This window comes from Vigna umbellata, chromosome 1 (assembly GCF_029865625.1).
Source record: "Vigna umbellata cultivar VRB3 chromosome 1, Vumbellata_1.0, whole genome shotgun sequence".
Classification (NCBI taxonomy): domain Eukaryota; kingdom Viridiplantae; phylum Streptophyta; class Magnoliopsida; order Fabales; family Fabaceae; genus Vigna; species Vigna umbellata.
The window spans coordinates 108172522-108306632 of NC_142165.1; the positions used below are offsets into that span (position 1 = coordinate 108172522).

Here is a 134111-nt window from a genome sequence, read left to right on the forward strand (position 1 = left end):
ATTGTGTGAACATGCTTAAGCAAGTTTTTGGGAAAATCAACCATGCAAAATGTAAAATATGAAGAGGCCTCATCCGTAGCTGAGTTGGATTGGTTTCATTTTCTTAAAAAATGTTTTATTTTTTTGCAGAGGATAGAGGTTAGAGGAGACAGAGCATGTAATGGTCCATATTGTGTTGAATAGGGACGTTTACCAAAAGGAAGGGTAGCAGTGGTAAATAGTAATCTAGAACTAGAAAAGATGGCTCCCACAAGAATGATTCCTCGTAGGTGTGCTTAAGATTTTTTTTGAAGCAAACAATGCATTTTGTGAACTTTTAAGTGGGCAATCTCATAGGAAGTCCCACAATAACAAAAACAAATATAGAGAGAGAGAGACGATGGTCCCTTAGCACAAGCCAAGGTGACCAAATTATTATAGTTCTTTTGTAAGGAATAATAATGTGATACCTCGAGCCCTGCCAATGCCAGGGCTAAATCTATCTCGAAAGATGAACATAACCATACAAATAGAAAGAGAAGCATATGATAAATCCACCCCTCCCATACACGCCACATCATTCCTCTCGTGCTTTAACCAAACCAAACCTCTCTCATTTTGAACACAAATGCATGTCTTTGTCTATTTTTTTCTTGCAAAATTCGAATCTCTCTTGATTGCTTCACCACAAGCATCATTCTGCTGCGTGACCCTCTCTCTCTCTCTCTTGTCCTCTTTGTATGCCCTGTCCTTATTGGTTTACTTTCCCGTACAATACAAGTATGCTGTACAGAGGAGTCACACCCAATCATGCCCTCTTTCACCTCACCGCACACTCAAATCCAAGTGCCAGATATGTTGTTCAGATTTCCCAAGTTTTCTTCCCTAAAAACACTTGTGCAATTACCAGCAATTGCAATTAGCATCCAATAAACAATAGAATATGATTATTCGAGGTGACAGCAAGAAGACAAAGTGGTGCTGACGTGGGACATTACGTTTCATGTTACCATGACACTTGCAGTTGCAGATGAGAGAGCTTCGAATGTTGTCGAGGTTTGAGTCTTTTGTTTGGGGCCAGTAGTGTAACCGTGTAAGTAGAAGAGAGGAAGCATTTTTTAGGAGTTGCCAGAGACAAGGAAAACTGAGTAGGACCTTACCACTACTACTTTGTGATGAGGAAAACTGATAACAGAGTTACTTCACAAGGTTCGTCTTCATGCTTTGGACAGCTTTGTTGTTCAGTCACTACTCGCTGTCACTGTGTTAGCATTCTTCTCAGTATACTCTAAACTTGCTGCAGTTATTTGATAAAAAATATCTTTTATTTAATTCAAATTATAAAAATAGGAAAATAAATAAAAATTAAGAAACTTTTGTGTTTCATTCATACTAAGAATGAATAGAATGAACTGAGTCTTTTGATGTATGAACCACTCAATTTTTCCATCCATTTTAGACATTTTGTTGTAAAATTTAGGTTCTGTTCCTTTCCAGAGAGATTATTCGAGAAGAAAAAAATGGAAGGATTTGATAGAAAATAATAAAGGATAAAGTGGCGTTATTTGGTAATGTAAATTGAAGGATTTGAAAGTAATATTTATAAAAGATTGTGAATGAATCAACGTGACATGGATAAAAAAAATTAATGAATTAAAATGTAAAATTATAATTTTATCGTTAAATGAATATAAAATAAGATGTATTTAGCTAAAATTAGTAAAAAAAATAAAATGTAAATGTTTATTTCTTAAATTAATTTTTTTAATTATTATAATAAATTGTTAATAAAATTAATATGTGCATGTGTGGGTCTTTGCCCTGCATTGTACACGACGAAAGAGAATGTATGCATAAAAACAATGGAAAACAAATTTAAATTGAAGCAAGGGTAGAAAGTAATTGCATATATTTAGAACTGTCTTTCTCTCCAAATTTTTGCCGAGAGAACTAACATTCACAAATCTCCTTTTTTTCTACCCTGAAACTTTGATCTACAAAATCCCTTAATTCATTTTAAGACAACTTGGAGTTGTATGTGAGAATTCAAGAAAAAATAAATTCTTGGTAGAAGAAGTGATTGATCTAAAGTTAAATAATAAATGACTAAATTAATTTTTTAAAAGTAATGGATCAAGTTGAATACAAAAAAAGAAGTCAAAAAATTGTATTGAAAAATAAAAATAGAAAATCGATAAAAAGAATTCTTTCAACACAAAAGATCCTAGACTTCAAAACACCACAAATGTATCAATTAGAGAAATGAAGAAAAAAAAAAGATTCAGACACACATGTACCTGCTAAAATAAAAAGTTAACTTTTTTTCTATTTTTTGGAGTCAATTAGTATATGAGTGAAAGATTTCAACTGAGGTATATTTAGGAGTTTGAATTAAAAAGTACTAAAAGTTTGAGATCTTCCTTTTAGGATTTTTTTTGGAAGATTAACCTTTTCTTTGGCCGGTGGTGGATGGTAGAAGAAGGTGGAGAGAAAAACAAAAAAAAATAAAGTAAAATAAAAGGAATTATAAAATAAAAAATTTAATGTGACACTTTTCAAACTGTGTAAACTAATTTAAGAGAATAGGTGACATTAAGTATTAAAAAAATATACAAAGCAAAAGAAATTAAAAACTTAAATATAAAGACGTATGGGATTCAGTTGGAGTGAGGGTAACCGGAGTTGGTTTCAGAAATTCTTTCAACAGAGAATTGGTGTTGTATGATCAGACACATCACTACAAAAATCAGTGTCTTTGTGTTAAACTTAGCTTGTTGTTTTAACTGCATTACCAATCATTTTATTCCGTATTTTCAATTTTTAAAAGTAATATTAGAGTTATATTTTCCTTCATCTATTTTCAAAATTTGATAAAAAAAAATTTCTTCATTAGATTTCGCTGATGAAAGATTTTTTTTTATGATTTCGATTAAGATTTTTTTATTGTATTTTAAAATTTGATTAAAAATTCTTTTATCAGATTTTAAAATTTAATAAAAAAATTATCTCCATCGAATTTCATGAAATTTTTTTAAAAATGTCAATGAATTTCAAAATTCAACAAAAAAAGATCAAATTTTTATTAAATTTTAAAATTTGATAAAGAAAATATCTTTTATTGTATTTTAAAATTTGATAAAAGATAAAATTCTTCATTAAATTTTGAAATTGATGAAGAAACTTTTTTCATCCAATTTTAAAATTCAATTAGAAAAAAATGAAATATATAGGATTTTTTGACTTGTTGATGACAGTTTTGAAATTTTAAAAAACTTTAGAGATACAAAATAAACTTATTGGAGATACAAGTGTAACAGCCAACTTAGCATTGATGAATCTTGGCCCAAATCTCACACTGAAATGGTTGAGATTGGGTTATTATCAACTTCTGTGTCAAGGGTGCTTTGCACCTCTCACATTTTATTCTCCACTTCCAACTATTCCACTTTTAATTTTTTGTAAATATTTTTTAATTTTTTTTTTTAAAATCACTCTGCACCTCCTTTAGTATAGATTTCAAAATCTGATTCATAAATTTTTTTAAATTTTATTTTTAGATTTAAAATTTAATAATAATCTAATCAAATTTAAAATTATAATATTATTTAATATACATTCATATCTTAATAATTATTTAATACACATTTTTAAGATATTAAATGTATATTAAATAAATGTATATGAAATAAATGTATATTTAAATAAATGTATATTTAATAAAAATTTAAAAAATGTATATTAAATCATTATTAAGATATAAATGCATATTAAATAATATTAAAAATTTAAATTAGATTAAATTATTATTAAATTTTAAATTTAAAAATAAAATTTAAAAAAATTATGAATCAGATTTCGAAATCTTAATAAAAGAGTTACAAAATAATTTTAAGAAGAAAGAGAAAAAAATTAAAAAACATTAATGAAGGTTAGAAATAGAATAGTTGGAGATGGAGAGTGAGTACAAGATGAAATATCCCTGTGTGAAATAAACCACATAGAGATTTTTAACCTTCTCAGTGAACTCAATCATCACTTGGTCCTGGACATGCATGCCCACATAAATACTATTTTTCATATTCATAATCATATTCAGTTTCAATGTCAAATCAAAATCAAACTTCTAATAGAGTACCTAATACTCTACCAAAGAAACAAGATAAATTACTCAACCTTTTTTATTTAGATTTTCTCTAGAAAAATGCTATTTTCACAACCTTTGTCAAACAACCCTATGAAAATTTCTTTTTAATGACAATGTACTTAAATGAGTAATTACTAAGAAAAAAGATGTAATAAGAAATAAATATTATTAGACACGTGGTTGTATACTAATGGTATAAAGACATTGTATTTTACATTTTAGCTAAACAAAGATCACAAGTTGTTTATAAAATTTATAAAATTGTTAGACATTTGAATGTAATCCCAACACTGGAAAAGTATTCAGGTTTTTAAAACGTAACTGTGAGAAATTAATGTATAAAGATAAGCAATAAAATCCTGAGTGAAAAATAAATTAATCCAACCAAGAAGTGAGGTGATATGAAAAACGTTGGTGATGAAGTGAAGTGTTGGTAAAATAAGAGGGAAGAAAGGAAAAGAAGAGGAGATGTCCAAATGAAGAAAAGATTCGAAATAGAGATTTGAAAAGCTAGAAATAGGGTTGAAAGTGTCCGAAAGATGCTCCCTTCCTCAGAAATGGTGAGTGAGTCGCAATCTCTCAACCCACCAACGCACTGCTTTACCTCTCTTGAAACAAAATCTTATTCGCTACATTCTCTGATTATAATATCATTAATCTCTCACTCTGGATTAATTAGTGGCGTTCTTGATCCAGAAAAACCACAACAACAACATACAACCTTCGTTCGACAGGATGGTCTTTCGGAGCTCCACCTCCCTAATTGGCCTCCTGTCCCTCCCCATCCTCCTCCTCCCCCTCTTCCGCCCCGTCTCCGCCATCCGTCTAGGCCTCATCCACCGTCACTCGCCGGACCTCCCTCTCTTCCGGGAGGCCCCCGCCTTCCGCAATGGCCAGGAGTGCGGCTCCACCCCCGACCACGTCATCAACGTCGCCATGACCCTCGACGCCAACTACCTCCGCGGCACCATGGCGGCGGTCCTCTCCATGCTCCAGCATTCAACCTGCCCGGAAAATCTCTCCTTCCACTTCCTCTCCGCGAACGACGACGCTCCCGAACTCTTCTCCAGCATCAAGTCCACCTTCCCCTATCTAAACATGAAGATATACCGCTTCGATAGCAACAGGGTCCGCGGCAAGATTTCCAAGTCCATTCGCCAGGCCCTCGACCAGCCCCTGAATTACGCCAGAATATACCTCGCCGACACGATCCCGGAGGACGTGAAACGCGTGATATATTTAGACTCTGATCTGGTGGTTGTGGACGACATAGCCAAGCTCTGGGGCGTGGACATGGAAGGGAAGGTGGTGGCTGCGCCTGAATATTGCCATGCAAATTTCACGCTGTATTTCACGGACACCTTTTGGTCGGACCCCGCTCTGGCGAAGACGTTCAAGGGAAGGATGCCGTGTTATTTCAACACGGGGGTGATGGTGATGGACGTGGACACGTGGAGGAAGGAGAGATACACGGAGAAGGTGGAGTCATGGATGGCGGTGCAGAAGCAGCAGAAGAGGATCTACCATCTGGGGTCTCTTCCGCCGTTTTTGTTGGTTCTGGCGGGGAACATAAAAGCGGTTGACCATAGATGGAACCAGCATGGTTTGGGTGGAGACAACTTCGAAGGAAAATGCAGGAGCCTGCACCCTGGTCCCATTAGTTTGCTCCATTGGAGTGGGAAGGGCAAACCCTGGTTGAGATTGGATTCTAGAAAGCCATGCATCGTGGACCATCTTTGGGCTCCTTACGATCTCTATCGCTCTTCTAGACACTATTTTGAAGAATAGAAAATGAATATATGAATGAATGAGTTTGAGGTGAGCGGGTTCGTGCAAGAGAATTATCTGTTTGAAGGAGATAGATATACATATATATATATATACATATACATTACGTGAATGGAGAGAGGATCTGATGCATGAGATGATACATTTTCAGCTTCTGACTAGAAAGGAACTAACAAACAAACCCAACACCCTACGTTTAGCTTAGTAGCCTGGCATTGGATCGGAGTTGTAAATTCCTTTTGTCCTTTCCTTCGTTCAGTACTATTCTTTTGTTCTTCTTTTTCTTCTGTTGTTCATTGTCATTCCACATCGGATTTCCTTCTCTCTCCTTTCTAAACACCTTTTTTCTTTCGATAAAACTATAATATATAATCCAAAAATGTTTTTTTAATAATTTTTTTAACAATTTTTTTAACAATTTTTTTACGATGATCAATCCATTTTAAATATATAAATCAATAAAACAGTCACGTTGTTAAAATATTATTAGAAAAAATTGTTAATATATTATAATCCTATATAATCAACGTCGTATCAATGCTTATGTCAGCTGGTTTTTCAATCTTTTAATCGTATATCACACAAGCTTATGCCCATTTTTAATAACATACAAGAGTTGAACTTCATATATTATTTTTTCGAAATTAATTTCAGCAGCAAAAGATACTTTTAATACAATCTTTAATCTAAAAATCATACATGAGGAATTCTAAGGTGGTAAGTCAATGCCATTCTCATTATACAACTTGTGATAACATTTCAAACACTCATTTTACGCTTTTCATACTATTTTTTCTTATTTTATTATATAATTTTCTATATATCTATATATTACTTTTCTTCTCTCTCGATATGCAGCACATCTAATGTACTATAGGATACCTAACCCTCCAACGGTCAACCAATAACAACCACTGAAGGTTACTATAATGACATTCGACCACACAGCTTGATCGATCACTTGATAACCGACCGTAATAGCTTACGACCACGTGACGCTCTCGACCATTTGAGGCTCGACAGCCGCATAAGCGATGTCGCGACATGAGACATACGTCCGACACGTCATCCACTTAGGTCGACACGAATGATGATCGACATACAGAGGCTCGACAGCCGCATAAGCGATGTCGCGACATGAGACATACGTCCGACACGTCATCCACTTAGGTCGACACAAATGATGATCGACATACAGAATGCGACACCGTGATCTAGCAGTTAAGCAGTTACACACCTTGACTGAATAACGCCGCGAATCACGACCATATATCGTGGAAATAATTGACTCAGTGTCAGCGCACAATTCGACGGTTACAACTTCTACTTCAGTAACTGACCGGATTTTCAGGTAAACGGTTTATTATGTTAATTTAAATATACGAAGCACACCAGAAAAAAGGTACGTTTTTCCCCTAAGAGAAAATTGATTGAGATTTTCATATTTCGAACAACACCCCTGTTGACTTGAGCGTCGAAGTGCCTTTGCAGGTACCCAGCCCACTTTGCTTACGAGGATCAGAGAAGAGAGAGGGAAATACAACACAGTGAAACCAGCGCAAGATAGAAGCGGAGCAAGGTTGTTAGGTTCGTATCTTGGTCTCCACACCCCTACTGAAACATCTAAGAACCAAAGAAGATCTTTCAATTTATCTAAGAATACCTTTTAACAGTAAAATAACATAAATGTTATTGGAGATTTTAAATTTTATTTCATGAATTCTTTATGTATATTTTATAAAATTTTATTTAAGTCGTAATTTACTGTAATAAACTATTACATATTTTCGAATTCTTTAATTATGTAAAAAAATATATTTAGATATATAAATGTAGGAAATAAAATAAATGAAACCAAATGTACATTTATAAGCAAAACGGTTATAATTATATAAATTGAAAGGGATAGACAAACACCCATCAAAACACGAACACTCATCCAACACCTATTAAACAATTTTTTTTCCTGAGTTTCCTTTTAAGAAAAGAAAAATATTGATGGACATTAATTAAAAAGCTGCATTGATATAATAAGGAAAGAGAGATAGAAAGAAAAATCAAATATTATGTGTAGATAAATTTCATATATATATATATATATATATATATATCACTCTGTCTTAAATATTAAATAATAAAATTATATATTTTTTCGCCGAGTTACCTTTTTCTTCCTGCACTTGTTTTTAGTTCACGAAGATATGTTTTTTTTTTCACTTTTCATAAAAATGTTTCTAAACATTCTTTAAAATAAACATGAAAAATATAAGAAAAATAAAATAATTTTTTTAATATATTTTTCGTTCCTATTAAGAAGTCTATGGATCCCCAAGTGAAAGCATTGTCATTGGTCATGTTTGTAATAAAGAGTTAATAAAATCAATATAGGTAGTATAGCATCAATGCCTACACCTAACACAGTTTAGTTTATGTTTGTAACAAAGAGTCCATAAAATCAATACAGGTAGTGCAACATCAATGACAAAAGCCTACACCTAACACAATTTAGTTTCACCTTGATAATTGGGCACATTAATTTAACTTTATTTATGTTTGATTTTGACTATCTTAACTTAAGTCAGACTCAACTTAATTTGATTTGAGTTTGACTTAGGTCCAACTTAATTCAACCTTATATAAACTCAATTTGACTATACCTAAGATGAGTTCGACTCAACTCAACCCTAGATGAGCCAAACTCGATTTATCCTAAGATGAGTCAAACTCAATTTATCCTAAGATGACAACACTACAAGAGGCTATTACCGTTTGCTAATCTCACAATTTCTACCAATGTAATTATGAAAAAATTAAATCACATTAATATGTACTTTGGCAAGTGTATTTTTCCGTTAAAAAAATTGGTTAAATATGTTAAAAATAGGATCAAATCAACTAAGGAAAATAGGCAAACACCAAAGATGTAGTTTTGTTCAAACAATTATATGTGTGAAGTAATAATTAGAGGTGTTAATTTGACTCGTGGCTCATTTTTCAGCTCTAATCTATTCTTGAAAAAAACTTATTTTTGGAGGTTTCCTATGGGGCAAAAAAAAAGGTCTTAGCTTTCAAAACTTCCTCTCAATTGGGTTAAGGTTAGGATTAAGGTAAGTTTGACCTTACTACAAGACTTTAATTAGCTTTTAGAAATAATAGAATTTATATACACATGTAAAACTATATGTTTTATTAAATAGTCTAATATGTTATAATTTTATTATATTTAAATCAATATTTTTTACATCATACTTCTTATTATATTATTAAATAAAATATATAATATACAATTTGGTACAATAATTGATTATAATCTATTTATTAATTTTATAAATTTCTAAAAAAGAAAACTTATAGCATCTAATAAAGTAGTACATAGTACATCATAAAGTTCCAAACATGACATAAGAAATATGGATTATGGAGTCTAGCCAAAATGTGAAAATATTGAATTAATTTTAATAAAATATACAATAAAGTTTTTTTATAATTACTAAATATATGTTTATTTTATATATATATATATATATATATATATATATATATATATATATATATATATATATATATATATATATATTGAAGAGAATAACCAATTGGTAGAATTTAAATATAAATTTAAGTCCTACATTAAAAAAAAAAATATATATATATATATAATAAAAAAATTCATAAATTTATTATCCATAAATTCATTATTTTAAAGTTTCAAATCTAGATGAATTTTTTGCACAACAAAATTAAATGACTACCTTATATATTTTAAAAATAGGTTAAGTCAGTAAAAATAATTAAATATGTTTAGTGAGTCAAGGATTTTAACATCCTATGTTGTTAAGTAATTTTTCTATATAAGTCAACAAATAAGTTTATTGAAACTTCTTACAAAATCTATGTTAGTCTCATTAAAATGTTTGTATATAATATTTTGACAAATTGAAAATACTTAGATTTGCGATAAATTAAGAGTTATTGCATTTTTTTTATTCAAAATGAATATTTTTTCTAAAAGAAATATCCATGACCTATTTTTGATCGAAGATATTTTAATATCTTGAACTATTTCATTTAAGGGTTTTCTGTTCTGTAAATTTTTCTGATCCAAACTCATGTAAATTAAAACCAAATTGAAACCAAATTGTGTGATAAGGCTAAATTCACAAGTCTAGTAATTGTCTTTATAAGAAATAATAAATCAAAATAGTACAAATTGTCATAAAAAAAGGGGAGTTGCATTAATAGATACACTGAGGCTATCTTAAAGACAAACCTTAGTAAAATAGTAGGTAATAGAAGATAAACCTCTCTTCAGAGTTATCATATGATTGCAATAGAAGATGAATAAATCAACTTTCTTGATATTAAGTTTAGCAACCAATAAACAGTAAAAAGTGCTATTTCGTTGCCAATAATGAAAAGGTTTATCAATTTCCTTTAACTTAAAGATAATTCCATAAGAAATATCTACTAGATGAAAAAAAACAGATTTTTGTAATCATTTAAAAGGAATGAGAATTCTTTATAGATAATCATTAATGAATAAACAACAAAGAAAAAAAAAGAAAGAGAAAAATAAATAAAAGAGCTATTTTCTTATAATAAGAAAAGGAATAGTTCTTATTATTCAGACAAAACTAAAAACTTCTATATAAAATATAAGCTGCTAATGTGAGAGGCACCTATAGTCTCATTTGTTTGATGAAAAATTATGCAACACACAATAAAACAAACTTGCTAAGTGTTCAACCATGTTATGAAAGCACCTTTCTACAGAAAAATAAACATTAATGATATATCATTTTGTTTCTATCTCATATTAAAAAACACAATTCAATAATCCTCAAATATCTTCAAGTGTTCAAACCTACATCTATTTAGATTATATTTACGTATTATAACTAAATTTATTTTGTTATTATTTTATAGAATTATAGATTCACAATCATTATATTTACGTATTATAACTAAATCTTAATAATTTAGTTATTATTTTTTATTTTGTTATTATTTTATAGAATTATAAATTTGCGATCATGTTAATCCTATAAATACAATTAATATTCTTCAAATAATATTGACTTCATAAACACTTACACTTATTTTATTAAGCAATGTGCGAAGAGGTTTGGATTTAGGTTTAAGCACAAGGTTCAAAGAATCATTATCAAAAGTTAATGCACAACACTACTATATAAGTTTATAGTTAGTTGTTCTTTCAATGTTGGCTTGGGCGAGCAACTTGTTCAATAAGCAACTTGTCTCCATATAAATTATTTTATACTAATGTGCTGAAGTCATTATCAAATGGCATTGTCTAGGAAGATTTATGAGGCTTCTTTCACTCCACATTTTTTTTTCTGCACCTCCATACTGTCACTATATTTTATTTGCTTCTCATCCTTCACCTCACATCTATGTCTCCTTCGTCTCATTTGTGATTTTGCACCTCCTTGTTCCTCTTCTCATTTTCCTTCATTTAAGACCAAGAAGAAATATTTTCCTCATCCTTGCACATCTTTGAACCCGAATAAGAAATCCTATTAATTTTGTTAGAATTGTGAAAATAAAAAACTCAACACAATTGGATTTTAAAATTTAACAAACAAAAAATAAATCTACATGTAATTGGATTTTGGAAATTAAGTAAAAATGAAATTCACACAACTTTTGAAATTGAATGAAAAAAAAAAGTCATACATAACAAGTTTCAAAATCTAATAGAAAAAAAAAATCACAAAATAATCTAATTTTGAAATTAAAAAACAAAAAATGCTACACAATGTTTCATATGTTTTTCAATGAAATTGGTTTCAGTGTTTTTTCAATGAAATCAGGATTTGTTAAGGACTAAATAAAATTATGGTATCTCTCTGTTTTTTTACAATAGTTAATAAATATGTTACTCTATGTATCACAAAAGTTATTTTTACTATTATATATTAAGGGTGTTTGACAGATTAATTTTCATAAAATATTTGGAACAAGATCAACTTTTGTTTTCTTACTTTCTGATTCTATTCTTATTAAATGCACTCATTTGTGGGAACTAGGAAAAAGAGGATTCATAAGTACCATTACACTCCAAATTGAGAAAAAGTAAGAACTCTGTTCTGAACTTAGAAAATATCAAAAATATGGACTCAAACATTCAGACATACTGTGTGTTTCAAGCTCAAGAAAGTATAAAAGAGAAAGTAATATTACCATGATTTTCCCAATATCGTAGTTAAGAAAATTACCAAATAACATATGTTAGTAACTAATTGTTTGCTCTCAATTATATCCAACAATACTCCATTCTGTTCTGTTCATGACACTCTTAACTTTCCACAGTTCTCAAGTTTCTTTGAACATGGTGGGCATAGTCATGTGACATTTTCTCAACATAAATCTTTCACCAGTAACAAAGAGTTATAATTGTAGTCATGTTAATCATATTTTAAGCTTTATTTTCTCAGTTCCAAAAGATTACAGATATTTATCAGTTAAAAAAAACTCCGAGCAACACTGAAATTTCACACTTGTTCTTCTGCACAAGTTCAGCAATGGCAAACCAACCATTAAAATGAACAAAATGAGAGAATTTTGTAACAGATGATTTCTACCATACTACAGTAACATTGCATTTAAAGTCCAAACACCAATAAATATTCATAAATTCATGAACCCTGCCAACAAACCGTGAGTCACACAATCAAACTCTGACACTTGAGCATGCGAAGAAGAACAGTCAGTAAGCAGGTTCAAGTGAGAAAGGGACTGGAACAGAAACCAAAATCTAGGGTTTACATGATGTCTGTCCTCTGTTATTGTTTGGCATTCCATTGGGGAACAAAATGGTACAAAGCAAGTCCAAGATTAACTGGATCTGGTTTCTTTCTAACTTCAGAAAAATACAGTTTTCGTTTTTAAACTTCAGGTTAAATATGTTAAATTGAAGATGTAGTTTAAATGTTCTTAAGAACTTACACTATTAAATTGAGATGTGTTTGATTCCAATAGTTTTTAAAAAAAAAAAATTAATCCATGTTCCGATGTAAGTAGAGACTAAATTCTTTTTCGCCGCATGATTATGAAATAACCAAATATAATAAAAATTTGGCTTCAACAGTCTAGTCTCCAATAGGGTCCAAGGATTCTTTTTTGGCAAGTTTGTAAACTTGTGTTAGACTCCTCTTTTCGAATATCAATGGCACATTTATTCACAAAAACAAGGGAAAACAAGCTTAAAACTAAACTTAGCGATAATGTAGAGAGATATAAAAAATAATAAATGATATTTGACTGTATACAAATTTTTTCCATTCATTTCATACAATTCTTTCTTTTTTTAAATACAAAAATTCACAGAACATAAATGTGTTGCACCCTCCCTTTCCACCAAAAAACCAAACTTTTGCTTCTAGAATTTAACTTCTCCTTTCTTTATCTCTCTACCCTTTCTTTCTAGTAATAAAAGCAGGTTCATAGAGATTTACATGATTAGAAGATAATAATTGAGTAAAAGCATATTTTAAATAAAAGTATAGTCTGAAGTTGGGTATATTGGGAGGATGGATTAAAAGAGGAAAAAAAGCTAGAAAACCCTTTTTCCCAGGTTCTCTTCAGAGAAAAAAAAAGCATACATTTGGCACTGTAATTATGAGTGAAACATGTACAAAAGAACTTAACCACAGAATAATTGAGCAGAGCTAAGATCAGGAGTAAATAAAAAAGAGTAAATAAAAAAAACGGTGTTTACCCAGAGAAAGCAAGAGAGCAGAAGGTGTTGATGATATAAAGGTCCTCGTCAGCTGAAATCAAATTGAAGAACTCGTTAGCTTTATCTTCCTTCACAACAGTTTCAAACGAAAACAGCGTATTGTTGTTTTCATTTTAAAATAGGCATTGGAATTGGAAGTTGCATCGAAATGCAATGCAATGCCTATTTTAAAAATGAAAATAGGAAAACCCTATTTTCATTCGAAAGGGATGCAGTGAGAAGGTAGGCAAGGCGGTCTTCAATTTGATATCAGATGAGGAGGACAAGTCGCATAGCTTCATCTTCTTCTCCCACAGATGCAAAACCCTAACCCTAACCACTCTCTCTTCAGATCCCATCTCATCCAACTTTCTGTTGTGTTCACTTGTTTCTGCATCCACATAGCATCAAAATAAATAGCCTTCACAGCCGCTTCATTACGTCAGCCCTATCTTTCAATTATAATTTTTCCCACTACCTTCAACTTATAAATATATATATATATATATATATATATATATATATATATATATATATATATATATATATATATATATAATTAACTTAAATTCTTAATAAATTTCTAGATTAACTTATAAAGTTCACCCATACAAACATTTGTAAAATTTATACACTGACGCTGATGTTAATCCTCTACTTATTTTTATTATTTTAGTTAAAGTCACAAATTTGAAAAAATCCAATAATTCATGAAACATATTGATTTAATCGGTTTATTTCAAACATTTTTTTTTATAAATGATACTCTTCTTTTAAAAGATTGGTTTCCATATCTAATACATTTTCAATTCCTTTTAAATTAAATTTGCTAAAGTTGTATAAAATAATAAAATGCATCAATAAATTATTTTTTTATTGAAAATACTTAACATTCTTTTAACATTTCATAAAAAGCAAGAAGAATTTAAAATTTGTAGATTTTATTTGATAGCAATTTTTAATTCGTATTGAGATTATATTTTAAATCTTTAAAAATTAATTCACTGAAAACAATAGTGTTATTTTACATTCTGATGCATAATAAATTTGTTATTTTGTACAATAGTAGTTTTTAAAGTTATAATATTGATTAATAATATGTACATAATTATTAAACTAAAATTCTAATACAATTAAAGACCAGATTATTTCATCTTAATTAATAATGTAAAATATAATTTAGTGCAAAAAAAAATCCAAAATTCCAGCAAATGTTGTACACACAGAAAATGTATTCCGCCAAGATTATAATGTGAAGCAAAAAGACTAGTTCTGTAAACCAAACCACATTTCTCTATTTATCGAATGGACGAAAAATTAAACAACAATACTTTATTGCCTCAATAGTAGTAATCATACAAACTCATTTACTAGTTAAGATCATTTTCTCAAAAGTTTCACATGCTATATTTCTTACCAATATATAAAAAAATAAAAAACATAAAAATATATTTTCTAAATTTGTACCCTCTTATCTGGTCTCGCAAAAAATAAATAACTTTTAATTTTCTTCTAAATTAAGTGACATTTTTCACTAAATTTTATCTCTCTTTTGTTTTCCCCGTTTCCTCACTTTCTTTCATTTTCCTGTCTTATAATCCAGTAAGATTATGTCTCCCAGATTATAATTATCAGGGAATAAAAACAAAAATGCTAACTTTTGTGGTAAACATATGTGCAAATGTTTGCAAATTTCACGGTTACCTATAATAACTTATATAAATGAGAACTTTTATCAACTTAATCATTTTATTCAATAAATTAATATATAACATATTAAAGAAATTAAATAATTTTAAAGTTCATGAACATGTGATATAATTATATTAATGGTTTTTTCTTATATAATAAATAGTAAATTGTTTATAAAAATAATGTGAACCTCAAACATATCAATTAATTTGATTGTATGAAAATATAAAATAGCCATTATATTAAAACTTCCATCCAAATTAGATCGGTAAAATTTACTTTTCATAACATGCTGATAATAGTATATGTTTGTTGAGAGACCAATACTTCCTGTCAACTAATCCCATCCTAATTACAACTCCAAAAACATTTATTACTTTCTAAATGGCCACTAGGAGAAAGATTCAATAACATACTGTCTCCACAATACTCGGCAAAGAAAAAAACACCATTCCAGAGTATTCCACATCATTTAGACATCCCTCGGTGGCCATTCATACTTAACTTTTTATTGTGGCTACATTTGGACACTTGCCAAGAGTATTCCACAGAATATAGTCCCCAGAAGTAACCTGTTTATGACCAGAAATGATAAAAGACATGAATAGATATCACTCACTGAAAGGAGCAGAAAGTTTTGGGAGATTTATCATTTACCATATTCAGTGGGTTCGCTTAAAGTATGAATCATTGGTTCTACATAAACAAAAACAAATCTAGTAAATATATCTATACCTGAGCTGAAAACTCCATAGGTGCTTTTACAGCTGGATAGATGCCCACCTACAAAATAATCAAATTATCAGACAGATAACAAAAGGGAGAAGGAGAGGGTTCCAAAGCGCAAAAAATTCAGTATGGTTAGATCAGTCCTCTTCTTCATATATATTTTGAAGAAAAATTAGAGATTCCATGGAGAAATAAGAACAAATATGATAAATAAACTACATGAAATGGCTGTGGAACAGCAAAAAAAAAAGCGTGGAAACAATAAGTTAATAATCAATTATATACTAAACTAAAATAGCATAAACTTTTTGAAAATGAATCAATGTTGGATCTAAATTGCTTTATCGAAAAAATTGGCAGCAAAAATAGATTTGCAGACTCACAGATTTAGGATCAACGGCAATTCCAGATACTGATGCCCCGACAACCTTGAATGATACCTGTAATAATGAAAATATTAATATGATAAAATATAATCTTTAAGGAATTAAAGACTTAAACACACTTTCAAGATATGTAGTATTAGTCTAATGAAATTCATATTTATCAATTTTAAGACAGTTTAACCAATATGAAGTCAATTTTCTATAAAGCTTTGACAGAACAAGGGTCAATTTCACATTTATTCAAGAAGTGCCAAGACTGGCACAGACAGCTAACACAAGAAAGAAAATGATAGATCAAAAAATAATTAAGAGATAAATGAGTAGACTATTACATAAGAAAGCACTAAATTACACAATATGCCAACAACTATATGTTAGAGAAGAAACTAAATTCATAAAAGCCCAGTATTCCTAGTTAGATCACATCACGCAGGAGAAAAAAAATTAAAAACTTCAAATAATGAAAGCTAAGTAAATCTTGTAACAAATTTAACTAATATAATATTTAAGAAATTAGAAAAAATGTGCAAAAGTAAATTACCATTTTTATTGTTAACATTATTATTGGACAATAGGTCTAGTTATGTTAGAGGTCCAATCGGGCTGGGTTTGTGTGGGTGTACTGTATTTGTATATGGCCCACAGTAGTAGTAGAAATGGGAATATTCTGAGTCCTATTAGTTTATTATATTTTTTCTTTCCTCTTCTCTATCCAATTCCTAAATTTCAGCACTAAGAATCTGATTATATGACACGGAAATATAACCAAAAGCATCAACCAATGAAAAACCAAAAGAAAAAAAGTAAGAAAAATCAGTCAACAAAAAATGCAAATTCATTAAACTCTTAGAGATAATGTGGATGCCTTGCTCAAAGATAAAAATGAAAATGAGAAGGCGCGTACTTTAGCATAATTGTATGCCTGCCAGCAAAATGGCTCCTCTAAATCAACTGGAGGAAGATCCTTATTCATTTTCTCCATCAAATGTTCTTCGTTAACCATGTTACTGGCATTCTCTGCCTCATTATCACTATCCTCGTCAGCATCGATTCCAAAGGATGACATGGAGGAAGACAACCTTTGGTTTTTCCATGCTGCAAACTTGACAGTTCCAGGGAAGGTCACTTCAATACTTTTTCCAGTCAGTCCTCGGCCACTTGTCACAATTTTCCATTCAACAGAGTGCTCTGAAGTTGAAACTGTTCCCACAGAAGGAGTCCCATCCAAAGACACAATCCTCCTCCTAGGAAAGGGCATAGTCACGGTACAGAACTCCATTGTCAAAGGGGCCTTATATCCTTCCATTAAATGTAACTTGAATAGAAATGCGCCTTTGTCCTCAGAAACCATAGACAACTGATAGAATCCCTTTAAGGGGGGTCCAAGGCCACAAGTTGCCTGATAACGCATCAACACAAAATTACCTAACGGTGGAGAAAACATCACACCTTGCTTGTCCAAACCTTGATCTGAAACTTGAGCACAAGGATGATATGATAAAACTTCAAGGCTTGCTCTGTGCAACCCACCCAAGGGAAATGACACATCTGGCAACCCTTCCAAATCAGCTCGACAATTTATTTGACCAGAAACTGATATAGTATCTGGAATTTCATCTCTGTCATACAGAGCCGCGTGAATAGTCTCATGAATGGTAAACAATATTCTCTGCTTTCCTTTGTATAAATATGGTTTCCAAGCTGGCTGCTTTTGGTCCGAAGGAGGCAAATCCGTTGCAGAAAAACCATTGGCCTTTATAGTAAAAATATTGGAATAATTAAGGTCCAAGGGTGTGCCTGTATAAAAATGTGCATTGATAGAATAAATTTACAAGCACTAGGTAACTGACAGCTTAGAAGAAAATCCACTACAAAAATATGAGATGAGAAATACCATAATAAAAGGTACCAACCAAAGGGCATTGAACTACTGATAAATGTTCTGAGTGCATCTTTATCCAATGGTCTAGACCCAATTTTTGGAGCATCGGCTGTAACTGACCCTGGTACAGATGTACTTGAAGGGGATGAAGAAGCAACAGGTGGAGTTACAGGTTTTGCCCTGGAAGAAATGCCTATACTACCAGTGAGTGAATCAAAAAGCCCTCCAACAGAGGGAGCTGCACTTACAATCACTTCTGGTTCTACGGTGTCGCCGGTAATTAAGTCCCCAATAGCATGTGCTACCATAAAAGCCCTATGAAAATGAAAGCAAAAGTAGAACAAGATCTCTAATTAAAAGTACATACTATGAAGTGAAATCCCAACACCATCATACTGTAAACGAACTCTCTAGGGCTTGATGATACTACAAGTGTAATCAATTAAGATACATCCCAAAAAACATACATAGAAGCTGCAATGTAGAAGCACCAACTGTTGCAGGCTTCTTATATTCCAAAACAATACAAGAACGTGCGGAAATAAACGAAAACTGAAGCCATATTCTCACCCTCTACCCTGACCTTAAAGGGAAAGGTGTGAAAGGCCCATGAAATCTGCCAATACAAACTGAACAAAACCTCATTCTATATACCACTCCGTGGCACATTTAAAAAATGTTCAAGTAAATGTTTTCAAAATCACTTTCACGTTGACTCAATAAACATTTGAGAAGTAGAAAAAAAATTCAATAATAATAACAACAAACCAACCTAAACCAACATGTACGAGATGATTTTTAGTCAGGAATGTTAGTGGCATTTGCAACTAACTTAACATACCCTGTTACCGATGGAAGATCCAACAAGAGGGAAGACAAGCCATCATCCATGCCAAGAGCAGTTCCACAATCAGATCTTTTACACAACCTTGCATATGCCCTTAAATGCCTAGGCTCAACCATTGGTAGAATAAGTATACTGTAAAGGCCCTTCGTGTGCAAGACTAAAGGCCACAACAGATTCTTGATGTCCTCCTCTTCTTTGTTAATGTAAAGACCGACAACATGACGAGTTATGGGATCATCCACCCAAGAATCTGATCCCAGAGTTGAATTACTCTTGCGTATCCCAAAACCTCGCGCAGATCCCTCCCTAAACAAATGCAGTAAAGTCACCCGAGAAAATGGTGAGTGGAAATTAACATGATGATTGAAACGAGATTTGTCTGATTGAATAAGCCGTTTACCCCTTTGGCCTCTTAATAATGAAATCGAAATCATAAATTGGAGTGTATAGAGTGAAATGCGAGGAGAGAGAGAGAAGAAAGTAAAGCAACCTATGCTTTCGGTCGAGAAAGGCATCAGTGAGGTCGGAGTTAGTGGGTAAGGAAGTGAAGAGTTGATCGGAGTCATTGCCGGCGTTGCAAGCAGCTCGCCAACGCTTCTCCACCACCGGAAATCTCCTAATGCATGAAAAGAACGAGAATTTGAATGTATTTTCATAGAGCGTGTTAAGATTTGGAGCGGAGAGAAGGAGAAGGTACCTTGAGAAAACGACAACGTCGAGGTTGTTCAGAATCCATATAGCTCTGATTTTGCATCCACTGGACATGGTTGCTACTCCGATCGTTCATTCCTCCACCCTTCTATATTCTATTCAAATTATCCCATCAGGTTAAATTGCTCTACTAACTATTTTCTTATTTTTTTTAACTAGGTGTATAAATCATATACAAATTATTCCATCAAGAAACCTTGATACCACCTCTTGAATTTTTTAAATTTGATTATTTCTTTAAATAATATTTTGAGATGTAGTTGCAATTTCTTTTAAACTATCCAATACCTATAATTATCACATGAACTATTAAATCATTCATTATTAATTTTTATAAAGCATTTTTTATATGTAATATTGAATCAATTATTAAAACTTTAATTATAAGTCATTATAGTTTTCTATAATTATAAAGAAAAAAAAAACTGTTTTTAAAATTTTTAGAATAAACAATAATTTGTCTATTTAATTCATAATTTTAGTCAAATAAATTCATTTGTATTAATATAAAGATTCTCAAATAATTATTAAGTGAAATAATCATATGGGTTTGACAAAATTAGTTTATAAGAGAGTTAGTTTCCTAGCCGCTAATTGATAAAAGCCTAACTTCATAAATTAGTTTAGGGTTTACTAAAGTAAAAGTAGTTGATTAATTACTAAATATGAAATAACACGTTTACACACATTCTCTTGTACAAATAAAAAAAATAGACAAAAATATAATATGAAGTTATAATTTTAAAATTTTGAAAAATAATCATATTTTTATTAGATACGGTTATCCTATCTATCATGATTATATTGTGTTTAGGCTTATCCTAATTTTCATCTACTATTGTATCAATTTATTCTTAAAAATAGAAAATTATGAGAGGGATCAATCAAGAATTATTTTACAGTTTCAATCTCAAGTCGTTAGCAAAGTGGGTTGATCCCGTTTTGGTTTCAGTCTCGTAGCATTTGTCTGGCTGTCGCTTTTCGTCATCTGTCGTCGTCACAATTTCGTCCATTTAAACCCTTAGGGTTTTTTTGTTCCTCGCTGGTGCGATTCGTCTTCTTCAGAGATGGAGTCTAGCATAACTTTTTTCTTCTCTAAAAGTTCATCAGTTACCTCCGAGAAACTAAATGGAAAAAATCATCTATCATGGTCTGTTGCCCTTGAAATGTGATTCTTTGGTCAAAGGCATTATGAGCACCTTGAGCGAAATGGAAGTGATGTGCCTACTGAAAAAGTTGATCAATGGAAACAAACTGATTTCCAATTGTGTCATGTTATAGTAATAAGTGGAACCCAAACTTCTTATATCTTTGCATGTTTTCAAAATTTGTCACTCTTTTGAAAGAAAGCTCAAACCATATATGTTAACTATATTCAACATCTCTGTTTTTTAAAAGTCATATATGTTTTTATATGAATAAGACAAATTTAGTTAAGTTAATTTATTTAACGAATGTTAATCAAAATTATCTTTGAATTTGTGATTTTTTAATTTTTTTATCCTTCAATTTAAATTATTATTATATTATTGAATTTTTTAGCTTAGTAATTTCAAATTGCGTAAAATAAACTAGTTTAGGATACTTCAGCAATCCTATATTTGTCAAACTAAACTCATTCTATGTTAATTTATTCACATTTAAGTCATAAGGTCTATGAAAATAATAATTAGAGTAGGGATTAAATTAGGTTTTAGATTAACAGAAATTAGAGTAATCTTTTCTCAAGTGAAACAGTTTCTTCTATGTAATAAGTTAATAACATGCATTCCCCCACATCCAACTGAATGTGAACTTATTAGGTAATTTTAGAATGCCACGTGCTCATGATTTTAATAAATTTTCTTACAAGTATTTAAATGTTTAACTTATATAACAATAATAGTAATAATTTTTATATAAAATGAATTAGAAGCATGATGATTCGGATATCTTCTGCGGTGCAGACAGAATCTCTAAATATTTTACATTTACTATTATTAATGATGTTAAAAGACATTTGACAACTTGGGTAAAATAATGTTAACAAAAATGATCTTCTGTATATTTAAAAGAAAAGATAGTGAGAGTCAAATGTCAGTAAAAAAAAAAAATTGGTGTTAAAATACTACCTTCTAAAAATAGTTTCTCAACTTTAAAATCAAAGAAATTTCGAAAATGGAAAGGATTGTCCTACCATCATGGGGAAAATTGAAACACCGCCTATTCTGTAAGCCTCGCCTAAACAAAATTCCAGTAATTATGGCATTACTCCTAGAACGAAAGAAATAAATCAAAATCACGATTTGTTTCACCAAATATGATAAAATAGAACAATTTGCAATCTCCATATGATAAGATAAACAATGGCTGTTCTCACATTAAATTACCTACACCACTAGGTTGTATGTATATTTCAACAAAGTTGATATGGCACAATCGCATAAATGTATGAATAACATAGCATTGCTAAAGTTTATTGATCCTGAACGCTGTAGTCATCAAATAAACTGCGCGTCTGGATGGGGTTAGTAGGCGAGTTTAGGAAGGGAAAATATTACAGAAACCATGCACAAATCCATACTTCAACAAAGAATCCAAAATCCAAGAAAAGAACAAGATCTCTCTGAGGACATTTGAGGCTTATTACTTGGAGAAGTAACATGAAATCAAACCTCTGGTTTTGCCTAACAAGGTTTCTCCGCAACGTCTTAAATCAATATCAGTTACCCTCTTTATATATACCCAGAGACCATGCTACTGCAAACATTTTTTATCTAACCTTTGGTTTCTACACTATTGATACTCATAATTACAATTCCTGTAAAGGAGGGCACCTTAATTTGCCTCATCCTCCGCACCCATTAGATTAGACTGAGTTAACAGCAGCATTTTGTTATATTCACAAATCAAATAGAAAAAACCTCAAGGTCAGAGATATAAATGTATATGATCTAAAGGTCCACGCACAAGTAGGCAATTATAGAGCCTGCACGTCGCTTTGTCCGTTGGCTAACCTTCCGCTTCTCAACCAGGACTTTCTTTATGTTGGGACAACTAGAAACAACGGTGGCCACTCCAGCTGAAGTTATACCAGAGCAATAAGGCATTTGACATGACTCCAGCATTGTGCAACTCTTGACAAGATGCGTCAGGCCAACATCGGTAATTTGACGGCAGTGTGAGAGCACTATTTCTTTAAGTAATGTGCAGTTTTCACCCAACGCAACCATTGCCATATCGCCCAGATTCTGAAATTATAATGAGAGATATTGAAAAGGTACGGGAAAGTAGAAAGGAAAGATAATAAATTTCGGAAGGTAATAGTTATTAGCAGGTTGACTAATTCTCATATGTATAATGAAATAGTTAGCTATTCCATCCATACGGATATTACATGATTATGTAATGTACATCCAAAAATTGTTTACAGCAAACATCCATGCTAACACATGCGCAATCAAAAGTTTGCAGGCATGATATATGGTATACGCGGCTCCTAACTGATGGAGTTTGTCATGCACAAAAGTGAAACAACTATGGCGAAATCAAGAAACCAATCCATGCTATTGAAACAAAAAAATTATGGAAACTTAAAAACATGTGTTTTTGGTATACAAAAGGAGAAACAGACGAACACATACCTGCAGGACACTCACATCTAAATGACTGAGTTGAGGACAGCCCCTTGCGATGGATACCACTCCAGCATCTCCTATTTGATGACAACCACTAACATTCAGAGAACGAAGGGAACAGCCCTCAGCTATTGCAGTAAGGGCCCCATCCCCCACCCTAGCAATTGAATAACAAATATTAAGGTAGACATTCTTCAGAATAAACAATATTTTGTATGTTCAGAACAATCTAAAGTTCTCACTTCTAATACATTTTACTTACCTGTCGCAGAATTCAATGCTAAGATCTGTTAGAGATGTACAATGCTTGCCAACAGCAATGATTCCCTTGTTCCCAATCTACTAACAAAAAGAGAGCAACGAGCAAACATATAAAACTTACCCTGAAAAACTTAATTAATTAACCGTAGAAACTAGGTTGCATTATGTATCGCGATATATAATAGGGATCTGTCATTGACATGTTTTTAAGTAATACCCATTCAAACATTTTTCCTATATTTCACTTCTTTTCTCGAGAGGGTAAAAAGCAAGTAAATAATGTAACCATATAAGATGAGGGACAGAGTTAAAAATGAGTAAAGCAAAGAAATAAATCATGGAAACACGTAGCTAAGATGCAAAATAACAACAGATAGCATGTAGCCTTAAATTTAAGAGAAACAGTACATTATTTCGCTTGCTTGATTAATTGGAATAATATATCTTGGGAACAAAAGAATTGATGTCATTCATGCCAGCTTCTTAAGAACAACATAATCTTGAAGTTGTTACCTTGTAACATCGACGAATATGAAGTTTCTTTAGATTACGGCAGCCACTAGCTATACTACACATGGCATCATCACCAATGCTTGAGCAATCTACCAAGTGAAGAGCGTGCAAGAATTTGCACCCCTGCCCCACCTCAAGAAGGCTAACATCACCTATTCTATGGCAGTAAAGCAATGCTAACTCAGTGAGATTCCTGTACACATTAAAAAGTTGGGATTGGAATCCTATTGTAAGACAATGGAAATAACTCAAAACTTTTGCAACTAGTGCCATCAATAAAGGATAACCCGAATATTAGGAGCTAGCGTTCCTGTGTAAATATTAATAGGAAAGAAATGTGAGTTAGTCGGCTACTGTTAGTTAGGATATAATGGTTATGGGTCAAATACCTATAGATTAAGCATGACTTTGGTATGTTTTGGACAGACTGGAAGAATAATAACTGAAGCTCTTGTTTCTCTCTGTTAAGCTCTCTTCTTCCCTCTTCCGCTCTTTCCTTCTACTTCTTTCTCATTCCCTCCTAAATCCTGTATCAATGGCATCAAAAGCCTCACTCTCCAGGAATACTGGCCCAGAATCTTTCAACTCGTGAGCACAAAAACATGATGACAGGCAAAAATGTGTGAAATGGAAGACTGTATCATTCAAATTGATCAGAGGCTTCCAGTGGTCTTTAAACTACAAGAAATGGTGAAGATGAAATTCCCAAAATTTCAAAGGGAAGATGTTCTCGCTTGGATAATTGAGTCTGAAGGATTCTTTGAGCTGGATGAAACTCCCGATGACATGAAAGTTAAGATGGCAGACACAGGGCAGGATGATAAAGCATATGAGCAAAATTCAGGCTAGGACCAGTACATCGATATCTTCCTTTAGAAATTGCGCATGAGACCAACAGAGAAGATTTTATGCCTATGTGACAACAAGCCACCTGGCAGAATTTAATGCACTTCTGTAAACCTGGCTTGTTTGAAATGTTTAAATGGCTGGTCTGCAGGAGGAATATGCTGTCGTAGGCTGAGAGGAAAATGTTGACCAAGAGAACATGAGAGTTACAAGGCTCTTGGCAACGGTAATACCTTAGCAAATACACAAAAAATCAGTACATGTCCAACAAGAACACGCCACTGGGAAGTGAGTCCCAGTCAATAGAGAAGTCACCAACAGATATCCAGAAATTCTTCAAAAACGTTGGAAGCTTTAATGGCAGAAGAAGACAAGCACAGGGCAAAAATTTTACTGTTACTCCAGTAGCAAGGATACTAACAGGGTCATCATTCATCATATGAGAACGAATGCTGTATGGTCATTTTGTATCCATATACAGCAGCCACAATAGCTCAACACTACACATTGCATGGAGCACTAGTCGAAATAATTATTGAAAGGGATCCTATTTGAGTATTTTTTTGAAGACGTTCTTGAAAACTTTAGAGACTTTACAGAAGTTATCTTCCTCTTACCATCCCATTTGAAGTTTAAAACCCTAGAGGTCTCAGATCCTCTTTTGGTTAAGGATTGATAAGTAAATGTGAAGAGGAATGGAATGTAGGTTAGCTTATCAGCTTCTGTTAGTTAGGATTTTATGCTTGTTAGCAGCTACCAATCAATAAAGCATTACTGTTGTATATTTTGGACAGAATGGAACAATAATAAAAAGTAAAATGTAAGTTTACTGATCTCTCCTTTTCTCTCTATCCTTTCTGTTCTTTTCTTCCCTCTTTCTTTCTCTGTCTTTCTGTTTTTCTCTCTTATATTAGAAGCCTAAATGTGCAATATCACTATTCCACTAAATTAACTGAAAAGTTACATGTACGACACAATCATTCATGAACCAGAACAAGCAGGAACAGACCTCAGTGGATCATCAATAAACACATGCCAGGGTTGGTTAATAAATTGGCATTGCAAATTCATCATGCACAACAAAACCTTCTGCCTCCTATGATGCTTTATTCAGTGACCAGTTAAAGAGAGATCAAATGCATTAAAATGACCCTAGTGGAACTATCAATATGATAAATCGCTTGGCATACTCTAAATTAAATTTATTAGTTCCAGCTATGTTAGATAACTCAACTCAATGGATCCAGAACATTTTCACAAGTAATTTAGCTCAGAGAAAAACATACTGGCAAGATCTCCCAATGTATTCTATCCCCAAAGTTCCAATGTTGTGACATCCATTGACTTCAAGATGTGTAAGTTCCTTGCAACCAGTAGCGATTGCTTCCAGACCCTTGTCGCTTAAATAATAGCAATCAATTAAAGTCAATTTCTTTAACTTCTTACATCCATTCCCAATTGCACGCAACCCCCTGGACAAAAGCCATTATTGTAAAATAATAACTAATTAAAGCAAAAAAAAAAAATCTTACAAGGAAAACACATATGCAATGATAAGCATGTGAGAAATTATTACCCCCTCCCCGTGTGTGCTACAAACCGATTGTATTTTAAACAAGGACTTTCAAATTCGACAAACTTCAGTGAGTCTCAAAATGTATAATAATGTAAGGAAATAAATTGCGATGAAGGGTGTGATAGACAAATAAAGCAAGAATTGTAAGAGAGCAACTCACTTATCAGTAAATCTCTGAAAACTGTATAGTGCCAATAACTCCAGAGACAGACAGCTAGTACCTACGGCTTTCAAAGCATCGTCTGTGATATTAATACATTGGAGCTTTAGAACCTTCAAAGCTGAACATCCCTGAGCCACAGCAAGTAGCCCTTTATTGTGGATGAACTCAGAATCCAAGTACAATGTCTCAAGGGAACAGCAGTTTGATCCTACAGCCTCCATCGAGATATCAGTTATCTTAGCACAAGCCGCCACACCAAGAGATTTCAAAGATTTTCCCACACCCACTGCTAAATCAACCAAACCCGAATCAGTCAAGCCTTCGCAGAAGCGCAGATTCAAATTTTCAAGATGCTTGCAAAACTGTCCAACAGCAGCCAGACCTTGATCCCCGACATAACAACCCTAAAGGAAAACCAGTAATTATAACTGCAAATAGGGCGTATAGAGTTGTAGATATTGAGAGATACTAAGGCAAGTAATGCATTCATACAGAAAACAGACATCTAATCTAAATAGCGGTGACTAATTAAATACAGATATTGGGTGAAAGAGAAACGGAAATGGAATTAACAGAAAAAACAACATACTTGCAAGTCCAAGGCTTTGAGAGAACTGCATTTCCGAGCAAAGGATGTCAAGCCATCGCTAGAGACATTGGAACACCAGAATAAGCCCAATCTGTGAAGTTTGGGGAAGCCTTCCCCGAGTGAAGACAAACCAGTATCGGTTAAACAAGTGGACTCGAAATAGCTATCTTTATCGGCGGGCCGTTTCCTTCCCTAAAGAAAACAACGAAATGCCAATTAGAAATAAAGATGCAAATGCAAATGCGAGAATGGAACGAAAAGAAATGATTGAACGGACATGTTGGATGCGAATGGAGAGGCGTTCGTCGATGTAGAGGTTTCTTAGACTAGAGAAGCGGGTGGGGAGGAGGTCGAGGAAGAAGTGGGTGGGGCCGATTCGGAGGGTGGCTCGGGTTTGGCGTTCGAGGCGGAACCAGCGGCGGCAAACGAGGGAGCAGGCGTCCCGGATGGACTTAGTGTGGAGATGGGAAAATATTTCGCCGATTAACTCATCGGGAAGCGAGTTGTTGATCCAATCATGACCTCGCATGATGTGGATGATCTGTGGAGCGGAGAGGAAACTGATACGGATGAATGTGTGAGAACAGAATATTAGTGATGGAAGAAGATGCCAGTAGTATTGTTGGCATTTGCATTGCAGCAAATAGAACGGCGTTAAAACTGACCTCAATATGTCCTTGTTCGCCCATGTTCTTTGGGATTTCACCCTAATCTAAATGTTTTTTTATTTATTTAATAGTTACTATAGCAACAACTATTTTAATTAAACCATCCTAGTTTTTTTTTTTTAATTTAATTAGATATTTTTGTTACATTGAGTTGTCATGTTCATACCTATTTTCGAAATATTTTTATTTATATTTTTTAAAAATATGTCTTACGTCATTATTATATCACGTGTAATACTTCAAATATAAATTCAAAAACTTTAAATCATTACTTAATAAATTTAAATTTAAAGACTACTGCAATTGAAAATGACATTTCTTAGGTTTTTCAAAATATTTCAAAATATAAATAATAACTTTGATACAGTTCTCTAAAAAAATATAAAAGATTTTATCTTCTAAATTATTATACAGTCTCCCAAAAGATAAGTGTATTGAAAAAACACAAGTAACAATAAGAGAAGAACACAAGGTAAGTTAATCCATTTAAAAGAAGAGTAGGAAAAAAAATAAATTATATTATAAAATGTTTGAGAAATAATTTAAATTTGTATTATTAAAATTTACATCAATTTCACTTGAAAGTGAATCCCATGTCTCATGGTTTTAGAGTCTGTTTGAGAATAAACCTTTATATTATATATTTTTAAAAATGGCTATCTCTTTAGCTTTCCTTTCATGCTCTACTTTTTCCAGATGTCAATGTTTTCTTTTGAGAATTAGGGATTGAATTAGGAATTGACTTCATAGTTTTATTGAGATTTAGGGATAAAAAACAATCACAAAAATTAGGGTTCATTCAAATTTGAAATTATAAGAGTTTGGAAAAAAGTTGTATTCACTTTCCTGATTCATCTTCACCTAAGATGTGGCTAAAGAAACATAAGAAGAGTTATGAAAGAAGGATTACGACAGCAATGTCCACAGTTGTTGCCCAGTTTGACAAAACTGGATATGGTGTAGTGATCCAGATACTTTCATTGCATTATGACATGTTTTCCATTCTAATGTCGTGGACTTCTGGCAAAGATATGAAAGATCAAAAGCTAAAGTTTTCAAGAACAACTCATATATTTGACCTGTCAAGGGGTTAAAGATCAATAACAGTGAATTCACCTTTTCTTATTTAAATTAGGGAAAGCAATCACAGAAATTAGGATTTATTCAAATTGAAGAAAATTTAATAAAACAGAATTTTTCTAAAAATTAGGGACTAACTTCGTCGTTTAGTTTGGGGATACGAAAAGCAATTACATATAGTTTATTCAAATTTGAAATTAAGGGAGTTTAGGGAAAGAAGTTTATTCGCTTCCCTGATTCATCTTCACCTAATGTACGACCAAAGAAACATAAGAAGAGGTACGAAGGAATGATAATGAAAGCAATGTCCATAATTGTTGCGTAGATTGACAAAACTGGATATGGTGCAGTGATCCAAACGTCTTCATTACATCGTGGTATGTTCTCCGTTCTAATGTCGTGGATTTATAGTAAAGATATCAAAGATTGATTGCCAAACTTTTCAAGAACAATCCTGGCAAGAGATCACGAATCAGGGAATTTTCTATTTAAAAAATATATAATTTCATAAATTATCATCTTTATCGTTCCACATCGTTTAAAAGACCTAATGCTTAATCACTGATATTTTAAAACTTTTCAACCAATTTAACAACAAAAGGCACATTTCAACTTACTGAAAAAAAAAAAATTGAAAGACAAATTCGAAACTTTTAACAAAAAAGGGAGACATGAAATTGTTAAACCTAAATTATAATGAAAAAACCAAAAAGATAACTAATTGTAACAGAAAAAACCAAAAAATAAAAAATAACTACCAGCACGATAGATATAATCATATTTTAATGTATGTGCTGGTAGTCACTTGATATAACCTAAAATACAAAATAAAAATAAAATGCATCGACATCCTTTTTTGTCAATTGTATTTTTAAAAAATAATTCAAATTATTATTGAATATTATACATAAAAAATGTTTAAAACATATTTTAAATGATCAATGTAAGTATAAAATAAAAATATCACCAATAAAAAACACTGACCTTTTTTTGTCTGATTTATTTGAAAAATAATTCAAATCATTATTAAATATTATATATAGAAAAATAAAATGTTATCATATTTTAATTGATCAATGTGTCCAGTAAAAAACCAAAGGAAAAAATCTCTATTATATGTAAATCACATGCATACATAGGATCTCAAAAAAAAATTGATGCTAGTAAATACAAAGATGTAAGGTTATATGTAAACCTTGCTTAATGAAACATAAAACTCAGTTAATGAAAATTGGTTTTTTCTTACAGTAGATCTCAGCTAAGAATTCAGAGTGAATGGTTCATCTTTTCTGATGAAGTGTGTTGTTTTGAAACTTCAACTTAGTCCTTGATAGTAAAATGCAGTTAGTTTTTTACATAGCTTTCTCTTCTGACTGAAGCTTTATATAAGATTTCTCATTTCTACTCTACTAATAGTATGCTTTCATACTCAATTGACAAATTTACTTTACATTTTTTTTTTGCTACAAGATATCCCAAAAGCATGATGATGAGCTACTACAGCAGGTTCCGGCAAGCCAACGAGTGATCTAGTCTAAGCCAGAATCCCCACAAATAGCAGACAGATGCAGCAGGAAATAGCATGCCCAGGAAACAGACAAAAATGAATATTCAGATGAAATCCAGAATCCTGTGCTCAGAAGGCAATCAATGGTGAATTCGTGATACTCTTATTTTTAAGATTAATACCACCATTTAAACATGACAGTTCTGACGTCCTGAACAAAATCCCAGTCCCCCCACACACAAACAAAGACCATGGCTTGCCCAATAACTCTATTAGTAGTGACTCTTAATAAATCCATAATACACAAACCAATTTTGCAAGAGATTCTGTCTTCTGGTTTTATTTAAACATAAGAAAAGGACAGCAAGAAAATCAAAACTACAAAATGAATATCTAAAACTACATCCTCCATTCATCCAACACCAACCTAACACCGTGACCTTAAAATTACAAGAAGAAAAAATGGTAACAGCAATGCAATATCTAAACAAGCAAACAATACTGGAAACCTTAACCTTAGGGCTGCTGAGGGGAAGACACAGTCTTGGCCTTCTTCTTTTCTGAAACTGCCTTGGCAAAGGCCTCAACAATCCGTTGTTGTGACTCCAGAATCATCTCAGTGCGTTTCATTTCCATCTCCATGCGCATAGTTTCCATCTCCCTCGCCATCTCCATCTTCATATGTTCCATCCTCACAAACCCATCTCCTAAAACCTTAATAGCAGCCACCACCTCCCCAACCGGGTCTCTCTCTCTCTTCTTCCCGAAATTAGAATTAGGGCTAGGGTTTTGATTCACATTAGGGCTGAATTTCTGATTCCCAACCTTCCCAAAAATCTTGGAGCCAGACCCGGGTTGAGCAGGGGGCATCCCGGTGGGAATTCGAATTCTAAACCCACCGGCACCGGAACCCGGAAACCCATTCCTGTACAACCTGTTCAAGCTTCGAGTGTGGCCGTTCTGGTTGATCTCTTGGTACAGATCTTGATCATCGTCGTTGTCGTCGTCATCGTTGTCACTATCGGAATCGTGTTCGGGTTTGACAGGAGAGGGACCTTTCTCCATGGAGTCCATGAGCTTAAAGTGAACCCAGGAGGAGTTGAATCGGGAAACGGGGAGGGAGCGAGCGCGCTGGATCTCGGTGCGGTAGCGCTTGCGGAGCTTCTCCATTTTGTGGCGGCACTGGACGGGGGTTTTGGGAGGGGAGGCGTTGGGGCAGCGGTTGGCGACGGCGTCGGCGACCTCTTGCCAGTGGGTGGCCTTGAGGTTGCCGCGGCCGAGGGAATACCACTTGTCGCGGTAGGCGTCGATGAGGGCGAGGGTCTCATCGGGTGACCAGCAGGGAGGAGGAAGGCGGCGGGAGGAGGTAGGCGCGGGGAGGGGAAGGGGGATGAGGGCTAGAGGGACGGCGGAGGGAGGATCGGGGGGAGGAGGAGGAGATGCCATGGAAGAGGAAGGAAGGAGAATGAGAGTGGAAGAGGGGTGAGATAGAGTGGGGGAAAGTGGGTTTGGGTTTGGTGGTGGTGGCGTTTGGTAACATAGTGGGTGGTGGTGTGCGGCTGGTTTTGAGATGTGGACAGGATAGGACGAGGGAGGGCACCACCGATTTGGTGGGGGGAGAGACTAACGTGCGCCGCTCTCACTATGCGCACCCACTCACTTCACTTTGCCCTGACTTGGACGGTGGTGATTGCTCCTCCAACACCCCCACACATCACCTATCACCTATCTCATAGGTTAGCTTAAGGTTACTCTCCCACTACTCTCCATTCACCAACTTTTTATCATCTTTCAATTTTAAGATTAAATTAACCATTCAGTATACCCTCCACACTACACAAATTTCTATTAGCACTCCTCTAAAATTGAGCTGAACTTAGTAAGTAGGAGGTGAAAATAGTAAAAGTCATTCACAATAATGTTGGATACCCTAAGGCCTATTTAATTTTAAAATAAATATACGTAAACAATTTGAATGAAAAGTTAAAACTATTATCAACACTGTTCCCTCTTATTACTAATCATAATGGTAATCTTTTGATTGGTTGAAACAAGATATTAAAATATTTATTGTGTACTGTCTTTAAATTTGAATAACAAAGAGGAAATAAATGTTTTAGCACCACCATCATGTTGAACAGCTTTTTAAAAGAAAATATAAAAAACTTTTTGTTTCTAATAATTTTAGAGATTATTTAATGTGATTTTTTTAATTCAATTATCATTTTACTTAAAAAATTAATGTGATTTCCTCCATTTATTAATGTTCACGGTTTTTAAAAGATCAATGTAAATAACGAGTTAACATTGTAATATGACTCTCTCTTTTCGATCTTATGAAACAATATTTGTGTTTGACAAATATAATTGGTCCTCAGAAAATACAAGTATCATGATGATAGTTGGTCCAATGCTCTTGTTAAACTTAAAAAGTTAATTAATTCTATATATTTTTCTATCTGGATTTAGCAAAAAAAAATTGTCATTATTCTGATTTAGTTTATTTTCAATATATGTTACATAGTTGTTCTTTTCTTTATGTTAATTATGGTTTTTCAATATAGTGATATCCTTAGTTGATTCCTCTCTTTAGTTATAGGTTTAAAATATGTTTATCTCTTCGTTCTCGAATTAGGTTGCTCTATTATACTATCTTTATATGCATATTTCAATTCATAAATAGGCCTTTTTATTATTTTTTGGTACTATTTTAATTGTATCTTTACATTAATTTACTACCACGATCATTCTACTAACATAAACTTAATTTCACTTGTAAAATTATATAAAGTAGAACTCGTCAACTTGTGAAATAATTAGCCTGATCCTTCGTTATACTATCCAATATAAAGTCAAATATTAGCTAGCTATACTGAAAATATGTAAGTTTAGATAGAGTTAACTCAAGTTTTCCAACAAATTTAAATTTAATAGGAATCTTTAGAACGTACAAGTATCTATAAAAACTTAAGAATTGAAATAACAAAGGACAATTTGTTATAGAGAGTGTAAAAATAAAATAATTACGTGGAGGTAAATTGATTATTTAGATCATTAGTTGATTTATTGATCAATTAATTAAGTTTCTCATATGTTTCATGTGTATACTTGTGAAATTCTATTCCTTTATCTCTTAAACCAAACAAATAAAGGATTATTAAAATTAAGTAAATTAACAAAAAATATTAATTAAAACTGAATTATAAACAAACATTCAAAGATAATTCTAAAAGCATAAATCAAAATTCAAAAAGAAAAATATATTAAACTTTATTTTGCATAAATTGAAAAATAATACAGCACATGACTTCATAATTAATTATGAATTGACAATAAAACGTCTGAAAGGTTTAATCTTCGATGTGAAAGAGAACAAGAAACATTACAAAAAAATAAATTAGAATGTGATGTGATGAATTATTGAACGGTGAGTGATAAAAGTTGAGTGCTAATTATGCATTGTAAAAAATCCAAAATAACATGATGCATAAAAATGAGTATTGAAGGCTCTCCAGAACAAATTCTATTGTAAATGTCTAATGAGGAATACGTCTTAATGGGTTTTCAAAGCATCAGATAATTTAATTACACGATCTAATGATTCTCATAACATACGAGTCTTTGATATAACCCTTACATGAGATCATGGTCCATATTAAATGTATATTAGTTTCATAAAGTATGTGCCTTAATAGTTCACTACTGAGATATTTAACGAAATAGAGGAAATCGCTATAATAAGAGAAAATGGGGTTTGAAGAGTGTTTTAAATTTTTTTACAAATCAACGTTTGATGACTATTATAAAAAATTAGACGAATTCCAATAATTATTAGATGTGTGTATTTTCAATAAAGCATTTAACAAAATGTTTTAAGCATGAAAAACAATAAGTATTTTTATACTAGTTCTTTCAAGCCACGTGTAATATTTTAGAGAGAATTTCTGATTAACTAGATTTTCACTTAACATATTTTTTCAAATTTTATTTTTTAATTTAAATTTTAATAACTTTTTAGTTAATTTAGTTTGTTTATATAATTTAATAGATTAATATTTTAATTTTTTAAAGATTATTTATTAAATTAAAATGATTAAAATATATTAAAAAAATTATAAATTTGTAAATTTTGTTATCATGTGTTAATTATTTGATATACATTAAAACATATTAGATAAGATTCTGTAATAATAATAATAATAATAATAATAATAATAATAATAATAATAATAATAATAATAATAATAATAATAATAATAATAATAATAATAATAATAATAATAATAACAGTAATAATAATAATAATTCAATATATATCTAATTAACATATATTAATTGAATTTCCTTAATTCAATAAATTTTTTAATTAAATTTTGAAATCCAAGTGAAAAGAGGTGCAGCATGTTAACAAAAATTAGGTAGTAGGTGAGTGAGGTAATTTTAGGAGAGAAAAAAAATGCACCTAATCAGAAGGGTACTTTAGACATTAAAACACATTTGGTGGTGCATAAAGAAACCTTTGAGATGTAGGGAGAACCTCTCACGGGCCTTTTATTTTCTTTCTGCGCCCCTTAAATTTTGAAAATTTTGTTTTAGCCCTCAATACCCTAAATTACTTTCTCAATCCTATGTTTCCCTTCCTTGCCCTTTATTATGCCTTTTGTGCCATTCATGCTGCATCTCCTCATACTCGTTGTGCCATTCGTGTTTCACCTCCTCATACTTCTTCCTCTAGTTGTCTCATTCATGTTGCACCTCCCTCTCCCGTGCAGGTCGACTTCTTTTTCTCATTCATATAGCATTGTTATGGTTCTTTTTAATAAATCATATAACATTGTTATGGAAGAACTAGAAATGAGTGAAGAAATGCTGTTCGTCCCCTATTACATTTAGTTTATGGTTTAAAAATTTTATGTTTCTCGATAAATGTATAATTTTTTTAATAACTATATTTTTATTCTTTTAAATTAGTATAAATAGAATGTTCTGACATATAAAAATAAACATGTAACAAGTGTTTCGAAAAGTTATTTCAAATCCAAAATTACCTTCTAAAACCCTCTCTTTATAAATTTCTTTTATATACCCTGAATTGGATATTTTGAAAGACATTTTTTAAATCCAAAAATATCTTTCTGTCCAACCCGAAAAATATTAAAATAAGAAAGTATAAAAATATTTATTATACTTTTAATAAGGCGTAATTCCGAAAATGACACTTTTTACACTGTTGATTTTTATACCTTATAAATATTTACCAATAATAACATTTTTATACCCTTTATAATTCCTTAATGATTTGATATAGTTAGTGATTTAATTATATAGAAGTTTAAATTAAGAATATATATTTTAAAATGTTTTATTACTATATTATTATAATAAGATTGTAAATAGATATATTAAAATAAAGATGTCAACATATTATTTTTTAAATATTTAGTTGCATTCTTCTTTATTTTGAAAAGAATTGAATAAATATATATATTTTCGAATTCAGAACGTTCATTAAAAAAATAGAGATAGACATTTGAGATGCAAGAAATTCCTTCAAAATATAAGTGTAGACTAGTGCAAAAAATGTTTTTTATACCGATTAAAAACATGTTTTTTTATTATACCTGTTTTCGAACAGGTATAGAAGTATGGTATAAAAGTTTTTCTATTTTCCACGCCACGTTAAGAACCGATATAACAAAGTTTAGCTTTTACACCGGCTCTGTCTGCAATAAGTATAAAAGTTTGATTTTATATTCTGAAAGCAAGTATAAAAAGTTTCCTTCGCGGGTAGAAAAAAATTCCATTTTTATACATGCTAGTGCTATAATAGGTATAAAAGAGTCTCACTTTTATACCTAGTAGTTTTATAACCGGTATAAAGAGTGACGTTTTTTTTAGAATATTTGATTTGTATATGCTACTACTTATATCCAGAGTGCATAAAATTCAATCTCATACATAATACAGTCTAAATAATCAGTAACAAGCAAGATAATTAATATTGTTTCTATTAATACATCAAAATCTAATATTTACCCAACAAAGTTCGTAAATATATTTACCTAACATAGTTACTTAAGAAAATTACACATAAAATAGTTCTTCAATTCAAAATGTAATATTGAAACATCTAATAATATACAAAAGGTTAAAAGAAATGCAATCCACTTCTCTCCAACATCCTTTATAACATGTTGTTCAATTGGAGACGAGTCATCGAATATCTACACAATAAATAGTTTGAGTCAAGTTATAATAATAGTGTTAAATAACATTAACATAAATAGAATTTTATTAATAAAAATTATATACTTATTGTTGCAAATAAGATGTTGAGTACACTTGCTTTTTTCCCTTTTCAAAAGCCTCTGAGAAGTACTTTTGGACTTGATATCTATGAATAAAATGGTGAAACAAACATGAATACAATGGTATGCAACTAGACAAAGACACAAAGAAAATGAAACATTAAAAGACATTGATGCGTGCTAGAAGTCTACAAAGCAAAGTAAATTGTAAAAAAGAAACTTGCCTCTTCAGTTCATCTTGTAACTGTGACATGATTGTCAACTCTAACAAATTTCCTTATTCTTGAAGTAATTCTGAGGTTTCAGAGAGAACAGAGAAATGCCAGGAAAGGCAACATCATGTTATCAATAAATGCCAAATTAACGGAGAGGTGTAACAGTTAACAAACTATCAACGTATGGATATTGAAACATTCCAGTACCTTTTGCACTCCTCTTCGCATAATTGAGCTTCAAGCTCCTGAATTCTAGAATTAAGTTTATCCACTTCTTGAATACTCTCATCAAGCTAGACCTTCATCAAGCTAGACCTTCAAAAATAAGAATTTGTACGTTTTTTTTTTCAAATTAAATTTAGGGAAGCTAACTGGAAGGTTGATTTCATCAGTTTTCCCAGGACATCATATGAAACAACATTTCAATATCAGGACATCATATGCAACTATAAGAGATAAAACTAACCTCTAGCTGGAATTTTCGGTTCTATAGAGCACTGATACCTAAATCTACTTTCTTCAGCTGCAAAAGTTACAAAAATATAAAAACACATGCAATTTTCCACAACAAACTAAGGAATCTTCCATATATTTTTTAATGATATTTGCATGAATATAGGCATATGCTCCAAGAAAAAATGAAATAACATTTGCTCCAAGAAAAATGAAATAACATATGCTCCAAGAAAGGCATATTCCCCGGTCAAAAGAAAGGCATTTTAATTTTAACATATATACATGGAAGAAGAACAATAATAGACCATTAGTTCCCACAAAAAATTAAAAGATGTATACGAAAGTATCCATAATGATTCATGGTTGATTTACCTTTTGTTCTTCAAAGACCTTGTTGTTATCATAACTACCAATTCTGTTACTTGTTGTTACCCTAAATGCTTGTAATCTCTATACTATAAATACTAGTTGTGCTCAAATACAAGTTGAAATCAAATGTTAGACATAACATTCCGATATAATACATGCCTTAAAGAAACTCGGTAGTCAAGTGATTAGAAAATATAATTCACCAAACGAGTTTTAATAAAGATTTTAGACATTTTTCATAATCATTGGAAAAAAATTTCTTAATCAAAATGAAAGTTCATTTCTACGTAGAGATAATAGGTTAAGTTACTAAATTGAGAATGTGTTATAGCAAAATATCTTTTCAAAATTTTATTCATGGAAAGAAGACTTAGAAGACAGATGGCTAAAATTGATAGAGATACCGGTGCTTCTGATAACATCCAATGATTTTTCCAATTATAGATGTCATATTGTAAGCAACAACTGCTGAATAGATCATTCACTGCAAGCTATATATATTTATTGTCACGAACAAACAAGCTATCATGCAATCAAAAGACTGTTCTTGTCATTTCACTCAAAAGCAATGGAAATTCCCTTGGCAACATTTGTATGCGAATGACCGATGTTTGGCTCCAAGACTTTAAAACTAATCAAACATGAGAAACTCTAGCATATTACAAGTCCAATCATTTAAAAACTAAAACATAAAAATATTAATATTAAAATATAACAAATCCCTATCTGTAGTTATTTTAATGTAATGTTGTCTTGAGATTTTTACCAGTAGCTTCTACAATAGTACAATTGCTCATTAGACAAGCAAGTGAATCACCTATACACACAATTGCTAACAACTCCTTTTCTTTTTCTTTTTGAATTTTAAGGTAGAAATATAAAAAAATCCAAACTGCGAAATTTTCAATCCCGTGAAAGCAATTCATGATAATTAATAAACACCTACTCATATATAAAAATCTAACTATTTTCACATGAACGATAAAAAGTAAAAATAAAAGTAGAAGTAAGAAGCTAACCTGGTTATTATTATGACACTGATGGCAGCAAGCAAAGCAAACAATCTAACCTTTGATTAACTCTCATCTAAGCTTTTTCCTGTGGCTAATTATTTGCTTCGTGCTTATCTATAAATAATTGCTGCCAGCTTTTAAGCAAAAAAGAATTTGGTTGGATAGAACAAAAGCCTATAGTTAAGGGAAGATAATTGTCTTTTAAAACCTTAAAAACTAGATACAACTAGGAAAAATAATTGTCTTTTACCTTAGTATTGTATCAGGTTTGAACATTAAGTGTGTATTTGGTTTCACATATAGAAGTATTTCTTCTAAGCCAAATAAAGAACTATTTTATATAATTTTTACATTTTCATTTGATTTGACATGAAATATATTGAGAATATATATATATATATATATATATATATATATATATATATATATATATAGAATGCATTCCTCCCTCCACTCCATAGCCAACTACATTAGCAGTATTGGGATGGTTTACGCGAACCATTATGCCATGTTCTGATAAGAAGTCCCCCGTAGTTTCGTTTTCTGCTCCACGTGCCAATCGTTTAATCGCCACCAGCTGACCATTTGGCAAACATCCTTTGTAAACCTCAGCATAACCACCTTTTCCAATACAATTTTCTGCACCACCAATGTAATGAGTTTAATCTCTGTAACAGGCATGCTAACCACTAAAGAATAAACAAAAAGAAAGTTGTTATGAGTGAAAATAGAAAAAATATTGATGCAATTGATATCTGCAACCAACCGTGTTAAAGTAGACAAGGGAAATGCATCAATAAGTTTGATTGAGATTGCTTAACTTCGTTTTTATTTGAAGTAAGTTAACAAATCCACCAATATCAGGTGATTATTGTAAAAGGGAAATGAAGTCAACATCTGCAACAACTTTTAACAGGATAACATTAATGTAATCATCCATTAAGCATATTTCATACCTTGGGCGAAGTAATTGGTTGCAATTTGTATCACATGGTGAGTGAAGATTTTCCAGGGTGAACTATGAAAGGAAGAAGAATCTATCACAGTCTCCCTCCTGCCACTGGTGAATCTTCTGGAGAGTTTGAGGACACTTAGAGGATACAATGTGGCCACCGGCTTCTTCGATTTGACCCTCAACAGTTGAAGAAACGCATGCCACCTAGAACCGGGCTTTGACTTATCAAAATTCGAGGTACCAGGTTCTTTGGAAGATCTAGTTTCTTTTTGGTACTTTCTCACTTAAAATCTATCATTTGGAGGCTCAATCAATAGTCTTAGTACTGTATCTATATACATATGGTTATCTTTAATTACAACAATTATTTATAATTTACACGAAGAATATAGTTGATAACACTCAAACAACACGATAACATGACCAGAAAGAAGAAAGTAAATAAAATTGTACAACAGAGGGATAAAATAAAGGCCAAGAACCTTAGAATGCATTAGTGTAATTAGAGTCCGAATATTCTCTGGCCAGGATAAGTCCGACCTCGCCGACGAAGCCTAGATCCGCGGCCTTGGGTTGGGACGGGCGGTGAGGATGCAGCCATCGAGGCTGGAGAGACCTGCTGTAGTGGCCCCGACCTTGTTCATGGCGGCGCCATCATACTTGACGACTATAGTTTTGCAGCGAAATTTCTGGATGAAGGGGAGCGATTCAGAGAGCATGTCGACTCGATACTTACCAGAATGGTTGACTCGGTGGCTATTGTGGAGGTTGAACCGAGTTGGCAATGGCGTAAATGGCACGGTGGTGGCGGAGGCGAGAGGAAGGGAAAGAGGGGTTACTAGAGGGTGTGGTCAGTGGGTTGTGGGGTTTGGTTGTGAACGGGGAAGAAGGGAAAATATCTTTTGTGATGTTTTTAGAAATTTAGAAATATTTTTTAATATTACATTTTTCTTCCAAACCGGTTATAATATAAGTTCAATAGGTATAAAAATAACATTTTTCTATAGCTATTTTAAATATAACCGGTATAAAAATCTTTATAATTTATTATAACTTTGCCATTTGTCATTTTTTATACTTTATTTGATTTATTTGAGTGTAAGAGACATAAAAAAACTTATTTTATTTACGAAATTGGCATCATATCTTTTTCTATAGCTGGTTATTTTATTTACGAAATTGGCATCGTATCTTTTTCTATAGCTGGTGATTTCAACAGTATAAAAAATCTTTATAAAAAGTGTATTTTTTGTAATAGTGAGATATAAAAGTTGAAAACTTAGAGATTTGAAACATTTCCGATGAGACGATGGAGCAATTCTTAACAAGCACTGTACCTCCCGCGCAATAAAATATAAGATCCAAGAGAATGAAACGCCCGTAGTGCTCATTTTAGCCTTTCCCTTTGATCCTAGAAAACGTCCAAAAAAAGTGTCAGACCATCAACAAAAGAATATTAAGGTGATAGCGTTATCAAGAGAAGCTAGATTTCGCTTTGGAATTGAAAAAAAAAAAAAGAGATTTTCGACAACAGATTTCGCTCATAAAGTTCTTGTTTGATCTGCGGCTGTTTTTAATTCGTGATGATCAATAAAAAAATTATATTATTATATGGGGAGTGCTGCTGTTGTAGATTTCTGGAATCAAACTTTATCCCACATCGTTCCCAACAGATGCCTTCTTGTTGGAGTTCACCATGGAAAGCTCACCCCATTCTAATATTTGAATCGTTATAATAAAATATTTAAGCCAAAACTAAACTCGTGCTACACGGACTAGCTAGAATAAAATAGTATTTTGTACACTTGGATTCTTGTATAAAATAAAACAGAACAATGAACAAGAGCTTCGTTCCCAAGCATGATATATAAGCACCGTGGACAACTTAGGGAGGAAAAACATTGTGTGAAGCTTCTCAGAGCAATGGATAGTGAACAATCACCACTCAACATTTACTTCATTCCTTTCCTAGCACCAGGCCATCTCATCCCTCTCTGCAACATAGCTACACTATTCGCCGCACGTGGTCACCGCGTCACCGTCATCACCACTCCCTCCTACGCCCAAATCCTTCGCAAATCCAGCCCCTCCCTCCTCCTCCATGTCGTCGACTTCCCCGCCCAAGAAGCCGGATTCCCCGGCGGCGTACAACTCATGTCCGCCGCCAATGACGATGAAAGTGCCGGAAAGTTCTACCGCGACAGCATGCTCCTCCGTGTCCCCATCACCAGTTTCCTAGAGCAGCACCCACCAGATTGCGTCATCGCAGACTTCATCCACTCCTGGGTACACGACGTAGCGAGCAATCTCCGGATAGCCAGACTCGCCTTCAACGGCTTCCCCCTCTTCACCGTGGCCGCCATGGAGTCCGTGATATCGAACCCCGCACTTGTTTCCAACGCCGGCCCCGTCGTGATCTTTGATCTTCCCCACCGCATCACCTTGTGCTCCAGACCACCCAAGGGGGTCACTACCTTCTTGGAGAGGCTCCTGAAAACAGAGATGAAGAGCGACGGTCTCATCGTGAACAGCTTCGTGGAGCTTGACGGAGAAGAGTACATCCAGCACTACCAAAAATGCAAGGCCCACAAAGCCTGGCATCTTGGGCCAGCGTTTCTGGCTGCGAAAGTCGGTGAAGAGAGGGGCGAGAAGAGCGTGGTGAGTGAGGAGGAGTGTGTGAGTTGGCTGAACTCGAAGCAGGCGAAGTCTGTTGTGTACGTATCCTTCGGTAGCGTGTGTCGGTTTCCGGATAAACAGCTTTTCGAGATGGCGTGCGGGCTGGAAGAAGCGGCCCATAATTTCATATGGGTGGTTCCGGAGAAGAAGGGGAAGGAGAACGAGAGCGAAGAGGAGAAGGCGAAGTGGTTACCGAAGGGGTTCGAAGAGAGGAACGCAGAGAAGGGACTGATCATCAGGGGGTGGGCCCCGCAGCTTGTTATCCTGGCCCACAATGCTATTGGTGCCTTTCTGACTCACTGCGGTTGGAACTCTACTTTAGAGGCCGCTACAGCTGGAGTTCCCATGCTGACGTGGCCGGTGTTAGGGGATCAGTTCTACAACGAGAGGCTGGTTACCGAGGTACGTGGGGTGGCAGTGGAGGTGGGCGCCACCGAGTGGAGAGAGACCGGCTATGGGGAGAGGGAGAAACTGGTCACCAGAGATTGCATCGAGAAGGCTGTGAGGAGGGTGATGGACGGCGGTGATGAAGCTGAGGAAATGAGACGGCGTGCAAAGGAGTTATCGGATAAGGCTAAAGAAGCTGTTGGGGATGGAGGGTCCTCTCACAATAATTTAACTGCGCTCATTGCTCATCTCACGCACCTCAGAGACACACGCTAATCCTTATGCCTTCACACTGCTCACCACTCACCAGAGTAACTTAGGCTTGTTGGTGCTTCTATTATCAGTCTTATTCGTCGTATTTTGAATAAATTTAGTAATGTTATCGTTTTCTTTCTTTAATCATCTTTTGTGCCATCGATACTTGTCCAGTGATGAAGGCCACACATGGAAATGGAGGCTCTTTTATTGCTGAACAACTCTGTTACCACTGCATTTAACTTTCTCGCATCATTATCTTACTCAATTCAAAAACGGAAGAGCTATTTTGGTTTTTCTTTTTACGATCCTAATCAATAATAAAATATTAACTTATTTAATTAAGGGGAAGTTATACTTCAACGACCCCTAACTCATATTTACTCTTAAATAAATAAATATATATATATATATATATATATATATATATATATATATATACACACATATTTAAGACTAAGATAATTTATTATAATTAAAATAAAATATGTAAATATATATTTTCTTTACGACTAAGATAATTTATTATAATCAAGTTTTGTATAATTAGATAAAATTAATTATAACTATTTTAATTAATTTTATAAAACAAAATGTGTGAATTATATTAAATAATAATATTTTTATACGCAAATAAATTGTTATACTAGTAATGATTTGTGTGTCAATTGAAGTGAGGCCTACGGGTTCCATTTACAGTGGGGACAATTTCCTTATTTGGCTTTTGTTTTCGAAGGTAGGCATTTTCCTTATTTGGCTTTTTTTTTCCATTTTCCGTGTGGGGCCACTGGGAAGACAGAGAATAATGTCTGACAATTGGGGTTGGCATTGAAGGAGGAGAAATTCGAGAACTGAAAAGCAAAAGTTAGTAAATCAGAGGTGGGGGAGTAATTGAAGAAAGAGAAACGAAAATTTAAAGTCTGTCCATTGATGGTTTCGAAGAGAGAGAGAGAGAAAGGAATAACTATCTTTTTCATTTGTGGTTTTTTGTAAGAAGCAGATGCAATTCATGGAAAATCCGTTAAGAAATTTTATTAATTGGTATTCGAAAACTAGTTAAGAAACATTTAAACGTTAGTTAAATTTTTTTTTTATTTTACTTTTTTATTATTTACTACTACTAATAATTAATTAATAAATTTAATTTTTTTTAATTAAATATTTACTAATATTCTTTTAATTTTATTTTATTATTATTAATAATAATAAACAATTAATAAAATTATTATTTTTCATAAAATTTAAAACTAGTATTTTAATTTATAAAATATTAATTATTAAAAAGTCAATAATATTATAAAATTAAAAACAAATTTTTTTGAAACAAATATGTTAACCGTATTCGGAAATACGTTAAAATATTTAATTTAAATTATTTGTGTTAACCGTATTTTCAACTTCAGATTTTTTTTATAATTTACTTTTTATTTTTAATTAATAATCATAATAATAAACAATTAATAAATTTAATATTTTTCATAAAATTAAATATATATTAATATTTTAATTTATAAAATATTAATTATTATAAAATAAATAATATTATAAAATTAGAAATAAATTTTAAAGATATATGTATGGTTATCGTGTATTTATTTGAATTATTTTATAGGCTTAAATGCTTACTTCGTCCTCACGTTAAAAGGTAAGAGATGAATTTTTGTTCAGTATCCAGTTTTAAAAATGAAGACATTGGGTTCCTATATTATGAAAAATGTATGAATAAGATCATGTCCGTTAAATTGACAGCAATAGCGTTAAGTCCATGCTGATGTGCCCGTACATTTTCTCTTCTCTCTTCTGTTGTCCAACTTTTTCTTTGTGTTGTTCAGCTTTTTCTTTGATGATTTGTTGAACTTGTTCTTTCTTTGTGGACCTTATTCACATCCTTTTCATAACATACCATAGGGGCCCAATGTTTTCATTTTTAAAACCAGATACTAAACAAAAATTCACCTCTTAACACGAAATAAGCATTTAAACCTATTTTATATCAACAGTATTTTTAATTAGTTTTTTTTTTAATTTTTTTTTGTTTTTAATCCATAATAATAATAATAATTGTTTATTAAATTATATGAAAAATAATTATAGTAATATGAAAAATGTTAAATTAATTAATTGTTTATTATTATTAAATTTAAAAAAGTGAATTTCTTTAAGAAAAAAACTTAACTCGCGTTCGGATGTCGGTTAAGATTTTTTGTTAATCGATTTTTGAACTCGTGTTAAATAATTTCTTAACCGGTTTTCAAAGGTCAGTAGCAGCATTTTTGGTATTTATGAGGTGAATGATGAAATGGATGTATTCAAACAAAAAGATAATAATGACATAATAATTAGTATTCAAACAAAAAAATATATAACAAATCATTACATATACAAAATAAATCAAGAAAAAAATACAAAAAAAATAAAGACATAATAATTAATATTTAAACAAATAAAAAATATAAAAAAACATTACACATTCAAAATAAATTAAAAAACAAAAAATAAATAAAAATAAACAAAAACTAGTTACATAATAATTAATAATTAAATAAATAAAAAATATAGAAAAGCATTACAAATTGAAAATAAAATACAAAACAAATAAAAAAATATAAATAACATAAAATATTTAAATATTAAATAATATTTAAATAAATAAAAAATATAAAAAACATTAAAAATTAAAATTTAAATAAGAAACAAATAAAAAAGTTATAAAAAATTTGAATAATTACATAATAAATAATACTAAGTAAATAAATAATATAAAACAAATTAAAAATTCAAAATAAAATAACCAAGAAATAAAAAAGTTAACAAACAAAAAAGAAATTACATAATAAATAATATTTAAATAAATAAAAATAATTATATAACAATTTATTTATTTCAAACATATTTTAAAATATTAAAATATATAAATACAGAATAAAAATATAAAACATAACAAATTAAAATCAAAATAACATAAAAGAGAAAAATAAGAAAAAACAAAGAAACCAGAACTTAAATTTCGATAAGGTCATTACTCTGGTTACTCACCATTGCATATAGAGAAGAAGATGATGTTACAGACAATTGAAGTGGAGTAAATCCACGAGAAAAAAAAAATACTAGTTGGATTTTTATGTTTTGTTTTCATTGGACTTTGTTTCTTTTTGTAAAAGAATTGTTATAGTTTATTATGCGTTATTTAGACACTGTTAAAGTTGTGGTTTTGCTTCCACGCGAAGTTTACAGATTTATAAAAGATTTTAATTAAATGACCAAAAGAATTTTATATGATTTTATGTAGAATAAACTTTGTTTCTTTAGCATCCTATTACCAGTTAGGTTTAATTTTGACATGTACCGAAATTTACAAATTTTTATAAACCAGTCTACTTTGAACTTGTAATAAGTTAAGTTTTGACTTGTTTTGATAACACTAAGTACTAATCATATCACTAATAATAATATATAATAATATTAAGGGTTAAATATGTTTTTAATCTCTAAACTATATTGGCCGTTTCTAGTTTTCGACCCTCTTTGAAAGTAAGGTACAATTTGGTCTTTATTCTTTTCGAAAACGTTCGTTTTAGTCCTCGAAAACTAACCACGTTTAAAAATTTGGTCCTCATTTAGCAACAAAATGAGGACTAAAACCAAAATTCCGAGGACTAAAACGAACGTTTCGAAAAGAATGAGGACCAAATTGTACCTTACTTTGAAAGAGGGACGAAAACAAGAAACGGCCAATAGTTTAGGGACTAAAAACATATTTAACCCTAATATTAATAATAGGAATAGTACTACTACGAATAATATTACTAATATAGTAATAATAATAATAATATTAATGTTAATAATAATAAATAAATAAATAAATAAATTCATCCCACACATTTGTGAAAAAATTACTTATTTTACAAAATAAAAATATTATATTTGAAATTAGTATCATACAGTAGCCAATTATTAAAGAAAAATACTGAACTTACATAACTACAAATGTTTTAATTAGGAATCAATTATTTTTAACTAACTTAATGATTGTTTATATTATGCATTAATCATTTTAGTAAACATGCCATAATTTTTGGTTAGTGAACATGTTTTTGGTATTAATGCTTTTTAAATGAAAATATTGAGTTGACAGTCAATAATTTGTTTTTTAATGCATATGTATTGTTTATTTAATATCCTCGATCTTTTTGTACCTATAACAAAATCACATTTTTTCATAAAAACTAAAACTACACAAATCTTTTTAGATCCATAATATATCTTTTTAGATCCATAATATTGTTACAATGTCTATAAAGTCAATTAACTATACGTGATGAAATGATAGAATTACTTGTTTATAAACTTGATAAATAATTTTGCAGTTTAAGAAATAAAAAAAAGTTATAAATACTTATAATTTACAATATGTTGTAAATAACAGATTAAAAATAATATTTTATAATTTTTTTTTCTGAATTGAATGATTTGGTTCGGATCATGAATAGAAACAAACTAAATTATTTATTACATTTAAAATTAATATTATATATTTTTTAATTAATTATAAACTAAAAACTTGCATAAATATATATTTTTAAATTGTTTGGAAGTTTAAATGTATTTTATTCATAATATATTTATATTATAGAGATATATAAAACATTAATGTTCTATTTTAAGAGATTCTTTAAATTCAAAAATATCTTTCTGTCCAACCCGAAAAATATTAAAAATAAGAAAGTATACAAATATTTATTATACTTTTAATAACGGGTAATTTCGAGAATGTCATTTTTTACCCTGTTGATTTTTATACCTTATTAATATTTACCAATAATAAAATTTTTACACCCTTTATAATTCCTCAATAATTTGATATAGTGATTTAATTATATAGAAGTTTAAATTAAGAATATAAAATGTTTAAATTAAGGCTAAAGAAGCTGTTGGGGATGGAGGGTCCTCTCACAATAATTTAACTGCGCTCATTGCTCATCTCACGCACCTCAGAGACACACGCTAATCCTTATGCCTTCACACTGCTCGCCAGAATAACGTATGCCTGTTGGTGCTTTTATTATCAATCTTACATGTCGTTTCCTTGATTAAATTTAGTAATGTTCTCGTTTTCATTCCTTCTTTAATAATTTTTCATTCGATCGACACTTGTCCAGTGATGAAGGCCATACATGGAAATGGAGGTTCTTTTATTGCTGAACAACTGTTACCACTGCTTTTAACTTTGTCTCATTCTTGTCTTAAGCACTTCAAAAAGGAGGAGCTATTTTTGTTTTTCTTTCACGATTCTAGACAATAATAAAATATTAAACTATTTAATTGAGGGATGTTATAATTTTACAACCCCTTAAAACTCATATTTACTCTTAACAGTTATTTATACTGTTTTTTATTCAATAATTTGGTCTGTATTTTAAATATTGTCTAAATTTAATATTTTATTATCGATCGCTGATGTTAAATAGTTGTATTTATAAACGCTGGTCTTAAAATAACTTTTTCTTAATTAAATTACTGAAGTAAAATTAATAAAATTTATTACAAGATAATGGTATAAATAACTATTCCTTTATGATTTGTAATGATTTTTGTATTATAAAAAATGTAAGTTGAGTCTTTCTTCTTCAATATACATTTTATGCTCTGTTGCAAAAGCTTACGCGATTACTTTTGTTTTTGAAAAAAATTACCTACAAATACCATCTCGAAGTTGAAAAACTCCTAAAATGAAAAGATTCAAAATATGAAATTTAAATTTTTTACACGTGTGTTTCGGGTAAAATGTTTGAAATTCTTATTGAAAGCACTTTGAAGATTATTTTAAATTTGCATTGTTTGTTCATTTTTTTGTCCAAACCACATAGGAGGATACGTGTCAAAGTATTCAATCACTCAATTCAGTAATTTTACATAATAATTTTAATAGAAAATAAGTTTTTAGAATGAGTTATTTGACATTCTTATCAAATATATATTTATATATACTAGAATGAGCTTATTTTCAAGGTCTGACCTATTATTAATAAATGATTAATATTTTATTAATGGGTCAATTGTAACTATTTCAATGTCTATTTTATCCATTCAATCAAGAGTGGTTAATTGTTTGTGTAGTGATTGATCTGACACCTATCCATACATCACTTTTTATTATTCAAAATTCAAATGTGAATTGTTACCTAAGTTAATGGCAGAAATTCATGCTATTTGTTTGTATCTAATGCCATTTCATATAATGAGATCATATATTTCAACTTTCCACAATTAATCATGTTTGGACACTGTATTTCTGTACCAGAATTTGATAAACAAAAGCTAATTAAAAATGAAAAACGGCACGTTAAAAGAATTCCACCCCCACGTACCTAAAAAAAAGTACCATCATAACATGTTAGTGAGATGGTGATAATATGATAGAAGAAATCAGAGACGAATCACGTATGTTTGTCCCCTCGCCGAGTCGGTTTGGCGTTGTCGCTATCAAGGTCTGCACATGAAGACAACATGATGATCTGTATATGATTTCTTGTATCCACGTGGTTCCTCGTAAACATCTTCCCATTCTCCAGGTAATAAACAAAATAATTAAAAAAGGATAAGCAACAGTTACTTAATTGCATAAGAGTTACATAATTCACAAGGTCTGAGGATAAGATGGTTGTGATAATTTCAAATGGCAACCGTTCCCATTGCTTCCAAAGCAAAATTGGCATTGGCCAACTCGCATGTTTTGTCCTGTCCTGTTTAGGGTTAGATTCACAACCGGCGAAGCTTCGTCAACAAAAACGGCTTTTGCCTCGTTCAAACTATCTAGCGTATAAGTAATTTAAACTGTAAAGTGGGTGCCAAAGAGTGTTGTGTTGAATTGAGTTCAGGCAGAATGGACGTGAAAGACCACTCACTCAAGCTTTACTTCATTCCCTACCTCGCAGCCGGTCACATGATCCCTCTCTGCGACATAGCCCAATTCTTCGCCTCACGTGGCCATCACGTCACCATCATCACCACCCCTTCCAACGCCCAACACCTTAAACCATCCCATAACCTCCGTCTCCACACTTTCCAATTCCCTTCCCAAGAAGTAGGTCTGCCCGTCGGAGTCGAAAACTTGACCGCGGTCACCGACATCGACAATTCCTATAGAATCTACTCGGCCACCATGCTACTCCGCCAACCCATCGAGAGTTTCATCGAGCAGGACCCACCGGATTGCATCGTCGCCGATTTTCTATACCCCTGGGTCCATGACTTGGCAAACAAGCTTTGCATCCCCAGGCTCGTTTTCAATGGATTCTCCCTCTTTTCCATTTGCGCCATGGAGTCCGTCAAAACGCTGAGCATCCATGCCACCGGTCCCTTTGCTATTCCCGATTTTCCTCACCACGTCACCTTGAGCTCATCTCCGCCTAAGGACTCGCGGGAATTCTTGGAACCCCTGCTCGCGATGGCGCTCAAAAGCGACGGTTTCATTATCAACAACTTCGTCGAGCTTGACGGGGAAGAGTACCTCCGCCACTACGAGAGAACTACTGGGCACAAGGCCTGGCACCTCGGGCCAGCGTGTCTTGCTCGCAGAACTGCTCTAGAGAAATCAGAGCGAGGGGCAAAGAACGTGGTGAGTATGCAGGAGTGTGTGAGTTGGCTTGACTCGAAGCAAGTGAACTCGGTGGTGTACATAAGTTTTGGTTCCCTCTGCTATTTCCCGGATAAACAGCTTTACGAGATTGCATGCGCTATCGAAGCGTCGGGTTATGGATTCATATGGGTGGTTCCAGAGAAGAAAGAAAAGGAAGAGGACAATGAAGAAGAGAAAGAGAAGTGGCTACCGAAGGGGTTTGAGGAGAGGACCGGAGAGAAGGTGATGATTATCAGAGGCTGGGCCCCACAGATGACTATCCTGAACCACCCCGCCGTTGGCGCGTTCCTGACTCACTGCGGCTGGAACTCCACCGTAGAGAGCGTAGCTGCTGGGGTTCCCATGATTACGTGGCCCGTTCACAGTGACCAGTTTTACAACGAGAAGTTAATAACGCGGGTGCGGGGGATTGGGGTGGAGGTGGGCGCAGAGGAGTGGAACCTCTCAGCTTTCTTCGAGAGTGAAAAGCTTGTGGGCAGAGCTTGCATTGAGAAGGCTGTTAGGAGGATCATGGACGGCGCTGATGAATCCTTGCTAATCAGACGGCGAGCAAAAGAGTTTGGGGAAACTGCGAGGCAAGCTGTTCAAGAGGGTGGCTCATCTTACAACAATTTAACGGCCTTGATTGATTATCTCAAACGGCCGAGAAACACTAAGCCAGAGTGACTCGTTCAATACGATGTTCCTCAAACTCTTCATCAAGAAGTATTATGCATTGTATTCCAAACAACTTACATACTCATACTCATTTCCCTAGTTCACCTGTTCTTCCTAAACATGTTGCAAATTCCATTGAATACAATTCTTTGTTACTTAATTGCTACTATTCACTTGCAATGACATTCAAACAAATTTATTGTTGCCTATTTTTGTTAGTACAACAGAAAAAATAAAAATAATGCAATATAAGTTATTAGTGTTCTTAACGTGTCAATTACAATTAGAATTATAACATGTTTGTATTTATGTATATGATTAAAATAATTAAGAATAAACCCCTCAATAAACAAAGGCTTCACACGACATTCTTAAGTAATTTAGAGTCAGACAAAAGATTGACTTTCGTATATTTATTTGCACACAAATGGCAAGAGATCAAATTCACAACTCATTTCATTTAAAAAGAAATTAGTAAAAGAAATAAAAAAGTACATGCAAAAAAATTAAACTTCGTTTGAAAAAAATTGCTTAAATTAAAATAAAACATAAACTTCAATCATGGATTCATAAAATAAGTTTTCATCCTACATTATGTTGATATGTCTAGCAAGAAGTTTGGTAAGGTGATGTTTTTATTCTTCAATGAAATAAATAATCAATTTATCGTTTAAAATTATATTTTTTTCTATCATATTATAAATATTTACAATAATAAGAGCAACTAAATCTTTAAACTATTTCGACTTCAAAAAATAATTCTTCAGTCTTTAATTTAAACACATGTTATTGTTTTCAGTTAAGTTTTAGATTAGACATCTGGATAAATAAAAAATTGAGTCAATTTTAAGAATTCAAATGGAATTTAAATAAATATGAGAGGGTTGAGTTTTATTAATTTTCACATATATAGTAGTAAACGACGATGTTCCTCGAGGCTTTATTCTACGTGCTCTTTAATTTATGGAATAAATTTATAATGAAAAATAATTAATATTTTTATATTAATTTTTTGTAACTTTTAACAGATTGTTTGTTCTGACTCATTTATTATTTTCATAAATGACACGTTATTATTTTCTCCCTTTTGCAAAAAGGTATAATCGAGAACAAAATTAAATAACATAAACCTAAATAATCTTTTTCTAATAATTAATGTGTTTAAAGCAACCAGTTAAAATTAGACCTATATGGTAGAGTTAAGATCATTGTTTATTCTGCTGATAGTTTTATTTTCAAAAGTCCCAATTAAGTTGAAGATGACAAACTGTAGCTGTGTGTCGTTGACTAAATAGAAATAGTAAGTGGATCATTATGACTAAAATTAGATTGGCCTACCAATTAACTAATTATAAACTAAAAATAATTGGCTTTTCAAAAATGACAGGAAAACTTTCTTATTTATAAAATTAATCAAACATGATATTATAAATTTAGAAATTAGTGGTATTCGGTGAACCACGTGGCAACTTCTTAGTGTTGTATATTATCCACATTTTTCCACAGTCATGTGGTGGAAAATTATGGGATGTGGCATGGAGATAAAACAAAATCACATTAGTTGTCAATCACAAACAAGAGTTCGATTTCAACAAGTCTGTCTAAAAAAATAATGTTTTTAAAAATTCGCTTCCTCGATAGGACTTATCCGATTACCGACAATGACATTTTTTGGAATGAAAAATGATTCTTTGACACGGTTTAAGTAAATGACATTCATTTGACACGCAGTGGGGCCCATTCACTGTCAATGTCATCAAGGGTAAATTTGTCATTTGCATGCGCTGGTTTGGTAAAAGAATAAATGAAACTGTGCGTTTCAATGAAGGGAGCTGCTGCGTTAGGGTCCTCTCTCAAATTTGAATTTGTCAGGTCGCCCATTTGATTTTGAAAGAGGAACTCTTCGTGTGCGTGCTAGGGTTAGGGTTGAGAGAGAATGCGAGAAAGAAAAAAAAAAGGGAGGACTTAATGACTGCCACTTAACCGGAGACTGGACCTGATCGGAAAAGTTCGAACCAGCGAAGTCAAAGTAGATGATCGGTGTGGAGCGCGGAAGGCTTTTACCATGGTCTCCGTCCACCGCAATGCTGCTATCAACGACCTCGCCCTACATTCGTCCAATCAACGCGCCATCACCGTTGCCCGTGACAACTGCCTTGCCGTCGTCAATTTCGTCCGCTGCAACTGATGCTTGCGCCTCAACAAGGAACTTACTCTGGTCAAGTTCAATGCGCCTAGTGACCACTTTTTTATGGTTGCGAAGGAGAAGGTTTTTGTCCACCAGACTGAGGATGCACGCATATTGTTCGAATTGGAATGCTCCAAGCCCGTTCTATGTGCTTCTTCAAATTCTTGCCCTGTTTTCTCGAATTATCATCGAATATCAAGTTGGTTATTTTTATTTTCTCTATTTCTTCTTTTGGTGATGCTGATTTGTCTTGTATGTTAAAAATACCTAGGGTTTAGGTAGCATTTGATAAAGAAATTTTGGTATATTGTCACTAGTTATGTTTTTCGGGCGTCAAATATTTGTGATGTTTTGCAGTGGGAAGATTTTACACAGATTTTGGAGACTATTTTGAAGCATCAATGAACCGTGAGAAGTTCCCGGAGAAGGTGCACTCATAAACTAACTATTTGTAACTTTGGATGATGGAGATTATAGATATTTTACTGTGTCTTACAGAACAACTTAATACCTCATTATACCCATGTCAATTCTAATTCTTCTAAAACAAATTGCATATAAAATTTAGATATGATGTAATTATTGATTTGTTGCTTGCTTACTACATGTATCCTCCACATGGAAGAAGAGCAAATGCTATAGAGCAAGACCATGTCTAAATTAACAAAGTCAACAAAAGAGGCAGTTGTGGCTACTTTGAAGTCTATTATATATAAAAATGATCTACATTTTTCTCAATTATTCATTCTAATTTGTACCCTTAATCTTGTATGCCTTGATTGATAGGTTGGAAGAAGAATAATGAATGATTCATATTGGAAGTATATGCTGGATTATGTATGGAAACCATTCTAAATGTGATAATGTGGTTGATCTCATTGCAAAGTTCATCTTATCTTGTTTATGTTACTTTCTATCATATGATTAGCCTTTGTTAATTTCCATGGTACATAAATGTTATACTGAGTTTTCATCATTGAATAGGTACCCAATTTATATTGTCCCAAGTCGAAACAATGAAAAGGAATTGGAAGCATGCTTTCTCCCTTACCATACTCTGTCGTCATCTTTCGAAGGTATCGCAATATTTTTGTTTTTCGAATCAATAATTGTAGTTCAAATTGTTGTATTTTCAAATATTATAGTATCGGATTGTGTTTAAATGAGTTATATATGATCAGATAAGCATGCCAAAGAGTAGATTATACTATATTTCTTTCTAAAGGCTATTTGAAGAGGTAAGTGCTACACACAATTTCAGTATATGAAAAAGTTAACAATATTTTAAGAGAAACTCAAGGATGAGCATTGCACAACCCATATGTTTGTGCATGGTTTGCCAAAGAAAGGTTGAATGTCTTTGTCTCCTTGGCACTTATGGTTAATATTTAGATATATACATAACGGATAAGCAATATGCAGAGATTAATATTTGAAGAGCCTGGTTGGAGTAAGAAAAATATTGTCAAGGATTTCTAAGGAAACATCGTAGGATGCTTTGAACAACACACCTTGTCTGCTTCCTACATGGATTTCTAAGTTTTCTTCTCAATAAGTAAGTTTATGCTTTAGTTGATTGCATGTGTTTTTAATGTATCACTCTAGTAACATGTTTGGATCACTCTAATGACAAGTTCAACCTTAATGTATACATACTAGTTTTTTCCAAAGTTTTCTGCATAGTTTATCATCTTTAGTTGGTTGAATGTTGGGACACTGGGTTATTGAAATCATAAATGTTGCTTGTTAGCAGTAATTTGGATTGGAATGTGAATTATTCTATGATAACAACTCTTCATTTTTTCCCTTTAGATTAAGACTTAGCTCGTTACCTTGTGTTTATCATCAACAGGAGAATGATTGTGTTCTTCATAGTTTTGTAATAATCATATCATTTGAACCAAGAGCTTTAGTGACAAATTGGAAGTTGTAATAAGGAAGAACTTTATGTGGGTTGTCATGAAAAGATATAAATCTAAGGTAGACTAATGGAATCCTACTATTCTTTGGCATATAGAGAGCTTCTGATATAATGTGTAAATCTGAATAGTTCCTAAGGGCTTTTGTAGATCAGTTAGAAATGGTCATGCCGACTTGGAATCACACTACACTTTCATGACCAAATATACCATTCTGCCGAAGGATGTACATTTCTTATAGTCTTTCTGAAAGTGTGTGACTGAGTATAATCGTAGTTCTTTGAATAAATTTTTTGGTATATTTATACAACAAACTTAGATGCAGAAGCTACTATTAGTTGCTTGTATTGTGGTTTATGGTGATGGTTTGTTGAGATGTGGATCACTGATGGTAATTTAAACATGCATGCAGTTCCTCAAGTGTTTTTATGCTGCCTGTAATCAGTCTCTATCACCTTTAATCTGGATACTAAATATTTATATTAAAGATCACCAAAAACATATGAGGAACTACTTCGAATTTTTTCTGCTCATATTTATATTAGGTCATAATGTTTTTCTATATAATGATGATGAGGATTATAGAATATAATTGTATATGGTTTTATTAAAATAATGACTGAGGTTTTATTCTTACCCGGTTACCAAATTATAAATCTCAGAAGTTTTGGAGAGTGAAAATAGTATTCTAAAATTTTTGGAAATTTTTTCACTCAGTGGTCAAGTTTTCCTTTGTTTATAGTTTTATGTTGTTTAGTTTATGTAGGCAATTGTTAGTGTTACTTTTGGCATTATTCATGTTAAACTTTTTGTTTCTAATTATTTCTTTTTGAATTAGTGGTGGTGGCCTATACAAGTTGCTTCATACCCTGCCTCTGAATGCTTCTAAGTACATTTTACAAGCTCTGATAAGTACTTGATTGGATTCTCTCTTGCATGTTACGTGTACTTAATTTGATTGTGTGTTCATATCACATCAATTACCCAAAACTTTTCTAAAAAGAAGCATGATGAGTAAAATATTTTTATAATTTGAGTGTACACACATGTTCATGGTGAATTTGAGTACGTATCTTAAAATTAATTTATTATTTTATTTTATTTATGTAATTTCGTTTCATGCAATCCCTTTTTCACTGTTTTCATCAAACCTTCTCATGAGATGGAATATCGGCTGGTGGGTAAATCTTAAACATGAAACACATGTTGATTTAGTCTTCGGTTCTCTGCTCTACATTCAAACTCTTGCTATAAAAATATATCTTATGCAGTGCATACCAGATTTGGAAGGCATTATTGGTAAGAAGTGTGCGGTGCTGCAGCGTGGGGAAAGATAGTGGAAAGTAAAGTTGTTATTTAATAAAAGTTATTTTGGTCGTCATAGTTTCGGTGCTGGCGTTTTTGACAGAAAATGAATTGAAAGCAGGAGATGTTTGTGTATTTGAACTTATTAGCAAGAAGGATGGTATTTTTAAAGCTCATATTTTCTAAAAGGATCACTAATTTGTCTGCATGAAAGCCGTGGTCTTGCTGAGGAATTTGAAAGAAAATGTTGTAAAGAAACAAAGATATTGTAATGGGGTGTTCCCAAGTATTAGACATTTAAACAGTGTTACTGTTATGTAATCAACCAGTTATGTTTATTGAAATATAGTACTGCATTAGGTGATTTATGAGTTACTGTTATGTAATCCAAAGCTTCTACGTAAAATAAGTTGTTTCACTCACTGTAATTTTCTTTTTATTAAAGGGAAAAAGTTACTGCTATTATATATCTACCATTATAAAGGAAAAATGAATAAATAAAACTAAGAGGAATAAGTTAACATTCAGCTGCTTCAAAAGCAGTAATGAAGGAGAATCAAAAAGAACATTCTTAAAAGTAAATATAAATTAATTTTGATTTTTCAAAAATCTATATAAATTAATCACTATATTGTTTTTTATTAAAACTATTTTTGTTTTATTAAATCATAAATGTGGTATAAAATTTTTAAATTATATTTTTTCTTGAATATTCGTATAAAAATGCTTAAAGTGAAGAAATAATATTTTATTAATATTATAGAAAAATATTAGAAAACAAATAATAATAGTATTGACGTAATCCAATTTCGTCTTATTAACACAATATTATTATTATTTTTATTTCTCTTTTTATCTTATTTGATTTCATTATTTTAATTCTATTTTATTTTACTTTATTATATTTCATTTTAATTGCTCTGATTTTTTCTTGTAATAAGTGGTTATTACACTCAAAATTTGTGGTTGATTGTCACAGACATTTTGTACAATAATAAATTGATGAACCTGATTTTAAGTGCTATCTTAAAGAATAAAACCTTTATTTCCCATTCACAAAACTTAACAAGAATACCAATGATCACATTTTTGTGGTGTACAAGAATGAAAGTGATCGACTTCAATACCAATGATCACATTTTGTAGTGCTTATGTGGTTATATACTCAATTGCTTATGAACAAGAATAGTTGTGGTTTTTTATGTGAGATTTTATCAATTTTTTTGTGCAGTAAGTGGTTATCTACTAAGTCCTAAGTGGTTATTTCATAACGGTGTTTTGTACAACAACAAAAGTGGTTTAATTCAATCCCAATGACCACATCTTTTTGGTGCAGTAAGTGGTTATCTCCTAAGTCCTATGTGGTTATTTCATAACGGTGTTTTGTACAATAATAAAAGTGGTTTAATCCAATCTCAATGACCACATATCTCTTGGTGCAGTAAGTGGTTACCTACTAAGTCTTAAGTGGTTATTTCAGAACAGTGTTTTGTACAACAATAAAAGTTGTTTAATTCAATCCCAATGACCACATTTTTTTGGTGCAGTGAGTAGTTATGTACTAAGTCCTAAGTGGTTGGTTATTTCAGAGCGGTTTTCTTGTACAACAATTAATGTTGTTTAATTCAATCCCAATGACCAAATGTTTTCGGTGCAGTAAGTGGTTATCTACTAAGTCCTAAGTGGTTATTTCGAAACGATGTTTTGCACAACAATAAAAGTGGTTTAATTCAACTTCAATCCCAATGACCACATTTCTTTGGTGCAGTAAGTGGTTATCTACTAGGTCATATGTGGTTATTCCAGAAAGGTGATTTGTACAACAATAAAAGTGATTCAATTCAATAGTAATCTTATTTTTTCAAGTAATGCATTCATAGTAATCTTATTATTCTTACCGTCAATGTAACCTCTTATATGTTTGACGTTTGTAGTTTCAAATTCATATTTTAAATACAAAAAAGTTGATAAAAATTTGTGTTTGGTTTCACTGAATACGAAACCAAATATACACATTTAATTTAATATTGTTGCAGGAGCAATAATGATCATAATCCCTCCTTAATTTGTAGACAACACCTCAAAAACCCATGAAAAGATTGGGGAAATAGATGCAACAATTTTAATAGAAAGAATGATGGTTTATAGTGTTTCTTTAATTTACAGATCAAATTCTCCCAATCTATTCTAAAAGAAGTACTTTCAAGTATAAAGTGTTTTAAAACATTGAATCAGAACAAAATTGTTCCAAGGACATAAAATTTTGGTTAATTGGGTTTAAAACAGAGGATGTATAACATTGAGTAGCCATTTGCCAGCTAAGAAGCCAAGACAATACTACAGAATTGATCGTGAAGTACACCAGCTATGATCACAACACAATTCAGATAATGCAAAAACTAAATTATAGATTCCAATTTCATAGACTGCTAGAATTTCAAGACGAATCAAGAACGACACTAGGTAGATTAGCTCGTCCCATCTTTCCTAAACCTTGAAGTATCATATTGTATGTAGCTATATCAGTATGATAAAATTTTTCTCCCATTTCAGCCACAACAGCCCAAGCCTCAATGAAATAAACCTTTTTGACAAAAGAACTCATGATTGAATTATAACAATAATTCACTGGACTCACACCTGCATCATTGAAAATCTCAAACAATTTGCAAGCCAAGCTCAACTTTCCCTTTGCCAAAAATATAGACAACAAAGTATTCACCATATCAACATCAAAAAAGCTGGGAAGAATAGCCAGTAGAGCACATTTGGAATTCTCTTTCTTTTGACTCCTGCAGCTTCTTTTTGGAATTCTGTTTCTTGTGAATTCCAGCCAAGTGTTCCCAAGAAAATGGAACACACGAGAATCTAAGGGGAGATGCAACACTAAGAAGTGGATCCTCAGGGAAATACAATGATTCAAAGGAGGAAGATGAGGATGAGGAATGAGTCCTGCAAGATGAAACAATTAAATGAAAATGCAAAATTGTTTTATATAGATGATACACAAGATTTGTTGTCTGATTAGAAAAGAAAAAAGTAATTATATATTAATTGAGGTTGGAGGAAAAATGTGGTTTGTGGGATGAGAAGGAAAAAGAAGAATGATACTTATAACCCCAATTGCCAATAAATGATGATGCACATCACAAAATCCAGAAAAATCAAGTGAGCACATACTAAAAAACAAAATTTTCCACCCTTCAATCTTTAGAAGGCAAGGTAAATATGCTACTCTGCAATATTCCAATATCAAGTAAACAAAGCCAATAAAAAAAGCCTTGCCAAAGCCAGATGGCAGAAGACACATAGAAACATGGCTACTACTTACCTCTTGAATCTCACATCCATGGAAGATAAGGTCCCTAATGGTCATAAATTTCGTTAGTTTTCGTAGCATTGGTGAGTGAAAAACTGATTTCACAAGCATTGGTCCAGTAAGTGGTTATGTCTTAAGTGTTATGTGGTTATTTGTTAAGGTAGTTATGTACAAATAAACAATAATAAAGTAGTTAAATTCAATATCAATGATCACATTTATTAGTGCAGTAAATACTTATGTACTCATGCCTAAGTGGTATTTTACTCAATTGCTTACGAACAACAAATGTTTGTGTTTTTTAAGATAGATTTTATCAAATTTATTGGTGCAGTATGTGGTTATCTACTAAGTCCTATGTGGTTATTTTTGAAAGATGTTCTCTACAACAATAAAATTGGTTAAATTCAATAACAATAATCACATTTCTTTGGTGCAGTAAATTGTTATATATTAGGTCTTATGTGGTTTTATACTCAATTGCTTATGAACATGTTGTGGTTTTTGAGGTTAGATTTCATCAAATATATTGGTGCAGTATATGGTTGGTAGGAGGACACAGTCTATAAAAACATGGTTGGTAGGAGGGCACAGTCTATAAAAAAGTAGTCAAATCTTACACACCAAGTAAAATCATTAACAATAACTGTTATGCTTATAATCATATTAACAAAAACCCAGTACCAATATTCTCCAAAACTTTAATGATGACATTTGAAATTCTATATCCCATAAACTACACTAAAACCCAGAAAAAAGGGCAACGTAGGCTTGCAATTCTAATGAGCACATCCACTACAAGCAACTAATCAGACTCATTATATAATAGAGACCAACAAAGTACTTTTTTTTTCATGGCCATGTGTCAACATTTTGCTTTTGTAACATTAAAAGACAATCGTGGAATATTTCAAGACATGAAAAATGAAAGAACCATATAACAGTGGAGCTTTCTCAGTCATTCTATCCACATCCAAAACTTTATTCAAATTCACAATACATTACAACAACAATAAACTGAAGAACTCGATTAAATATGTGTGCAACTAATAATCAAAGTAAATATTAAGCACGATGAAACTGAGGCGAAAAAAAAAAACTAACATATTCCTCAAGAAGAGTGTTGGCCCCCGCACGCGAGGCTATCATCGAAATTCTTCGATGGATACTTCGCCGTCACCATGCCGACCTCGAAGACGATATCGTCGGAGGAGGAGCGGATTCCGATGATCGACCGCCACTTGAAGAATGCGCGAACCCTAATTCCGTCAAGTTCCGCAATTTACCCCTACACGATTTTCCAAGAGATGGTGTCGGAGTAGGTGGCAACGTAGTTGTCCGCCGGGAGCTTGATTTTGCACGCGCCACCGAGCTTGACGGTAAACTCCCCGCTGGTCCGGTTCACGGCATACCCCAGGACGGTGGTGGCGGGAAGAAGACTGGAGGGTAAGCCGTAGCTGACGAGTTACACGTGAGCCTGCGAAAGCGTGATTTTTGGCGTTTTAGGGTTAGGTTTTTGGAACGAATTGGCCACGAGATTAAGAAGCAGAGCGAGTACGCACAAGATTTTGAGAGCGAAACCTTCACACCTATCAAAAACCTTCACAATCGCCGATTGAACAAGCTTTTTTAAATGGAAATCGAAGGCGCCAATGAAAAACGATGGAAAACAATACGCCAGAGAAAGCAAACCTAAATGGCCTAAATGGGATGTTTGAACGAACCTCGAAAGAAAACTTACCCAAATTTTGGTCTTTCCCCTTTTACCCTTACTCAGTCTGCAAGTTTTTTTCGAAAACGCTGACGTGGAGCGTGTCAAATGAATGTAAGTGACACGTAAGCGTGTCATTGTATTACTGCTCTTTTGGAATATGTATATGTGAAGGAGTTTGGGTGTTGGTAAAAGTTAAAATATTGTAATATACATTAAACTAAAAAACTTTCTAAATTTAGTGTGTCGTGATGAAAGTAAGCATATCGATGTTAGCTCCAATAAGCTACGAAAATTACTACGGAAAGTTGGATCATTGCAATTCTCTAGGGGTGATTGTGAGAGTATAAAATGGTAGTGATATAGGAAGAAGACACGCAATTGAGACAGCGCAAGGCCATGGAGGAAACGAGGCCACTCAAACTCTACTTCATTCATTCCCTAGCAGCAGGTCACATGATCCCACTATGCGACATAGCCACCCTCTTCGTCTCTCGTGGCCACCATGTCACCATCATCAGCACCCCTTCCAACGCTTTAACTCTCCGCAAATCCATCCCCTCCCACCCCTTCCTCCGCTTCCACACCTTTCAATTTCCCTCCCAAGAAGTCGGTCTCCCCGACGGCATCGAAAACATCTCCTCCGTCACCGACGCTGACCAACTCGTTAAGGTCATGAACGCCACCACCCTGCTCCAAACCCCCATCCAGAATTTCGTGGAGGAAAATCCACCTGATTGCATCGTCGCCGACTTTCTATTCCCCTGGGTTCATGACTTGGCCAACAACCTTAACATCCCCAGACTTGTCTTCAACGGCTTCTCCCTCTTCACCGTCTGCGCCCTACACTCCTCCTCTCACTCTTCCAATTCTCTTCTCAGTCCCACCCTCCCTCACTCCATAACCCTCAACGCATCACCACCGAAGGAGTTGGCCGAATTCCTTAATAAGTACCTGGAGATGGAGCTCGGAAGCTACGGCCTAATCGTTAACAACTTCGCGGAGCTCGACGGAGAAGAATACATCCGCTACTACGAGAAAACGACGGGGCACAAGGCTTGGCATCTTGGGCCGGCCTCTCTCATACCCAGAACCCCTGAAGAGAAAGCAGAGAGGGGCATGAAGAGCGTGGTGAGTATGCATGAGTGCGTGAGTTGGCTTGACTCTAAGGCGGAAAACTCGGTGGTGTACATATGCTTTGGGAGCCTTTGTCATTTCCCGGATAAACAGCTTTACGAGATTGCATGCGGGATTGAAGCGTCGGGTCATGGGTTCATATGGGTGGTGCCGGAGAAGAAGGGGAAGGAGGAGAGTAAGGAAGAGGAGAAGTGGATGCCCGAGGGGTTTGAAGAAAGGAATGCAGAGAAGGGGATGGTTATCAGGGGGTGGGCTCCACAGTTGGTTATCCTGAACCACCGCGCCGTTGGAGCATTTTTGAGTCATTGTGGGTGGAATTCCACCGTGGAGGCTGTGAGTGGTGGCGTCCCCATGATTACTTGGCCGGTGCACGGAGAACAGTTCTACAACGAGAAGCTGATAAGCGAGGTGCGGGGAATTGGGGTGGAGGTGGGCGTAGCTGAGTGGAACTCAATAGGGTTTGGTGAGAGACAGATGTTGGTGTGCAGAAACAGCATTGAGAGAGGTGTGAGGCGGATAATGGACGGTGGCGATGAAGCGCAAGAAGTGAGACGGCGTGCACAAGAGTTTGGGAAAAAGGCGCGAGAAGCTGTTGGAGAAGGAGGTTCATCTCACGAGAATTTAACAGCCCTCATTCATGATCTTACGCGGCTCAGGGATGCCAAGCTTCTCTCCTAGCTTAATTACCATTTTTGCCATGGACTTTTCTTTAGCTTTCTCGTTCTTCAATGGTCGCATTGCCTCAGAGAAAGAAAAACAAAACAAGGAAAAAACATAATATATTTTACGCATTAATTCAACACGTATTTTCAGCCACAAATGGGGTATGTCCCATCTTTGTAAGAAAAAGCTTATTTGATAACATTTCGTTATTATCGAGGTAAAATAGTCTTATCAAATTTTAACTTTTGTAATTTTAAATGAAAGAATAAATCAATAATAACGAGTAATAGTATTAAATGACAGTAAAAAAGATTATGGTGTTGAAATCTCAATGATCTATTTTTCAGTTAAAATAATAAAAATACTCATGTGGATCCACATCAAATGGATGTGTGTCGCCAACCGAAAATAGATAATTTAATAAATAAGTGAAATGCGAATATAATAATATTTATACTCACAATTATCAACAAGCTAAAATATTCAATCTGTCTTGCAGATTGACCCGCATGACCCATCTACATTACCATCAATAGGAAGTCATTTATGTAAAATTTCATCCAGAAGTCAATTCTAAATTCACAATTACATTCTAAAACATTCGTTTTGTAATTTTTTTTATTCTAGATTTGATGTTCTGAAATATAAAAAAAAAAAAATCAGAAATAAGTGTTTCAGAAAGTTATTCCGAATCTAAAATTACCTTCTAGAATACTCATTTTATAAATTTCTTTCTTGTGATTAAATATATTGAAAGGCACTTTTTAAATCCAAAAGTATCTTCCAAACAAAATATTCAAAATAAGGAAGAGTAGAGATATTTTTTATACTTTTTAACCAGGGATAGTTTCGGGAGTGTAACTTTTTATAGTCGTTGCTTTTTATTATACCTTATAAATATTTACCAGTAATAATATTTTTACACCCATTATCACTCCTTAATAATTTGAAATAGTGATTTAATTATATAGATTTTATATCCTAGATTGAATGTTTTGGAATATAAAAAATGAATAAAAAAATAACTGTTTCAGAAAGTTATTAATTTAAAATTACCTTTTAGAATATTCATTTTATAAATTTCTTTCTTATACATCAGATCAGATTAGATATTTTGGAAGACATTTTTTTAATCCGAAAATATCATCAAGAAAAAATATTAAAAATAAGGAAATGTAGAGATATTTATTATAGTTTTTAACTAGGGATAATTTCTGGAGTGTCACCTTTTACAGTTGCTTTATATACCTTATAACTAGGGATATTTATTATAGTTCTGGCTCTCAGCAGTTTCAGTCTCAGTCGTCCAATAGCTTTTCCTCTTCGAGCTTCCGTCTGTCACTCTCACCGTCTTCAAACTCGTCTTCTCAAAAGAGTTGTTCACGCCATCGATGTCAAGATCCAGATGGTATATGTAGAAGTGGTCGTGGTAGACACCGATGCTGTTTTCTGACACCAGGGTACCATGTTGATCACTCTTTATCTCCTTCTTGTGCTTGATATCTACTCCCTTGATTTCCAATATCTACTCCCTTGATTTCCGCAATGGTTTATTAGATTACATTGGTGTACATACCTTCGCACAGTCCAAGAAATAATGAATCTTGCCTAATAAAATAACATTAAGAATAATCGAAACAATATAGTATATTGTTTTTTATGTTTAAATAACGAATCGTAAGACTTATTCCTCGTACCATGCCTTTAAAAAGATTAATTAAATCTGTTATCTCTTCAAGATTGCAAGAGCTATACTAGGCATGCACATAGCTATTGGAAATGATGATCCATACCGCGGGTTTGATTGAGCCACTTGTCTTAAACTCCCATTCAATGATGTTGTCGTATTGTCGACAGTACCGATTGTTCTCACCACCAAGTTCACTTCCGTTCTGGTCTCTTCGAACTGTCAGAGGCCAACACTAACGTAAATATTTAAACCTAAATTTAATCGAATGAGAAATCAGCATGTATTGATAAAAAGGAGGTGTGGTATGCGTACATACCGATTCGTTGGGAATGCCGTTTTCGGTGTGACGCCACAACATGCTGCCCTATTGTTCGAACACACAGACTGCGTTGGCATTGTATAGTTGTTAGAATTATATATTCTAAATAATGTTTATGAATTGAATAAACAGTTGAAATTAGATAATAGTTTACGTTGGTATCATAATCATGTTAGATGTTAGGATTTTATGATTATGTATAAAAGGTGTTTTTTCCAAATTATAAAGATGCCATGAATTTCCGTTGTCCATTGAAGTTTTTTGTTGGAAGTCTCGCAAATTGAAAGTTATGTTAGGTGATTGAAATGTAAATATGTGAATTAAAGTTTTCACTGTTACGAATGCTTTTAATTTGAAAAATACATTCAGTGGTACGATGGCATATAATGCTTTGATTTATGAATTATATATGTAATTGCTAATTTCATTTGTTTGGAAGAAGAAAAATTAATTTAGTTGAATTTTGGGAGACAGAAGATTATTTTCCCTCTAGACAGAAGAAAAGAAAAAAGATTATAACCCCTGAAGCTCCCTTTCCAGTAAGCAATCTCAACGTTTTTAAATCCTAATTCTAAACCTTTACGAACATAAAAAAAAAATTAATAAGTTTTTTATTTTAATATTGGAGAATTTTATTTAATATGATTTTTATTTCTTAATTTAGTGTTTATTTTATTTGAAAGATCCAAAAATAATATTTTTATTAAATTAATATATATATATATATATATATATATATATATATATATATATATATATATATATTGTCTTATATAAAATTAATTTTATTGATTATTTTATTATAGTATATTTACAATTATTTAATTTAATTTTTTACTTACAAAATTATTTTAATAAGGATTTTTACTTTTAATTATTATATATATGTGCATGCGCATTCTACTATTGAACTTAAACAATATATGAAAACATTTTTGTGTGATATAGTATTTATGGGAGTTTAGGCTATTTTTTTACACCCTTTGCAGTAAATTTTGATTTACATGTATCTCTGCTGTGTACCATATCTTCTCCAGCGCTTGTGTTTTGAGTGAGCTGTAAGAAACTACTGTGAGATTATGATATTATCCAAAAGGATGTAAAGAGACAAAGTTTTGCCCTTGTACATGCTGCCACATAATTCCTTTCCTCTTAACGAGGCAAAGCAATTGATGATGAAGAATACAGCCATTTCTTTGCACAGAAGAAACTTATTTTCAATGGCGAGAGCAAAGAAGAACCGCATTACTGGACAACCTTTCCCCAGAAATATTCTAGTAATACAATGGGGAGAGAATTAATTAATGTTCGTTTATACAAATATAAATATGCCAACTTTCTTCCAAGTTCAGAAAATAAGGAGAAGTTAAGGTTTCGCTTTGACTTGTTGGTGTTTGAAACTGAAGGGCCATGGCTTCAGGATCCAAATCAGTGGCCTCGATCCTCTTGGCACTGAATCTTGTGCTGTACTTCATTGTGCTTGTGATTGCTTCTTGGGCAGTGAATCATGGGATTCAAAGGTCTGGTGAAACAGGTAAGACAGTAGAATTGGTTAATTTGAAAGTTAGATGAACCTGGCTGAATCTGCGTTATTTTTATGGTATAGCATCTGTTTTGTCCATTCCGGCTCGAATATTTCCGATATATTTTCCGATGGGAAACATGACGACTGGTTTCTTCGTGATATTGTCTCTGATTGCTGGTGTTGTGGGCTTCACCACCTCTCTCACTGGACTCAATAACATTTTCCAGTGGGATGCTCCCAACTTACATGCTGCAGCCATGTCTTCACTCACTACATGGGCACTCACTCTATTAGCCATGGGGTCAGCCTTATCCCCTTTTCTGCTTTCTATTTACTCTATTTTCTACCGTTCCATCACACACTCAAATTACTTTGTTACAGATTTGCTTGCAAAGAGATTGAACTTGGATGGACTGACTCAAACCTGGTAAGCTTAATTATAGCTTCAATGCTGTCACAAGATCATTAGGTTAATTTTTTAAGAACTAGAGATTGGTTTCTGATAATAACCAGAATTTTGGAAATACTTATGCAGCGCACCTTAGAAACAATCACGATAATTGTAAGCGCAACTCAACTGCTATGCACGGGAGTTATCCACGTTGGAATTTCAGAAGTTGTTCCTCCCAGAATTGGAAGAGTATGAGTTTCAGTTTCAGTTCTGGTGTCGTATCATGGCATGCATATCAATGCTCTCTGTTTTAGCATCTGAAACTACTTTTTTCTTATGTAAAAGATGTTCATATGATGACTATTTGCATCATGTGGTATGTTATTAATTTAGTTTTTTCAATTTGTATCATGCACAGTTCAAAATTCAAATGAAATGACGCAATTTAAATTATTAATTCGTTGACTGCTATAAGATAATAAAAATTATTAAAATTCAGAATTAGATAGGATTTGTTTGGAATTTAATTTATTCAATAAGAAAATAATGTACAACAGAAAAAAAAAAATATTAAAATTGGGTCCAAAACAGTCAATTTCACCTAAAAGCATTCTTAGAATAGCGGGATTTCTACATGAAATGTATTTGTCTGTGATTTGTAAATGATAGGGTACTAGCGGGAGCAACAGTTCAACAAACATTATATTCGCAAATTTTTATTACATTATATTATTTATATTAATATTTATATGTTTTGTTTGTTAATATATAAAATAAGATGATTAAATATATTATTTATTATACTCTGTTGTTGTATTTATAACACTTTACTGTATACACAATTATAATATATATATATATATATATATATATATATATATATATATATATGTCAAAAAATATTATTTTCTAGTAACATGAGTTTGCAACAATATTTTTTAATTGAGGAGACCAGACAAAATATGTTTAAGTTCCCTGTAAAAGGTAATTTCCCCTTAAAAATTCAATAGATTATTTACAATATATGCATAAAATTAACAGTTTAAACATTTACAATTTGATTATAAATAAGATGTGAACTATTACTTTTTTTCTGTAATCTTTTCTGGATTCACTATTTTAGTTTTTTTTATTGTAAACTTTGTATTATTACTTTAAAATATTATTAAAAATAAAATAGGAAAACAATTTAATATGAGAAATTTAAATATTATATATACCATTCTTATAAATAGACCTATTTCTATTTTCATTGAAAACATATAAATAAAAATAAAAATATATTAGAAAATATAGTCCATTGAATTCTTAGTAAATCATATTCCTTTCTTTTTTTTAGTTCTTTGATGTAAATACTGAATTTTAAAATATTATTAGAAAACAATTTATACATGTTAAATGAAAATTTTCATTATATACTTATTTAGATAATTCATATAAATAGCTCTATCTCTATTTTCATCACTAGTTAACTTCATGAAAAGTAAAAACAACTAAATAAAATATAGAAAACCGAATATGCCCAACCGATCCTGCATTTTCTCTTGCATGTTAAAAAGGATGATGTTTGGGGCATTCCGAGAATCGAACTCGGGACCTCTCGCACCCAAAGCGAGAATCATACCACTAGACCAAATGCCCATTACATCACAAGTTATTCAATTTAGTAAAAGATTTTACTAATAATTATTTATTGTAATGATTACAACAGGAAGATATAAAATATCTTTACATTAATAGTGCGCATTTTTAATTGTAGTCATAATGTTATTTAGTACTTTTATTAACATCATAAGTACGGTTTATTATTATTCAGTCTGAAATATATTTTGTTCTCTTACGACAAAATTATAATTAAACTGTGTTAATTTTGTTACCTTTGTTACACACATATGCCCCAGTTTTATTGTATAAGGGTGTTGGATTCTCAAGACCTACATGATAGCCCAAATACGTGTGGCCCAATAGTGCCTGTTATATATAAATCTTTGTCATACATTTGTTAATAATATATTCTGTGTTCAGACTAAATTTATTGAAAAGTAAAAAACTGTATCCGTAACATTATTTGATGAGATTTACGTTGAGAACTCTTATCTCAAATAAATCTTAAAAGAGATAAACCGCAAGGATAGAAAATGATTCGGTTTTATTAACTGCAATGTCAACTTTAAATAATTAATCAATACATGTTTTACTGCAACAATAAAATAACATATTTAGCAAAACATAAAGGCGTGTGATAACATAAAGTAAACTATTTGTAAAAAACTCTATAAGGACTTTTTATTAATATCAGTTTCTGCTTATACTCTTTTTAAGTCACTCTATTTTTATGATCAACTCAAATAAGACATATTCATGTGTAAGTGTCACCCACCATTCCACCAATGTTGTTCTTGCCACTAAAAGTGACAACCACTCCTGCACTACGACACGCTTCCATTGGTTTGGTTTTGGTTGTCACAAACAAAACCGTTAAATTACCATTTATTAATGTTATAATCAAAGCTCATTTTATTAAGAATTTACATTTCATTACGATGATTTCTTTTGTCTTAAAACTCATCCTGTTGAGAATCCTAGAAACTTAATACTTTCACGCAACAAAAGAAAAATCCCACAAACAACAACATTAGTGAAATTATTACGCGTGAATGGTGCTTCTAAGAATGCTTACGAAAACTAATTAATCATCTTCCAGCTAATCATGATATGAACAGAATAAAATACCTTTTCGACAGTGTTAAATATTAAAAAACTGTCATTTCTAATAGTTCTATCGAATTCAAAAAGGAAATAATTTATAGTAAAAAATATATATCTAGCTTGTGAAAAGATCAAAAATTATTTTTCATCACATGCTAAGAATCCTTCGAGTTAATTGTTAATAGCGCTGGCACATGACATGACGCATTTCTATATGTCATCTAATAATACAACCATCTCCACCACCACCCCTGCATCCGATGCACTAAATTATTATCATTATTGAATTTTATTTTTGTAATAAAAATATCATCAAAACATGTTATTAATTTAAAGCCCCAATAATTATAAAGTTTGAGAAACAATCGTGTAAAAAAAAGTGTGTTTGTTAAGAATCCAAGTTGAGTTGAGTTTAAGCTTTATATTAATTAGAAATAAGAAAATTAATTATAATGAAAATTTATAAATTTATTATTTTAAAGTTTTGAATTGAAAATTATGTCACTCTTGAATTTATGTTTTACTATTGATTTTTTTTAAAGAGATATGAAAGATTCATAAATAATATTAGAATAAAAGATTTATTTAATACATGGGGGAAAGTTAATCTTGATTTATATATAGGTCCACCTTTCAAGCTCTCACAAAATAAAAATAAGGAGAAGTTAAGGTTCCACTTTGATTTGTTGGTGTTTGAAGTTGAAAGATCTAAACCAATAGCCTCAATCCTCTTGGCACTGAATCTTGTGCTGCATAGTTTTTGTGATTGCTTCTTGGTCGTGAATGTGTTAATTAGTTGGTTAATTTGAAGTTAGTTGAAGTGTGTGTGGTTTATTAACTTGAGTGACTCTGCTTTGTTTGGATGGTGGCATCTGTTTTGTCCAATATTTTTCCATTGGAAAACATGACAAGTGGTTTGTTCCTCATGTTGTCTCTCATTGGTGGTCTCGTGGGCTTCATCAACTCACTCACTGGACTGCATAATAAATTTTTCAGTGGGATGTTCTCATCATATGTTTTCACTGACTACAGGGCAGGCACTACTTGATTTTATAAATCCAAAACAAAAATAATATCAATTTAAATATATAAATATGCTTGATAGAATTAAGTCATATTTAAAATTCAATTTTCAATGTTATTAGTTTTGTGAAATTCTTAATGTTTTATGGTACATTAATGCTATGCTCACATAAACAGATTTTATTCTTGATAAATTTTTTAGAGCCAATGAATTAAGGTGAAGTCTGTGTTCATTTTAAAGGAAATGTCCGACTGATTTGTAAGGAATTATAGATGAAGAAGTTTTCCATCACCCACAAATGTGATGAGATTTGAAGGGATAGAGGGTATAAAGTCTCATTTGCCAGTCTAGTTATTTTATAATTCCACTTTATTCTAATCAATAAATAACTAATTCCAAGTGAATTGGTAATACTAAAAAAACACATTGAGCTAACCACTAACAATTATTGTTTTTGATGTTGCAGGGATGCTCTTTGGAGTTAAGGAGAACCAAGAACGAGCCTAGTGTATGGTAGATGAGGTTCATGGATGAAGAACAAAGTAGTTGAGGATAAGGATAAATGTTTGAAGACGAAGAAGACGAAGAACAATGGTTGAAGATGAAATTTTTTGAGACGCATTCGCTTTCATAGAACCTGTATTCGATTCCAAGCATAGGAAGAAAAACACAGGAACCTTCGATTCCAAGAATAGAAAAAAAAAAACGAACCTGTACAACTTTTTTTTACATTTTTTAAATTAATTTTAATAGTTAACTTTTAATTTTCTATTTCCTATAAATATTTTTACTCATAAATAAAACATTAACTATTATTATTTTATATTATTTTAATAACTAAAAATATTTTGATAATTTTTAATTTTAATTAATTAAATAACTTTTTATTACATAACTTAATTCTTATATTAATTTTCACTAATTTTATTTCTAAATTTCTTCTAACTTATCTCTAAATTCAATAAAAAAAAACAACCATCAATTCATCCATCTTCTAAAAAATTTATCCATTAAATCTCTCTTAAATCAATCTTCTAAAGCTAACTAAACCTAAATGCTTTGTGACTGCGGCTTATTTTGTTCCAGATTTCTGTTTTTCTTTTTTTGTTTCAAACGTTGATCTGCCTTTTTAATATTTACATAAAGATGAAAGTGAGAAGATGGAATGGAATGTTGATGTGAAGTAATAGAAAGAAAGGGTTGATTCTCACATGACATGCAGTGGAAATGAGTGCACACAATACAAATCAGATAGTGACCTGTGAGGACGGTCCACTCCGCCAACACCTCCCCGCCACCAACTTCTCTTATCTACTTCCAACTTTCATACATGTACCATTTATTGCGTCCAAAAGACTCAACTCAACCATGTTTCCTTTAATTTTATTTTATTTTTTAATTTTATTTTATTTTTTATATTTGATACTTGTAAAAAACTTAATATGATACTATATTAATTTACTTTTAAAAGTTGAAACAAAATTTTATTAAAAGTTTAAATTCTAGTTCCACCTCCATGCTCTATTTTATTTTACCCAAAATAAAAAATATATTACTATTCCATGTAGTACGATTACTCCTATAATAAATAGATGAAAACCTAGAAGTTAGAAGTTTATAATTGCACCGTGAGTAGTTTTTTCTTAATAAAACCTTTTTATTTTGTTATTAATATCCCAAAACATTTGTTAATTTGCATAACAATAACCAAAGAAGACAGATGTCTTTTTATTATATTCTTTAATTAAAATTATAATTTTTCTTCAATATTTTATACAGTAACTTTTTTCAAATATGAATTATCCTCTTAGTTAAAACAGATCACACAGTATATTTTAATTATGACGCGAATGCTTATTCTTTTATATTGCGTTTTTTTTATAATTATGTTAACTATGGTACTTTTTTCATTGTGTATTATATAGTTATTATTTACAAATATTTATTAATTATGTAAAAAGAGTAATGGATGTTTTAATATTTGTTCTTAAAATATTATACTATTTCACCTACTGATATATTTATCTACAAAAAAATATTTTTTTAAAATTAATTTATATTTTATTAAATTAAGTTTAATTAAAATTAAATTTTAATTTATATTATATTATATATACATGATTTTATTTTAAAATATATAAAATATATTTTTTTACATTTTTTACGAATATTTACGTGTACTTGTAAATTTTAAAATATTCATAAATATTCTTTAAGTGAATATCACACATATAATAGATAGATTGGGGATAGATATTATCCATAGACCAAACTCGTTGCATTCCAGTGCTATATATAGATGAAAAGTTTCAATTTTTAGCTATAGAGTATTACAATATTTTCATTAAAATTAAATTTTAAATTACATGAATGGGATAAAATATATCTCTTTGAAAGGTGTTTGGATTTTGCAGATCTTAAAGTTTCTGTTCATAACAACTTATAGACAAAACTAATCTAATTTATTATTTATTCAAAGTTGTTTTTCTGCCGTGCGTCCAGCGAAAATCATTATGATGAAAAAAAAATATATTTTAACATACATAATACTTTTATATTTATTTAATTTTTTTTCAATTTTTTTTTTATTATTATTTTATTTTTATATTTATACTGCATATCAATTGAATATAAAAATATTCCATATTATGATAACTTATTAAGATGAAGATAATATCATGGATCAATTTGCAGTGGATAATTTGCAGCACAAGGCAAAAAATTTCTTCAAAAGCATATGAACTATTGTTAAAACGGGTCACATAACTTGACCCCATCCGAATCACTAAAAAATATTTTTAAGTGCTCTAAAATAATTTTTTTTAAAAGTTTTTATAGTTTGCACTATATAAACTAGTTTAAGGTAGTTTCCAATTTATTTAATTTTTTTTTTAAATATTAAACTATTTTTAATATTTTATTTATTATTTATTTCAGTTTTGTAAAATAATTAGTCAGTGCACTACTTTCAATATTTGTTTAATAATTTCTTATCATTTTTCATAACTTTAAGAAAATAAATAAAAGTACTAAAAGTTCTAACAATAATTAAAAAAAAATTAAGGTGCAATTGTAAAGACTAAAAAAACGGATATTTTAATAATAAAATGTCAAAATTATAATTATAATTTCTAGATGGATTTTGATTTTGTAAAAACTATAATCTTTATAGTTTCTTTCTAAATTTTTTCTGTAAAATTTTGACTTTCTTTTTCACCCTTTTGAAGATTTGTTATTTTATGAGTGATTGATGGGTAAATTTAGGTTGAAATTTTATATCCACGTGACTATTGACCCTCAAAATTCTCAACATTAAATAGTATCAAGTTTTAGAATATTTATTCAACTATATGACCTAAAACAAACTCAAAAAGCCAATAAATAAGCTTATAATATTAATATTTTTTGTGTCACTTATCAATTTATAAGATTAAAGTCTTGAATAGGTAAATTTATAATATTTTGCTCTCTTAAAACATTTTTTCTTTATTTTCATTTACAATACAATAAAAATAATATCGAAACATAAAATAATTAATAGTTAAATTAAACTAGGTGGATTAGTGATTCAACCCGGCTCACCATGGGTTCAACCCGAGTGAGCCGGGTTCTAAATAGGTCGGGTTAAAAATTGACCTGGATAAAAAAATTGAGAGGTACTCCCTCCACCACCCTATCTTCTTCCAACACCTCCCCAATATTTCTTAAATTCCAAACTTATCCTTTTTACTTTTATTTTTACCTATTTTATTTTTTAACTTTTAAAACCCTAATCTCCTTTCTGTTTCACTCAGCCCCAAGCCCCCCTTCCCCCACCCCCACCCCCGGTTGGTGCAAGGCTAGAGGCTACGGCCTCTGCAACGTAATCGTCATCTCTGATCTTCAAATGGACATTCTTTCTCACCAGAATGACAACAACGCCACCTCGCGCACCATCATCTTCTTCGCTCCCACATACGTATCCCTCTTCGCTCTCGACATGACTTGGACTGCCTCCACTTACACCGACACGCTCCATTTCCACGTCGTCCCTCGTCGCCTCTCTCGCCCACCTCCGCCTCCTCCCTAATGGTTACACGCTTCCCACGCTCCTCCCTCAGCGCCTTCTCCAACTTACGCACTGCAATACCTCTGCCATCGTTGTCAGCAGCTTCGACGTTGCTTTCCTCGGCCTCTATTACGACCACTACTTCGCTGTTCACGGCCTCGCCTGAATTCTCAGTCCCCGATCCAACGTTTATCCTTCTCATTCTCCTCCGCCTTCGCCGGCGCAGTTGGGTCCTCCGATTCGTTCAAGAATTAGTCCTAAATCGTCGTCGAACCAACCAGTTCTTGCTCCAGTTCTGAATTTCGCTTTGTGTTCCCTTAGTTGAGGCTCCGGCATCGACCACTTCGCCGGTTGGTTCTTCAGAAGAGGAATCTGAGTGGAAAGGTTATACTCCGACAGGTTTGCCTCCGAGATATCCTGGTTTAGTAATATCACAGCCACCGGAAGGATATTCCGACACTTTGGCTCCAGCTCCGACGCCCGAAGCATTAGAAGACATGAGAAAGTGTCTGAATCTCGTTATGGGGTTGGAAGAATCTAACATGTAATGCCATTAAACATGAATCGTACATTTCAATTTCAATTTGAGTGGCACTCACACTTCCACTAAATGCAACGGATGTGGATATCTTGACATGCGTTTAAGAAGCAACTCATATCCACATCCGTTACACTCTTAGACTTATATATTCAGTGAACCTTCAACCACCACCATTGAGATGAAGCTTTCCCACCACTGCACCCTCTTGCACCACAATGAAGCTTTGATATCTCCAACGAAACACACCATAATAACCCCACAATACACCACCACACTTTTAGCAAACAAAAATCACATAGAGAAGAAAATTGAGAGAAATTTCATTCAAACGGAAGTGGTTAACTATTGTGGAGGTGCATTCATATAGTGGTGGTGGGTGGAGAGTTGTTGGGTAGAAAAATAAAAACAAAAATTACATATTACTAAAGGGTAAAAGAGGGGTGGGGAGGTGCAAGGAGCTATGTGTGGTGGTGGAGGGAGTAACTCCCAAAAAAAATTCATTTTTTTTAAATTCAACCCGGCTTAAATCCATGGTGGGTCGAGTTGGCATGCAAGTTCTAACCCATTTTGACAACATTGGATAAATGCACAAAATCAATTGTAGTATAACCAAATGAGGATTATCATATTTACATGGATTTGACAAGTATATTGGTAGTTTATTTTTGGGCTTTTGGATTTAGAAAATATGGATAATATTATATTATATGGATTTAGTGAAATAGACGTTATAAGTGAATTTCATTTCATTTTTTCTCCTACACCACTATTGATCTTGTCTATGTGCTTACGCAAATCATTAACGGACATGAGAACATCAAACTTCAATATGATATCTCGATGATTACTTGAATAAATTACTTACATTAAGATGAAGGCTCTATAACTAGTTAGAGCCTTGAATATATTATTTTGATTCCTCCAAAATTATTGGTCAAGATCTGTCATTCGGTGTCAATTATCTGATGTTGGGTGCTAGTAATTTGACACTAAGTGTTGGTTCTTGCACAAAACGCATGTGATCAGTAAAGTGTTATAATTTTGAAGGAAATGGTGTTTTATAATTTATGAAAGTTATCATCTTTGTTTCTTGTATGAATGAGAGTAATTATAAAGAGGATTATTTCATTATGAAAGTGTTAAGGCGTGTATAAAATGAGAGTTACAATTGTGAAGTCGTCTTAATTCTATTAAACTCGCAGACTCATACAAAGAATAAAGTTTAAGTGGTGAGAGTTGTAGGAAGTTCCTATAATGAGATTTGGTTTGAAAAAATAACATGTCTGACTGACCATGCTATAGAGAATTAATCTTATTATAATGTATATGTGCTAAGTGGAGCCATATACGTTATTTCTTTTGCTCAAATCCACTATAAATAAATTTTATATAATAAGTGTGAGTTTTCATGTATATCCGACTTAATACATGTTATTTTAGAAATTGAATCTATATGATATCAATGTTTTAATAATTGATTGAAATGATGGTATGTGGTATAGAGTACTATTGAATTGTGATCAATTAATTTGGTTGAATGAATTGTGAAAGCTTGATTTAATTATATAAAACACATACATTAACTCTTTCTTAATTTTTTTAAACTTATTTATAAGTTAATCAATTTTATTCTTATATATCATTAATTGTCTTTTATCCAATATTTATTTAATATTCTTAATTTGTATTTATAAAATTATTAGTTACAAATATATTTTTTTATACATTAAATACTTAATAATATCATTGTATATGGTAACTTATTTATAAAAAAAATCTACTTAATTAATGTTATTTAAAGGAATAAAAGACAAATGTATAAATATTCTTAGTCATCAGATATCAATGAGATGATAATGTAACAAAATTTCAATATTTATGGAATATGAATATGAAAATATATTATAAAAATAAATATTGTCATCCATACTTAAAATTGAATTTAAAATTTACAAGTTAGAAACTCAAGATTTTGAGTTAACTTAAAAACTATAAACTATAAACTAACTTGTGAACTAATTCATCAACTAGTTTTACCAAAGAATTGGCTTTGATAAATAAACTCATTCTTGATAACTTCTCACATCTACGACTATTCATATCATACCGTGTAAAGCAAAAGATGCTATTTAGGACACACTTCTCAACACAATTAAAGTATTACAAATAAAAATAGCTTTTTAGTGTAATGGATTAAGAGAAACCATGAACCGATTAAAAAAAATCTTAATGTTGAAATAATTTTTTAATTGTTATGCATTATAAGGATACTTTTATAGTAATAATGCTAAATTTTTGAATGTAGCTTTTAAAATACCATCAACAAAGTTATTAATACAATATAAAAATATTTATATACTTAAAAAATATATACTATTATTAATTTCCGTGTTCTATATAGTTTAGTTTAACTTACAACGATTCTTGGTAATCTTGGAAAATAATGCTAAGTGATGTAAATGAAAAAAGAAATGACAAGTGTACTTTTTCAGTTTTTTTAAGAAAAGCACAAGTTGGAGACACAGAGACCCACCACAAGCCCACAACGCTTCTCTCCTTCTCCCTCTGTTTTCTCTTCTTTACTTCTTTCTCTGATAAAACTGTCACCAACCCCCTTCCATTTCTCTCTCCCTCTCTCTCACACTTTCTCTCTTTCCCTGCTTTTTTATTTTATTTTTCCTGTCATTCTTGTTCTTCTTGTTCTTCTTTCTCCCTTGCAAATTTACGTATGATACAATAATTCATAAGCGTTGAAGGCATAGTTGCTTGAAGAGCTGAAACGTATCATCGCCTTGATCGTTTGAATCTATGGAACAGCTTGTCAACTTCATCATCCGGCCACCAAGGTATCAATTTTCTTCCCTCCAAGTATCCCATCCTTTACATCCAAACACCTTTTCGAATCAAACTATTCTCTTTTTCTCTTTCCAAAATCCCCAGATGGGGTATCTTCTTCTTCTTGGTGCTGTTCACTTTGAAAGCGATGGTATTCAATTTAAAGTTTTGATTTTTAGTTCTTGGAAAACCCCAGCTCAGCTTGGCTTTCGCAATTGAATTTAAGTTTCTTTGTGAATCTCCACAACTCTTTTTTTCTTTTTCAAAAGGGAAAAAACTGAAGCAGATGCAAGTAGATTCAGAATTCCACTTCCTTTGCCTCTTTTTTTTTCAAAAGCATGTTTTTTTGGGAGCTATCACATCATGTTAATTTGGTTAACTGTTTGTTTGGTTGGAAATTGAGATCTAATTTTAAGCTATCCTGGGGATGTTCCTTGTCACCTCATGTTCAAATGTTAGATTTTCATTCTTCCAGCAAGAAAAAGGGTCTTTTATATTTTAGAGTTTTAGTTTCTTTTGTTATGGATTCGTTCTTTTTGTGTTCTGAAGAATGGACGCACCTGTCGTGTAACTTTACGTGGTATTGATATGATAGACGTATCATAGACATATAAACTTTAACTTATCCAAACACACATATGATAATTAGTTGTTGACTGGTTATTTATGCCAATATTCAGTTGCTTATTGCTTTTTGAATTTTTATATTCTGAAAAGTGAGATCTATCAAATTTATTATTCTTGAAAGAAGAAATAAAAAAGGAAAGGATTCATTGCTTTGAATGTGTGTGTATGTATATATGTATGCTCAGGAGTTTTACGGAAAAGGTGCGTCTTTGGAATCTCGAGGTATTAATAGATGCCTAGTTGCAATATAGGCCTTGAGATAACATTATACATGCTATACACTTCTATTCAGTATGCTTGTCACAGAATAGCTACAAACTTTTACTTCAAGAAATATCTCAGCAATTATACCTAAAGATGAATAGGGACTTGTGTTATGTGTATCAGTACTCGCCTAGCTGATTTATTTACACAATCTTTGTTTCGTATTTAACTTCATCTTTTAAGTAAAGAGATCATATCTTTTATTTGGATGCAGAGCTGAATATGACCCCAAAAGTGATTTATTGGAGCAGGAGTTCATGCTGAAAGGGAAATGGTATCAACGGAAGGATGTAGAGGTAAGTTTAAAATAGCATAATTCAGTGCATTTGCAAAATTGTTTTCAGCATTTGCCATGTGGAAATGCATTGAAGATGATTTTTATCTTATTTTATAGTTACCATTTAGAAGGTGAAACTATAATATGATGAGAAAAATATCAGAATTGAAATTCTATTTTAGGAGAATTATTTCTCAATTGAACTTGTATTTTAAATACAGTGTATGTAAGTGATGTTCTAAAACTTCTGTCCTAGTTGATTTAACTTTTTCCCCATCATGGCCAATTTATTCAGTCATACTTTATCATTTTTTGTTGACAACCTGCATGGTCAGCCTGTCATGTAGATTTGATATTCTGCAGATAAAAAACAGTCGGGGTGATGTTCTTCAATGCAGCCATTACATGCCGATAGTCAGTCCTGAAGGAAAGCCCCTGCCTTGTGTTATATATTGTCATGGAAACAGGTGATTGTCGGGTGTTACTTTTTTCTTAGCCAGCTCACTGTTGCTTTAAACAGTTCCTCTGAAACTATAGAAGTTCTTCTGAAAGTTTTTGAGTGCTTTCTAGATTGTGTATGAAATTTAGATAATGACAAATTATAATGTGTTCTGTGACTTTCTTTGCTGATGTGTATGATCTATAAAGCACCCATACTGGCGTTTCACGGATAGGTATTTGATACTGATACTTAGATATATCATTGACTCACATCTATGAATATCTGATAGAGTCAGGAATGATGCTCAGAAAGGGAATGAGATTGATATTATTGCTGTTTGTAGGACACAATAACAATTGAGTTATGATAATAATAATAACAATTTTCATTTTTATTTTGCTTTTAGTAATATCCAAGAATTATGTTCTTAATCTGAATTGAAATTATTTTATATTTGTCATGATTTATGAGTTTTCATTCATATCTATCTTGCACAAATTATATCCTATATTTTCTTAAGAATAGCCGTGTCAGATACATATCTGATATGTAATATCATATCTGTGCACAACAGTGTATGTATGGCTTTGGATAGTTTATAGATTTCAAATTTTATAGGGTTGTGCTGACTGAGTGATGTGTTTGTATGACAGTGGATGCAGGGCAGATGCTAGTGAAGCTGCTATAATTTTACTTCCCTCAAATATTACAGTTTTTACTCTGGATTTCTCAGGATCGGGAATTTCTGGAGGGGAGCATGTTACTCTTGGCTGGAATGAAGTAAGTGCTTTCTCAATAGCCTTTTAAAAAACATCAAATTTTGTTGTTTTATTATTAATATGCATAGTCTTATTATTGTGTCATTTATCCACTGTCATGGGGCATATGGATTTTTTCTCTTGTCTCTCCTACGTAATTATTTCGAGTAAGTGTGAGAAGGACATTAAATGAAAGAGATATTTTGACAAGTTCAAAGTTCTATTATTTCCTTATGTGGACTAGCATGCATATTGGACGCAATACACATAAGTAAACCTCATCTAAAGATAGTTTCTAGAACTTGCAAGCTGTTGGTTTTGGTTTTTGTGAATTTGATCCAACATTATTAGTCCAAGTTAAATTTAGTAATTCTAATAGCAATATGTCTGTGTCATCAGTGGAAACTGTGAAACTTAGATATGATTGGACAGGACAATTATCTTCTGTCACACTAGAACAAGAAATGTTCAGTTTTTTCTTTGCTGGGAGTCTGTGTACACATGTTTTCACTACTTGCTTTGTTGTCTTTCTTTATGAAATGATTGTTTGTTATCGTTTGCTATTCTCAGAAGGATGATCTGAAGGCTGTTGTCAACTATCTGCGTGATGATGGAAATGTCTCTTTGATTGGCTTGTGGGGTCGGTCAATGGGAGCTGTAACAAGGTAGTTTTTCATCATCATCATCATCATCCACGTTTTGCTTTGAACTTGCTTTTGTAATGAGATTTAGGAAAGGTTTTCCAGTGAAAAAGGGACTGTCTAGGACCGTAGCAAGATATTGGAATTTGTTTGTAGTTACTCTTTTTTCTGTAAATTGCAACTAAGATTTTTCCAACAATTGGTATAATGCTTCCTCATTTTAGATTTTGTTATTATATGGCAATGGTTGTAGGATGCTACAGTCACTGAAGCATTGTGCATTGGATTTTCGCTACAGTATTGTAAAATTCGTGTTTGGGTTGTGTGACCTGGAAGGCACAAGACCCATTTTTTCTCATTTGTTCTCTACACATCTCAGACAGATTGCTTTGTTATATTTGTGTCCATGTCTGTTCTCTGGTCTGTGAGAGTTTCTTGTCTGTGATGGTGCAATGTAGCGTTTCTCTTCTTCTTGGTATGTGAAGTTTTAGGGCTAGCTGAACTGCTAAAGAAGTTCTTCCTCATAATTTTCTTTTTGTTACTGAAACCCACAAATTGGGCTTTTTTTCCTCTTCTGAAATGCAAGATACGTGGACTGATTTTTGTCCGTCCTCTTTTTACTCCCCACACTTTTCAATATAGAATCATTTCAAATATTGTGAAAGAATAACTATTAAATAAATATCTAAATTCTTCCTTGAAGTTTATTATATTATTACTTGTATTAGATATATTAATATATTTTTTAATTTCAGTAAGATCTTGCAGTCTATGTTAGAACCACACAATTTATGATCCTTCATCCCTCTCCTGGTCTTAGTTAAGATCTCAATTTGACAACCTTGAGTGGCTGAAATGGCCTGTGAGAGGAGGTTTCTATTGATGTTTTTAAAAAACACGTCATTTATTGAACTGATGTAGGTGTTATTCATGCTTAATTAGTTCAATCATGTTCAAATACGTGATCATTCAACATATAAAATCATAATAAATCAATTCAGATAAAATTTAAATTAATATAAATGGATAAGTGTATGTCTTGCTACTAGATGAAAAATAAATACTAAAAAACTAAACAATATGAATGCATACATGGACCTTTTACTTGTCTAACTAGTTTTCCAGCTTTCGGGTCACATCACGTGTTTTACTATACTAGGAAAGTTGTTAGTTGTTCTGTATTTGTTTAGACTCATACAGTACCTTCCTCCCTTGGTGGAAGAAACTCATTCATATGTTTGTTCCCCGCTTTATTTGAATAGTTCTCCTTGATAAGTGCACTAAATATTAGTACGTGATTATAGCTATTCAAACATTACATTTTAGCTAATGCATATGGTTTTTCTCTGAACAGTTTATGATTTTATTACTTGCAGCCTTATGTATGGAGCTGAGGATCCTTCAATTGCAGGGATGGTTTTAGACAGTCCCTTTTCTGATTTGGTTGATTTGATGATGGAACTTGTAGATACATATAAAATTCGTCTTCCGAAGTTCACTGTGAGTATATCATAGATTACTTTTGGTTCTTTACTTTGAGGTTATTGAAACTATTTTCAGTCTATGCTGGCATGCCTCACTGATATTTGACTCGAAATAAAGAAGTTTGATCGGAAGTGACATTAATAGCTTTTCATGACCTGTTATCACGACCAAAAATTGTGTTGTGGAATTTGTAACTGGAAAATTTTACTGATAAGAAATGGAGTATAGCTCCTTACAATTGGGGAAATCCCTTAGTTACACTAAAGTAAATTTAGAAACAGATGCAGACCTTTGAAGGTCTGGCAACTTCCCTGCCCAAAGGGCCCCAAATCTTTGTGTAATTTCCTGGTTAACTTCTACTCTTCCTCTTCACATTTATGGTTAATCTCATTCCCATGAACCAAATTGGCCCTTCATTTGTAATTTCATATAGGCATTCTGTTATGAAGTTTAACTAATGTCTTGTTTTTGTGCATGTAAGTATTTAATTTTATAGATTTAAAATTTTTGAAATGTTACATATTTTATTTGTTGCTATTGCTATTTTAAAATTCAGTTTAGTTAGATTATTTTAGAACCCATTTATAACCGCTTAGTACATATCTGTAACTATAGAGGGAGATGCACAATGTCTTAAGTTAGATGAAGTACAATGTCGGGATAGCAATTGGCTGTCTTGTGTACCATTTCAGTGGAAAAAAAATACATTTGAGCTAATTTCTGCCTTTAGCTAAAGCTCTAAGCACTTCTTTCTCTTTAATGATCCTCCCAAAAATTCCTCTTCTGCTACATAAAACTTCTCTTCAATGGACATGTGCTAAAGCGGTGCTGAAGTTTGATCGAAAAGCTATTCATTTCTTGTAATGTTGGGGTCCATTGGTAACTTGTAGAAAACCCCATAACATGTCTAGGGTCCTTGAAGTTTGTACAGAAGAGGTTGAATTACCTACTTTGCATTACCCTATATTTTGTGATATTGATCCCAAATATTTAAACTTAGAAACCAGTGATATAACTTCTTAGAGCCATAACTCACTTTTAGGCGGATTTTGTTTCATTTTTCTTGTTACAGGTGAAGTTTGCGATCCAGTACATGCGAAGAGCTATTCAAAAGAAGGCAAAATTTGATATAACGGACCTCAATACCATTAAGGTTGTTTGTCCTTTGTTTATTTAACTTTTATTTTATGATAGAGGAGCCTTTTATTGAAAGAAATCAGTATCACTTTCCTGATTTTATAAAATGATTGATTAGTTAGTTTGACAAAAAAAGTTGTAAGTTATTACTGCTTTGTTTTTTCTTACCATTTTTCTATACAAGTTAAAATTACCAACTGTACCCGTGCTTTGTTAACAAATGGTATATTTTTTTTCTTCAATCTGTAGAAATTATATAGTATTTTCTTTTGCTGGCAGTAGCATACACTTATCAATCAGTCAGTCAGTTATATTAATCTCCAAGCTTATACATAACTTAGTCAGTAATTCATAAATATATATTGCCTTAAAAATTTCAGGTTAAGTTTTTTGTAGATTAAATTGATCAATTGCTATGATCATAGGTGGAGAGAAACTTTTGTTAGTGAATTAAGGAAAGTTGTAGTTCGATGCAAATAGTACATAGTTCCAAATAGTTCAGAAAATTTTATTTGAAGGATTTATTTTGGTAATAATTGGAGCAGTCGTGCATCTTCTTGTTCTTCTTACTTTTTAATTTGTATAATTCTAATCGTAACCAATTTAAAGTATGTCTCAATTTTTTGGGTGCTAATGACTGAACTTGCAGAGCGCACAGTATAATTGATTGAATACCTATACTGGCTAAGTACTACTAATTTGTGTCCCTTACTTTGTGGGATCACTGGCAACATTAGAGTGTGTATGGATTTCTGTTTGAAGCACCTGAAAGGGAATCCAAGCACGTACTAGGCTTTTTCAGGATCTAATTTTTGTCCATATAATGATGCAAAACTAACAGAAATAACGTGGACAAGTGTTTTGTTTTCCTCTTGAGCATATCTGGCGTTCAAAAGCTCAGAAATCAATATTCTGAATTGTATGCAAAACTTATTGAAAATATCCGGGGGAGAAAACAATACAAATTTATTCCTATTGGTTTTACTCATTTTTATCTTCTCCATATTAATTAATTATTTGTTTATGTTGCAGGTGGCGAAATCTTGTTTTGTTCCAGCTTTACTTGGGCATGCCATTGAGGATGATTTTATACAGCCCCATCACTCTGATCGGATATTTGAGGCTTACATGGTATGTCTAGAGTTCTCTTATGCCAGCTTCCTTGGAGGACTTGAAAGATGTGATTATTTGTTCAATAATAATCTCAACCAAGCAGACACTGACCCATTCTTTTAATTATACTATATATTCTATGCTATTGGATTTTCTTTTTGTTTTATCCCTGTTATTTTAATCTTTAATATTGCTGTCCACACTTTGTAGGGAGACAAAAACATAATTAAATTTGAGGGAGATCACAATTCTCCACGTCCTCAGTTTTACTTTGATTCCATAAACATTTTTTTTCACAATGTTTTGCAACCTCCGGAAGATGAGGTTGGGGAATCATTTTTTGACCCTGTGAATGATTACTTTGGTAAGGTAAAATCAGCAATGCATCTCATTGGTTCCACTTTATTTGGATTTCAATAGTCCATCTTGTACATCTTCTAAAAATTGGCTTTTTCCCCTCAGGATGTTTGGAGATCTATGCATGAATTAGGCTACAACATTGAATCATCATCAAGAAACAAAGGCATGACTTAAGTACCTATATTCTCTTAATTTTTTCTGCTATATTGATTTGTATGAGGATCAGCTCTTAGTACCTTCCATTTTTGCAAACCTTTTACATGCTTCTTTGTTAGATGCAGAACCTTCAGCAAGCAGTACGATAAATGCCATTGAGCAGGTTCGTTCAAGACGACCAATGAGTAGAATGGAGGTTTGTCTCAACTCTAATTTACTGTTATTATGGCATGTAAATATGTTTGGCTGAGGAAATGTACCCTGCATTTTGAAAAGGGTTAGGATATAATTTTGGTTCATATCCATGTATTCTTTTTTTATTTTCTTATATTAAAAAAGTTATGAGTGATCCATCTTTGGTATATCAATGATTTTTACGTTAGATGTTGAGAGCCTAACACAACCCTCCTCCTTTACCGATGCTTGGGACTGGCTATGAAACCATAGACCCTTCTTTACCCAGGCTAGGGACTAGCTATATAACAATAGAACAGAGTTTCTTAAATGAAACAGGTTTTTAATTTAGTTTTTGTGTTATGCATATTGTTGTTTTCAATTTTGATTTACTACTTGTTGGAGTAATAACGAGGTGAAGTCTACAGCTCAAATTGAAAATGAATATGTAAAGAGACCAGAAATTTACATTTTTATCTCTGGATGTTATCATCAATTTTCATTGGGCAAAAACTGTGTTATTTTCACATATGTCACTAAAATGATTGTTCATATTGGAAATAAATTGATTTTTTGTGTCTAGGAACTGAATTAAAAATGAGTAAGGAACAAAAACAATTTTTTTAACCATTAAAAAATAGGATGGTGATCTCGTTATGAAGAAGAAAGACAAAAACAAGTATAGCATGGTAGGGTCCACCACCATTTATTTTATTATTGTATCTTCTGTCTCATAACATGGCATTCCCTAACTAGCATTAGATTATCCTGATCCTAAAATATATTTTTGCATAAGAATCCTCAAGTCGGATATTAAACTTAGATGATTGCATTTGGCTAACATCAGAGGAGAGCGTTTTGTGCGGTTTTGCTAAAATCCAATGTATTCATACATGTCAAATGGCTTTCGCATGGCTATCAAAGATGTGGCTGTTTGACCTATATGATGATCTTGTTTAAATTCTTTAATTTGCATAGCTTTTATTTTTTAAAGTAATATATTGTATGACTTTTCTTAGGTTCCATCTGATATTTCTTCAAAAGATGAACGTCATGAACACGAGGTATTTCCAACTCACTTTTTACTTTTCACATTATTGAAACGTTTTCCCTTATTCTTCAAAAATGCGTCGTAATTTTTTTCTGTAAACCATATATGCATGTATGGCTTTAGTTATCAAGCACCAAACGGGTTTGGTGGTAACTAAGTAAGCATCCAAACTACCAAAAAAAGGTGTGATTAGAATCACTTTTTGTTTCCTGTCTTGTCATGAAAATAGTAGTAATTGCTGTTTCTAAATAAGTAATGATGCCATGACAATAAGCAAAAGTAAAAAGTGATGTATGCCCATATCTACCTTTAGTGCTGGTGATGAAATAATAAATAAGCAAAAGAGTACAGCAATAAGCAAAAAAGTATAACTAGAGTCTCACATTTTTCATGAATTTTTTGTTTAGCAGGAAAAGGGCAGTGATCATTCTCCATCACCATCATCAATGATTAGCTTTGAATTGTCAAATGGTGATCCTTTTGGACCCCATGTTCCAGCCGCATTGGAAGATGATCAATACGTTGAATATCAACTGGATGACCTTGCAGGTTTTCCATCTACTTCTGAGGAGGAGGAAAGAGTGAGTTGACTTGATGACTTCTACATAATCTAACACCTGGTGAGCATTCTGTATCCTCCTTACATTTGATTTGTCCATGCTATTCAGATGTTCATGGAAGCAGTGATGGAGTCACTGAAGGACCTGGAAGTACGAAATTCAAATACCGAACAACCAACAAGTAGCGTTAGCACTGTGTCTGTAGCGGCTATAGAGCCGTCAGATAAAGATGCTTCCTCACAAGAGAATTCAAGATCTATGGAGACAGAATCTTCCTCACTCAAACACAGCACAGATTCAACAAAATCTAAAACCACTTCCTCTGCTTCAGAAGAATGTGAGACATTAGAAGGCGAGTCATATTCCCTTTCAGCAAACCATTCTCAAAATGTGGTTTCCAAACCAAGTCCTGTGCCAAGTCTTTCATCAGAAAAGTTGCAGTCACAGTCACAGCCGCCAACACTGCCGCCAGCATCAACAGGCACATCATCAGTAATTGAGTCCAGCAACACAAGTGATTCTGCTCATAGCAGCAGTTCTGGTAGTTTGAAAAGTTCATCAGAGACTGACATATCGCACAATACAAAAGCCACAGTAACTGTTGTCAGGAATCCCCCAGGCCATGCCATGGACGGCTTAATGCGTCGTTGGGATTTCAATTTTTTCAAAAACAAATAGCCACAGCCATTATGATAAGATGATTGATTCTCATTTATACGTTGTTTCTGTAACTAAAAAAAAATTCATAGTTTGTACCAAAGAAATAGGTGCTCGTGTGTAAATTTGTTATGTTTAGATTCTCAACTAACAAATCAAACAATATTCTTTGACTGTAAGTGAGATTTGTCATATTTTGCTGCCTATGACTTTAAATGGGAAACATTCTCTCCATTGTACTCAGTATTTGAACAATATTCTGGATGCTCTCGTCTTTCCTTCCCATCAAGTGTTGATTCGCTTCAGATGTGTTTATGTTTTGTTAGGGTTTTGTCAACTATACATGTTTGATTAAGATATTTCAAATAATTTAAAATCAATTGGCTAATCTAATTATTTTGTAAATTCTTGAATTATTTTAGGACACTTAATGGAATCTTAAAGAAATCCTAATCATAGATTTAATTAAAAGTAACTAAGCTTAATTCAAACTCTATGAATATCAAAACTTATTTAAATATTTACAAATAATTCAATACTTCCAAGTTATTTTTCACCTTTAATTTATGAGTGTGCGACAAAGATTTGCTTTCAGAGAGGTCGCAGAACAGTTTATGCAAAGGTATGCTATCCTGACGTAAATGTCCTGGACAACCGGGACTGAGAGCTGCATTATTGGAGTTATTTGGAGGCTTCTGTGATGTCATTGACATTTATTACATTGACTCCACTTTAATATTTTCTGTTTTTTATACGAGGAAACAGACTGCAAAATTTTCCATGATTGCTATGTCATTTTTTTCTCCCGAGATGTTTTCATGCGATAATTTTATTAGCATCCTTAACTACAGCGCCAAAACATTTGAAATCCATGTAACTGGAAGCCTTAGTTGAGCTAAGAAAAGCCCCATAATTTCGAGTTTGGTCAAAATGGATCCTTCATAATTGAAGTTATAACTTCGTATTGTTTCAGAGAAAGCATGCAGGCATAAGAAGTAAAATGTCAATAATTTATTTCAAGTTCAACATTGAATCTGGAAAATCAATGAATAAGTTCTTTTCAGCCGCAGCAAACATGCTTGTCCTTTGGAGAATCTACAGCAGTTTAGTTTATCCACACACAGGCAACATTAGTGTCACTAGGCTAACATGGATAACTGATTTTGTACTGTAGTAATATGGTCCATGATGGTTTACCTATCTTCCATCAATTTCAGTGCCATGTCAACGAGTGACTGAGTTGTTATATTGTGCCGGTTAAGTCCAACTGTGCCGGAGAAAACATTAAAGCTTTCAAGCTCCGATGTGGTCTCTAAGACATCCTCCAACACCGCTTCCATTCCCATTCCCTTGAAGGTGTCTATGTTTTCTGATTTGTCTTTCATCATCCAAATAGCCAACTCTATCACGAACCTCCTTATCCTTGGGACCTTGGTTGGGGGATACTTGTGTTTCTTCAGAATCTGGACTAATTTGTTTGCTAGTTCAACCTCGGTGATTCCAGCTTCTTCAAATACAATGCTTGATTCATGAGTAGTCATGTATCTGAAAACATTTGCAGCTAGTCCAATCATCATTTCTTGTATCTTGTTTTCTTCTGACATGATCGCCTTAAGTATCTGCAGCAATGAAAAATGAAAAGTAAACTCATGAACGTCAAAAAGTACCTCATCCTAGCTTCTCTAAAGTTGTATAAGTTTATTTTATTTTAATTGTGTTTATGGAGAAATTTATCTTAGCAAAACCAAAACACTAATGATCGCTTCAAATAATAACAATGGTCAGAGATTAACACTTACTATTGGTGCTGCAGTTGTTACCCCCTTTAGCTGGTTGAACAATTCTGGTCCACTGTAGGTGCATAAATTTCTTAGAATTCTAGCTGCATTGACCCGAAGCAATGGATCTTTCAATGCTTCTTCGAGCCTTTCTAGTACTCTCAACTTCAAAATTCGATGGCAGTTATTCTTGCTTTCCGAAACCAGCATTGCAAGGGCCTCACCCGCAACAATTTTTATATGTTTCTGATTTTCTGGTATGTTGTGCCTGAAAAAAATGTTGAAAAGTTCTTTAAGCACTCCACCAGTGCCCCCTATTCTTTCCGTTGCATCCTCTTCCAATGCCAGGCTGGTCAAAATTTCTATGCCCAGTTTCTGTAGAAGAGGATGCTTCTCTCCATGTCTCAAAATGTCTCTAATATTGCTGATGGTGAAAACTATCTCTGAAATCTCTCTTCGAAGATATTTCCCAGTAGTGCCAACAGTGCTAGCCAACATCTTCACCAGTTGCAAAGATCTCTTCACGGTTACGACTTGCGTTGAAGTAACATTTTCACTCTTCAGCAACCATTCTTCAGCATGTGTGAAGTCTATGATCTTTGGAAGAAGGCCCCTTGTGTTTCCAATCTTTCCACAGTTGTCAAGATCACGTGCAAGTTTTTTGAGTATGAGGAGTCCCAATTGGTTAAATGTACAGAACCCATAATATTGGTGATCAAATACAAGTTTCTTTTCCCCTATCTCATCAGCTGCAGGAATTACACTCCTATTAGTTTTCAAAAGGGATGATATTGATTCCATTGCTCCTGGTATTCCAGCTATGCGGAGAGAGTTCTGCTTTTTGCCAGCTAATTTTGACAAAATCTCTGCAGCCGAGAGCCTAATCTCTTCCTCCTTAGGGTCTGTCCAATTCAACATCTCAACTAGTCTCTCCGCCACTGATATATCAATTCCAATCTTTTGAAGGGTATCATCAGAAAATCTTTCACTGACTGAAAACTGTCTAAGAATTCTTGCTCCAATGAGCTGCTCATCAGGTGAGTTAGAAGCCAACAAGTCCATAGAGAAACTCACCATATCCATTTTCAAGCCATCAAATATGCTTCCATTGACACATCTTGAATAGGCATCATAGAAGAACCTTCTAGTGGACACCATTCCCCGTGGCCCCAACTCACACTCCTTGTTAACCTCTTCCAACAGCTTGCAATAGCTGACTTGCCACTCCCAATAGGCCTTTTCCATCAGAAACAACAGAGCTTCTGCAAGAGCCAACGCATAGAAGATGGAAAGAGCTGATTTGCGGTTCCTCTTGTCAGTGTCTCCCTTTGCCACCTCTCCGTAGTTATGCATCACGAGCTTTATTAACGAGAGAACCACACAAGCCGTTGCAGAAAGAAGCTGTAGCCAATAGAGAAGCCTACTAACATGCCTTGAAAGGAAAAACCATTTAGCATATGGTAGGAGTGGAACATCTGAGCTAACCCACATCCTAGTTGGTGTCCTTGTTGGGGTAGCATCAGCTGCGACATATTGGTGGTGATGGTTCTGAATCAAATGAGAAATATCAAAGCAAAAAAATATTAGTAGTTATGGTATTCCAATTGAAAGCAAATGCTAAAAAAAGAACACAAGCTTTTAACACGGGAAAGCTTCAGTCTTTTATATATCTCGATACAAATTGGATGCAAAAAGATGTGTACTAGCAAAGTCTTTGCAGTATGCTAGAGTTTATTGATATGATTTACTTACCAACAACCAAGCATATATTTTCAGTGATGTCTATTCATAAATACATACATATTTTAACGAAAGATAGAATACTTTATTAATTTTAAAAATCTCTAAAAGTATTGCTTTTTGTGAAGGGGATTACCACTACCTCAGTGATAGACCATGTGGCTTGGTGCTGCCATTCAAGTTCATGGCTCCTGCTGAAAATCCTGGTTCCTTCAACAACAAGGATGATGGTGATGAACCAGAAGTCGGTTTTTTCTAAGGTGATGGCGAAACCACCGAGAAGGACAACGGTTGCCCATATGAAACCGAGAGTTCCCAACCCGGTGGCTGCTTTTTCAAGCACTGCAAGCTGGAGGGCAAAAAGGGTGAGCTTCTTTTCCGGTGCTGAGGTTGTTGGAGAGACAGAATTGACAGTGCTGTTACTGTCAAACTTGTCTATGCTGCTGAGGCCACGAGGCTCAAACATGGTGGTGCCTATGCTGATGGTTTCGCTGAGCCTCACCATTTGGAGTTCATCCACTTGTACATGAATGCTTCCCTCTCCTTCCATTGTACATGAAAGCTAGCTGCAATATGCAACCACTGAATTTGTTGAAGGTTGACAAAAGATGATGTGATATATAATGAAAGTTTTATAGAAGTGTGATGACAGAAGGAGAGTTTTATACAAGAATGAGAATGGCAAGCTTTGGGGGCACGCTCATGGTGTGGTATGGCATGATAAGAGTAACTTCAAGCTTTTCTTTCTGCCCACTAACTTGTCCAAAGGGTTAACGTTGCTTTCTTTGCTAAATTTCCTCAAGGTTTCATATTAGAACTTTAGCAAACATCATTTGGATAAAGCATGAAATTATGGACATACTGTGTGACATTATTATGTGACATAGTACACATCCTCAAAATAATTGCCATTTGACTCTTTCCATGCCAATTTCTTCCTTAGAAGAAACCTAATCAAACATTTTGTTAATATACAGCACTGCCGAATTTCCTGTTTGTGGATTGCAAGTTACTAATCAGGCCGTGTCATTGGGGCATAAACCTTGGAGTATACGGTTGGATACATTAATGCGATTCAAACTACAAATAAAATAAGACAAAATTTAAAGTTATCGTACTATAAATGTTTCTCTACACCATCATTTTATTGAACCTATCGCTTAATTTTAATAAGTGTAATATAAATATTGGTGTTAAATTGTGTAAATTATTAAAATAGATATTTAATTTTACTTAAATTAATGTAAGAAGATGTCAATATAATACATAAATTTTGTGATTAGGCTGTTCATGCGTGGTACCATTTTATGCACCAGATTTGGGAATACTGGCTGTGATCATTTCAAATTCATCCCAAACTGTTTATAGCCATTGATTAGACCAAACTTGATTTAATATATTTATTTATATTTACGAAATCACAATAATGTTTTGACATCTAAAATTTTCTTACACCCATTTAATATTACAGTACGTTACATTTAACTTTCTCTCTTTCTTTACAAATATTTTTTTATAATTATTTTATTCCTACATGAGTCAAATGGTTATCATGAAACAACTTTTTTTTTTCATTTCTAAATCATATTCAGAAATAGATGTTGATCATACCAAATGAAATTCATAAAACCTAATTATTAATTTCAAGGTAGAATATAAACAATATAAAATAATGTAACTTTGTTTTATTTTATTTTCATATTTATATTATTTTATCAATGATTGGGTTTTACTTTTGCAAATCTTAAATACTATTAGTTTTTCTTAACAAGGATTAGTTTTGAACTGGAAACATATTTAATGTTTATTATTTCGTTTACTCAAATCTTGAATAATAGTGATAATAAGTTGAATTATTTTGAAGGTCTCTAAATTATTCCACAATTTACAGTTAGATTTATAAGTTATTTTTAATTTAGTTCCCGATCTTATATTAGTTTCTAATCAGCTTCTTTCATCAAACAATTGTCATAAAATATTAAAGAAATAAATATGTTTTATAGATATTGATTAATCAAACTTATCCTAATTTTAATGAAAATTTTCAATATTAATATAATGTTCAGCATTTTAAATTGATATAAGGATGAAGATGACTATTTATATATTTATACTGTGTTTATGCCAATATCTCATACATATTTTACGTTTTAAATTATTAAAATAATTGTAGCTCGCTAACGAGCTTCAAAAACTCATTGATATTTTCTATAGTCTTTAATTTTATAATTTTTTTTCTACACAATTTTCCTTTTTTATATCTTAGTTATAGGCTTAAAATTTTAAAAACTCAAACTTTTATCATATTTTCTCTTATTTCAATCTTAATCATAATTTAATTTTTTTAATTTTGTTTAAATAATGTATTGTGCATTTTACAAAACAAAAATCTCAATTTTATTGAATTAAATAACTTTAAAGAGATATATTTGATTATTTCTGCTTATTTTTTATATTTTTTATTTATTTTTAACATGATAATGTTTGATACTAAGTGAAACTGTTTAAATTGTTAAATCCTTAGTTTAATAAATAACATAAAACATTTATTTTATCTATTTTCTTTTACTCTCTTAATTTCAATTTGTTTAAAGAAATCTTGATTTTTGAAAAAAAAAACTTTCATATTCTTTTAATAATTTAACATGTTCGATATTCACATATTTTACTGATATTTTCAAGGTAAGTTTCTCATCATCAGAATTTTAATTACACATTTTTTTTTCTTTATATAATTTCGTTCATGCAATATAATACACTGTAGGATATACAATTCTCAACTTTACTGAATCAACATGTTTAATCATTTTTATAATTATTTAATCTTTATCAAATCTTTACTTGATAGTAATAATTTTATACATATATAATTAAATTTAAAACAGTTTACGATATTTCATTCAATTAACAATTAAGGATACAAATTATTAATTAAACTCTTCCATTGGAAGAGAGTCAGCCTCAAACCTGACCTGAAGAAACATAGAAAGATGGGATTGTTTGACCAAGACAATACAAAGCACTTATATTCTGCAAGTGAACACCACAAATTAGCAGCACCAGTAGCTGCATTGCCTTCATTCCATGTTTTTCAGATCATTCCTTCTCTGTTGGTAACGAACGAGACAGAAAGAATTGCACCATGTTGAACCTTCCAGACTTCAAATTGGTGAAGCAAAACGCAAGATCTAATAAAACATCAGCTGGAGACTTCTTTAGATTATAATCCCTTTAGCTCTCTCACTGATTGATGTTGTTGATGCTACGGCCACTCGTATCTTTGTTCAATTCAGATGATTGATTGATCTGGTTCTGTATGAACAACAAACTCAAATATGATGGCACAAGGCAATTGCAGGGCATAAATTCAACATTCCCAAAATCAATACCAACTACCACCAGGTCCCCCTTGAGCAGCAGCAACTTTGCGTGCTAGATATTGAGGCTTTGTCTGAAGTCCATTAGCACCTTCAATTCCTTCAACTGCCCTCTCAATTTTACAGTTTGGGTTTCTTCTTGGATATGAACAGCTTTGAGCAGCATACTTGGCTGAAACAGATGAGTTTTTACCCGTCTTCCGCTGCTCAGTCCCGGCCACCCCACTGTTGTTGTAATGCAGTACTGAACCTACAACTTTTCCTGGACGTGCAGCAACACCTGAGACATGTGAACCAAATTAGAAATAAGTAAGCTTGAAATACACTCATCAAAAGAATCTCAAAAAACCCACAAATCTATTTCAGTAATACAAGTCCTACTGTTTTCAGCCATTCACAGATAACTCCCCATCATGTGACAGAAGCAAGAACAAGTTCACACTACCAGAAACATACTTCTTATTGGGTATGTAAAAAGCCAATGAATAAAAAGAAAAAAGCCTCAACAACGAGCACACACTCTTTGAAGACAATGTCTGCCTTGCACATATATGAGATCAGGAAAGAAAGGGAAATGAAAAAGCAAAATACATACTACAATTAGTCATCAGACCTTTAATATTTTGAGGAGCTGGTAAAGGAAGCCTGGTCATTGGGATACCACCGGTCTTGTCTATTGCTGGCTTCTCAACTTCTTTGATGCTACACTTGGAGAGATCATCCGCAACCACTGCCATATTTTGCCTTTCGTTATCTGAATACAACACACATGGCCTGCATTTACAGTCTCAAATCAGCACAGTTGGCGTGCAGTTCAAGAGAAAATAAATATAAAGAAGCAATCGTGAAAGAGAAAAGCCATGTTTTCAGAACCATTAATAAAAATTAGGATACCTGGGTAATGATGCATGTTGCCTCTCAGGTGGAGTAACAGTTCCATCTTTTCCATAATGCTCTTCAAGATATGCAAATTGTTTTTTGAAATGGTCCACGGCACTATTTGAAAGACGTGTTAGCATATAAAAAATGCTGAAGTGATGTACTATGTAAAGTAGGATTGAAAGTTTACATGACTATATAAGCATGAAACTGCAGTTAATATTATATTTCAACAAATATAAACTCCAGGTAAAGTTTTAAAAAGTATTCATTAACAACATTAAAAGTAGGTATCCAAAGGAAGTGTTTAGGATGGTTGAGGATCTAAAGCAGAACAACATAAGAATAATTTGGTTGAAGGAGGAAAAAAATTCTATCTTATGGTAAACACGGAAATCATTAGAAGAAGGAGCAAATGCAGAAGAAGTGGAGAAGAAGAACAAAAAGGCTGACCAAACGTTATTATTTGATTGCTATATAGTATATCACTCCATGTTGAATTTAAATATATTGTCAAGCATACTTGAGCAAAGGAGTGAGAAGTGAAATAGAAATTTCGGTGCAAGTTCGGACAACAGTACCTTGGATACATGAATCCTGTTGGCTCTTCTCCGTTTAGATGTTCTTTTAACATCTTTGGATGGTATTCCAGAATCTCTCGGTATATAAGCTCTCGCACGTCTTCCTTTGTTATTCTACGTCTCTCAAATTCAAACTCCATCTTGGTAACTGGCTGAGAACAAGGCTCTCTCTCAACTTTGGCCAAGCCTTTAAAATATGGATCTGCTAGAGCCTAATTAAATCATACACAGTATTCTGATTAAAACTAATCATGATGTGTGGAAAGTTAAAAGATGGATGGAAATTTAACCTCGTCAGCAGTAGGTCGATCCTTAGGTTCAAATGCCAGCATTCTTTCTAAAACCCGAAGAGCAAGGGGATCTACATTGGGAAACTTTTGAGAGAAAGGAACTGGCTTCTTCTTGCGCATACTACTCAAGTATCTTCGAGCTTTCTCATTCCGTACCTGTTAATATACTTCCAAGGCTATATTAAGCAAAAAAATGAAGGACATAAATTTGCTAGAAGGATTGGCAAATGAACAACAGACCCTAGCAATGGCTTCAGGAGAGGGTGTTCCAAGAAAATCAGTCATGAGGTCTAATTGATGGACAACATTCTTTCCTGGGAAAAGAGGTTTCCCGGTTAAAAGTTCTGCGAAAATGCAGCCAATGCTCCATATGTCTATAGCAGGGGTATACTGAAAGAAAAGAAGATTGTAACATTAATTATCCATTGTCATTTCACAAACAATAACAATCATTCATTTTTTGTTTGTTTGACTAAAAGTAAACAATACATAACCAATAATTATTTAACTGTCAAGCTAAACCTTTTCAATTGGAAAACATTAGCGTACAAAACAAAACTTGATGAAATAGCTCAAGTCTCAACAAAGGTTCTTTTGTACATTAAGTTAACAGCAGTTTAAACAACATAAATTTCCAAAAGTTTCCTGGAATGCTAGCATATTGGCTTGAGGAAAGAGACAAGAAGGATGTGGGGGAGGTAAGCATGTTCCCAATTTTTAGATTCCAAGCAATAATAAATGAGATAAAGAGAGCAGTGATCCAGGATAAAAAAAAATTAACAGATACTGAACCTTGGAGAAAAAGGATCCACACAATTCAGGAGCCCTATACCACCGTGTAGCAACATAATCCTGTGAGGATACAATTGGTGAGCATAAACAACATGTGATGACCAGAGAAGGAAAACTTCGCTTAAGGTGAGTATTTCATAAGAAAAATATTCTTACTGTCCAAAATATAGCAGTTGGTGTATCATTGAAAGCCACTCTGGCAAGACCAAAGTCACAAATCTTCAGTTTGCAGTCAGCATTTGCTAAAATATTTTTCGGCTTCAGATCTCGGTGAAAAACATTTGCTACAAACCCATTAACAAGTTTAAATCAGCCACAATGGTTGTGATTTAGCAACTAGTTTTCGTATAAAACATTAACTACGAAAAAGGTACAGTGAGAAATTTAAAAACAAAATTTAGCCAAGTATAAAGATCATAACCTGTGTGTATATACTTTAAGCCTCGAAGAAGCTGATAGAGAAAAAACTGGTAATGCTCTGCAGTCAAATCATCATTTGCTTTGATGACCTGATGTAAATCAGATTCCATAAGTTCAAATACAACATATATATCTTTGAACTCCCTCCTAGAAGGAGGTAATAAAATATGCTTGATCTCCACAATATCAGGATGGCGTAAGAGTCTAAGAAGCTTGATCTCACGAAGGATGCGGGTGGCATCAGAAACGTGTTCAAATATGTCATTGATTTTCTTTATTGCAACCTTCTCTCCTGTGTGTGTATCATAAGCAGAGCAAACAACACCATAGCTTCCTTTGCCAATCACTTCCTCTATTCTGTATCTACTCCCTTCGCCATATTCTGTAAAGAAGTCTACATCTACAGATGACTGCATAAACACAACAAATTAGACTCTGCTTGAATATACCAAGTAAAGCCAAAGTCATGATTTAAATGAGCAGCAACACACATGAAACCAGATTAAGGTTTCATATCTTATACAAGTAGCAAGCACAGCATCTACAAACAGAAAAGAATAAAGCTACACAAAAGCTTTTAGACAATGGATATAAATGTAGTTAATTTATACAGGAGATTTAAAAAATCACCCAGGTACATTAGACTCAATTCTCTAACAGTAAGGAAAATTCTCTTTTCTAGAGATCTTAAATATAAAAAAAATGAATTTATAAAAAAGGAAATGAAACAAATAGTATATGTTTCATGTAGCTTTTCAAAAAAAAAATCATTAAAGCACAATTTGAAGTACCCAGTTAAAATGTAACAAGGAAAAGGAAAAAGGAATACTAAAACTAACTACATCACCGGCATACTTATTTTGGCTGCAGTAACAAGTATCTCAAATATTGCACGGGCTCAAAAGTTTAGGTAAATTTTAAAAAGATTAAAATAAAAAAAATGTTTAAAACTGTAGAATATATGCATGTCTGATTCAGATAAAATCCAAAAAACCTGCTATTAAAAGGGAAAATGTATAAAATTATAAATTAAATTAGCTTAATTTATTCAAATACATTAGACCAAAAAAGGTAAAAAAGAAGAAGAGAGAAGTTAGGAATAACATATAAACTGAAACATTGAGCTACTTTCAAATCTTGAAGCACAAGGTCCTGGTTCAAGCTTTGTTATTGCCTTAGTACATCAAGAGCATATATCTAGTTTAAAATATATAGACATTAATGATTGATTGAAAATGTCCAGCGAGATCTTGTAACAGCCGGTACCAAGCCCCAGTAAACGATAAAGGTTTTAAGCCATTGATAGCCAACCTAATATTGCTCAAACTCCCAACATAAAAGGGAAGTTAAAGCAGACTAAAGCGATCAGTGATTTCTAGTTAATAAGCCATGTATTTGATGGAAAAAGGGAGAATGTAAGGATGTTATCCCTATCTCAAAAGTAATACTTCATATTTGTTATATAATGGCGGATTATTCAGCCTTCTGTTTCATGAAAAAGATTTCCTATGTGCTATAAGATTTAAACTGACATGAACAAGTGAACAAGTTTATAAGATAATCCATTGCAATGGTCTGCGCTCAGTAGATAAGCTATGAACCAAAATAGCAGACAAAAAAGCTTAAAAGATGAAAAACTTTTTGCAGTACATCTCACAAGCCAAAATAACTGGGAACCAGGCATAATGCCATATGAAAAATACATTCAGAATAGAAAGAGATGTAAAAAAGTGTATGCAGTGACAGGGACCACGAATTACTGGAAGGTTTGAAAGAACAAAATTCAATACAAAGGGTACAAATCCTATCCAAGCAATGTACAGATGCAGAAATAACAAAACATGGAGTAATAATTCTCTTCACAAAAGTCTACCATGCTACGCTACATAAACATACATCTACCCAATGTGCTACCATGTTGATCGAGTTACTATACCTTTTTTCTCTGATCATGAGGCATATTGGAAACTAAGCATAAAACTCGATAATGATTGAACACCCCAACCGTAACCCAAATTCAAATCACTAAACTCCCACTTCCAGTTAATTTAGAATGGCACAAGAATCTCCAGATCACGAGGGATGATGAAAATGCAAAAGTCAAATAAAAGTGCAAAATAAAAAAATAGAAAAAGAGGATAAATTAAGAAGAAGAATAAAAAAAATAATAATAATAAAAAACTTTTGAGCTCAATAATGAGAAGGCAGACCCAGTAAAATTTGGTAGCTAAAATCAACAACGGTTGTGACAAAGGAACGTACTATACACTACACAGTACTGTACAGGGGCGGAGAACACGGAAGTGGAAACAAGAGCAACATAGACAATTTGGCGGCGGTACCAAAAGTGTAGTTGAAATGCCCAGTAAGAGATCACGTAGGAGAACGAGCTAGTCTAATGAATTAAGCATAGAACAAGCCGAAAAAACTAATCTTGTGGCGATAATCACTAAAAGGGCTAAAGGGGACGAATACTAAAATAATAAACAGAGCCAGAAGAAAAGGAAAGGGAGAAAGAGGGGAGTTGAAGAAGCGAATTCCAGAGGATAGAATGGAGAAGTGGGAGTGAGAAAAGGAAAAGGTTTTGGATCTGAAAGAGAGAAGTGGTGAATGTAGTTGATGATGAAGAAGGGTGTGGTGGTGGGAGGATGTATCAAGCTCGGAAACAGAAACACTGATAAAGGAACAAGGACTCCCAATTAACTACAGGTATCATGATTCCAACATCACTCCAATTTAAAACGACGGCTATTATAATCATTTTTTTTTCACTTCCACCATTTCATTCAATCATTTTCATATGTAATAATAGAATTATTTTTATTGCAACTATTTTAAAATTATATTTGAAAGCAATTTTAATTAATAGCTTAAAAAATAAATTCTTTCAGGTTTAATTTTGATATATTGTTTCGTATGACTTTTATGAAATTTATTATAAAAGCTCATGATTTTAAGTATAATGTAATTCATGATTATAAGTAAATATAATATAAATTATTATTATTAATTAAATTCTGCAAGACATAGTAATGATTTTAAATTCATCAACAAGAATATTTATATCTTTAAATTTGTTCTCCAAAGTGAAACTTTTATAAATTTTTGAAGAGATTTTTTTTTCTTAACACGTAATTGGATATGGTTTCGGGTGTAACATCGATTCACTAACATGTTCACTTTTTAGTTTTTTTCTTCGTCCCATCATTCGGAGGTCGTCCGGAGATATAGCTGCTAAATGTTCTCTTATACTTAAGTTAGTTGATTGTTTGTACGGAAGTGCAATGTAATAGTAATAAATTATAGTGAATGCGAACATTTATTCCTTACCTTTAATCTGTATTTATGTATTTATAGTTTTCAAGGGGCTTGAGATTAGTGAAATCTTAATCTTGATTTAATCTCAGTCTAGTATCTCTAATTACCATTTACTTTAATCTTTGTGAAAAAACCTGATTATTGACTTAGACCGAACGTTTTGATTCTGGTCATTCGGTCTTGTTTGTGGATTTTCACCACGTTTAATAATTGCTAGATTTCGTTTCGCTCATCAGAGTCATCCGATTTGTTTGGTTATAGGGTGATTGTATGGTCGAATGAGCCATACATATATATTAGAAACCAATTCTATTACTTGTAACCTTACTTTAAAAAAAAATACAAATGGTAATCAAACAATAACGACTTAACTTAAACAAAAATTCTAACAGGCAATCAATATTTAAACATAAAATTCTAAAACACACACCAAAACAAGAAATACAAAACAAAATTCCGGAATCTATAGATAACAAGACATGCCAAAGTTCAACGAAAAAAAAAGAACCTTAAACTCACAAAAAAAAATATAAAAACAAAAAAAAGAAAGAAATTAGAGAGATAACTATTGTGAAACAAATTAGCAATCCTAAAAGATAAAGATAATCTAAGACTAAAAAAATACATTAATAGAAAAAACATTAAAAAGAAGCCAAGGGGTTACTTAGGGGTGAGGTGGTGATGTTAATTATAACACAATGCGGGCAATGGTGATATTAATAAAAAAATACAGTGGAGGAAGAAAAATAAAAAAAAGGAGAATGAGAAATGAATGTCTAAATATCATGAGCATATTAGTCTCAACTCGTTTTTAAATTAGTTTCCATTTTACAATTTATTAAATTAAATGAGAGTTTTGAGAAAATAAAATTCAATTAACTCTTAAATATAATATATTATTAATTTAGAGTTGACTTGAATTTATATATAAAATGTCAATCGATTCAAATAGAAAATTAAGATAAATTTATTAAAAGTCATGGTAAATGAAAATTAAATTTAAATATTTTTTACTAAATAATCAACTCATATCATTCAAGTCAACTCAAACTAAAATTAAGTTTAGATAATTCAGACTAAATAATCAATTCATACCCTTCAACACTATTTTACTAAAATTAATTTATCCTATTTGAAGTCGTATAAACCTAAACCAACTTTATATTTTTAAGATCAAGCCAACCCAAGTAGACTTGAGTTAAAATCAAATTTTCTTTTTACAGCTAAAGTCGAATCCGTTAACACGGCTTCATTTTTCTTTTAAAGTGAAATTGTCATACTTGATTACCTTAATTATAACATTTCTTTTATGTCATTAAGGAAAATGGTTTTCTTTTTAATTTTTATTCTATTATGTTTCAATGATATTTATTTTTTATAATTAATTCTTTGTTTAAAATTAATTTAATAATAAAATAAGAAAAAGGATTTATGTTAGTAAAAATGTGAGAAAAATTAGAAGTAATTAAAATTAAATAACTAAAATAAAAATACATTGTCGAAAGTCTTAATATTTCGTTTTAGTTATTTATTTTAATTAATTTAAATTTTTCTGAAGTTCTTATTAATATAAATCACTTCAACTTTTTTCTTACTTTATTATCTTTGTTATATATTCAATTAATTAAATTAATTTTAAACATTAAATTAATTAAAAAATAATAAATAATAAATATACTTGAAATATAGTAAAATAAAAAATTTAAAAATCACTTTATTTAAAAAATATGTTTTTAATTGAAGTCGTCACATATACAATAACATAAAAATAAGTGAAGATGTGTTATGTGTAACGACTTTCCTTAAAAAAATTAAATTTTTACTACCTTATACAATTTCAACTATAATAGAAAAAAAATCACTTTTAACTAGTGCTATTTGTAATGATTTTATTTATAAAAAAACAAATCTATTCAGATTATACGACTTCAGACAAGATAAATCTAATTTATTTGAAATCATTTTAAATGATCTAAATCACACTACTTCAGACAAAACAGATCTAACTCAGTCGAAATCATTTTAAAAGATATTGTTTATTTTTTAATTTCATGGTCTCAATATTTACCTTAATATTTTAAAAATTTAACTTCATTCCAAAATATAAAAGTGAATTAAGATGGTAAATTAGTTGGTTAGATGTATTGGTTGAAACATAGTAGAGGCCAAATGTTCCTTTCCAGCGTATTGGGTGCAGATATGAGCTGTGGGTTGAAATCCTTTGGATTTTCAAACAGACAGGCAGTGAAATTTTCATGTGACGTTTTCGAATATTTTCGATTTTAAGATAAGAAGACAGCAGTTTAATATCCCTACATCTTATGCACTTGTTCACAACATCACCAACACAACTTTAAAAGTGTATTAGATCCATTCATTCCGCCCAATAATTCAACACATCCAACTACAACATGCTACACTCTCTCATTGCCACAATACACTTTTATTTCACTTTCTTTCGGACATGTTTCTCGTCACAGGTTCGACCAACTCAGATTAACTTTGTGTTGGAATCCATAAGTTGTAACACCAGGAACAACATGTTTAAATTAATTTTAAATATGAATTTTACATTAAAATATTTTCTAGATCTAACAACCAAATATCTGATAGACGTTAGCAAATTAGAATATCCTATCACCATAAGTTATCTTATCAATTTGGATGACTTGCGTCAGATGTAGTACAACTACACTCTATATAAGCATCAATAAGTCGGTGCTACCTCGTGTTATGACCATAATATCATTAAAAAATATTAGATTAGATTAACTTTACTATAACATTTTTTGGCTGAATAATAATTTTATTCTTATAACAATAATTCAATGTTTTTATTTTTATTTTTCATTCAATGTAACTATTTATGTTATATCAACGTTAACATCATTTAAAACATGATAAACTAGTATTTACATGTACAATAATCCAACACAAAGTTAAAAATATTAAAAATGCTATTAAGTCGCATTTTAAAAATATATCTGACTTAAAATTAAAGATGACAAAAAAAAGACAAGTCTGGCGAGTCCAGTATAAAAAGAGTCAAAACAACATTTTCAACCAGAAAGCCTACACTTCATTTTAATAAAGCTCAACTTCATATTATGAGACCTCACAAATTAGATTTCATGTTTCATATTATATTATCTTCATATATGTTGTTAATTTTATTATTTTTACATTTAACAGAGTTATCCATGTATATCGTCTACTATGTTGTTTCTCAAAGTGTCCACAACACTATTCACAATATCATATTTCATAGTTTTGACCTTATTTAGACCGTCATCCAGATTAAAAAATGTAACTTGAATGTGTAAACATATATTAAGAGGAACAAAGAATAAAACATGTGTAAACCCCATAACCATACTATTATGCATACGAAATGTTGCAGCTATTGAAGATGGATGACAGAAAGCAAGCATTACAAAGACAAACACAATCATCTACATTAAATAAGATGATAACATTCATCTACTTAGTTCATCTACATTAAATAAGATAATCACGTTCATCCACTTAGTTCACATATTACTTATATTTAGAAAGCTTGGACAAATTCCAATGTGTTAATGATAAAAAAGATAGATTTTGAATATGGAAAAAATTGGAATTCAACAGAGAATATGCTCACCAACGTGATTTATGTTGAAAACAAATCACCTACAAGCTAGACAAACAGAAAAATAACATCATTTCCTAGAACTATTGTACATGAGGTAGAAGGTTCATTACACAACAAGAACTACTTCAAACGAAAACGAAGACAAGAAACAATTACTCGTCATTACTATAGTCTAAAGAATAGTGAAGAGGTTCATAGCAAGAACAAAACATGCATGAAATCTAAAAGAAAACAAAAATCTTACATAACTAAAATTTACTTCATGTTTTATCTTTCCAATTCGATGATAAATGGTTTAATCATTAAATTTGATAATAAATAATTATTAGATTAAGTAAAGAAATTTAAATTTGACTTTCACACTTCCATGAATATAAAAACCTTCTGTATTATTCAATGATCACTGTAGACAATAATTAAATTAGTTTTGATATTGATATTAATCCTAATTATTTAATATACGACTTTTTCTATGATTATAATTTTACTCTCTTATTGCTAGTCTAAGAGTTAGATTTGCCTCAATTATTTGTCTCTTACCTTCAGCTTTATTCAAATTATTTGTCTCTTAACTCAATTTTACCACCCTTTTCGGCATCATTTACTAAAACAATTAATGCATTATTATTTATTCTAGCAAAGCCTCCATCAGAGTTATTGTTAACCATTGATTTTAAGACGAAATTGCAAAATACTTATACTATGCACTGACTACAAACATATTTAAGAGAAACACATTAACATAACCACCTTTATTTGTCATCTACTATAATTCTCACCAAGCATCCTCTATTTCAAATCAAAATTTTCAATTTGAACGGCGGTCCAAGAATATGATCAAAACTACGACATATGGTACTCTGGTAGCGTTGTAAGCACTTTGAAAAAACAACACAGTAAAAGAATTAACAAATGTGTCATCATGAATACTTATGCTAAATGTAATAAATAATAAAACTACTAACATATATTATAAAACACGTTCTACGAAATCAAATTCTATAACATAAAGCTGAACTGTGTTAATATAAAATGTCACTACACAATTTTTTTTTAATAAAACCAGACTACCGGACCAAGTTGGTTTGGACTCCCAGAGTAAAACACTATCCCAACCTATCTTCTATGACCAGGCTGACAGGCTGACCCACCAAACATAACTTATTTCGCCATCCCTACTTCAAATTCAATAATAAATAATTCCATTTGTTAGAAATGTAAAACAAAAAATAAAGTTTGCGAACAATTACCGCTTTATTCACCCTTACTTCTTCCTGAAAATTACGAAAGAACGTTTCTAAGAAAAACCAATTCGTTGCTGTTGTCTTGTCTTTATTTCATATCACTCTTCTTTTCACTGTTCATTATGTTTAATTGAACTTCCAATTTCACCCCAAGACAGACCCACCCTAACCACCACAACCATTTAACAAGTTAAAAGAATAACTCGTTACCACGGGCCGTCACAACTTATGAAGAACTTAAAATAATCGATGAAAGCAACTAAATTCAACGCAAATTAGACTACAACTAGCAGATTACGATGCTATGGAAATTATGACCACAATTGTCACCAAAAAGTTTATCCCAGGACGCTGTTAATCCGCCCCTTTACAAGAGGTGTACACTTCTTCGATGAGGCCATAATATAACAATAAACTTAAAAGGGGCAACATTTTTCTTCGAACTAAATTGATAGTCTACCACTCAAGGGTAAAATATTAATAGTTAAGAAGCTGGAAAGGCTGAAAATAGCTTGAGAAGCTCGTTTTAATATCAAATTAAAATCAGCATAATCTAATAGTGATTTGAGGACATGACATTTTTTTCTGGAAGCATAAATAAACTAGTTTCAAAATTCAATCTATTCAACGGCAATATGAAACTATTACTCATCCACATAATCTCAAACTTCGCTGGGCTTCAAGTTTCTAAACAAAGGTCTCACAAGTTAAAACAACTTGGCAAGTACATTTTGGTAGAAGAAAAATAATGATAAAGAAAGCATAAAAGTTTCAGTTACCAACTTTGCAAACAAAATAAAAAGCATCACAAACCACCTCCTGCTAAGATGATATAATAACTAGTGACTAGCATATCCTCCATTGCAACCGGTGAATCTCAAAACTGAAATCACTTCCATCCTCAATTGAAAAATAACCTAGTAGAAGAAACCCAGTACCTTACCACCAACATTTTTCCTCCTGGCCTCTTCATGATCCATAATGCCAGCAGAGGTTGTCAATACAATATACCCAAACTGCATAATTAGTGTAAATCAAAAATGGTCAGTGATAAGTAGAGGAACCATTAGTATCCAACATCACTCAGTAGTAAATCACACATAATTCAATTTTTGACATGATGTTAGAGAGTTAACGCCACAGCCCCGCTAGAAAAAACAAACCAACCTTAGCACATAGCCTACAAAATTATAACCCAATCAACACAAAAAAATTTCACAACACTTAAGAAAAATACTGAAATAAGTTTTAATTCCATGGCACTATACAAGCATCATGTTGTGTTTAAGGTTCACATAAACACGCATATGAACACAACCCAAAATATATACAAATAAATAAATTTAACTGACCTGTCTTGAGGGGAGAAGCCTAGCAGTCCAAGGTTCTATGTCTTTGACACCAACATCAAAACGGGGACTAATAACCCCACACTTGTTCAATCTACCGTTCAACTCAACCACGATTTTACCAGCCCTGTGGTCATCAACATACTCAAACTCTCCGATGTATCCTACACAATCGAGCACCCGAATGCAACAATAATTCAACACACAAACTAAATCATTAATCAGAAAAAAAAAACATTAATAACAGATTGATACCGTGCTTTTGCATCACCAGAAGGAATTTAATAATCACTTTGGAGGATGGCCTGATCATGACTTGACGCTTCCCCCTTTTCTCGGCATTGTACATGCTCTTGAGAGCATCGTTCAAGACACTAACCCTCACCATACTCACTAACTGACACGCAAATTGCAATCAGAGTCAATCAATTATAATTAAGGCTAAAAACTATATCACACCCTCAAATGAAACCAACTATTTGGAAACGAGCGATTAATACTAATCTTACCAACAGAGAAGAGAAGCCTCTGGGATGCTGCGCCGGTGCTCTTCCTTTCAGAACTAAGCGACAATCACGAAAAGCGCAAATAAGAAGGCTTGGGACTCTGTATTTAGGGTTTAGGAGCTGGAGAGCCTCTTATTGGGCCCATTTTGGGCTTCAACCCTTGCTAATTTATTTTTGCACTTTTATAATTCCAACCTGCACCCGATAAATTTGTCATGACAATATTGCATTTAGATAGTAAATTTCAAAATATAAAATAAAAAATTATTTTATATTATGTTGACAATATTAGTATCGAGATTTTGTATTTAATTTTGTTCATGTTTTTAATTTTAAATTTAATTGAGTTTCATATTTTTTAGTTCAACAATATTTTTCCTTTTTAAAATAAAACCAAATTAATAATTAAAAGTAATTACAATATATATATATATATATATATATATATATATAATATGATTTTTTAGAATATATATATACTAAATCACTTAATTTAAATATTAAATTAATTTTATTTTACATTTTTTACATTATAAAATTCCTATTTTAAACTTAATTCTTTTTAAATATTTAAATGATAATTGTAAAGTAACATTTGTAATTTTTTAATTTTAATATTCAAAAAAAAATTTAATATTTATATTTCTAAAATTTTATAATTAAAATTTTTTTTAATATTTATAAAATTTTTTATATTTGTAATTTTAATAATTAAAAAATTTTATTTCAAATATTAAAATTTAAAATTACAAAGTGTTACTTTATATTTATATTTTTAATATTTTAAAAACATTGAAATTTTAAAATAAATACTTTTTAAAATTTAAATTAAAAAAATAAATATTTAAATGAATTGATTTGATGTATAAATCTTAAAATATTATTTTAACATGTATAAATAACTTTTTATATTTAACATAAATAACCTAATTGAATTATTTTAACAAAAATTAATACTTAATTAGTAGAAAAAAACTATTGAAGAATTGAAACAAAAATTATAACCAAACAATAATTTTAGACTAAAAATTGTGACATGCTACAAATTATAATAATTATGAAAGTATACAAATATGTTAAAAGAATTGGTTAATAATGATTTAATTTAAAAAACATTAAATATGGTTAAATATTATAAGATATTCTTAAATATCAAACTGATTATCTAAAAATAAAATAGTTTTAAGTTATTCACTGGATAGGTCATATTAAATTAATGTCCTTTACAATCGATTTAATATGTTGACATTACATTCCAATTTAAAATATTTTCTAATATTCACAAATTGTTTTCTAAATTAAATCAGTTTAATTAAATTAAATCGATTTCATTACAAATAGTTTTATATTCAGTTCTAATATTACTATTTTTCAATAATGATAACATATGTGTGTATAAGAGTTATTTAAGTTTATAATTTTTATTGAAAAATATTTTTGAACATACGATAAAATTTGTGGTTATAATAGTTTTTATTTATGTTAGTTCCCTTATATATGTTTCTGTAATTATAAATGTCATAGATGTTTATATTTTATAGGAACACAGATGATAATAATATAAGTATGGTAGGATATGCACACTAATACAAAAAATGAGAATTGTGCCATGCTTGGGACACTATTAGAGAAATTATTATTATTTTTTATTTTGTCAAACTAATAAAGTACAGTGATTTAAGACATGATTTTTTTTTTGGAGATTTAAATAAAGTATGGTAATTTTATTTTTAAATGACTATTTGAAATAAGGTTATTCGTCTAACAATTTACTTTATGGAAGAAAAAAATTACAAAATTATTAACAATTATGTTAAAATTTGGCCCCTGTGTCAACCTAGAAATAACAAAATTATCCTTTAGAGTATTATTATAAATTTAAATGTTAAAAGAACCTTTAAATTATTTCTCGTTGATATTTATTGAAATGATTTAATAGCTAATTTTATTCTTGATTGACAAATCCTAATTTAGTCATTTATTTTAAAAGTGTTGAAATAGATTGTCACATTTAAAATTTTGAGTCAAATTAGTCTCTTCCGTTAAATATAAACGAACGCGTTAAATATTTGATAATTTGACAGAAAACATTATTCACATATTATTTTATAAGAGTGATTCTCCCTGCACCTCACAACCCTCGTCCTGCACCTCCAAAACAAATTTTAATTCCAACTTATGCCCTTGCGACAGTCAACGAGGAGAGAGAGGAATATTTTGGATTTTTAAAAAGTTGAGGAAAACTTAACTCCTCTTCTATGCCGCATCTCACGATCAAACCCTATACCTACACCCCCTCCTTTGCAAACAGTCTCCTCTCACTTTTTCACTCCATCCTTCTCCTCTCTACCATTGTGTCCCTGTATCTTCTCTCCGCTGCGTTCCTGCCATTGTTGCTCGCGTTCCTCCGTTGTTTTCGTCACAAATCTGGCGTCCAGAGGTTAGTAGCTTGCATCTGCTGTGTATTTTTGTTTGCTGTAATCTGTGGTTCGTGTTCGTCGTGGTTCGTGTTCGGTCACCGGAGCTCGCTGGAGGTGGACGTCCGCAATTGGAAGTGCGGAAGGGGATCAGAACACATTTCGATATGCGACAAGGAGAAACGCAGTTCGATCTGCGGTAAGCTCAAACCGCAGTTCGATCTGAGGCACACATATACAACCGCGTTTCGATGTGCGGAAGCAGATAACCGGAGGTGGTAAAAGCATTGGAGCAGCTTCAGGAATCAAAGGACATGCAGAGAAAAGGTGTTGATCATAAACATCATCATGTACGCAATTCCGGCCAAGGCCGATCAACCGGCACCCCTGGTGGTGCAGATGTGCCTAGAATTGCTTCTGCTTATCCTAGACCTACAGCTTCTCTCCTTGGCGGTTGATACACTTTTGTGATGCGACAAGTAGGAAGCAGAATACACAGGATTCAGAGGTTTAGGTCTGGCATGAACCATATTTATGTAAGCAATGTATAGTTTGCATTATTTCTGTTATATTTTGTGCTATATATAGATTTTTTTTTGCTGTTGTGGTCCTGATTGTTAGACATGCAAGAGTCTAATGTGGATCCTTGAGATTATGGTGTTCATTAATTTTGAACCCTGTAGAAATTTGCAACACTGCCCATGTGGTTTATGCTCTTCATATTTATCTTTTGCATTAAATATGTGAAAAAATCTTAATAATGTTGACTACCTGACATCCCTCCCCAACCACCATGTGCACCCTGCTTTTCATCTGCTTCAAATCATCCTGGTAGCATTGTGGGTCACTTATGGTTCAACCACCTGTGACATTTGTTGCAGTGACATGGATCTGGGAGAATCATTTTAAGTTATTTCTTGAAAATATAAAAGTATACAAACCAGTGAAGTTTCTTTTGTTATCAAGTTTTCTTAATTAATTTTCAGTATATATCTAAAGTATATGATTGTATATACCGCAGTCTGCACATTCAATTCAGCATGTATCTATTTATTTATTGATCCGTGTGTTCACACATTACAACATTATAGAAAAATGTTTTAAAATGTTGAAATTCACTCTAACCAAATCAGGTTCAATATATTAGAATATATATTGAGACTAAGAAGTTATTGTCTGGTTTGTAATGGAATAAATTAAGTAAATATCACTCTAACCAAATACACACATATCACAAACCGCACTTCAAAGTGCGGCCTCAAAATAAAAAACGCACTTCGAAGTGCGGTTGCGTCTTTTCGCACCTTGAAGTGCGGTTGCGTACCTGTCTTCTTCCTTCTTCTTCCTCTTACCGTCACAGCATATCTCCAAATCTTCCAACAGCACTACCACCACCCCGAGAATTTTAACAACAACTCAATCCAATTCAATACACAGTAAACAAGTGAAGTGAAGAAAAATAACTTGCTACAGTGCAAAACGAAGAACAGGGCACCTGAGGGTTTATAACCAAAAAATAGTTTTGTGGTTGGCAGTTAGAAAAATGGTTGGGGGTTAAAAAAATTAAATTCATTAATTACGTTTTGACTTTTTATTAAATGAAGGGCAAAGAGGTAAATTTGGGAATGCAGGATGAACTGAGTGAGGTGTAGGAAGAATCACTCATTTTATAAATGTATTTCTTTCCTTCTTTCTCCTTAATACAAATTTCTAGGTGCGTAGAATAGTGTGTCAGTCTGCAATGGGAATTGTATTATGCAACTATTTCTCTAAACAAAACTCCAAAAAGATCACAATAAGCCTTACACTCTTTTATAATTTAAGTCTAATATAATAAATTGCAATTTGATATTAAAAAATACAGTAAGAAAATTTATTATAAAATTAAATTAAAATTTAAAATTCACACTAATAAACATTTAATTTTATTATTTTTAAGAACTTTATATAAAAATTAAAATAATTTTACTGTTTGAAACCAAAATACATAAAAACAATTTCTATCACAATGCAATACACATTACAAGAAATAAATATGTGCAAGCTAAGTAAACAAAGCCATGTTAATTTTTGTGTACGAAAGGCACAAACAACATTTTGATACAAAATAATTGCCAATTGAAAGTAAAAAAGAGTATGCAAAAAAGTAGAAGAGAAAGTATTTAAAGTAGAAGAAAAAAAACTGAGAATAATGTGCATTGTACAGAAAAATAGAAGAGAGAAAAAAATAGTTAACGTCGTTTGTACGGATTTAACGAAAGAGATTTCATTGATGCAAATTTTATTAAGTGAAGACATAATTGACACACTTTTTAAAAGATTAACTAATTTGACATTTTCGAGCAAAACTTGGGATAAAATATGATATTAAACCTATTGAAATAGAGTGAATCTTCCTACACCTCCCTCACCTCATCCTGCACCCCCAAATTTACCTGTTTGCCCTTCATTTAATAAAAAGTCAAAACGGTAATTAATGAATTTAATTTTTTTAACCCCCAACCATTTTCTTAACTCCCAACCACAAAAATATTTTTTGGTTATAAACCCCGAGGTGCCTGTTCTTGGTTTTGCACTATAGCAGCAAGTTATTTTTGTTCAATTTTCACTGGTTTACTGCATTGTAATTGGATTGAGTTGTGGTTAAAATTCTCGGGGTGGTGGTAGTGCTGTTGGAAATGAAAAAACATTTGAAAAAAAAAACAATTGAAAAACAAATATCATAACCAATATATATGGCAACAAGACGAACATATATTTCAACCAGACATTCAAATCAAACAGATATTTCAACCAGACATTCAAATCAAAGCCTATTCTGGAGATCACATATATGATATTTAATTAGATATTTAATTAAAAAACTAAGTCTCAAAACGCCTCTGCTCCTTGCCGCAGATCGAAGTCCGGCCTCTGTTCTCCTTGCCGCAGATCGAAGTCCGGCTTCTCCTTGCCGCAGATCGAAGTCCGGTGTGCCCCGATTATATGTGTGCCGCAGATCGAACTGCGTTTATCCTTGGTTCTGATGGCCAGCGAGCTCTCCGAACACGACCCACGATCCCAACCCAGCACATAACAACAAACAAATATATTACAGATTACAGGCAAGATGGTACTAACCTGGACGCCAGCTCAGATCTGTGAGGAAAACAAACGAGGAACGCGAGCAAAGCATCGTGGGATGGCAGAGACAAAGGACGGAGAGAAAAAGAGGGAGGAAGGAGGGGGTGTAGGTGTAGGGTTTCACTGCTGTGAGATGCGGCAGGGAGTGAGATGCGGAGGGAAGAAAGAGAGGAGTTAAAGTTTAGGGTTTAAAGTTTTACTAAACTTTTTAACCACAATATTTTTCTCTCTCTTCGTTGACTCACAAGGGCACACTTTGGAATTATAATTTTTTTTGGAGGTGCAGGACGAGGATGGTGAAGTGCAGAGAGAATGACTCATTGAAATATATCATCTTAGATCATGCAATAGATATTAAATACTTCAAAAACTATTTAAATATTTTGTTTTTTTAAATTATTTAGAAAAAAAGTTAATACTTTAGAAATGAAATCATTGGTATCGCAAATACTTGTGTACTTAGGAGTAATCTTCGTGGTAATTAAACTTCAAGTCATAAATTTTTTATTGCACAAATAAAAAAAAGTGTATTAAAATAAAATTTAAAAGAAAGAAACATTTTAAATTGAAAAAATAATACTTAATAACAATAAAAGACATCCTATATTATAAATAAATTAAATTTAAACTAAATTAATAGTTGACCATTCAATATGCATGATTTAATTGACCATTGAAGCATTTATTTTGGGGTATGCACTCAATGGATGGACTGGTTCTAGAGGAAAAGTACTAAAGAAGGAAGAAGCTTGGGAAGAGTACCAGAGAAGGAACAGCTATGTCCGGTTTTTCTGAATGATTTTAAATATAATTTTTTAAACAAAGAAAAATACAGTTTTTTAAACAAAGGAAAATACAAATTTTTAAATTATTTCAAATATGAAAATTTAAGAATTACAAATGTCACTTTATATTTATATTTTTAATATTTTAGAAAAATATTTTAAATATTTTAAAAATAACATAATTTTAAAATTGGTCTTTTGAAAATTTAAATTAAAAGATAAAAAAATTAAATATTTAAATAGAATGATTTATATATAAATTTTAAAAAATTAATTTAACATGTATATATAAGTTATAATCAGGGTTAATTACTTGGAGAAAGACAATGTTACTTTATTTTTAAAATGAAAAATAGAATTAAACTAAATCTAAATTTAAAATTTAAAAGATGAATTAAATACAAAATATTATGTAAAATATTTTGTAACACCGACACTAACACACGTAAGACACATTATACTAATGTTAATACATGATACTAACACTGTTGATAACGACTGAAACACGCAAAACAAAAGAACGCTTAAAATATTTAAAAGAAAATGGAAATATTACAACACATGTTAATATCAATTTAACCAAAATCGCGTAATTGAATATTTTTACAAATACTGAGACTTAGTTAAAAAAAAATCAAATTGAAGATTGAAAGAAAAATTATGACCAAATAAGAATTTTAGACTAAAAATTATAAAATATTAGAAATTATAATAATTATGAAAATATAGTGGTTAAATATTTTAAATAAAAGATAAAATAGTTTGTTAATTACCTAATTAAAAAATATTAGGATCAAGATATTAAATACCTCAAAAATTATTTAAATATATTTTTTTAATTATTTAGAAAAGGTAATACTTTAGAAATGGAATTTGGTTTATTCACACTGTATCACAAATACTTGTGTGTGTACCTAGGAGTAATCTTCATGGTAATTAAACTTCAAGTAATGAATTTTTTATTGCACAGAAAAAAAAGTGTATTAAAATAAAGCAACATTTTAAATTGAAAAACAAATACTTAATAACAGTAATGAAAAATTCCTATATTATAAAAAAATTAAATTTAAACTAAATTAATATTTGACCATTCAATATGCATGATTTAGTTGACCATTGAAGCATTTATTTTGGGATATGCACTCAAAGGACAAACTGGTCATACAGGAAAAGTACTAAAGAAGAAAGAAGCTTGGGAAGAGTACTAGAGAAGGAAGAGCTATCCTATGTCCAGTTCTTCTATCTTCTCTATATATTGAGTCATATGCTGCATGCAGAACAATGGAAGAAAAGTAAAATGAAGAGATACGGTAGAAGAGGAGTAAGGAGAAGGAACATAACCACTGTTCTTCTGCCAAGGGATTTGATCATTAAAGTTTTGTTGAGGTTGCCGGTTAAGTCTCTTGTTCGTTTCAAAAGTGTCTGTAAATCATGGTTTTCTTTAATCTCTGATCCCCACTTTGCAATTTCACATTTTGAACTTGCTGCAGCATGCACGGAGAGACTTCTGTTGTTGGAATCCAGTGTTCCTGAAGTCCGATCCATAGACTTCAATGCACCTCTCCACGATGATTCTGCTTCGGCTACATTAAACCTCAACTTTCTGCCCCCAGAATCCTTTGGTGGTGAGCTTATGGGTTCTTGTAGGGGGTTTGTGCTTTCGTGTGGCCTAAGTCTCTGTTTGTGGAATCCTTCAACAGGTATCCACAAACAAGTGTGTCCTTCACCTATTGCATCTATGGATGCCATGTTTTTCCCTTTTCTCTATGGTTTTGGGTATGACCCATCAACAGATGACTACTTGGTGGTTCAAGCCTCCTACGATGTAGACTTAGAACCTGCAACCCGTGTGGAGTTTTTCTCTGTCAGAGCTAATGCGTGGAAAGAAATCGAGGGCATTCATCTTTGTTACATGAATTGCGGTGATGAAGCCAGAACGGGGTCGCTCTTGAACGGTGCTATTCATTGGTTGGCTTGTCGTTATGATGTATCAACGACTGTTATCGTTGCTTTTGATTTAACAGAAAGGAGTTTTTCAGAGATACTTCTGCCTGAAGATTTAGCTTGCCAGTTTGATTTTTGCAATTTGGGAGTACTAGGAGGTTTTCTTTGTGTACACGTTGTGGGGTATGAAGAGTGTCCAGCAGAAATATGGGTGATGAAAGAGTACAAAATACAGTCATCTTGGAGTAAGAGTGTTGCTGTGGTTGTTGATGAGATTCCTGGCTACTTCTCACTGATTTGCTCTACAAAAAGTGGTGATATTGTAGGGACAGATGGTTCTCAAGGATTGGTAAAATATAACAGCGAAGGAGAGCTGCTAGAGCATCGATCCTATTACGATGTTCGAGGAGGATTGCAAATGATTGTGTATAACGAGTCTCTACTTTCACTCTCTTACGATAGTGATCAAGCTGAAGAAGACTAACAATGAAATAGGCTGTGATACTTTTACTTTTTTCTTGCTATTATCCGTGTATTACCACTTGGAATTGTTCTTGTATAATAAAGCGTGAAAAATAAATACAACTTGTTGTGTTATTGTGTTATTGAAAAAGTAGAACAATATAAGGAATTGGTAACACAAACATACCAAAATAACAGATATGCAGCACTTAACAGAATACAAATTTTAATCATTGATGGTTTTTTTTTGTCACAGATTCTAGCATCAACAAGTATATCATGTGGTCTATAATGAAGAAGGTTAAATGACGGATAAATTTATCAGTTATAGTGCTGTGAAGAAGGTTAAAATTCGATATAATGGACGGTTCAAATTGCTGATGAATAATCTGTTAGAGCAGAAATTATTAATCAAATTTAATTTTTTCTAGCATTTTGTAATGCTAAGTGGGATGAAATTCACGTCATGGAAAGAGGTTTTTGACATTGTTTTCAACTGTATGAAATTGGACATAACATTTGTTCATTCCAATCAAGGGTAAATTTGGATCAATTATGGATTGAAAGATGGGAAGTTTTACATGATAAAACCTCAATTGATAACAAAAACATTAGTTAAATAAAAATAAATGTAAGAAGAACTTGAAAGCATATTCAATTATATTAAACTCTAATTGAGAGAAAAAGTAGTTACTCATGTAAGAGTTTTTTTCTCCCAAGAAGTTTGTGTCCAAAATCATAAAAATGGATTATTTTGAATACGATGAAAAGGTTTGGACCGTGTTCATATTATAAGAACAGATAAGATTCAAAACGACTGTGTTTGGCAGCATGTCAATGGAATTACCCTAGGTCATCATTTCGTGTAATTCTTAAAACTCATAAAAAGAATCATTATTAAAAAAATGAGCTGAATTAGAGTTCATTAATATAATAGACAAGTCTGCCAAGGCTTAATAAAATGTTTTTTATTAATAAGATAGTAGAAAGTTGAAAGTAAAATATATAATTAAAATTAGTAGATTGTAAATAAAAAATTAAAAAAATGCAAATGCTTGTTTTTTCTCCTTTTTCAATTACATTAATAAATAATTTTAACAAACACTTTTAATATTAATCGTTTACCATCACTGGTTACCAACTTTGAACTACATACTAATTATTTCAGTTTTCAACTACCTTACTAGCAAGTTTTGCAGCTAATTTTATTAAACATATTCGGAACATTCTTTTTGTATACCTTTCTCTTTGGTATTTATAATTGATTAACTTGTCTCGATAACTTTTTGTATGGTATTTTGCTTGTTATAAATTTAGGAAGTATAAAGAAAAAAAAATATGCAAATTTTATCCACAATTGTGTTATTTACAATCTCTTCAGTTCATGCTGATAGATTTATTTCAAATTGAAATTCACATTTTTTTAGTTTATATTCAATCTATTTAATTAAATTTACATTGAATATTTTATATCTAAAAAAAATCCAAAATTAGTGTTAATTTTAAGAAATTTGGTCAAAACAAATTTTTTTATTGAATTCAGCTGGAATATTTTCTAAGCAATCTACAAAACATGTATTTGATCATATAACCTCGATTGGAATATTCTCAAATTGGCCTTGATTGAGATATCATGCGCAAGAACTCGACTATGACATTGTTAGTGAGGGATCAACCAAAACTTTTTTATGACTTGATCTATAGAAAAACCTACAGGGTGTTGCTACTTCCATCACCACACCTTTCTCCCTCCACCTTCCCAATTTTTTTTAATTCTAATTATATCCTCAGATTTTCTTTTTTTTTACTTTTACTATTTTAATTTATTTCAAACCTAGTTCTCCTACTTTACTTCCTGTACCCAATCTTTCCATCTCTCATTTCCATTTAACAATTTGTCTTTCGTTTTACTCTGCAATCTTATTTGTCTTCTCTGTTTCACTTCTCCTCCTCCGGTTCTTTCTTCTTCATTTTCCTTACTTTATTAAAATACATTAAAAATATATTCAAAAATAATAAATCAAAACATTTAAATTAAATTATTAAAATATTCCCAAAATAAAGAATAAACTAATAAAACAAACCCTAAAATAAAAAACGTAACCTTTAGACATCTTCAACGGATGTCAACATCCGTTTAAGGAAAAACGGATGCTTAAACGGATGTTGACATCCGTTTTACCTTAAACGGATGTTGACATCCGTTTTACCTTAAACGGATGTTGACATCCGTTTTACCTTAAACGGATGTTGACATCCGTTTTACCTTAAACGGATGTTGACATCCGTTTTACCTTAAACGGATGTTGACATCCGTTGAAGGATGTTGACATCCGTTGAAGGATGTTGACATCCGTTGAAGGATGTTGACATCCGTTGAAGGATGTCACCTCCGTTTAAAGGTTACATTTTTTATTTTAGGGTTTTATTTGAAGGTTTATTCGAATACGCACGTGGAGGAAGCAACACACGCACTGCATCACGAGAGCGACACTGCACCACGAGAGGGAGACTGCTTGATAATTCTTTCCACCACCACCAACCTTTGCAACTTGTAGTATCTCACAGCAATGAAAGAAAGAGAGGAAGAAATATAATGTTAAAATGAAAGAAAAATATTTTACTTATGTACGGGAGACTAGAATAGGTTATTAGTGAAATAGGTTGTGAATGGATAAAATTAAAAAATAATAACCCTAAAAATAAAATTTTACTTAGGGGTAAAATAGTAAATGAGAGGTGAAGGGAGAAAGGTGTGGTGGTGGAGGGAGCAACACCCAAACCTACCCAAACCTACAAACTAGTAAATAAACTTAACTAGGCCAATGAATCTAAAAAGGCCAATAGATTTTTTCTTATTATTATTCTTTGTTTCCTAAATTGACTTCTGAGAAAAATATTTTTTAAAATGAAAATTAGTATATTTAATATTATTTTTCAATCAAATTAAATTTCATATAATTTAAACATTCAAAATCAAATTCTATCGTAGTTCATCCTCCTTTATTCACATGTTAGTTTCTCCTGTTCGGTCGGATACAGCCACTGTAATGAATGTATAAATAGCTGAAATTTAAGTGCTTATGATCGAGATTGAATTCAACAAAAACTCTGTAGTGTATTATTATCAGTATCAGCATATACACGTATTGAATGAGCGTTTAGAGAGAGAAAAAATCATGGCATAACAAACCAAAGGACGCAGAATCTATAAATACTTGCTTTTATGGATATGGATAAACCTATTACTAGAACAGCTGCATCTTTGAGCATTGTACAAAATAAACTTTACCTTGAGTTCAATGAATCGTCTTTTAGTGGTACAAAGAACCGAAAATTGGTTATAAGAAATATCTGAGCAGTGTATGAAGAGTCAGAAAGGAGAAACAAAATCACAGCTGTTTCACCATGAAGGAACTTTTACAACTGCAACCACCAACTGCACTGGGGTTTTCAGTCACCTGCACATGACACCAGAATCAGTAAATTGTCATCGGTTATATGCCTTAATGGTTTTAATATGCAACCTTAAACAAAGAACAAAGTAATGATAAATGATTATCACACGTCCCTTTTCTCCGTAGCACTCCTCGTATACATATTACAGCACTCAGAGTTATGTAAGTTTTCATATCAATACTTTTTTACAGACATACAACTCTATAGTATAGCTCTTGGTACAAATCATACAATTAGGTATTTATACGCATAACTGATTATTGTTAGTTACAGTTAAAATAAGGTTTTTTCCGATAACTGTTAGAAGTTCCACATTAAGTAGAAAAAGTTACTTAAGACTGTTCTCATCAAGCAAAAAAAGACTATCATCATATCATATGTTACTTAAGCCTTGAGAGACTCTCCCACCTAACAGACTAGTTTTTTGGGTTTAACTTTCCTTTGTGCTTTAGTCCTAACAATAAGTTTACTGAAAAGTGGATTGAACACAATTAATTTAGTTTGGATATAACAAAAAGTCAACTAAATGAGGAAAAAAATAGTATGTATGAAGCTGAAAGGGAAATACGTTGTTGGAAATTAATAAGTTATAAATTTTTAGATTCATGAAAAACACTTAATTTTTTAAAGAAACACTTGAATAAATTCCAGTTGATGTTCTAAACATTCAACTTATTTTATAAACAGCTTGTTTTTCTCATGGAAACAGCTGAAATTGAAGAAAATATAAGTTAAACCAAACATGCTATTGAAGTGCCGCTGCAAAACTTTCTCTTTAATAAACATGAAATCACGAAACGAACAAGAGAAAATAAGGTTGTGAAATCATTTAACAGTGGACCTAAACAGTGTTATCAAAGCTGGTAGTTATTGCTGATTCTGCTTACATAGGATAAGTAATATCAGAGTATGGAGTCATGCTTCATAAATGTTTTAGTATCAAAAGACAGAACAAGAAAAATTAAAGGTATTACGTGGCTGATTACAAATCAATTCAAATCTGTTTAGATTTAGATTGCAACAGGTTCACCTGGGAAAATTTTCTGGATAATTTCAGATAAATTCCAATTTTCTTTTTTTGGATTTCAAAAATCCCAAGAATTCGTGGATGGATTAGCAGTGTCCTCAGAAATCAGAACTATAACATAGTAGTGAAATCAGCAACACGAAAAATCCTAAACTCACACTATTAACACATGCAAATCAGCTAGACGACAACAATTATATGCATGCGTTATACTAAAGGAGCTAAATAGGTGTGCATCAATATTTTTTCTCAACCTTCCAAGAATACAGTATAGGGCGTGCTTGGCTTAGCCTATTTTTGGTGAAAGTTTTCATCTTTTTTCTTTTTAAAACCTTTTTATGAGAGCTTCTTGAAAAGAAAAAGGAAACATGTATTTCTTAAAAGCAATCAATTTATAAACGTGCACATAAAACATTCTTCCCTAGTTGTAACCATAAAAGTACAGTTCTGTCTCACAATAATGGTACAGTGCTAATATGAAGACAGCAGTTTATGCTCACTCACAAGTGCAATTGTCTTACCACGAAAGCTGAACGGATTAGCTCCTCAACATAATCAACAGTTGCCCCTTTTACAAATTCGTATGATATGTTGTCAACGATCAATTTAGTTCCTTCTTTCTCAAAAACTCTACAATGTAGCGATAAAAGTTGTCAGAACAAGGGCTTAGCGTATCATTATTGAAATTTCCAAGGGAAAAGGTAATACCTATCATCTGAGTTGATTCTGTCATCAAGATTAAAAACATATTGGAATCCAGAACATCCACCAGTTTCCACACTCAATCGAAGCATTTTTCCACTAGTCGATGATTCACTTGCTTCCAGTTCCTTTATTTTCTGTTACGTCACACGTTGTAGAAATGAGTCCATAATAAGTATTGATCGCACGTTGTAATATATATAGCTTCAGTGACTTATAAACATAATGAAATCACAGGAGTGGGTGATGAGGGTCCATGAATCAAACAAAATTTTAAACAAAAACATAGGGTCATCATAATCGACCACCGAAGCAAGATAATAGATTTTGGATTGCATTTATTTGTTAATTCACAGAGACAAAACCATGCAGCCATCCCTCTAGTAGGAGAGACAGGAATGCCTTAGTTTATTTCATTTCAATGAAAACAGAATTTTTCTATGTGAGACGGCCATACTGAGAACACTAACGCCTTTCTCTATATGCACACAGACTGTTGGAATTAATGAGACAATATTGACACTGAATGCGAAGCAGGGATCTAGCCTTGGAAAAATATGTCTACAATCAGAAGTAGGATCACAGACTTTCTCTCTTTTAATACAAGAGACTCTCCCAATCATCTCACCCAGATAAGGACGGATACAGTACTATGTTTCTTCTTTGTTACAATACCTACACCAGATATATCACTCGTTCTCTCTCCTTTTGAACTATACATATCATCTTAGGCAACTCTCTCAAGAATTACAAGTATATCTCTTTCCTTATAACGAGGTTTTCCATTTGCATGCCTCTCAATCTTTGGACTCTTCATGAATAAAAGGTGAGTGGTTCACAACACGTCTTTCTAGGAACAAACAATAACTAGCAAAACTTGATTCAATCCTTCTTACTTACACTTTGTCTGTATGGATAAAAAATTAGGTGTATTGGGTTAAGAGCTAACTGGAACCAGGATATACCCCACGGCTAAAAAATACCTACTGAGGCACTCACATATCATCCACTCACAAAGTACTCATAGTGGCAGTAGGGCTCAAACCCACATTCTTGTGAGGAATGAATCTTGCGGACAATCCTTTGTTGGGTACCTGCTTACTTATAGTTATAGTCACTGTTGTTTTTGCCACTAATTATGAACAAATTCCAACTCAAACATCATATTCTCACTTTTCCCAGTAGTTTATAATAATGAAGTTAGTATAATCGAATTTAGCAAGGATGACCCAACGATGCTATAAGCAGCATAACTGCATCTTCTAAACAATAGTCACATCACATAAATTATGTATTCCAACGACGTGCGCCAATCATCGAAGAATCACTGAACAAAGCATATTTGTGTTTTTCCCTATACTATAACGGGACACATAAAAAACCAGCAATGGTTGTTGAACCCCCAATTTTCCGTTTGCCAACTAGAAATCGAGGTACAAATCACGTATGCAAACCAATAGCTATATCAAACGAAAAATAAAAACATATTTTGATTGTATTAAGCAGTGACCATCAATTTACAGAAATCCTTGCTGGGTCTCGGCGGGCATAGAAAGAAACATAGATCGATGAGAAAATGATAAAATAATGAAAAAATGAAAAGGGGACATACTCGAACACAGTTTGGGGTGATGTGAACGGGCTCAGCGGAAGAAGAAGAGGGAGTGGCATGATGAAGAGTAGCGGGAGAAGCATAAGAAGAAGAAAGACGCAGGAGGTTTTGGTTGTGTCGGAATCGTGCTGCCCAGTGTAGAGCAAGGCTTCGAATCATTGGTCCGTCGCTTGTGTTTTCTCCCAAATGTGAGGGTTCAAAATCATATGCTCAAATATAAAGCTTCACACACAGTATTATGTAACGTGAACTCCTCAATAACATTAAGTTAAATTATGATATAACATTCTAGTTTGAGTCTGTGTTTTAGTTAAATGATGATATAACATCAAATTCCATAAGAACAATAATTATTTTAATCAATTTAGAGAAAAATATTTTTTTTACAATAGAATAACATATGATAAAAAAAATTAAATTTCACCTTTATTACTCTTAAAATCAAGATATGTGAATTCTTTATATAATATATGTACACGTAAGTTTAAGTAAATTTGAACTAGTTTTACTTTAACTTATGTGTTTTTTTAAATATTTTATTTAGATGACATAACCTAAAGTTATTGACATCTAATTTTTTTAATAAATGTTTTAATTATCATCAAATAAAAAATATTTAAAATCAAACAATAGTTAATAATTAAAAAATATTAATTGGTGATATTATCGTAGTCATTCTTTGACCAGGTTTATGTTGTCAAAATAGATTGTAACTCACGAGTCAATCCGGCTCACTACGAGTTTAAAAAAAAAGTGTAACTTTTTTTTATGTGGGTTAGTTTTCAACTCGGATTAAGCTAAAAATTAACTCGCGAGTCAACCCGACTTACGTTTAATTTACCAACCCATAGTGGGCCCAACTGAGTTTGAATTTTTTCAACTTGCAAATAAATAAGTTGTGTTGAGTTAGCTCAAGTGAAAAATCCGTAGTGGACTAGGTCGGGTCGAGTCGAATTACCCTTTTTCACAGCTCTAAAAAAATAATTACATTATATTAACAAAGTTTTCTTTTCGAATTTTACATCAGTGAAGATTATTTTTCATTAATGTCGAACAAATGTTATTGGTTGAAATTTTTTATGTTGATTTTTCAATCAATGTTGACAAAAAAAAATTATAGTTAATTTTGGCTGAAAATTTTCTCAAACAATATAGAAAATTGTTAATAAACTATTAGCAGACAAAACAAAACAATAAAAGTATCTAGAATAAGAAAAATAATAGTAAAATAAATATAATAATTTAAATAAAAAACTTGCACCAAAATCAGTGAAAGAACCTTAATTCACACTAACTAAAAAATAGTTAATGAAATGCTTAAAATCTTAATTCAATTTTTTTCTTAATTTTCTTTTTGTATAATGTGGCCTCAATATTTATTTATTAAAAATAGTTAAGGTAGTCTATTCCACTAAATTAGCACTAAAATTGTTAGAATGTGATAATATGTTAAGTGTTCTTCTTTTTCTCATCCTGCCTTATCCTTCTCTCTGTTTTTGTTTCCTCCTCTACTTCTTTCCGTTCCCACAAGAATTTCTTCATCAATGTTTTTCTATTTTTCCTTTATTTGTCCAGTGAAGTTGAAGCCCAAAGGGATAAACTCACTGCATAAATTCAAGCATGTGAGATTTTTTTTTTTTTTATGTAATTGGTCTTTTAGGTACATGTTTTAAATTGTCTTGTATGGTTCTTTAATTGTTCAATTTTCGGTCCTTTGGAAATTTATATTGGTTGAAAGAGAATAAAAGTGAGAATTCACTTACAATTTTTTAACCAACATGAAAAAAAAAATGTAATTAAGCCTTCAAATTATTACTCTATTATTAATTTTAAATAAATAAATATGTATCTTCGTTAGTTATGCATACCAGTCGTACTGTCTTGATATATATTATTTTTTAATACTTTTTATTTGGTATTTACCATTGTTTACTCCCTTGACGAATACTTTTAAAATTATCTCTCGTGGAAACATATAGAATTAACATCATACGTGTGAGTTGTGTGGTAAAATCAGGAATAACTTAAATTTGAGTTCGACTTTCAAATTTCCTAAAAATAAAAAATTTAAGATTTAGAGGGGAAAATAAGATCATAATTTATTTCACGATTCATTATCATCGTTACAAGAGTTTAGTGTAAATGATTTATGGAAACCTCTAAGATAGATAAACTGAAATTACATCTTTGATAGAATCTCTTTGAACTCGTCCAACAAAGATTCTTAAAAGCTGCTACACCTATGACGTACTTAATACGATTGGTCACAACAGTTTATTTTTTCATAAATGAAACTACAGACACATTGATATCACATAACAAGATTTCTCAGTTCTTAACATGTTTATCAAACCAATTTATCATCATTCGATGAGCCTTGTCTGCAGCCTTCACAGCTTTTGGATCATTAGGATCGTACAACAGAGTCCAACCATGTTCCACGTTTGGAAATATTTTTACCTCATAAGTAACCTGCACAAAAACAAATAAATTTAAGAAAAAAAAAATTGAATATGACCTTAAATATATATAAAAATCAAAATATTAATTAAATCTATAAAGAAATCAGACGTTGATAAACATAGCAAGAACCAGAATACAAAATAGGGTTAATCAGACCTTAGGTCTAGCATCTCGTAGGAATCGCTCAATTTCTCTTATACGCGGTGGAGGAGTCATTGTATCATTTTGACCACCATAAATAGCAATAGGAGCCTTTATACCTGAAAATAAGATCATTAATTTTTCCTTAGAAGGGGAAAAGGAACCTTAAATGAAATATGTAAATTAAGAAATAATCTGAACACTGATGAAAACTCATACCTCGAAAGTTATTCACTTGGACAAACGATGGATGTGATAGCACAGATGCTTTCACAAGTTTGGTTTTCGCAATGTCGGCAGCGCCAATACCTGCCAGAAAGAAAAAGAAATTAATTTGTTTTAAAATTATGTATTTAAACTATATATTAAAAATTATGTAACATTTAATCCATGAGTAGTTCTAAAAAGGAGAAGAGATATAAAAGATAAATAACAGAAATAAGTGAAAACCACTCACCGCTCCAACAAAAACCAGCAATTCCGATCCTAGAAAAACCTCTCCTTTTTAAGTCTTGAATAACAGGTTTTACATCTGCAGAAACATTTTCCTACAAATTTAACAGGCATGCATCAGAATGAAATATATTATTTACACACTATTTTTATACGTCTGAGATAATATATAATAATTGATTTACAAATCAGAAAAAAATGGTGGCAAAATTGAATTTTGAAATAAGGAAACACCATTTTTTTTTCTTGCTAAATCAACCATAAACAAACAAGTATCGTTTAGTAAGAATTAACCGGTGGATGATCTTGCAACCAAACATCTAAGGGTCTGTTGACATCATTATCATCAAAAGGGTCGTCATCTAAGAGATCAGGAGCTGCAACGTAATACCCACTAGCAGCAACCTTGTCTGCAACATTCCTGCACAATATTATGATTTGTGAGGGAAACACATTAGCATAATAGAGAGAGAATAAGGATAGAAAGTAAAAAATCATACCTGAAATTTGGTGCTTTATATCCTGACACAAATTGAGCATACAAGTTAACAGTTGAATGTTTGGAATTTGAATAAAATTACATAAGCAAATAAGAAAAATGTTGTTGATTTTTAGAAAGGAGTACCATAAATATCGGACATAAGAACAATTGCCCACGGGACAAGATGTGAACCACTGACGTAGGAATTGAGTCCACCAACAGTTGTAACATAGCCAGTACCACTTGATGCATTCAGGACTGGATGGTATGAATGCACTCCACTTCCTGCCATTTTTTCTTTCTCTCTTTTTCTTATATGTTGTGTTTTTCTATATTACTCCTCCATTTTGATCTTATATTTATAATTAAAGCTATGTCTTTCAACTGTCTTAACTTTTCCTTTTCAGGAAGTAACAAAAATTATTGGGTGTAATAAAGATATTAAATAAAAATCTAATTAAATTTAATTAAATTTGAATTAGTATGATTTTTATCTTGCATGTAGCTTTCCCTTTGTCTTTTAAAAAAAATAAATTTATTATGTTATTCTTCATCATTTTACCTATTTAAAAAGTTTCAAATTTAAAAAATAAACTATCAAAATTAAAAACATATTATAAAATAAAAAACCTATAACAGTTGACTTTTCCTCTTATATTTATAAAAGAAATTACTATACAAAAAATTCATGTAAATCTCGAAAATTTAAACAACCTCCACCTGTCAAATTACGTCATTATTGCTCTAAAATCCTGTTCAGAAATTTTATTAAGAAACGCACCCACACCCTCTTGTTCTGAGCACCATTTAATGCACCCTCGCCACACGTGCAGTGCCATTAAAACGCACTCACACTCATTCTGCATGCAACTGCCAAGTGTCACTTTGGAACATTCGAAAACGTTAGTGGAATTCAAGTGGCAGCAGGTGAATGGACGTTCGTCCTACGTGGGGAGAGAAAATTATTTTTCTGAAAAACCCTTTCCCACTTTTCTGCATGCTTCGTCTTCTTCCCCAAACTCTTGATTTCCAAATTATCTGCCTTCTCTCTAGAACCTCCATCTTCTCTCTACCATAACTTACTTTCTTCTTCTCCGATCCAATTTCAGAGACCGTAGAAGCAATCCAGACGTCATAAGCTTTCCATCAAACCGAACAAGTTCAATTTTTGAATCTGGTAAGTTCGTCCCTTAGCTGTTCATTATTAGGGTTCATGCAAAACCAAATCTGGTTACATGCATTCTCTTTATTTGAATCAAATTTTGATTCTGGAATTTGTTTTAGTTCGCAAGAGTTGAGTGGTCTGAGGATAGAAGTGATAGTTGGGCGAATTCAGGATTTCGCATTAGGACGTTCGTTCACTACTGATCCAAGTAAGGGAAGCTTATTAAGTTTAATTCATGTGTATGTGTTGTGCTGTATGAAGTATGTGAAATTATGAAGTATGAAATCTGTATGATTAATCTTTGATGTATGATCTGGATGATGAGATGATATGTGAAATTTATGAAATGAGCTATGATATGAGTAATTAAATGCATGAAGGTTTATACTGAAAAATGAGTTTACTGTAAGTGAAATTTGAAATATGAAATGCTATGAAAATGAACGTCCGTTATTGAACGGTCTTTGACCGTTCGGTATTTTGTACTTTCCTTGAAAACAGGATTCTTTCATTTGGAAAGAATACTGAGTTAGGACGAACGCTCTCTTATATTAGTCTTACGTTTGAGCGTTCGGCCAAACGTAGGTGCTCTGAGTGTTATGCGAGAAAGTGAGAAGCTTAGAAAAATACAACCTTATATACTTAGGCATTCCTAAATAATTCTCTTCACTATGATTACCTTATAAATTTCCCTTTCTATTAATATCCCGCCTCAGCGATGGGTCTCGACCCAAAGCGTTCGTCATGAGTAGCGCTCGGTCTTATACCGAACGCTCGTCCTTACACTTGCTTACCAAACGTATGAAAATAGCGTTCGTCCAAACAGTAAATAAATATCTATTACCGCGTTCGGTCATTGACTGGCGGTTAACATCTTTTATAAATTCGTATCCGTTATCAATATCTAAACGCCTTGCGATGTCTTTATTCATTTGGATTCGATCTAAAGTCCTTGAATTTAAATTCTTCTAAGTATCAGTTGAATCGTTCTGGAATCAGTTCATTTAACTGATTCAAGTGGTCATGACGTCCGTCCTTGGAAAGACGTTCGTTTTCTTTCTTTCAGAAACGAATATCTCTCGGTATCATGATAACGTTCGTCCTCATTATGAAGGGGGCTGAACGCTCGTCTTTTTATGAAAGTGGAACTAAGAATGAAAATGTGATTTAGAGGAAATGGTATAATGTGCGAACAGTATAAGAGATGAATCTATGATTATGGAATTTGAACGAGCGTTCCAAGGAGGAACGTCTCTATGTTTGGAATATGAGAAGTTGTGTAGTATGACCGTGGTAAATCTGCTGATGGCAGTTCATCCTGATGTTCCGTGAGTACTCGTCCTCAAGTAGAGGGGAGTAGGTCATGTGTGGGAACGGCAGGAGGTCCTAGTCCTAATGAGTACTTTGGACTGATAGGGCTAACCTCGGGTGGCAGCTGTTGAGTGTTTTCAGTTATCACATCACCCGGGTGCATGAACGCCTGTAGATACATGGATTCATACAGTCCGGACGGTCTGTCTTATGAGAGTTCGAACTGATTATATGTGTTGTGATATTTTATGAATGTTAATATGCTATTTGTATGAATTACTTGTGAATTAAATTCAATAAGCTTACCCTGTGTTATTTCCTTGTGTTGTCGTTCGTCCGTGTACGTCCGTCTTGTCTATGCAATGATCATCCGTGTGGATGTGAGCAGACGGAGAGGCGTTACTTGAAGAAACTCTGGAAGAAGTAAATTTGGAGGACGCCAATCTGGTCGAAGTAGAGGTTAAAGCCGAGCCCTAGAGCGCTCGTTTAGTTGTAGTCTTTAGTGTTTCTGTTTAGCTGTTTGGACGTTCGGTTAAAGTTTGTAAAACCGTTCGTCTTTAGAATTTGAAATACTGCTGTATGGTATTTTATCTTTGTACTTAAGCACGTTCGTTTTGGAATTTTTATTATTAGTGTAAGACTGCATGTTTTAACTGTTAATTGTAATTAATTCTAAATTATGGTGATTATTGTATTTTGGGATGTTACAATTCATGTGATAGAAAAAAAGTACACTATAAAATTAATATATCATTGTTAAGTAGGATAATAGAGAGCTATCATTTTTATAAATAACTCAAAAGTCAATAAAAAACTTAATATTTTAATATTTTATTATATTTAATTTTATGTTTTATTATTTACTAACATTAAATGATTTATTTTATAAAAGAAATAAAAATGTATCTAATTTAATTTTTATAAATTTTTATCACAATACAAAAAATTTGAAAAGTTTTCCCAGTCCCTACCCCCATGATTCTCCACCTTATGTCAAACCATTAATAGATTTTAATATCAAGTGTCATTCTTCTAAGTGTTTCATTTATTTGTCAACACAATTTATCTTTAGTCTTATAATTAAAGACTAAATTACCCTTTCTTTATGTATATTTTCTTTATTTTATTTAATCTTTAATAAAAAATCAATTAATTTTAAATCAATTAATTTTATTTTCTTTAATTAAATTTTTAAATTAGAAAAAAAAATCACTGTAATCTTTTTGGTTCAATTAATTATTTTAATTTTAAAAAATACAATAATATGATTCTGCAATATATTAAAATATACATGGTGAAATTGATAACACATAGTTTAAACATAACTATGCACAAATGAAAAATAATGTATTGAAAATTGCCATAAAAAATATACTAGGAATATATATGAATTTATAAATATAGAATACATCAAATTAGAATTAATAATATATATATATATATATATATATATATATATATATATATCAAATTACTTTAATAAATTATGTATATACTCATTTTTTTTATCCAATTAAAAGAATTTGAATATTTGTCAAAACAAATATTTTTCTACAAAAGTTAGTGTTTTTGCTAAAATGGAACAATGATCTTCGTCGAGCGTCTTGCTGTCAATACCGAGCGAATGTTGCTCTTAGCTCTAGTTATGCAAACACCAAATGGAAGATTGAGTTACAATTACAAAAGACACTCTAATGCAGAAATTTTCTCTATAAACCTTTTATAATTTAGTAGAGTAAAAATGTGAGTTTACCTAAAATCTAAATTCTTATTTATAGAGTTTAAAAGAATCTGACCAATTAATTTGCTTTTTAATAGTCATTAATGCAAACCTTAACTACGGTAGCCGTTATCACATTTATTTGTATTGTACTCCACCATTGTCTAAATCAAACGAAATACAGTTCGACTTTGTGGCCCTTACCACCGGTCATACTCGAGCCCAGAGTAACAATTAGGTTCACACAATTCATACAAGAGTGTTTCATCCTACATCTCTGATATCTCATCCTGCACCTCCAAAAATTCCATTTTTAACTTTCTGACATATGCACTCCAACTTTTCAAAAAATTTTATTTTTTAATAAATACATTTTTATTTTCTTCTCTTTCTTATTAAAGTTCCTCTGCACCATTTTAATAATAATCTAATTTAATTTAAAATTTAAATATTATTTAATATAATTTTATATTTTAATAATTATTAAAATATGATTTATATCATAATAATAGTTATATTAAATATATAAAAATCAAATAACTAAAATAAAAGTAATAATGATAAAAATAAAAAATAAAATAACAATAACAATATTCAAATATATTAAATTATATTAAAATATTACAATAAAGTTATTAAATTTTAAATAAAAACAAAATTTTTAAAAACTTATTTATTGGATAGTTTTTTATTTAAGATATAATATATATTTTTATAATAGTTTTATTAAAATTACTAAAAATAATAATAATATTTAAAATCACATTTAATATATTTAAATATGTTAAATTATATTAAATTATTAAATTAAATTAAATAATTATTAAAATTAAATAAAAAACAAAATTTTGAAAACTTCTTAATCGGATACCCATATCCGATTCATACGTTATCGGATTTCTATATCGATTAACAAATTTTAAATTTATTTTCTATTTAAACTTTAATAATTATTTAATTAAATTAACATTTTAATATTTGTAATTTTCAATACTATTTTTATTTTCATTATTATTAACTTTATTTTAGTTATTTTATTTTACTTTTTTAATAAAATTATTATAAAATATAAATAATATTTTAATAATATTAAATTAGAAAAATATAATAAATAATATTATTATTTTTAATTAAATTAAATATTTAGTAAATTTAAAAAAAAACTATTAACATATTTTACGGTATTCAATAAATAAGTTTTTAAAAATTTTGTTTTTATTCAAAATTTAATAACTGTTTAATTTATTGTAATATTTTAATATAATTTAATATATTTGAATATATTAAAGCAAATTTTATTCTATTGTTATTATTATTTTATTTTTTATTTTTATCATTATTACTTTTATTTTAGCTATTTGATTTTTATATATTTAATATAACTATTATTATGATATAAATTATATTTTAATAATTATTAAAATATGAAATTATATTAAATAATATTTAAATTTTAAATTAAATTAGATTATTATTAAAATGGTGCAGAGGAACTTTAATAAGAAAGAGAAAAAAATAAAAATGTATTTATTAAAGTGTCTTTAATAAGAGAGAGAAGAAAATAAAAATATATTTATTAAAAAATAAATTTTTTTAAAAAGTTGGAGGTGCATATGTCAGAAGGTTAAAAATAGAATTTTTGGAGATGCAGGATGAGATGTTGGAGGTGTAGGATGAAACACTCTTCATACAAATACGAATTCATTTATTATCTCTATTGATGGGTCCATATACTGTAAAATGAATAGATCATCACCTATGGACTTTATAGTTTTTATTTTTTTTTTCATTTTTTATATGGCAAACAACATTGCCATGTGTTGATAGTGTATGTCTCCACGTGTGTCATCTTCTGTTTCTTATTTCCTAAAACAGCTCACTTTTATGTCAAATCATAGGATTATAAACATTAACACAAAACAAAGTCATAACATCCCTTTTTCATTTCTAACTTACTCTCTTCCCATTAAGTTTGTCTTTCAGTTCAACCTTTTTTCCTCTCTCTTTTTAAATTTTCATAAGAAAAAATGTGAACTTTAATTACATATAAACTCAAAGTATCGTTATTCTTTTCAATTGTAAGTTGCGATTTGGAGTACAACTTTTAATTTGTTTGGGTGTTTACTTAAACAATTTATAATAAAAAAATTAATTATCTTTTAATTTTTACTATAAAATTTATTTTATACTTTCTCACGGCAACATTACTTATGCATGTTCCTAAGTATTGCTGTTTTTATAAAATTAGAAACATTAAAATAAACTATTT

The 134111-nt window shown here is 31.8% G+C and overlaps 12 protein-coding genes, 2 long non-coding RNA genes, 1 other non-coding gene and 5 pseudogenes across 23 annotated transcripts; 9 read left to right on the forward strand and 11 right to left on the reverse strand.

Moving 5' to 3' along the window:
• The first annotated feature begins 4798 nt into the window (after window positions 1-4798).
• LOC124827171 (putative galacturonosyltransferase-like 4) lies at window positions 4799-6185 on the forward strand. The gene has a single exon (XM_047300172.2). It carries the CDS (start codon window positions 4859-4861, stop codon window positions 5909-5911), a length of 1053 nt encoding a protein of 350 aa, XP_047156128.1. The 5' UTR covers window positions 4799-4858; the 3' UTR covers window positions 5912-6185.
• A 9416-nt stretch (window positions 6186-15601) lies between these two features.
• LOC124844219 (clathrin adaptor complexes medium subunit family protein) lies at window positions 15602-20041 on the reverse strand. Its single transcript, XM_047321111.2, has 8 exons — window positions 19883-20041; window positions 19676-19801; window positions 19180-19491; window positions 18370-18653; window positions 17361-18253; window positions 16454-16510; window positions 16077-16124; window positions 15602-15913 (listed from the first exon to the last, which is right to left on the reverse strand). The coding sequence occupies exons 1-8, from the start codon at window positions 19948-19950 to the stop codon at window positions 15842-15844; spliced, it is 1860 nt and encodes a 619-aa protein (XP_047177067.1). The 5' UTR covers window positions 19951-20041; the 3' UTR covers window positions 15602-15841.
• Window positions 20042-22430: 2389 nt separating this feature from the next.
• Window positions 22431-28143, reverse strand: LOC124844218 (F-box/RNI-like superfamily protein). Its single transcript, XM_047321108.2, has 8 exons — window positions 27739-28143; window positions 27462-27653; window positions 26870-27276; window positions 26420-26605; window positions 24288-24480; window positions 23776-23852; window positions 23520-23670; window positions 22431-23126 (listed from the first exon to the last, which is right to left on the reverse strand). Exons 1-8 carry the CDS (start codon window positions 27988-27990, stop codon window positions 22830-22832), a joined length of 1755 nt encoding a protein of 584 aa, XP_047177064.1. The 5' UTR covers window positions 27991-28143; the 3' UTR covers window positions 22431-22829.
• Window positions 28144-30856: 2713 nt separating this feature from the next.
• On the reverse strand, window positions 30857-32660 carry LOC124844220 (Alcohol dehydrogenase transcription factor Myb/SANT-like family protein). The gene has a single exon (XM_047321112.2). The coding sequence runs from the start codon at window positions 32160-32162 to the stop codon at window positions 31233-31235; it is 930 nt and encodes a 309-aa protein (XP_047177068.1). The 5' UTR covers window positions 32163-32660; the 3' UTR covers window positions 30857-31232.
• Window positions 32661-36708: 4048 nt separating this feature from the next.
• On the reverse strand, window positions 36709-40955 carry LOC124844213 (uncharacterized). 5 transcript variants are annotated; one of them, XR_015783937.1, is made up of 7 exons: window positions 40034-40955; window positions 39084-39716; window positions 37706-37762; window positions 37447-37554; window positions 37249-37318; window positions 37029-37110; window positions 36709-36940 (listed from the first exon to the last, which is right to left on the reverse strand). It is a non-coding gene; the product is annotated as an uncharacterized LOC124844213 (long non-coding RNA). The 5 variants fall into 5 exon arrangements; XR_015783936.1 differs by having other exon boundaries at window positions 37706-39716; window positions 40034-40323; window positions 40515-40953; XR_015783935.1 differs by having other exon boundaries at window positions 37706-39716; window positions 40034-40236; window positions 40515-40952.
• A 766-nt stretch (window positions 40956-41721) lies between these two features.
• Window positions 41722-43494, forward strand: LOC124844221 (UDP-glucosyl transferase 73CC6 pseudogene; annotated as a pseudogene).
• A 6125-nt stretch (window positions 43495-49619) lies between these two features.
• LOC124844228 (UDP-glucosyl transferase 73CC6 pseudogene) lies at window positions 49620-51812 on the forward strand (annotated as a pseudogene).
• Window positions 51813-53471: 1659 nt separating this feature from the next.
• Window positions 53472-57422, forward strand: LOC148207082 (uncharacterized). The gene is made up of 4 exons (XR_015783939.1): window positions 53472-54262; window positions 54819-54910; window positions 55257-55389; window positions 57025-57422. It is a non-coding gene; the product is annotated as an uncharacterized LOC148207082 (long non-coding RNA).
• A 2024-nt stretch (window positions 57423-59446) lies between these two features.
• LOC148207083 (uncharacterized) lies at window positions 59447-62226 on the reverse strand (annotated as a pseudogene). Its single transcript, XR_015783940.1, has 2 exons — window positions 61482-62226; window positions 59447-60010 (listed from the first exon to the last, which is right to left on the reverse strand). The product of XR_015783940.1 is annotated as an uncharacterized LOC148207083 (transcript).
• Window positions 62227-62485: 259 nt separating this feature from the next.
• Window positions 62486-64025, forward strand: LOC148207084 (UDP-glucosyl transferase 73CC6 pseudogene; annotated as a pseudogene).
• A 3208-nt stretch (window positions 64026-67233) lies between these two features.
• Window positions 67234-68269, forward strand: LOC124844227 (AWPM-19-like family protein). The gene is made up of 4 exons (XM_047321120.2): window positions 67234-67431; window positions 67504-67723; window positions 67804-67849; window positions 67958-68269. The coding sequence occupies exons 1-4, from the start codon at window positions 67308-67310 to the stop codon at window positions 68066-68068; spliced, it is 501 nt and encodes a 166-aa protein (XP_047177076.1). The 5' UTR covers window positions 67234-67307; the 3' UTR covers window positions 68069-68269.
• Window positions 68270-69382: 1113 nt separating this feature from the next.
• Window positions 69383-69454, reverse strand: TRNAP-UGG (transfer RNA proline (anticodon UGG)). The gene has a single exon. It is a non-coding gene; the product is annotated as a tRNA-Pro (tRNA).
• Window positions 69455-74796: 5342 nt separating this feature from the next.
• Window positions 74797-76142, forward strand: LOC148207085 (uncharacterized; annotated as a pseudogene).
• A 2509-nt stretch (window positions 76143-78651) lies between these two features.
• LOC124844217 (uncharacterized) lies at window positions 78652-88915 on the forward strand. 2 transcript variants are annotated; one of them, XM_047321105.2, is made up of 14 exons: window positions 78652-78981; window positions 80076-80157; window positions 80502-80605; window positions 81234-81360; window positions 81909-82003; window positions 83356-83479; window positions 84537-84617; window positions 85634-85732; window positions 85925-86083; window positions 86177-86237; window positions 86356-86426; window positions 87424-87468; window positions 87863-88036; window positions 88124-88915. In XM_047321105.2, the coding sequence occupies exons 1-14, from the start codon at window positions 78944-78946 to the stop codon at window positions 88691-88693; spliced, it is 1830 nt and encodes a 609-aa protein (XP_047177061.1). In that variant the 5' UTR covers window positions 78652-78943; the 3' UTR covers window positions 88694-88915. The 2 variants fall into 2 exon arrangements, with proteins under 2 accessions (XP_047177061.1, XP_047177062.1); XM_047321106.2 differs by having other exon boundaries at window positions 87866-88036.
• A 687-nt stretch (window positions 88916-89602) lies between these two features.
• On the reverse strand, window positions 89603-92926 carry LOC124844216 (uncharacterized). Its single transcript, XM_088116121.1, has 3 exons — window positions 92333-92926; window positions 90472-91998; window positions 89603-90291 (listed from the first exon to the last, which is right to left on the reverse strand). Exons 1-3 carry the CDS (start codon window positions 92738-92740, stop codon window positions 89866-89868), a joined length of 2361 nt encoding a protein of 786 aa, XP_087972247.1. The 5' UTR covers window positions 92741-92926; the 3' UTR covers window positions 89603-89865.
• A 2134-nt stretch (window positions 92927-95060) lies between these two features.
• On the reverse strand, window positions 95061-101240 carry LOC124844215 (mitogen-activated protein kinase 15-like). Its single transcript, XM_047321103.1, has 10 exons — window positions 100466-101240; window positions 98531-98939; window positions 98266-98393; window positions 98110-98169; window positions 97558-97707; window positions 97318-97473; window positions 97028-97239; window positions 96462-96563; window positions 96181-96341; window positions 95061-95847 (listed from the first exon to the last, which is right to left on the reverse strand). Exons 1-10 carry the CDS (start codon window positions 100487-100489, stop codon window positions 95573-95575), a joined length of 1677 nt encoding a protein of 558 aa, XP_047177059.1. The 5' UTR covers window positions 100490-101240; the 3' UTR covers window positions 95061-95572.
• Window positions 101241-107345: 6105 nt separating this feature from the next.
• LOC124844222 (small ribosomal subunit protein uS8) lies at window positions 107346-108719 on the reverse strand. 2 transcript variants are annotated; one of them, XM_047321115.2, is made up of 4 exons: window positions 108581-108719; window positions 108327-108468; window positions 108075-108235; window positions 107346-107738 (listed from the first exon to the last, which is right to left on the reverse strand). In XM_047321115.2, the coding sequence occupies exons 2-4, from the start codon at window positions 108457-108459 to the stop codon at window positions 107640-107642; spliced, it is 393 nt and encodes a 130-aa protein (XP_047177071.1). In that variant the 5' UTR covers window positions 108460-108468; window positions 108581-108719; the 3' UTR covers window positions 107346-107639. The 2 variants fall into 2 exon arrangements, with proteins under 2 accessions (XP_047177071.1, XP_047177072.1); XM_047321116.2 differs by having other exon boundaries at window positions 108327-108464; window positions 108581-108691.
• A 7354-nt stretch (window positions 108720-116073) lies between these two features.
• On the forward strand, window positions 116074-117443 carry LOC124844214 (F-box/kelch-repeat protein At3g23880-like). Its single transcript, XM_047321102.2, has one exon. It carries the CDS (start codon window positions 116167-116169, stop codon window positions 117328-117330), a length of 1164 nt encoding a protein of 387 aa, XP_047177058.1. The 5' UTR covers window positions 116074-116166; the 3' UTR covers window positions 117331-117443.
• Window positions 117444-120406: 2963 nt separating this feature from the next.
• On the reverse strand, window positions 120407-124322 carry LOC124844229 (Iron-sulfur cluster biosynthesis family protein). 2 transcript variants are annotated; one of them, XM_047321123.2, is made up of 4 exons: window positions 124109-124322; window positions 122503-122633; window positions 122299-122424; window positions 120407-120769 (listed from the first exon to the last, which is right to left on the reverse strand). In XM_047321123.2, exons 1-4 carry the CDS (start codon window positions 124265-124267, stop codon window positions 120766-120768), a joined length of 420 nt encoding a protein of 139 aa, XP_047177079.1. In that variant the 5' UTR covers window positions 124268-124322; the 3' UTR covers window positions 120407-120765. The 2 variants fall into 2 exon arrangements, with proteins under 2 accessions (XP_047177079.1, XP_047177078.1); XM_047321122.2 differs by having other exon boundaries at window positions 122316-122424; window positions 124109-124319.
• Window positions 124323-126189: 1867 nt separating this feature from the next.
• Window positions 126190-127973, reverse strand: LOC124844225 (endo-1,3;1,4-beta-D-glucanase-like). Its single transcript, XM_047321118.2, has 7 exons — window positions 127791-127973; window positions 127666-127687; window positions 127460-127586; window positions 127170-127260; window positions 126932-127021; window positions 126728-126831; window positions 126190-126580 (listed from the first exon to the last, which is right to left on the reverse strand). The coding sequence occupies exons 1-7, from the start codon at window positions 127936-127938 to the stop codon at window positions 126437-126439; spliced, it is 726 nt and encodes a 241-aa protein (XP_047177074.1). The 5' UTR covers window positions 127939-127973; the 3' UTR covers window positions 126190-126436.
• Window positions 127974-134111: the final 6138 nt, after the last annotated feature.

Bases quoted from the DNA above. Each gene is read 5' to 3' on its own strand.
- LOC124827171 (XM_047300172.2), top strand. From the start codon at position 4,859: ATGGTCTTTCGGAGCTCCACCTCCCTAATTGGCCTCCTGTCCCTCCCC.
- LOC124844219 (XM_047321111.2), bottom strand. From the start codon at position 19,950: ATGTCCAGTGGATGCAAAATCAGAGCTATATGGATTCTGAACAACCTC. The intron at 19,492-19,675 runs GTTGCTTTACTT...GCATTTGTTTAG, and splicing joins TTTCTCGACCGAAAGCATAG to GGAGGGATCTGCGCGAGGTT. The intron at 15,914-16,076 runs GTATAGATATAT...GGTCATAAACAG, and splicing joins CTATGGAGTTTTCAGCTCAG to GTTACTTCTGGGGACTATAT.
- LOC124844218 (XM_047321108.2), bottom strand. From the start codon at position 27,990: ATGCGAGGTCATGATTGGATCAACAACTCGCTTCCCGATGAGTTAATC. The intron at 27,277-27,461 runs GTATGTTGTTTT...GTTTTCCTTTAG, and splicing joins TCAAAGCCTTGGACTTGCAA to GGTTGTTATGTCGGGGATCA. The intron at 23,127-23,519 runs GTATGTGTTCGT...TTATAATTTCAG, and splicing joins TAGATGTGAGTGTCCTGCAG to AATCTGGGCGATATGGCAAT.
- LOC124844220 (XM_047321112.2), bottom strand. From the start codon at position 32,162: ATGGCATCTCCTCCTCCTCCCCCCGATCCTCCCTCCGCCGTCCCTCTA.
- LOC124844227 (XM_047321120.2), top strand. From the start codon at position 67,308: ATGGCTTCAGGATCCAAATCAGTGGCCTCGATCCTCTTGGCACTGAAT. The intron at 67,432-67,503 runs GTAAGACAGTAG...TTTATGGTATAG, and splicing joins TCAAAGGTCTGGTGAAACAG to CATCTGTTTTGTCCATTCCG. The intron at 67,724-67,803 runs GTCAGCCTTATC...ACTTTGTTACAG, and splicing joins CTCACTCTATTAGCCATGGG to ATTTGCTTGCAAAGAGATTG.
- LOC124844217 (XM_047321105.2), top strand. From the start codon at position 78,944: ATGGAACAGCTTGTCAACTTCATCATCCGGCCACCAAG. The intron at 85,733-85,924 runs GTATGTCTAGAG...CACACTTTGTAG, and splicing joins GGATATTTGAGGCTTACATG to GGAGACAAAAACATAATTAA. The intron at 87,469-87,862 runs GTATTTCCAACT...TTTTTTGTTTAG, and splicing joins ATGAACGTCATGAACACGAG to CAGGAAAAGGGCAGTGATCA.
- LOC124844216 (XM_088116121.1), bottom strand. From the start codon at position 92,740: ATGGAAGGAGAGGGAAGCATTCATGTACAAGTGGATGAACTCCAAATG. The intron at 91,999-92,332 runs GTAGTGGTAATC...CATTTGATTCAG, and splicing joins CCACATGGTCTATCACTGAG to AACCATCACCACCAATATGT. The intron at 90,292-90,471 runs GTAAGTGTTAAT...TCATTGCTGCAG, and splicing joins TAACAACTGCAGCACCAATA to ATACTTAAGGCGATCATGTC.
- LOC124844215 (XM_047321103.1), bottom strand. From the start codon at position 100,489: ATGCCTCATGATCAGAGAAAAAAG. The intron at 96,564-97,027 runs GTACTGTTGTCC...TCTTTCAAATAG, and splicing joins ACAGGATTCATGTATCCAAG to TGCCGTGGACCATTTCAAAA. The intron at 96,342-96,461 runs GTATCCTAATTT...CTGTAAATGCAG, and splicing joins CAACATGCATCATTACCCAG to GCCATGTGTGTTGTATTCAG.
- LOC124844222 (XM_047321115.2), bottom strand. From the start codon at position 108,459: ATGGTGAGGGTTAGTGTCTTGAACGATGCTCTCAAGAGCATGTACAAT. The intron at 108,236-108,326 runs GTATCAATCTGT...TCGATTGTGTAG, and splicing joins TCTGGTGATGCAAAAGCACG to GATACATCGGAGAGTTTGAG. The intron at 107,739-108,074 runs GTCAGTTAAATT...CTAATTATGCAG, and splicing joins GGCTTCTCCCCTCAAGACAG to TTTGGGTATATTGTATTGAC.
- LOC124844214 (XM_047321102.2), top strand. From the start codon at position 116,167: ATGCTGCATGCAGAACAATGGAAGAAAAGTAAAATGAAGAGATACGGT.
- LOC124844229 (XM_047321122.2), bottom strand. From the start codon at position 124,267: ATGATTCGAAGCCTTGCTCTACACTGGGCAGCACGATTCCGACACAAC. The intron at 122,425-122,502 runs GTATTACCTTTT...GCTACATTGTAG, and splicing joins AGAATCAACTCAGATGATAG to AGTTTTTGAGAAAGAAGGAA. The intron at 120,770-122,315 runs GTAAGACAATTG...TGTCATGTGCAG, and splicing joins TAATCCGTTCAGCTTTCGTG to GTGACTGAAAACCCCAGTGC.
- LOC124844225 (XM_047321118.2), bottom strand. From the start codon at position 127,938: ATGGCAGGAAGTGGAGTGCATTCATACCATCCAGTCCTGAATGCATCA. The intron at 127,587-127,665 runs GTATGATTTTTT...AATATTGTGCAG, and splicing joins TATAAAGCACCAAATTTCAG to GAATGTTGCAGACAAGGTTG. The intron at 126,832-126,931 runs GTATGAGTTTTC...TCTTATTTTCAG, and splicing joins CCAAGTGAATAACTTTCGAG to GTATAAAGGCTCCTATTGCT.